This window comes from Ursus americanus, chromosome 1 (genome assembly GCF_024610735.1).
Source record: "Ursus americanus isolate L20-20 chromosome 1, mUrsAme1.1.p, whole genome shotgun sequence".
In the NCBI taxonomy this organism is placed as follows: domain Eukaryota; kingdom Metazoa; phylum Chordata; class Mammalia; order Carnivora; family Ursidae; genus Ursus; species Ursus americanus.
In genome coordinates, this window is record NC_142127.1 from 26,923,993 (window position 1) to 27,068,171 (window position 144,179).

Consider the following 144,179-nt stretch of genomic DNA (forward strand, 5'->3'; position numbering starts at 1 on the left):
TTGCGGCACCTTAATTTGTTGGCCAAATGGCAACTGAGTCACACTTTCATATTCATCTCTAAATATAGCACAGATCCTGTAAATAAACCTGCAGAGTCAAGTTTTATCTTGTCCACTTTGTGTTATCCAGTTCTTGTACAGGAAATGGAGTGTATTTAATATTGATGACTCTGTATGTGTCATTTAATCGTCTCTATTGATTGGATTTCATCTGAGTGTGGGGCTTGGACAGAGCTTTGATTAGACTGTAAGGATTCTTTGCCGTTTTCTTTTACTCGACACCATATCAATGTACCTTCTGGTGTGATATCACTTTCACAATCAATATCTGAAAAAAGCCCTGCACGCAGGCCTCCAGGAAGAGAAGGCACTGCCTTTAAGTCTCCTTATACACATAGATTAAACCTCTCCAATTGAAAAAGGTTTATTGCGTGTTTTAGAGCAGGATAGAGAGAAGAAAGGACTGAAGGAGTCTCCGTAGGTTTCTTGTGTAATTTGTGCATCATTTTTTATTTAAAAGTGTCAAACTCTCCTTTTTAATGTTGGTTGACATTTGAGAATGGATCATTTTTATCAGTGAAATTTTACAGTTTCAACCTAGTGCTTTTTTTCCCTAGATGTAATAATAGTCTATAAATATATTATTTGGGCAAATTGATATCTTAGACAGACTACTCTTGTCCAAATTCATTTTGCATGGATTTTACTGCTGTGAAATGTCCACTGGGCCTCCCCAACTAATCTTCCACTGAGGCAAAGTTTATTTTTCTATTTGCCAAAGTTGTTCCACCACGAATTCACAGAGCTCAGGCTTTAGATTTAAAGAACACAAACTAGCATTAAGCAGCAAATGTGTCTCTTTATACCAGGTTCATGGAGTTTGTGGTGGCACCTTAATGCTGGCTGTGGAAGAGGCTGGGATAAAACGCTTATTTATCTCTCCTTGGAAACACGGCATTTTCTCGGAGGTCAGTTGCTAGGATTGTGGTGGTCAGGGCTGAACTGAAACTCCTGAAGCAGATGAGGCAATTTCAATGATTTCAGACTATTTTAAGTGTCCAAACCCTGGGGATTGGAAATAACACACTCCTTCTTGTGACATGTAAATTTCCAATAATACAAGTTACCTTGCATCAGCACACCCAGTGTTACCTTCTGAGATGGGATTTTCCTGGCACGGAGTGGTAGACATAAGTGGGTACAGAACATGAATGCCATTTTTTGCTACCACTTTCCTTTTTCTGTGGTCCCTCTTATTTCTGTAACTTTATCATTCCTCCTGCATATTCTTTTTATCCCTGTCTTATGTTCCTCCTTTCTTCTTCTTCTTCTTTTTTTTTTTTTTTTTTTTTTTTTAAGAGACAGTATGAGCGAGGGCGGTGAGGGGCAGAGGGAAAGGGAAAGAGAGAATCTTAAGCAGGCTCCCTCCTCAGCTAGGAGTCCAACCCCAGGCTCCATCTCATGACCCCTGAGATCATGACCTGAGTTGAAATCAAGAGCCAGACACTTAACAACAGAGCCCCCCAGGCCCTCCAGTTCTTCCTTTTGTCTTATGTTACTTTAGAACAGTGCTTGGCAAACTAAGGGCCATGAGCTAAATCTGGCTGCTTATTGTAAATAAAGTTTTATTGAAACACAGCCACGTCCATTTGTTTAAATCCTGCCTGACTGCTTTCTCTTTACAATGGCAGAGATGAATAGTTGCACAGAGACTATCCCGGCAGTAAAGTCTAAAACATTTGCTTTCTGGGCCCTTGCAGAAAAAGTTTGTAAACTCCTCTGTTAGATCAACCTATTTCCAGAGCAAAAGGACAAATTTATGTAGGACAAGTTAAAGGGAAATTCAATTCCACCCCAAAATACCATCCTGTTCTCTGGTAATAATTGTATTTTCCGTATCCCATTTCTAAAGTTCTAAGTATTGGACTCTCATTTCTGCTTATATTTTCATATAATGTTCTCAGTTTCAGGAAATATTAAATTGCTGAAAATGTACATCTATACATTTTACTATTGCATGTTCCCTGATGACATAATAAATTAATTTTTAAAATATTTCCTCCTGACACCTCCAGCCCCATAAAATATTTAAGTATGAGGTTGCCTCTGAAGAGAGAAGGTATATTGTTATATATCCATATTTTGCAATACACATTCTAAAATTAATCTTTTCCAAAGCGTTTATTCCAGATCCTGGTCAATATATTAAACCAAGTATAGACTTTTCTACATTTAGCAAAATATGATAACATCTAAAAGTCAGTTTGTAACACAGTAATTCTTACATAAATATATATTTAAGCTTTTCCGCATTTAGAATCAATGAAAATAGGCAAGAAAATTATAACTTAATTTAACTAAAGCAATAATTCTCAGGCATGACCTTTCCCAAACTATTTACTGAGTACTTATTAAGCATCAAGGTTTTAGGTACAACATTTCAGTTACTCTCCCTGTCAATTCTGTGAGGAGGTTGGATTTAAGGAGGCAAAGTCTCAGAATTGAAGTTACTAGAGAATCTAGGCAGGTCTGTTGATTCTGTAGCTCAAGGTCCTTCCACACAACCAAGTGGTCCTAACTGAGGGCAGATATCTGTGTCATGCAGATTTTAAATGACTCTTAGAGACCCGTTTCACTAGGGCTAGGGATTGAAGGACAGAAAGACCAACACTCTTTTAGAAGAGCCCTAGGAGCTTTGATTATTCCATTGAAAATTTAATTAGTACAAATTGGGGGAAAAAAATCTTCATTTGCTTTGCCATAGGTCATTGGGGTTTGGAACCTTGGGATATGTGTCCTATGCAATTCATGAGAAACAAGCAGGACCCCAAGTGAAGCTTTTATTTTCCAGAATCCAGGGTCAGAGTGCTTACCCTTCCATGGCCAAGGGCTGAAATCATCAGTGGGGATGCAAGTCATGGAAGCTTGTTCTTATGGGGCCCAAAGGAATGTGGACTGAAAAAAAATGGGGCATTCATTCTTCATCTGCCTTCCTGGTGAAAGTTATGCTTGTGGTTAATTTTGCTAAAACTTGATTTTGACCAGGTCACTTCCTTCCTTATCAACTTTCCAAAAACAAGGAATAAAGTTATGATGCCTAGTGCTCTCAGGCAAACATCTCATTGGCTATATCCTTCCCAACTTGTCTTCCTTCTAGAAGGGGAGAGGGACATTGCCTGAAAGTCAAGAGGTTTGAAGTGGGATGGCAGAAGTTGTCACCTAAAGACTACTAGCGGTGTGGATCATGGTTTGGTCTTCATTTTTAGTTTGTTGGTTAAGTTTTAAATCTTTCTGACAGAGCCATTTTTTTTTCAGGCTGAATCAAAATAATCTCACTCTTCCCAAATATCTGCATGATTAATAGTAAAGGTGGATAGGCAGAATTACTTCTCCACTGGTTCTATCTTCTTCTGGAGAATATGTTCTCTGTGCATATAAGCAGTCTTTATAATATATCAGAGAGGTCATGCATATATGGGGTCTATGTGCGTGTGTGTGTTTGTCTAAGTTCTTGTTGATCAGATCCTGCAGGTGACGAGGACCTGAAGACAGAGTATAGCAGAAAGGTTATGAGAAAAGATCCTCACTATAGGGTAGAGGTAGGACGTAAAAAGGGAGCTGGCTATAGTTGGGAGCTTGCTCTAGCCTGGGACTGGGATGGTCTGATTTCAGATGAAAAACCCTAAAATGTCCTGGTATTGACAGGAGAGTCAGATCCAGGTTCAGTGGTACCTGAAACTCGCACACTTTGGGGGGCCTCTAAGAAAAAAAAAGACACAAAACTAAAAACAGAAAATTAGGGACAGAGTCTTGGATGAGGCCTTAAATCTTAGGTTTCCTCAGTTTCATAGGAAATCTGCTTCTGGCTGAACACTGTAACCTAATTTTCCTGTTGCGACCGAATGCCCTGGCAGGTAAATGAACAGTATCTCCAGGAGCCTGACTGTCAGACGTCCTGGAAAGAGGTAAAACTGAAGTTGTATCCTAGGCTGTTTGAGAGCGGAAATCTGCCTTCTCTCTCAGATCTCTGGAGGCTGGTCCAGATGCCAAACTTCAGATGCATTAGAAGCCACCTGGCCATGGAGCTGGGCTGAGTTTTGTCACTTGGACAAAGACTGGGATCTAAGCAGGCTAGTGCCACATAGAGACCCCAAGGCTGAATCTAAACCTCCAGCTCTGAGAGCTGTTGCAAAGAAAACAATGGTGACTCGGGGGGATCTTTTCTGTCATTATCTTCAAACTTGAGGAATGCTTAGATGAGTGGCAGATTAACTTCTGCTCTTCTGTGAAGAATCCAGGGGAGAGCCTGCTTTGCACTTAGGATGGGTGGTAACGGGAGGCATTGTGAAGTGGTAATCGTTGGAGCAGCAGCACCCTCAGAGGCCCATGGACCACAGAGGCAGGAATAAGACGCTTTGGCCAGAGTCAAAGTACAGGAGGAACCTAATCCTGAGCGGAGAGGAGATGGCATTTTGCAGAAAATAACTGTGGACCATTTGAAGGGGAAATAAGTTTCTGTTGGGTCTCACACTCCCTCGAATTTGTGTACTTATCAAATGCATCAAGATTTTTAGGAACAGGTTGTTGATACCTGGTATACATACAGTCAAAGCAAATAAACACTAAATACACATCACTACGTTTCGTATCACTGAGGCTTTGCTCCTGAGTTCCTTTCTTTTTGCTCACCATCTGCTCTTCTGTAATCTATCTGCATTTGATGAAATTGATCTGTTCTATGAGATCCAGCTCAACTGGCCATAAACTGAAAACCTTCACTGATTCCCCCAATCATACATAAATGGTCTTTCTTTTCTGGAGCATTTTGTCTTTACCTCTTTTTATGACCCGCCACTGTCACTTAGCAGTGTGGCTACTTTGTGCACATCGAGATTAGCTTCTTTGACTTTAAGGATTAGGAAGTCACTCAGGTTATCCCAAATCTTGTGGGTTTCTGTTTGCTTATTAGTACTTGTAAAAGGCAAAAGGGCACACTGAAATCTCATGGGAGGCAGGGGCAGCCTTAGAACTGAGCTTCCCAGATGGAAACGAAGTTGAGAAGTATCTGAACTTATACAGCTGTGGGTTTGGCAGTCATCTTCATGAACTGGTTGAGCCTGATATCATACAAACCCTGCAGAAAGGAACCACGACTCATTCATCATACAGTAGCGAGCTAGAACTGCAAACACAGTGGGCAGGGAGCATTAACCACGTGGTACACGGATGGATCGAAGGTCTCCAGGGTTGTAGAGTCAATGTGTCTCTTAGAGGAAGATGCCATTCTGATAGTTCCTCTGTTCTCCAGAACTGCAATCTTTCCACTGAACACTTTGTCATTATGTATTATGACAAGGCTTAGTTTCCAGACTTTCATATTCCAATCTTCATCTCAGTCTCTATATTTCCCTCAGAACAAGACTCTTGACACATAGTAGTCTCTCAATAAGGACTGAATGAATAGGTGGCTAGAAGATAGCTGTACTATCTTTACACACACTATATGTAAGCTACTAGGGTCTGGGTATTTATTTCCCCTTTAGTTTGTTTTTCACTAAGGGGGGGTTGGTATTCTTTGATGCATGACATTCTTCTTTCTTATATAGGTAAACTGCCTGTTCAAAAAACAACAACAACAACAGTACATAACTGTATTGAAAACACAGCCATATGGCTCATGAGAGCTACTTAATGATTTGACTGAATTGATTTATGGAGAAGAAATGAAAGGATAAAAATATATATTGTCAAATATTAAATAACTATCTTAAATTGAATCGAATTCTTGGAGAAGATATGAGAGCTCCGCATCTGGGGTCAGGATGGGTTAGGGGGGAGGCTTGAATCTTTAAGTGATTTCCTGAAGAAAAATAAGGAGTGTGTAGTATGATGTGAAGAATAATCCTGAATTGGCATGAGCAAGAAAGGTAGGATTTGCCTGCTTCTTTGAACATCAGTTCATATCCTTCATGTTCATTATACTGTAGACCATTAAGCTATTTTATGGGCAAGAGAGAAGTTCAAGTACAGCACAAGTTGCCAAAAGGATTACGAAGTTCATTTTGATTGATCAATAATTAACTGTACCTTGTGAAATTACAGGCTTGACTAACTGTGGAACGTATTGTAGTGAACAGCCCAAGCTGCCAGAAAGAACAGAGAAGACAGAAGAAAAAGCGATAGAAACCAAAACATCTGTCCCCTTTATGCTGCAAGAGCTGGTAGCCAAGATCTCACTGTCTCCTTCTCTATCTAAAGTACAAACAGCATAAAGCAGGGATTGGATTGATATGGGACACTACAGAAGATGTTTGCTTATAATTATTTCTAGCACTTTTTTGAAGCTCAGGGATAAAACATTTCCAATTATTCATCAAGCTCTTGGAACTCATGGGCCTCTATAATAGGGATTTAGCAGAACAACAAATAGCACACAAGGATACAGATGAAAGGAAGGAATGTGAAGGGATTATTAGCATAAAAAAAGCAAATGACTATTTGATGGAATTACAACAATACAGAGAGTCAGAGAGAGATGGAAAAGTAATGCTAATTGATAAATACATAGCTGTTTAGCATTAATGTGAGTTATGTCATGGTTGTGAAATGAATAATACCTGTTATCTTCTTTTCACATGTGTATATATAGATATACGTATACACACACACACACACACACACACACACCTTTTGAAAGATAACTTTCTGGACGTTGTACTTTGTATTGTCTTAGTGGCTGTCTTGGAAATGCTACCCACTTTCTTTAGACCACTGATAGTTCCAGTTCTTACAATATTGGTGGAAGTCCCTTTTACTAATATCTGACAACCCTGGTTTATCCAAAATACATGACTATTTATATTATTCATTTATAGTTTACTCCTGCCTATTTCTTAACAGATTTTGAGTATCGTCTAACAGGGACAACTGCTAAAATCTAACACAAAGCATAAGACTGACCACCCCCGCTTCTGTTCTGTAATTCCTCTACATGTTTTTCCTCTGTTATACTGAGGAAAGTTAAATCTTCTATAGATAATAGTAATTTTAACACAAGTATGCTTTGAAATTTGCATTTGGCAGATATTTAAATGTTGGGAGGTCTCAAAGTGAAAGGGAGAGAAGATGAAATTCACTTTCTAACTACAGATAGCTGAGCCATCCTTTTGACAGTATACTTCAGACCAGAGAATAGATTTCCTTTCAGAAATATATATGGAATTTATTTTGTTTTTTTAGTTACCTCTGATTACATAAAAGATTTCTATTCATTTTTTTAATAAAATAAAATACTTGAATAAAAAAGTACCAAAGGAATACAAAATAAATAGCAAACTGGGATCTCTAAGACTCTTCTATTTTCCCAAACTACGAGAACCCACCCATTGGCTGTGCCATTCAGGAATGATGTTGAAGAGTCCAGTGGCTTGTTCTACCATTCCATCCTGGATTCTGCTGGTCCCAACATGGCCATCAGAAGGCAGAGTTGTTCAAAATAAGGTCTTTGAGGTTCTGTGTAGTTTTGTTTTTATTTTTGTTTTCCGAACTCTATCTTATATATAGTTCAAATTTTTAGTTTGTGTCAGAAATAGTATACTTACTGCAGTAGTCAAGCACGTTAAAACTCACGATGGTGTACCATAATAAAATAAATCAATTTTGCTACCTAGTAATGTTATGCTTTAAAGGATTTAGAAAGTTAAACTTGCAGTTTAAGAAAGCACAGCTTTATAAATTAAGATCTATCTTCCACCAACATAATATTAATAAATATTAACACTGCAAGTTTGCATAACTGTAGTTTTAAACCCAAGAACCCTTCTGGTCAGTTTGTAGGGGTAAATAAGTACAAAGTATGAGATACAATAGGATCCCAAAAGAACTGAGACTTTTAGAATACCAGACAAGTCAATAAACACATATGCACGAAATAGGATTCCAACGGTTTTCAAACAGAGAAAGCAGTTACAGATGGAAGAAACGAAGACAAAACGGTACCTAGTCATTTTCTGCGCATATCTCTCCCGAAATTGGGAGTAGGAAAAATATTTCAGTTTTATACTGATTTTCTTATGGCTTTTGGAAATTATTTATTTACATTACACTAAAATAAATACCACAATAAAGTTTTTGTTTACTATGATTTAAAGTAAAGTAAATGTTTTATGACCAGGATTTAAAGTTACATTTGTGACTGCAAATAATTCTTAGAAATGAATATTTCCCTGTTTTGCTCTTATACTAAACAAATCTGCAGCATGTTACTTTAAAAATGAAATAAAGCTTGTGTTCATAGTGACAGTCAATAACACTACAGCATAATAATCAATTGCTATTTGTAGCAGCAGGACTAGCAGTGGGGGCAGATCAGTGCAAATTACTGTCACTGTGTGCTGTCATGTATGCAGCCAGCCTGTAGAACCCAAGACAAACGATGCCCTATTCAATGGAATGAGACAGTACTTAGTCATACCTGCACAACAGCGACGGAATGCGGGCTGGCATCAACTGTAACAGGAAAGTGCATATAAATCTAAACCACTGATAGGTAAGAAAAATAAATTAATCCAGCTAAGAGTTCTGCTCCCAAGATTCAAAGTTAAATGCTCATACTTTTTTCTATGAGCTGGAAATTGGTGGATTACAGGTGTCGAGGGATCTACAAAAAGGTTAGATGGCTTTTTAGTGAACACCAGAGAAGTCTGTGCTGTACTTTATGCCAACACCACAGAGAGATGACTCTGAAACCAGGTTATTGAGTGTAAATCACTTGCTATGGCCAATTCTAATGACAAATTTAAATGATAATTTATTTCTCATACAAATAAGTAACAACCAAGAAGGGAAACAGCCGTGTTTGTCAATATCATGGATCATTGAACTATTTTTCTTAATGAAATCTTGTTTATTTTTATATTTAATTCAAAGAAAGAATGGAAGTCTCTGGTCTATCTTTGGGAAACCTGTAAATCTTTTCAGCAAACCAAGCAGGTAATTTTGAAGCCAAAACTACTGACTTTTTACCTTAGTCTCTGTTTGATGAATCAGGCCATTCGCCTTTTCTTTTGAGGGCAGGTAATACAGAGAGGTAATGCGGGGAGTGGAAGGGAGAGGGAAGGAGTATATTCAAAATCTGCAAAGGAAACAAGTTGAGCGAATTGACAACACAGGAATCCCTCCATTTTTAACGCTTCCCAGTAGTTAATTAAGTTTGCCGAGAGGTATATTAACTCACTCAGGAGAAAAATACTTCAAATGTTACTTTGAATGGAATCAGGACCAGCTATGTAATTTACTGCACACTGTGTTAAACGAATCTGTGGTGCCCCTTGTTCAAAAATAATTAAGAATTTCAAGACAACAACAGCAGACCATTAAACCAAGTGAGGGGCCCTTCTTAGTGTGGGGACTCTCGCGACTACTCAGCCTTGTACACCCTTGATGGGATAGTTTATCTTCCTACACTTCAACCTCACCACAAACACTAGTCTAGTTTGGTTTATGTTACTTAACCAACCCTCGACAAATCGATCTCTAAAACCAAGATTGCAGGCTGAGAGCCTGCAGGCTGAAGTCGGCCCAGAGACGTATTTTGTTCAACCTGATGGGTGACTATTACGGGTCAAGACTGAGTGACAGCTGATCCCCTTGGAAGAGAATTCCTCTCTCAGTCCCCATTATTTCTTATTCTTTTACAATGAGCCATTTCACCCCTTACATTATCTGCCTAGCCCCTGTTAACATTTGAGTTTGCCTCCCATAAAATGGTTATGAAAATCTTTAGCCAGCGTTCCTTACTCCTAATAGCAGTGCAAATAATAGTAGTAAAAGCATCATGCTGATAAAGCTTCATGGATCTTAAGAAAATATTAGTTAAAGCACAAACAAGTTAATAGTATTGATGAAATGCATATTCTGTAAACTATGCTCTCAGGAAAAATTTGCATTAACTCAGTACCCCCTTTCATGAAAACCTGTTAGGAAGAAATGCCACTCACCACTTCACCCTGTTTCCTTCACTTATCTATATGGAAAAACCTCAAAAATTCACTTACCAATATGCTGAGCCATTTATAATTCTGAAATCACATTAAAAGCAAGTAACAAACACTGAGGGGGGTGGAGGGAGAAACACTTAAGTACAATTAAAAGAAATTGAAATGACCCTTAGATGCAAACTGTGAGGAATGAAAAATAGTAACTCTCTTCCCAAGTGAAATGACTTTCTCAAATATGTACATTATTTAGAAATGTGACAATTCACTTGATTGTTAAACATGCTGGCAATAAATTGCAGTTTCCCAAAAAGGGACCAAGTGACCTGAAAAACAATGCATTTAAGATTTAAGAACACATTTCTGCCAAATATGACTGTGCTTTCGATGTAGTGATTTCCTTATTGATAGCCCATTTATTAATGGCTTAAGTATATAACTCTGTCTTATAACTCCATCATGGGCAGAATCCGAATACAAACCCAATGTACATTTTTATTGGTTTCAACTTGCTAGAGTATTTTCAAGATAGGAAGTGTATGCTGATTTAATTGTGATTAGACCTAACTTAGCTTGAGCTCACATATAAGAAGATGAACAAATCCTAGAAGGTTATTTTTTGTTGTTTTAATCATCATATCTGACTATTCCTTCAGCTTCCCAGCTAATGAAATGAAAAACTTTGTATAAACTTTTGGTTTCTGCTGTATTTTACTGATAAAAACTGTTTGCCTTGTTTGAAGCATTTGGAAAGAAGAAGGCACAGAGCAATACCCTTAAGTCAAGCTTATGCCACCGTCAGCCACTCTTTCTGAGATGTCAGGTCTATATAACTTCATATTGTAGTGCTTTGTTCTTTTCTTAGTTCTGCCTCTATACCCAAAACTGAAATTTTACTCAAAGAAATTTTTGCCATGTAAATCATCATGGATTAGAACTATCTTCAGGAGACTGCTTTTAAAATATTATCGGTATTTACTTGGCAGAGAACAGCTAGGGCTACTGCTACCATTATTATAACTTTCCAGAAGATGTCTTTTTTAATAATGAAAACTGTGCAAGGACTTCAACTTCCTCTGTTTGAAATATTCACCACGGAACTCAAACATTAAACCAAGTTAACTAAGTAAGTAGTTAAACCATGTTAGATGTGGGATTTTTTTTTTTTTAACAGAATAAATTTTAGGTGGAGCACAGTGTGTCATAGAAAACGTATCCCAGGGAGAAATCTATCTCATAAGGGTGTGATTCACTTGCCCCAGGGGGACTATAACACCAGTACCACTAGCCCGTTTTCTGGGTAGTTTGCTCTTCGTGAAGTTGTCTAGATATTATCTACACTCCTTTCTTTATTGTTGTTTTTCTACATTGATCTCCTTTTACAATTGGTGAATTCCACATCATGGTTTTTTTTTTTTGTAATATTGACACATCCCTTGAGGAAGAAATATGGTTTATAGAAACATAAATAAGATTTGAACTTGGCAACAATGGATTAGCTCTAAATGGAAACATGATTTGCATACCCTCTATCATTATGTAGAGCCATCTGGAACAAAATGGGTCAGGGATGAGGCTGACTTTGTAATCCTGTGGTTGACTAACACACGCATTCTCATGCCTGTTAAGTGTCAGGGCAACAATTTGCACTTATGCTTAAAAGTGCCCCAGCTCTTTCTATTGTGCCATGCTGTTTTTTCTCTAGGCTCTATGGGTGATAGGCCTCTGTGATTTAAAAGCCTTATTAATAAATAACCCACATTGATACTTTTGAGGATTTTTTAACTTGTATTGGAGGCAGGGTTTATAGAACTGGGAATTCAAAATAAAAATGGTTGCCATTTCCCTCATGATTCCAAAACAAAATTAAAACTGTTATCATTTTTGAATTCTAGGTTCTCAGGAAAAAAGCAAATACCACGTAAAAAAAAAAAAAAAAAAACCTTTGATAGCAGAGATTTTTTGAAGTACCTTTTCCATGGTATCAAGGAATCCATTCAGATTGCCTGCAATTGTCCAAAGTTGAAATTTAGTAGAATCTTCTGAATCATAAGATAAATCCAGCCTTATTTTTTATATCTTTAGTGTAAAGAGTACTTTTAGCATTAAGTTTAATTATTTGAAATTCATTCAACAAAGTGTGTAAAGGAATAGTATACATACAACAACAGAATGACACGTCTTCTCCTCAATTTGCTTATAATGATTCATAAAGTACCTGTGTGATATTTCTCAGCCAACAAAAATATTAATTATATAGTTCTGTATACCTTTTGGATACACAGTAGTATAGAGCATTGAAAATAACACATACGGAGATAAGATCTCACAGTTACATTAAATAGCAGGTGCAAATATCAATCTCATGACTACCTCATATATGGAGTTTCTTTTGCATATGTGTACTTAAAAAATAAAATTCAAACTTGGTGTTATAACAACTTTGTCAATTAACTGATTGGACAATCTGTAATTTCATCACAAACTTTCCAAGTACTATAAACATCAGTTATTTTTGATGTTCTTTCTATGCTTTCTGCAAACTCCCATGTGAAATAAATAACAGTAAATTGAACTCCATCGTTTATTGGTAATCCTACTCCTTATAAATACAAAGAAAAAAAGAAACCTAGTAGAGCCCATTTATTTTATGTAGCATGTATATGATGGAGAGCAAATCAAGATTTTTGTTTTTATAGAATGCATTTATTTATTTGACAGAGAGTGAGAGAGAGAGAGAGAGAGAGAGGGCATAAGCAGGGGCAGTGGCAGGCAGAGGGAGAGGGAGAAGCAGGCTCCCCGCAGATCAGGGAGCCTGATGTAGGACTTGATCCCAAGGATCCTGGGATCATGACCTAAGCTGAAGGCAGACACAACTGACTGAGCCACCCAGGTGCCCTGAGCATATCAAGATTTTATTAAAATAGAAACTCACTTTGAAAGGTTCTTACAATGCTGACAGTATAGTCACGACTGTTTGTTCCAAAAAACACTGTGAAGAATTATAATGATATGAATTGTAAGAAATGCATTTAGCATTTAGCACCACTAAAGGTGGTGAAAATCTCTGGTTCTAATTTGTAAATCCTCTCCTACCTTTTTTTTTTTTTTTTAAGATTTTATTTTTATATTTGTCGAGAGAGAGCATAAGCAGCGAGAGTGGGAGGCAAAGGGAGAAGCAGGCTCCCCACTGAGGAAGGAGCCCAATGTGGGACTCCATCCCAGGACTCTGGAATCATGACCTGCGCTGAAGGCAGATGCTTAACCAACTGAACCACCCTGGCATCTCCCATCTCCTGTCTTTATATTGGATTTTGTCACATGGATAGGTATAGTCGTATGGGGAAATAATGAGGTTGATTGGGTAGCAGCAACATCAAATAAAGCGAATGGATCTAAGAGTCAAGATTTAACTAAATAAAATGTGCTTGACATAGTTTTTACTAAGAAAAAGAAAACTAAATGGAAACCGTTTTACTAATATTATACTACTTAAAATTCTAATTATGAAAAATTTTAAGAAGACTGTCAAAAAGTGTATTGTGCTTCCCTGTCTTGAAATATAGTGGTTAATAAGTCCCCAAACCAGATGTTAAGGAGGAGAGACCAGAAACAAAGAAAGGCTGATGCCAGAGGAAAGGTTAAGAATAAAAATCAGGGCCAAAAATGCCCAAGAAAGGGAAGTCCCATTACAGACGAAACCCTGTGTTTGTGGGGGGAATCAGCAGGTATTCCCAATCCAAGGAAAGCCATGTCCATGAGGAAATGTTCAGCAGTTAAATCTAGGATTGAAGAAAGAAAGGAGATGTTTATTCTATGGTCACAAGCCAGTTGGTTAGTGACAAGAATGGTGGCACCCAGATGTTCAAATTTGGCAATATGCCTAGTTATTATCCGATTGAAAATGCGCCTCAAAAGTTGTTGAACCACTGCAAACAAACAAACAAACAAACAAACAAACAAACAAACAAAAAACAACACTTTCTTCGTCAGCAGGTGAGAAACCTAAAAGATAGTGCTCCCGCCAGGACCATGCTGTTCATTCCCACTTATCACCACAGAGGCAAAAAGATGGTTTTCCTGAAGCAGCTGAATGGGCTTGCTACATGTGAATTGGTGTCTGGTCCTCAGGTTAGTTTCTTTGTGTTGAATCCAAAAGAAATTCGTCATTGTCACCTCCGCCAAACTGATGTAAAAATCCCTGAAGATCTCATTGATGCCTCCTTCAAAAGAAGCTGCAATAAGCCCAGCCACCAAAAAGACGAGATCTTTAACACAGAAAAAGAGAAATACCAGGTTACAGAGGAGTGCGAGGTCTATTAGAAAGCTCTGGACTCTCAACTTACGTCAAAAATCAAAACTGCCCCTCAAGCTCCACAGCTATCTGTGTTCCAAGTTCTCTCTCCCAAATAGAGATGATCTTCATAAATTGGTGCTATTTCTAACAAACAATTAAAATAACTGAAACATTAAAAATACAGTACGGCTTTAAAAACCATTTATACCAGCATTTGTTTTCAGTTCAATTCTTTTATCTGAAGATTTTTTGGTACACAGAGTAAGCTTACATTTAAACAAAAATAAAATTTTTATTATAACCAGTTTTTCAAAATCTTTTCTCTTAAAATGAGATAACATTTTTGCCACTGACAAATGTGGTTCCCTATGCAAATTGTAATTACAGGTAATGAAGGAGTATTGTTTGTAAAGTAACTATTCAATAAAGGGGTACTAATTCAAAAGTCAATTAGGATCATTTTTTCCCAGAAATAAAAGTGATTTTTTAAAATACAATACTGGCTAGTTAAAGTCATAATACTATGGGCATATATGGAGTTTTCAATAAACCTGGATTTTATTTTTTATTTATCATATAGCAGATGATCTGAATGTAAGGGTTAACAATTTTAAAAGACATTGATTCATCTATAGAAATAAGAATAGACACTAACAGATAAAATGTATATGTTCCATATGCAAGGAGATTTATGTTATGTGATTTAATAAATATTAATGACATATTACAGTTCTCTTGGTTTGGGGAAAAATCTAGTTTCCATACAATATAGATAGCTTGGAAAAAAGAGTAATGCCTGACTAATGGGGGACCCTGAGGGAGAAGGGACTGCCTGATATTTAGGAAATTACTGGAACTAGCACAGGGTTAGTTTATTAGTGTTTCAGTTTAAAAACTTAACAACCCTATATAAAACTTACAGGAAAATTGACAACCAACTATCCTACCACAAGAAAAGTGACTCATTTCTCGAAGATGCCCATTGAGATACTTTGCAGGCACTTAAGATTCATCAAATTGTAGCATTTGTAATATGGGAAAATAGCCTTCAAAAATAATCCTTCCTTTAAAATGGTGGCAATTGCCAAGGGCCTAATATAATTTGGCAAAAAGTGCCTTGTGTACTTCAATCAAGAGATGATTTAATCTTATTACAAAACTATAATGGTTTTATTGAACTCCTATCTAGTCTCTATTGGTCTAGTCTTGTAGATGGAAAATTACTTCCCCTTCTTGTTCTCTTAACTTAAGATGTTTTGGAAATGGAAATTAAACTTTAAGTTATCAAAATAATATTGTAGTTGATTGTAACAACAAGAAAATTTTGAAGTTAAAGTAGATTAGTGGGAGAATGTCAATGAGGCTTCCATGGAGAGCTTAAATGTTTCATGCCAATTATAATGGGGGCTCTCTTCTCCCAAGGTTAGGGAAATAGTGTTTGTTTTGTATTGTCTTTGGCATCTCCAGAAAGCTCTCCTTCTACACACAATAGCATAATTCATCTGGCACCACTGTCTCACACAAGAATAGCTGTACACACCTATTTGAGAGATTGACCAGCTAAAAATAGGTAACTCTGATGAATATTTATACTCCAAAATGGAAAAAAAATGCACCAATTAAAGGTTATGTATGATGCATATATCACTGGAAAATTTTGGAGATATCGTAAAAAAGGAACTGTAGAAGTTGAAAGCAAAGGGAGGATGAGTTTTGAGATTTCCCTAAGAGGTTATCCCTAGCTATCCCTCTGTGCAGTGAGGGACTTGAAGAATGACTGATTAATAGAAAAGATCCTGGTGAGCTTAGATGTCTTCACACACAATCTTTCAATCCCCAGGGTTGGCTCACTAAGCTCTCAACTTCAGTCACAAAACTGTCCTGGTCTTTGAAACAAAACCGTCCTGGCCTTTGGAAAAATACAGTGTCTCAGCATCAAACAAATATTTTTATTTGGAATATATGCTTCCCATAACTATGCTTAAGAGTTCCTTGAAATTAAATCTGTGGCTTATATTCCACATTTTAGGAGCTCAGTACTTGTCACACAAGAATACCCACTGCCATTCCCTCTGTGACAGAAATCGTTCTCCCCTTGATGCAATTGTCTTAGTGTTTAGAGATATGGTTTTGAACCTTAGTGCTTGTGGCTGGATTCCTGCTACTCATTCTTGGATCTACTGTTCCTGACAAGATCTCTGCTTGGAATTTTGCCAATTTCATGAGAAATTCATTGGTTTTTATCACTGAATCACTCAGATATGATTACCTAAAATTTATTATTTGAATCCTCAGTGGGTTCCAGGATCTGTGCTAAAATGTAGGGATATAGTAGTGATAAAACAGAATGTGCTATCTACCTCCCTGGGGCTTACAAGCTAGTGCGCAAGGCTGGCATTAGACATGTGATGAGTATAGCGTTGGATGCTGCAAAGGGCCATGACATAGGGTTATGGATGTGTATGTCCAGATACCTACCCTAATCTGGAAGATTCAGGAATGGCTTCTGGTGAAACAATGTTTAAGCAGAGACCAGAAATAGGAATTTGCTAAGTGAAATGTGCAGAAGAACATTTAAGCAGAAACAGACACGTATATAAAGATCAAAAATACGGTGGATTAGAGAAAAATAAAAATCATGATGGCTGAACTGTAAATGGGGCTGTACCTGTTTGATTTTTTTTTTTATTGCCCAGGAACTTGCCATGATTACCTGCCCTGCTTTATTTCCACTTATGTCCGTTCCACTGTTCCTATTACATTGTTATCTGAGGCCATGGTATGAATATAAGGTATCTTTGAGGGTAATCAGCAAAGAAACAGGAATCAAAAGCAGAGTGTGGTGAGAAGCTAAATTAGGTGTTCTGAGTTAGCAGTACGTCAGTGGATTAGGTTTGCAGTGGGAAATGTTCTATAAAAAAGAATAGCCGGAGACCCTCACTGTGAGGGATAGAGTGGGCAATGCTGAGGACTTAAGAGAACTCACCATTAGTGAGGTTAGACCTTGTCAAGCTGAAGCAATCAGAGGAATGAATAGACAAAAATAACTGTTTCCAGTTATTTGAAACAGAATGTTCACATTTAAGTTTAATATGTGTTTCTAAATTTATTCTTAACATATTTTTTCACGTTTCTTTAAAAGTTAAGAATGTCATTAAAATGTGGAGCTCAATCATGTAGTGTTGTCTGGGCCTTTCTGATTGTGATATTTAGATGAATCCTTATGTTGTACATATTACGGGTGATAGCAATGGGACTCCTTGTCACTCATTTTCCTTGGTCGGAAGCGGGAGCTAGTAAGTGCACAATGTCACTCGGTGCTTACGCCCTTAAGTTCTTCAAACCAGCAGAGAAGTAGGTGTGGGAAGCAAGGGTGGAGTTACTCTTTCAGGTCTTCTCCAGGATTTCCGGGGCGAGACAGAGGATGCCGCCTGGAGCGGATGGGAGTTGCAGAACAACAGTGTGATTCAAATCATTAACGTGGACAGAAAGAGTTGGAGGCTAGAATAAGAGGCATATTAAGGAGGGAGAATAAGTTTGTCTCTGATCAAAGCTCAGCTCTCATCTTGAAGACTTCATGGTTATTTGCTATGTGTGATCATTTTAGCCTGCACAGACCTGTTCCATATTTGAATAGACTCAACTTAAGTCTTTTTCTAATCAGAAGGCGGATGAGTGAGCTCAAATACCAAATTTAGGAATAGTGGAGAATTCATCAAAACATTTCCACAAATTTGAATCAATCTGGGCCTCTTTGGTTATTTTAGGTTATTTATATAACTAATTTATATAACCTAATAAAAAGGTTATTTTATATAAGCTTTCGTATCGGAGAGAAACAGACACCACTCCAAACCTCTCCTTGAAGGGGTAGCAAGAAGGGTTAGGTTAAAGAAAAAAAAAAAAAAAGAGGGGTTAGGCAGCCTCCAGCCTTCAAAATGACCCCCAGTGATCCTCGTCTCATGTTGTGTGTGCCCTTTCGTAATGAACTCCCTCTGAGTGTGGGTAGACCTAGTGACTCACTTCTAAGAAAAAGAATATTGCAAAGATGTTGGGATGTTTCTCATAAGATCAAACATGCAATTAGCCAGCAATTGCACCACTGGGCATTTATTACAGAGAAATTGCAACTTCTGATCAAAAACCTGTACGCAAATGTGCAGAACAACTTTAATCATAATACTAAAAAACTGGCATCAATTCAGATGTCCTCCCACAGGTGGATGGTGACACGAGCAGTGTCACAGAAGTACTATGGAATATAAGTCAGCAATAAACAGAAACAAACTGTTGACATAAACAATTTGGAAGAATATCCAGAAAATTACGATGAGTAAAAAAGTCAACCACAAAAGGCTGCATACTGTATGATACGACAAAATTTTGAAATGACAAAATTACAGAAGTAAACAGAGTAGTGGATGCTAGGGATAAGGGGGACAGTAAGATGGGGAGAAAAAAGTGGGTCTGATTATAAAAGGACAACATAAGAGATAATTGTGTTGATAAAACCATTTGTTATCTTGAATGTGGTGGTGGATACAAAAATTTACCCGGATGATAAAATTGTGATGAATTCCACACACAGGCAATAAAGTACAAGTGAAACTGGAGAACTCTGAATGAGATTAACAGATTATGTCAATGTCCATAATCTGGATGTGACATTTCATTGTAGTTTTGCACTGGGGAAACTGGATAAAGAGTACACGAGATCTCTCTGCGGAATCGCTTACAAACTGCATGTCATTCTACAATACAAATTTCAATTAAAAAACTGATGGGATGTCACCTTTGAGATCAGCTTACAAAAAGACCTGTTACTTCTCTCTGTTTCTTGCTGTCTCTCTTTATCTCTGTCTCTGTCTGTCTCTCTTAGCCCTCGCTCTGGGGGACACCAGCTGCTGTGTTGTGAGTAGTCCTATGTGAAAGCACATACATCAAAAATGTATGTCTCAAGCCAACAGCCAGCAAGAGCCAGTGTCCCACGAACAGCTCCGTAAGTCATCTTAGAAATGGATCTTCAGAGGTCTGCCAACAGCCATGGGAATGAGCTTGACCGAAGAAGCTCCCTCCGTCGAACTTCGGGGTGACTGCAGCCCATGGCCGTCTCTTGAACGTGGCCTTATGAGTGACCCTGAGCTGAGGCACCCAGATAAGCCGAGTCAGGGTTCATGGCCGCAGGAACTGTGAGACACTGAACAATTGCTGTTTAAAGCGGCTGAGTTTTGGGGTAATCTGTTAGGCAGTAGAGGATAACGAAGGGAAGAATCACACAACTGAGAGTGACAGATCCTAGAAGTTGTCTTCATTAGGTTTTCACAGTGTCTGACAGGATGGCAGGGCCCCCATTCTCCCTCTTCTCTTCAACCGCACCTGTAAACACAAACAAGCAAGCAGCAGCCCCATGGGAGTGTAGTCTGTCTGCTCCAACCCTACTCCATCCTGCTTTTAGCCCGCAAGGCTGACAGGTGGGGCTCCCCTGCTCCTTGGTTTTTGGGGGTTGGTTCCGTGGGAAACAGTCTCAGGAGATTGGAGGGAAGGGGGAGAGTGAAGTTAGGGTCCTATTTTTTGGCTCCCTTCCTGAAAGGTCACCTCGAACAGGCCATATGGATGGAGCAGCGTGGGGGCCTGGACTCTGGACTCTCCCTCTTCTGTTCTGCTCCGCTCAGGGCCAGGGGCGAGTCATATCTCTGGCGTTGTTGGGGCTGAGTTCTTGCACTAGCCCTGTGCTTGCACTCTTCTCCGAGCCCACACCTCTGTAAAGTCACTGGCCAAGCATCCCACCTTCATAATGCCGTCTGCTCTTTAGTGAGACTCATTGGTGTTTCCATCTGACTCCCTTTTTTCTACCTTTGACCCCTTCCCTTCCACCAAAAGACCTGTTTCACCTTTGCTTTTCCCTGGCTTTACCGTGGTGTTCTAATGTTAATCGATTTGGTTTCCCCAATTTTCTTTTTTTTTTTTTAATGATTTTTTATTATATTGTGTTAGTCACCATACAGTACATCCCCGGATTCCGACATAAAGTTCGATGCTTCATTAGTTGCGTATAACACCCAGTGCACCATGCAATACGTGCCCTCCTTACTACCCATCACCGGCCTATCCCATTCCCCCACCCCCCTCCCCTCTGAGGCCCTCAGTTTGTTTCTCATAGTCTATAGTCTCTCATGTTTCATTCCCCCTTCTGATTACCCCCCCTTCTTTATCCCTTTCTTCCCCTACTGATCATCCTAATTCTTATGTTCCATAGATGAGAGAAATCATGATAATTGTCCTTCTCTGCTTGACTTATTTCACCTAGCATTATCTCCTCCAGTGCCATCCATGTTTCAGCAAATGTTGAAAATTTGTTCTTTCTGATAGCTGAGTAATATTCCATTGTATATATGGACCACAACTTCTTAATCCAGTCATCTGTTGAAAAGCATCTCGGCTCCTTCGACGATTTAGCTATTGTGAACAATGCAGCTATGAACATTGGGGTGCATATGGCCCTTCTCTTCACTACGTCTGTATCTTTGGGGTAAATACCCAGTAGTGCAATGGCTGGATCATAGGGTAGCTCAATTTTTAACTTTTTAAGGGACCTCCACACTGTTTTCCAGAGTGGCTGTACCAACTTGCATTCCCACCAACAATGTAGGAGGGATCCCCTTTCTCCACATCCTCTCCAACAATTGTTGTTTCTTGCCTTGTCTATTTTTGCCATTCTAACTGGCGTAAGGTGGTATCTCAGTGTGGTTTTGATTTGAATTTCTTTGATGGCTAATGATTTTGAACATTTTTTTCATGTGTCTGTTAGCCATTTGTATGTCTTCATTGGAAAAGTGTCTGTTCATATCTTCTGCCCATTTTTTGATTTGTTTTTTTGTTTCTCGTGTATTGAGTTTGAGAAGTTCTTTGTAGATCTTGGATACCAGTCCTTTATCTGTAGTGTCCTTTGCAAATATATTCTCCCATTCCGTGGGCTGCCTTTTAGTTTTTTTGATTGTTTCCTTGGCTGTGCAGAAGCTTTTTATCTTGATGAAGTCCCATAAGTTCATTTTATCTTTTGTTTCTCTTGCCTTTGGAGATGTGTCATGAAAAAGGTTGCTTTGGCCGATGTCGTAGAGGTTGCTGCCTATGTTCTCCTCTAGGATTTTGATTCAGGTCCCAGAATTGAGCACGGCAAGGAGTCTTACTTAGAAGGCAGCAATGAGCAAGCGGTTGCAAAGCTATTCTTATTTTCATCTAGGGCCACCTTTTAAGGGGGCGCAGAGTTTGTGTGGCAGAAAGATCTCCAGAAAGAAGGAGCAACTGAGGGTTAAGATCTAGACTAAACTGCTCTCCACCTGCCAGGCGCTGGAGCAGGGCAGCCCTTGAGTCGAGAAGGCGTAGGTTCTTCTTAAGACACCTTCTGCTGGCCAGCTTGTGCTCCCGGAGCACTCCCTGTGCTGCCCGGAGGCGATCCTCTTTCTAGAGAGTGCCAAGGGCATTCTATGCTCTCTGCGGCTCTGCTTTTGGCTCTGTTACACTAGGATGATCATTTATAATATCCCAAAAATATGCACTAGGACAGAATTCCTTCAAACAAACGGAAAGAGTTTTTGGATCAGGATATGCGCTTTTTATGGATAGGAGGCTAAAGGGGACGTTCGCATTCTGCTTCGGTAAAAATAACCGCTGTGCTTCCCTTTGGTTGGCAAGTTTTCCTTCACTTGTAATATCCCTGTGTTCATCAGCTATCAGATTTCTGTAGCCTGTTGAATGGCCGCCAACATGATTGGGCTTCGATGAAAACACGAAATTAAGCCATAACGTAAGATATTTTTAAAGCTAATTTGGCATCTCGGTTGCACCAAAGCCCAATGCGTTTAGAGTCCCTCTCAGACGAATAATGGACCCTCGAGGACTTATCCGTTGCACAAAATTCAAAGGCCGGTGACGAAGACGCACAGTTTAAGTATATATACAAAATGTCATATTTGAAAAGCGTTAAGGAGTTTGAAGAGAAGCTTATCTGTGAATTATCTGGAAACTGAACATCTCTCCTTCACTCCTTCACTCACAGCATGGTCTCCGCGACTGTCCTAGGGTACACTGGACTTTGAGGTACCAGAGTCCCCATGCTTTCTGCAACGATGAATCGATTTCCTTCAGCGCCGGGTCTGCAGGGCGTGGAACGAGGATGGCCGTTCTCAGGGCAGCAGAGGCTTGTTTCTGTGAAAGGGTGCCTGCGGGCGTCCTGTGACATGGGTCTCTCGGTGGAGCTGAGCTTTTCCCATGTGGCCTAACCAGAAGGTACTGTGAAAGTTTCTGGGCAATGATTTAATTAGGTCTGACTCTGTGATGATTAAACTGGTTCGGTATCAGCTTTCCTTGAGTTAAAAATATGGCACAGTTTTACTTTTTCTAAATACTCTCTGTGTAAACATTTAATTTCTTGAATTTCTAAATGTTGGACATATTCTCATTAAAATTGCACTTTACTATCATCTCTGCTGTTGGATAAATGTATTATAAAAATATCAGGTTTTGGAAAGATTATTTTAATCTCTGATGTGTATTATGTGAAATATTTGACTTGTAAAGCAGGTAATGAGAAGATGCCATTCTGTATATTACTGTAATATAAGTAGCACTTTGTATTAAAAATAAATAAATATAAATGGAAATAGGGTAATCATTGAAAGCACAACATTTCTCAAACACAGAATATAATAAAGCTCATTCAAAATGTATGGTTTTATCCTCCCAACCTAAAGAAATATATTCTCTCTTATTTAGCTTTTAAAATAAAATAATGTGGTAGACAGAAAAATGTTGTGCACGTAGAGCTTCCAAGATTTTTATGGACATTTATTTATAAATATATACATTCTTTTTTCTATATTTTCTCCTTGTTGGCCAGTTGCAAACTGATCACTTACAATTGTACTTGAGTGCTTAGTGACCAGAAAATTTACAAATGCTGCTGCTGCCAGAGAAGCTGGAAATGTACAAGCAGATTGAAGGAAATACTACAGGCGAAAATTAGCCATCATTAGTTACCCCTGCTAATATTGCAGAAAATTGGAATGCTTGCCTCACTGAGAATTGGAAACATTTCTAAAGTTTATTTAGAACAATGGAAAAGACTTTTATAGATACATATGTATAATTATTTTATGACAGTGTGCTGTTATACTTTGCAACTATATTTTAAAATTTATGTGTACACAATAGAGCTAAGGTTTTTTTTTTTTTTAATCTCACGAACTTTTCGTTTGCATTTTATGACTATATAATTGAAATCTTATAGAAAGGCGAAAGTTTTAGATTGTAAATGCTGGAATACAACTGTCATACTGATTTGTAGGTTAACTGTCATGCAATTGTCACAATTAAAATCTTTCCTCCTAACCTATCTTTAGTTAGTTATCAATAAAACATTAGGCAATCAGTGTTCTTGAGAAACTAAACAGAATTACAATTTAGGATTCAGCTGGAAAATATATTTATTGAACACATACTATGTTCAATGGCATTATTTTAGGTCTTTGAAGAATTCAGAAATAAATTAGAGGAAGTATATTATCCAGTGAGGGAGAGATTTATCAATAACCAAAATGTTCCACAGAATGTTCTAAATGTTCTCATGGAGGTGAGTGGGTGATGACAATGTTAAGAAAACAATTTTTTATATTGCTTCATGTATTTCCTTTGTCTTCGTAGGCTTTACTTTTTGCCATATAATGACCTCCTTCTGTCCCAGACTTCTCTCTCGGTATTTGAAAAGAAGAAGAGAGATACAGAGACAGAGACAGAGAGATGGCATTGTGAGTCAAAATAAATGTTTTTAAAAACAAACAAACAAATATATACACGTATATATATTTGTGTATGTGTGTGTGTTTTGTTGTTGTTTTTGTTTTGGGAGAAACCATAGCTGATTCCTACTATATATTACTTTTTTTCCCCTCTTGTGTCACTAATGAATATATACTTTTCTTGATATTTTCAGTGTTTATGCTTACAGATGACCTTACTGTCAATATCTCTGTCAAGTACATTTCCTCAACACCTGTTATAAAATGCTACAGGCTTCCATGCACATGTGATACCATATTGGAATGATCCAGTTCATTTGACAAAATGCAAATAGGTAGAATACATGTTGCCTAACATATTTAAGCAGCATTATATTTTGATCAAGGGAGACTTTGGGAAGATTTTGGATGGCATAACATATAAAGATTCTTTCAGCATGCTTATTATTGAAACCAATAGACCAAAGAGATGCTATTGAAAAACATGCCCTTCTTGGTTAAAGATAATGCTGAGACATATGATAAAAGATGTGTAATTAAATTACAGTTTTCACATAACCATCGCACATAAATCCATATCCATATATCTATAAGTGGATAGGCATATTATTTTTTAAGACATACGGATTTTTAGTTCACTCTAAATCTTTTTGGAAGAGTTTTTTGATTCATAAGTTTCCATAAAGAAATTAAAATGAGAAAATGGAAGATATTTTGTAGGAATTTTCATGTTGAAGTTTTCCTGTATACAGAAAAGCCAGGAAGCATTTAACACCACTAGCACGGAACTGGTAAAAGTTCTGTCAATCATTGATTTCTTACACTGTTAGTGTGGAACAGATTTCACGTAATATAGAATAGAAAGAAATTATGAAGAGTTTATTGCTTAACTACTGAGCCACCCGGGCACCCCTGGCCTTGTGGATTTATAACTGAGTAAGACTCAGTTCCTATCTTCAAAGAATTTTTGTTACACGCAAACACACACACACATGCATGTGTGCAGACATACACACCATCTAGCAAAGATTTTTCTCCCACTTTGGTCATAAAGTGATGACCAGAAGAAGGACATAGTTATTTGGGGAGTAAAAAGTAAAAAAAAAAGAAAAAAAATGATACTGCAAAAGTCTCTCTTTTTTTTTTCCCCTTTCCTTTTAGGACTATACTGTAGTCCCTCTAGTCGCTGTTTTGCTTTCCACTGTCTCAGTTGTCATGGTTGACTGTGGCCCGGAAGCAGATGATCCTCCTTCTGATATGTTGTCACAAGTCAATAGTAGCCTAATGCTATGTCACAATGCTTGTGTCACTCACCTCACTTCACCCCATCATGTGGGTATTTTATTATCTTACATCATCATCATAAGAAGAGTGAATATAATACAATAAGATATTTTGAGAGACAGAAACCACATTCACACAACTTTTATTCAGTATATTGTTATGATGGTTATATTTTATTATTAGTTATGGACATTAACCTCTTCTGTGCCTAATTTATAAGTTGCACTTTATCATTTATATGTATGTATGTGAAAAACATAGTGTATCTAGGGATTTGGCACTATATGCGGTTTCAGGCATCTCCTGGGGGTCTTGGAACATACCCCCGTCAAATAAGAGGGGGCATATCCTTTTTTTTTCTTAACAGCAGGGGAGCTGAGGACACAGGTGAGATGTTCAGATGCATAGATATAGGTGCAGAGAGCCTTTCCCAGGAGCAGGTACAGAGAACCTGAATGACAGATAATGAATGCCTATTGTGTTGCAAGCCACTAAGGTCAGTACTTAGCACAGTATTATTCTCAAATAGACACAGATGCTAAAGATCACCATCCTTAATAAAGACAATATGACAAATACATGTTTCACCGTAAATACTATATGTTTCCTTAGTGTAAAGCCATGATTCTCTTACTTCTGTATAGAACGGTACACGTATACCATTATGGCAGAGTGTTTGCTTTGAATATGACTAGATTTATTTTATTGTATTCATCATCCTAGAGTAGCTTGACTTTTACTTTGTGTTGCCAAAACTTACGTCTTCAGTTTGTAATATGTTACTTTCAATGGTTATTGAAAAATAAAATTTGAAAGTCTACGGCATATAATTTTATAAAGATTTTCACCTGTACAACTTGTTGCTTAAATTGTAGGTTTCTGATATCAAGAACTTTTTTTTTATTTGTAGAGGTCATTCAAGTAAATGGTCAATACATGTTGGTTATCTCATTATTTTCTAGTAAGTGTGTCTTTTCATCAAGTAATTACCAGGAAAAGGAAAACCAGCATCTACTGGAAACGCAGAGCTCCAGTGTAATATGACCAGCTCCCTGAGCGTGGTTAGTCTTAGTTCTTTATTTAGTCTTCGAGACTTAGCAAAAATGCAGGCGTGACTATAATACACATCAAATAACAAATTGAGTAAGAAGAAACATAAATAATATTGGATTTATAAGCTGCTCTGCTATCGTTGTTTATACACAGGGCTTAGACTTGATTAGGCGGCACGGGATGATGCAAATGGCCTAACAAATCTCTATTAATTGGGAAAGATTTCTCAAAGGATGTTGATTTTAAATTCCTCTCTGAAGGAGTTGAGTAAGAATATTGGGGAAGAGACTTTTCCAGGTGTTAGCTTGTTTCCATAAAGGAACAAGAAACAAAAATGAGGCATTTTGGAGAGGAAATGCACTTTGGGAGTGTAGTGGGAGGCCCTGAAGCCTGTAAGCAAGATTACTATGTACGAGCTGTGACCAACGATGGATTTGGTTAGGGTTTGGGCAACCGGGTGGCTGCTGTGATGGCAATTATATAAGGGGAGCAATTTGTAATGGAAAACCCAACGAGATGATAAAATGAGTCAGTGTTGCGGCAATGATCGTGTTGGTGACGGTGACACATACACACACATTATATGGGTCTCGGTTTATAAAATTCTCCCACTTCTTTTTTTCTTTTTAATTTTCAGAAAATCCACTATTTAAGGCAATTATTAAGACCTTTTAAAAGATAGATACATATGGAACGGCTTATGTCAAAAATTCAGAAATATGTAATAGAGAAGGGAACTGAACCCAGATTTTCTAACATCTGATTCAAGGCTCTTTTGGAGAGAAAATAGCAATGCTTGCTAATCTAGCAGCTGGGTAAGATGACTTTGCTAAGGTTGGCGATTCATTTATTCCTGTATAATGTCATTATCAACCAGAGAACGTGTTGCTGCCTGTTAGGCTTCTTGATACTTCAAATTTGTCTATTTAGAAATCTGGCCAAAAGAAAACCAAGGAATATTTTAATTATCTTCTGGAAGAAAAACTCAGGGCAAATATTAAAGTTTTTACCTCATGAAGTTGTTGTTGTGGTGGTGGTTGTTGTTTTGCCTATTGGTATAAGGATTATTGCAAATGTGCACATTGTATGAATTTTCACCAAGGAAAGCCTCCTGAACAGTATAACGACAACCTAATTGTGTTAAGCATTGATTCCAATGGCAAGTTTGCCTGAGTGAAGACTAGAGAATCAGACCCAAGCTTGTACAGAGACTACAATTGGACATTTTAGTGCATGAAAGGCAGGGAAATATCGATGGTTTCAGAGTCCTAAATATATCACCATTTCAAGTCAATTAATAAGGTATGCCTTGAGTTGTAGTCAAATATATGGTCACTTGAGACTATCTCTATGTAGCCACTCTGGGTGTAAGAGAGGAGAAATTGTCATTAAAAATATGCTAACCAACGGTTCCTACCCAGAACACTTTTACTTCTATTTTTAGTTCATGATTTTATCATCAGAATAACTGATAACTGTGCTTTTGGACCCATCCATTCAAGAGAATGATGTTCTTACTGATTAGGATGGTTGCATAGAGGAGATTTGTTGTTGTCTATTCTGAGTGTGAGCTGTGCCAGCCTTGAAATATTTGGTGTAGCGAGAACAGTACATGGTTTATGGGCTCACTCTAATGGTATGCAGTTCCATCCCTCATTTTCCATTGATAGTTAAACCATTAAAGAAACAGTTCACAAGTACCAAATTAAAAGAAGTCGACTTGAATCCACGGCGCATATAAACCATTCTGATTTCTAACTATAATCCGTTCAGAAGGCTAAGAATCAGGTTTAATTTGATGATTGGTAAAGGAAGTGCATATCTGAGGCTATCTCCCACAATGTAGACCTTTAGTTCGGTAAATATCATCTGCACATTCTGGCAGACACTATGTGCAATGATGCCCCAATGAGAAAAATCCCCCTCGTCAGTTATACATTTACTAAATGATACTAGAGAAGTTAAAGGGTTCTTAGCATGAATTCACCTCAAGAAGCCTAAAATTAGACTGACTTTTTGTGCCGAGAAATAGAAAATGAACTAATTATTCAGCATGGAATGACCAAAAATATTGCAAAAGCATTTCTTGCAATTCCAGAATGTAATGGGGTGTATTGTTCATTATAAAAGATCATTGTTCTGACGAACTTTTCCAAAGTTGTATAAGCGTGAGGCTACTTGTGGTCACAGTCACAGCTTCTGTTGTCCACCATGAGCTTAGTTCTATGTTACTGTTCTGGAACTTTGTTTTTTATCATGAAGTAATCAGTTAATAATTTATATTTCAGTTCATTGGATCCCAAAACCAATGTTTGGCTGATTATAGAAGCAATATTCAGGAGAAATAGCAGATAGGGAAATAGAATTCAATCTGAACAAAAAGCCACTTGAAAAACTAAGATGCTATAAACGATAGGATTTTTTAAAAAATCTGGAATCGCCATCTCATTGATATTGTTTAAGGATATTTCTGTAGTGACTCAGAGACACTTGCATGTCCTTATGCACAAAGCTGTTTATTTCATACCAAATTATGAGCTACAGATGATTTTTCAAGTTTTTTTTTCCTCCCAGACATTTAGCAAAACCTGGTCACAAATAAGCTTTGGAGCAGACGATTTTTCTTATTGGTGATTTAGATTGGATCTGAGGAAACAAAGGGTAATTTATAACTTTAATTTTCTAAAAGCATGTGAATTGAATATGCTAGGATTCAATAATGCTACTGTGATGCTTAACTCCAGCTGTATCTGTCTTTGTGAATGGTGATTAAAAAGGCAAATTTGCTTACATCTTTCCTTGCTGACACCGAGGTCATTGCTTTATGGGTTTGCTTTCATTTGCTCATCCATAGTAATTTCTATTTTTGGCTACTCTTGCAAAAAATCAGATGTCCTGGATCAAAATAGATATTCTCCTAGTGCATTTGTAACACCAGGCAAAAGCTATAGTATACGGGGGGGAAAAAAAGGAAGAAGAAGAAGAGGAAGAGGATTATGGCTGGTTTCATCATAAAACATAACCAAAAACATTATGATATTTAGCATGGAGAAAACATTCCACACGCTGCTTTTTGTTACCACATAAAAATGCCTTTATAATGGTCATTCCTTGACATGAAGTCTTTATAAAAGAAATAATTTATTGCCTTACCTGTAACTGTAATAATGACTAAATCATTAAAAAAAAAAAAAAGTCTAGTAACTCCTTCAGAGTAAATCTTCCACAACTTGCTACAGTGCTAATCGTAAGCATGTTATACAGTAAGTTAGCCTGAAGCGAAGTTAAGCTGGCAGATTAGGACTGTAATATAGTATCAGGACTCATAAATCAAGCGTGCTTGCAGATTTCCTTTCACTTACTGCTCCTTCTTACAGTTCAGACAAGTCATAATTACACATCAGTAGGCATTGTGAACAGAGGAATGAGCTACAACATAACGCACAATAAACCCTGTCATATAAAAGCAAACTGGATAAAATAACAGAAGCAATACTCCATTTTACAACATCACACTAAAGAATTACACCGTGCCATTGTGTATTATTCTGATCAATCATGAATCCACCCACAATTGACAGCTCAGTGGGCAAAAATTTCCCATTGAAGAATAGTTTCCCGTTTTATTATTTTCTTGTTTGATTATACACATTAAGTACAAGACCGTGTGTGATTCTGAAAAGCCACAGGTACATAATATAACACTGCCCTGCACACATTGCAATTAAATAAATTCTGCTAATGCTCTTTTAAAGCTTTCTTTTATTAGACATGCTTAAAATAATTCATACTGGATGAACTGTAAGTGGTTCTTTATTCATGTTTTATTAGTATTATAATTTTGAGTAATTATTCAGGTATTCTTGTTACCTTAGACCAAAGAGATGTTGACTCTGAAGTCTTTTCTGTTATTTTCAGGCTTAGATGATATTACCACTAAGCTCAAAGGACCCTCTTTTATCACTAGGTTTGAGCCGAACATTGAAAATGGGATTTAATGAAACATGAGCAAATATTGGTTGTTTCAATTCCAATAAAACATTTAAAAGAACTAATAAATGTAAGGTAATTGTTGAATGCTAATCTAAAATTGCTACTACCAGTCTTATTTTATAGTTGGAACTCAGCAGGTGTTGGGGGGATATATTTTTCACATAACTCATCAAATATAGTTTTGAAAGGGACTAAGGTGTAAAAACCTACTTTACACTTGTAAGAATTTAATTATGGTTAATATATTAATGATATCAGAAATATAGAGAGAATAATTTTAGAGCCAGAGAGTAAAGTATATGCCTGGAATTTCCTTCCAGACGTTATTGGGTCCACATTTTAACTATTATTTACATGTACATAAAGGAGATCCTATTGAAAAATGAGGAGTTCGAATAACTACTTTTACTTTAATTACTTATTTTGATTTTTTTTCTCCATAGGATACTGTTTTATGGCTATTAGAATTTAGACAAAAGGAATGGACGAGAGAATTGAAGACAATTGTGTGTGATTTAAGCATATTTTCACCAAACACCAGTGACCTTGGAACCAGAAGGCCTGAGTTGAGGTTTGAGCTGACCTAGGCTCCACCATGTCCTCAAGGGGCAGAGCCATATTTTTGATGTCTATCCACAAAATCTAATACTGTGTTTGGGGCATCGTTTTCATTTTATCCAGAAAAAATTCCCTATACCCTTCTGTTCCCAGAAGAGTCTGTGCTAACCTCTAACATAGCAATTAACTTGTTGCCTTATAATTGTCTGTTTACTTGTCTTTTTTTGAGGTCAGAACAGAGTCTTATTTAACATTCTGTACCCATGATTAAAGGGTAGAGCTGATTGACATAGAGTTGAAACTCAAATATTTGTTTAGTCTTGACTCAATAATAATGATATCGGCAATATTTATTGATAGCATAGTGTATGCCAGGCACTGTGATACATGCTTTATAAACTAGATCTCATTTAATCCTCAGGAAAACTTGATATATATTTTACTATTGTCATTCCAATTTTGTGTATGTGGAAACTTCCTGAAGTTACACAGCTACTGAATGAGGACCCAGGATCTTAACCCAGCAGTCCAATTCCAGAGGCCCTCCTGGTAACTATGCCTCATTCCCTATCATCTTGGTCAGCCCCTTAATCTTTCATAATCTTAGTAAGTTTAATTTTCTCTTCCATAAGGAGGTTCTGATAAAAATTCTTGAGGTCAAAGCTTGATTCTGTGGTAAGCCTTATGCTAGCCAGCATGGAACCCCATTGGCGTCTGTACTAAGAACATCTCAACATAGGGGCTTGATATGGACAGATTTGCAGCAGCATCTCCTAGGATTTGCTTGCATCTTTCCTTCCTGACACTGAGGATATTGCTTTATGGGTTTGTTTTCATTTACTAATCATCTAGTGTTTGTTCTGTTCTTTGTTTTGTCTTTTTCTTGTTCAGAACTTCTGAAAATCGTAGGTAGCCTTCCAAAAGGCTAATGAACTATTTTATAGTACAGATGAATGGGTGCTCTTTGAGTTCCAGAGTTGAAGGCTGCAGTGATTTTTTGGTAGGATTAGGCCAGAATAATTTCTTACATTATTGGCTTGCTTTATTGAGAACATGGAAATGATGGTGCCTGTCCTACCTCAAATAATATTTAATTGAGATTGGATCAACTAGTCCATTGCGGCTCCATCTGTCAATTAAGTGGGGATAAGAGTAAGAAATTGGTAACCTGGCACTGTGCCTAAATTAAAACACTTGGTTGATCAAGTATTTAACACTTTATCTCTTGGTTCGTTATTGTTGAAATGAGACCTTAAGGGAATGAGGGAATTCTATGAAAGCACAGAGCAGACCTAAATTCAAGAGAGGCAGAAGACTTCTGAACAGAAATTTTAACGGATAATTCTGAACAGAAATTTTTAAGTGTATGTACTTAAAATGTCTTCCAGTCCAAACATTTCATTTAGGAACTCTCACCTCTTTCCTATTGTGAAGCTTTTTTATCAGCTGCTAGTAAATAGCCCCATGGAAATGGTAACTTTATTACATACATTTTTTTCTTTGATTAGTTGTATAACTGAAATTAACAAAAGGTGACAGAAAATGAGGATAAAAGGAGGGACAAAAAGACCTTATTAGGTTTTATTATCTACAAACTCAGAAGACAACACTTAAATAATCTAGAAGCCTCCATCTCTCTTCATATACATACCCACAGTTAATTTATTAGAAATTACACAATACTAAGATCAACAGCTTAAGTTATGTATTGTTTGACTCTTATCTATTAAAGTGTAGATCAAGTCAACAATATTGAATTAGTTAAAATTGACAACAGATCAGACATTTCTTAATAAGGAAACAGAGAAGGTGATGGAGATCTAAATAATTTCAAATGCAGAAAGTGAGTAAAAAGGGATTAGCAGCTTTGTCATGCTGAGAGGTGGCAGAACATAATTTTGTCTTTAACTTGAAATGTTGCTAACATCAGGACAAATTAGTATAAAAAGTCTTATATGAGACATCTGTTAACTTGGTCAGCCAAATTAGGAAAAAATTTTCCTTTTAATTTCTAAATAGTCATCACTTTTCAATGGGTATCCATGTGGACAGCAAAACTGTATGAAATACAAATACAGTTGAACTTCAACTGTATGAAAAAGACATTTGGGCCATAGAAAATATCTGCTGGAATATATAGATACTGAAATAATGAGTAATTCATAGTTGATTTGCAGTTTGAAGATTATATAAGTATATGCAGCCGTAGGGTTAAAAAGGCTTTTTCTTCTTCATTTATTTTCTTAGAAAATGTTATTATCTAGCCTTTTCAAATAGCAAGTATGCAAATTTATCATGCTTTATGTATGTTGCACCAAAGAATTCTCGACCATTCAATTAATTCTTTTTTTTTTTCCTTTTTGATTGTCAGCAGCTAAGTATCTTGTGAGAATAGTTCTTTTTTTCTAAGTTGGTTTGTGCAGAGCTCGAACTCCATTTCCTGTGCAAGTCTTTCAGGAATGGGGAAAATAGTGCATCATATGAAAGAAGTTGTTTTCTCCCCTTGGAAATTTAACCCTTTCTTTTTCCTACCTCTTCTCTCCTTTGTAGCTGGAATCTGGAGGAGAGAAAAACATAGGATAACGACTTTGGTGTGAAAATTTGGTGTACTAGGAATTACTTGTTATGTATTGAGAATATTTAGTAGGCATTTGAGTTTATAGCCATTTCAAACTACCCCCAACTTTTATTTACATGGACATCTGTAGGTGTAAAAGGCTGAAATTAAGTCTCTGAAACATAGAATCTCAATCTCAGGAGGAACACTTGAGAGTCATTGGCCTATAGATGATAGTTAAAGCCATGAACCTGAAGGAGACCTTCAAGGGAGTGAGTATAGGTCACAAGGAGAACAGATAACTATGAGCAAGTCCTACGGCATCCCGCATTCTGAAGTCGAGGAGAAGAGAAAATCATGAGAGTCCGAGAAGAAGGAAACAGTGAAGGAGGAGGAAAATCAAGGGAGTGTGGCATCTTGGAAGCCACCAAGTGAAGAAAGAGCTTCTAGATGAAGCATGACAGAAACTGAGTACTAGGCATTGGACACAGCAATGTGGAGATGATCTATGAACTTGACAAAACAGTGTGTATGGTGTTTCTAATAAAATACCTTATTCAAGTGGGCTTCAGAGAGAATGGGAGTAGGACAACTGGTGGAAGCAAATTTCAACAACACTTAAGAGAAAATTTCCCGTAAAGGGTAGCAAGGTAGTAACTGGAGTAGTAACTGGAAAGGGAAGTAGGGTTTAGAAAGAGATTAAGACGGAATAAATACAGCCGGTTTGTGTAATGGTGGAAGTATGTAGAGAGGCAAAACTGATGCCTGTAAGAGAGAATTGATGGTGTGGTATATTGGGTGAGAGAAGATTGGGTCTGGTGTACGGATGGAGGGGTTGACTTCAGATAGAAACACTGTTATATCTATAGCTAAGCCTATGTCTCTATCTATGTTGCTCTATGTATCCACACGTGACATCCATCACACATATATTATTAATAATGGAACTATGTGGTTCCGTTGCTGGTAGGTGGGTAGATGTAGTATTTTGGAGTTTGAGAAAATTTTCTTTTTACCACTTCATGTTTCTCAACGGAGTGGGAAGCCTGGTAATGTAGTTGAATGTAGGATTGAGATGGGGTGGAGAAATGGATGCAGTAATCTAGCAAAGTGAGATGAGAAAAACATAGCATGTTTGTCTGACAATATTAAGGTTTTTGTTTATGAATTTAAGGCAAGAACAAGTGGCAGGAGTGGTTTGTGTTTTTTATCCAACCATGGGCAGGAATAGAGCAGGAAGTGAGTTAAATTGACCCACCATTGTGGTTTTTGCCAGAGAGTACAAAAAGCAGCAAGTGGGGCAAGGGAATTGGGATTGGAAACAAGGGAATTATTCCACTGACAGACCTTGGAAATCAAGCTGGTAAGGACTGGGGTAATTTCTTGCAACATCTTCCCGAACTGGTGTCCTTGGATGCTTTTTCCTCTTCTTCTCTATTTTCTTTGCTGCCTCTTTGCTGTATGACCTAGTACAGAATGGTTCATTCCCCCCTTTTCTTGGTAGCCTTCACAGGCTACCCATTGTCCTTAGGAGAAAATATAAATGTCTCAGCATTAAACTCCAACTTCAGCTTACACTTCATTTTCCTATACCTTAGGCCATTCTCATTAATACCTGGTTATGGCCTGTTCTTTCGAACAGAGTCTTTTGCCCCATTGTTCTCTTTCCTAGAAATGTCTTTTTCTCATGCTTTTAGTCCCTTTTCATCCTGGGAAACCCAAAGAAAATTCACTGCTTTGTAAAACTTTTCTCATTTTATTTCAAGACACAGATAATTCTCCTTCTTTTATTCCCTTTGCAACCAGTTAATATTTTTTAGGAGACTCACTTTGTATCGTAACATATTATTGACATGTCTAAATCCCTAGAAGTGGTAATTTTGACAGTTATGGGATGGTTATTATTTATATTTTCCATTCCTGTTACTCAAATAATTTCTGGCTTACAGTGATCAGTAGGAAGTTTTATGAATGAGTACATGAATAAACAATCTGAAATGGGAACATATGGTGGTGCAAATGTCCTGTATCTTTGGTAGACAATGGAAGAGTTCGAATTTAATATGGTAGATACAGGTCTTAATCCAAAAAAAGAAGTATGAAATATAAGGTAAACATATAGCAGTTCTGTTTTGGGAGGATTGTGCCATGGTATCGCAGAGGCTAAAGGGGGAGCACGTCAATTCTAGAAGAAACTAAAGCAGACCTGAAAAGTTAGTGGAGAACCATGTCTCTGGCTTGGGAACCCAGCATTCTTGCAGCTGTTACCACTGTAAGTTGCCGTGTAAATGCCCTCATTCAGCCGGACGTGTGAAATTTTCTGAGGTTGTTTTAACATCCAAGTATCTTGTCCTTGAGTATGTGTGTGGCTGATTGTTCACCTGGAACATTCACAGTCTCTGTTACTACAGCGTCCATCCACTGCTCCTCAGCTTCCCTTCAGAAAAGTGGTGGTGAGGATTTCTTGTTCTACCAACAATAGTTGGGGACTATAAATAAGGACATGGGTATGGCTGTCTTTGAAAGTACCAGACAAATGTGAAGCATTATTAATTGTCTGAAAGGAGAAAAAAATCTGAAATACTAGTTGCGTTGTAAGAAATGGAAATGTAGGTATGCATTGGCTTTACTTTGTTTATAAATGATTGCTAATTTAATGGGAAAGTAAATATTTATATCAAATCTTTTACTTTAGTCCAAAAAATGCACTCAGAAGGGAAATGAATAATTTTAAGCTTAAGATATTGAATAACTATGGAAAATCTGGTAAGAGTACTAATGATTGGAATGTTCCCACGATAACAGTCTTTTTTTTTTTTTTTTAATGGTAAACGAAGCAGTGAGCCAACAACATACTGAACTTTTCTCAAAGAAGGCAGAATTTAAGCTTTGAAAGAAATTATGTTACTCCAGACAAAGAAATATCCTAAGTAAAATCTAAACATGAAAGAAAGCCAGAGAAGGGAGGTACAGAGAAAGTAAAAGGATGTTTTCCAAAGCTGGAGAATTGATAGGAAAAGAGGAGGGGACAAATGAGCTAAATTGCCCAAACAAATTCATTCAGGGCTCTAGGACTGCAAGGTTGAAAAAAAATATATAGTAATCTGAAAAGCATCCAGTCTGCCTGTATGGCTTCTGTTACCAGACTCATCAATAGGACGTTATGTGTGGTAATTGCAGGCTAAACGTTTGTGTGCCGGTTGAAAGAGAGGTGACCAACTGTAGTTTTGAACCTATAGTCTGGTTGTTTGGGCACTTCTCACTATGGCTGACATATATCTGAGTGTAGTCCTTGATTATGGGTCTGGCATGTCGCATTTTCACCCTAAAGTCTTTTAATTCATCTTTGATGTGGCATACATCTTGAAAATAGTAAGAGGTAAAGCAGGAAGGAAGGAAAAATGCTTTCTTTTTGCAGCTCAGTGAAGCATTTAATATGGATAAGAAGAGACAAATATAACAAGTGAAATCTTTAAAGGGGCCAGTTCTCATTAGGAAATTATGCGAAGAGGGAGTCAATAGAAGAAAATATTTAAGTTTGAAATCATAGACACAAGCAGTTTTTAAAATACGTTTATTTTCCTGTGTGATATCCTCAGAGAATTTGACGTTATTTGATGTAAGGGGTGGAGAACCTGTAAGCAGAGAGCTTTTCAATTACAAACACGTGGAACTTTTGCTAGACCCTATGCTGTGACTCGATCTTATAAATGAGATTGTCTCCAAACAAATTTATTGACTAGATGCCTGTGTGCCAGATATGACCACAGCAATGGGGCATTTGTTAACTGTAGTGTTTCAAAAAATATTGAAATGATTACAAACATTTAAAAATGGAAAGATTTCACATTATTAAAAAAAATCTAAATTTCCAGGGAAAAAAATGTCTTAAGAGCTGGCAACAGTGAACACACATTTTTACTTGACAGCAAGTAAGTGGGTTTCATAGCAGCTGTGCTTTCAATGAGGTATCCATTCTTTCGATTCCTGAACTCTTCCTCCTTCCGGGTTGGTCCTACACTGTGTTGACGCCACTCATTTAAGTTCTCTGACTGGCACCTATTGGCATAAATTTGAAACTCCACCCTTCATGGAGTCCTGATTGCCTTTGACAAAACTTGACTTTACATCTCATGTTGTCACATTAAAACTTCTTCAGCTGGAGAGAGATAAGAGCAAAATTTTCATGTATCAATTGTAATCGGCATCCCCCTCAAAAGATTGACTCAGTATTTTAATCATTTCAATAGAGTTATTCCTGAAGCAGAAAGCAGGACGTTAATCCAGATTATTTAATGTAAGACTATTTGTATTGACTAAAAGGACTAAAACACAAAGTTGAAATTAGATCAGCACTCGGCAGTAAGGGAAAGGATCATTCTGACTTAAGAAATGAGGACCTATTAGAAATGGTGAGATATAAACAAAGAGAACATCTTAGGAAAATAAATTTTTTAAAGCACCTGTATCAAAATCTAGACAGAAGAGTCTCAAACACATAGCATAGATTTAAAAACTGCCACTATACCATCTCTAAATAAAATAAAGCAGATTTTTAGAAATATAAAATGATCACGTTATTTTTTCCCCATTTGAACCAGATTTCTTGGATTAAATTGCTATTTAAGTTGAATTTGATAAAGATAAAATCCATAAATGCATGCAGAATATATTCATAACAATATTGCACCTTGCGGAAAAAGTAGATGAAGTAGATAATATGATATTTTTTATTGGACCAATAAATAAAAGGCAATTCTCAAGCCCCAAAGTCTCAAGTACATTTTCACTTTAAATGAACACACTCATGAAGCATTTTATTGCAACATTTTCTAGTGGGAATATATAGGTAAATGGCTGCAAGGATCTGAAAGTGCGTTGTAAACTGTAAAGCTCTATTTAAAAATTCTTCACGTTCCTGGCACACAGCTGGGCCCTGTTGTGACTTCTGTGTGCCGTGATTAACATCTATCTCACAGAATTAAAGTGAATTACAAGAGAAAGAATCAGTACGTATTTCATCACATGGGAGAAATAATTGAACCTATAGTATGACAAAATTGTTGAATTAGCAGCAATATTAATACATATAATGATATGCTCATAACAGCAATTTGCATAATTATTGTAGTTATACTTTCAGTTATAGAATTGTATTGCTAATAGCTAACATTTCTTGAGTACCAGTAAGTACTTCACATGTATTAACTAATTTAACCCTCATTCAAGCATAAGAATTTGAAACTATTATTTGCATTTTAAAAAAGGGGAAACTGAGACGAAGAGAGGTGAAATAACTTCTTTGAGATCACAGAGTGGCAGAGTGACAGAGTTGGGATTTGAACCTGCCCAATCTGGCTCTATAGTCTGTGCTCGATTAGAGGGAAAATCTCAAGACAGGGGACAATGACTTACTATGAAGCAATGAAAGCAATTGCAATAAATATTAAGTTAATGTATAGAAGGCATGGAGCAGTGTTTATGGACCCAGGTACTTCAGAATAGGGATTCATCTATTGTCACTATTATAGTTTATTAAAATGTTCACATGGTTATTAATAACCATAGTAATTGGATTTACAAATGAAAAGATCATTCACTTTTACAAAAAAAGTAATGAGATGGTAGTGCTCTTCTTACCCATAAGATCTTGTTTTTACTGCCAAAAGAAAAAAAAAACAGTTTATAATGCTGTTATAGTCTACATAAAATACTGGCAAATGGATTTTTGGTAGTTGAACAAAATATGGCTACTAGCCTTTCAGAACATAGTCCTTTAATTCTCTGTAGTAAGACACTACTTTTTAAAAACTCACATTTTATTTGAATAATTATTTTATAGTCATTTTCACAATTGTAAAACAATGCAATTAAATTAATTTTCCCTAAATACAAATTAAAAGGCATTAATTATAAAATAAAACATGCCCGATTATAAATGATGGCAGTGGCCTTACAGATTTGTCCCACGCCACAAAAGTACGAGGCAGCAGAATGTCAATGGCTGGACAGGGTATTGGTGGCAAAACTGATGACAGAAAGCCACAGAGAATAGGGCAAACTTCCCCATGTCCCTGTGTAGGTACAGAAATTGAGGGAAGGGTGGAAAGTGAGAGAAAGAGAGTGACAGACAGAAGAGACAAAGAGAGAGATATTGAGGGAGGAGAGGTTGAGAAGGGGAAGAGAGCGAAAGAGCTATAGCTGAAAGACATCCCAAATTTATCATAATGGAATACACACACAGCTTTGCCAGGTGTACCATATGATTAAGGACAAAGTGAAAACACAAATACTTGAGTGAAAACTATGAATGGGCCTGGGAGTCGCAAAAAGAGGCAGCAGAGGACAGATGTCTCAGACCAGTGACCGCCCCTCTACTTGATGCCATATGCGACTCTCTCAATATGTTGGCGCTACCATGGAGGAATGGGCAAAACGTAAGCTGGATGAGTTTAAACCTAAATGAAGAGAAAACATGGCATGATTGAATTTACCTGAAACGGATTAGTTTGGATGATCTCTCCTCAGGTTGCATGAGATCTTAAAACTTATATTCTTGACCTGTCTGATTATAAATCCCTTGAAAATTACACCTGTCATAGTGTCACTAGAAAATCTGAGTAAATAAATTATGAAACAGTTATGTCTTAAGATGAGAGTTTTGGGCATGACCTATTATAAAATATACATGCAAAAAATTATTGTTCCTATATACTAAGTAAAAAAAAAAAACAAAGCCAGAAACCCTATAATTTTAGTTAGCATAAATATATAATGTACCTAGAGAAAAAACTAAACAAGGATGCAGGGCCCATATGGAGAAAACTATGCACTTTCATTGAGAGACTGCAAGTGAAATAAATGGAAGACAAGTCTTTTCTTTTGTATAGAAAGACCACAATATCAAACCTTCCTAATTTAATGCAATTCCTTTCAAGTTAGAAATAATTTGTGTCCATCTGGTAAAATGTTCTAAATACTTGAAAAATTTCAGATCTAAATTTGAAAAAATAATCATGTAATAAAAGCGATTCAATTTTGAAAATAAAAGATGAGTGGAGGAATCTCACTGCAAACAACTGAAATACATAAATGAAAATAGTTATCATGGTGAAGAACGGGTTCCAGAATAAAAAAGGGGATGCCCATGTAATAAAGAAAGCTGGGAAACAAACTCGTGGTGTGTGTGATATGTATGTATCAGAGATGACAAATCATTTCACGTTGGTGGTATAAAAGGAGATTTAACAGGTAGTTGTCAGATAATGATTAACTATCGGGAAAAGAAAATGGGATCCCTACTTTACTCTTGGCATCACAGTTATTTTGAGATACACATGAGAGTTAAATGTCAAAAAATACTGCTTAGAAGAAGCAACAAAAACAGGTTGGTGATTTCAGAATCATAAGGTAAAAAGATTGTTTGTTGGTATGATATCACAAATTAATAGATTGATATATTTGACCATATAAAATTTAATTTTTTCCAATTGCCAAAACACAACACAAAACAAAAATCTCACCACAAAGTGAAAGGCAAATGACAAAATGGAATATTAATTATACATTTAATATATCTTGGGTAATCTTTTTAAGGTATAAAGAAGTCCTATAATCAAATAATGACAAAATGAATACAATAATAGAAAAGTAAGAGAAAACACATGAAAAAAGTTCAACTTTCTTATTAAGGAATATATTGGTTTGGTTTATCAAATTAACGATTTTTAATGATAACATCCATTTTGGTTTTAGGATAAGAAAGTTTATTTTAATACATTGCCAGGAGCAAAGTAAATTAATACAAACTTTCTGGAGGATAATGTAGTAATATATTTCATAAGGCAGAAAAGAACATAGTTAGTGACCCAGTAATTCCATTATTTTTAAGGAAATACTCAGACAGTTATATAAATGATTTTCATTACAATGTTGTTTATGATAACAAAAAAACTTAGAAACAACCTAAATATCCAACAGTAGTGAAACAAATGATAGTAAAATTTATAAAATGGAATATCACTAAGAGTGATATTGATCTTTTGGCTCAGAAATTTGTGTCTGTTGTATTACTTTAAAAACAACTTACCAAAATTATATACACACACACAGACACAAAGAATATATATACATGTACATATATATGCACTTACATACACATATACATATTTCCAGATATAAGACATGTTTTAACCCCACACAAATAAATTAACACACACACACACACACACACACACATACAGAGTGTATTTACATACACAAATACTATAGCTGTATATAGCCTTTTATTTGGCATATATATTGACATCATATCTATTCATTTATCTGTATATATGTGTGCATATATTCTCTGGTGATATAGATCATAGTTAAACATGATTATGTAAGTGTGATAGGAATAATGATTTTTATATTTTCTTTATGTTTATCTATACAGTTAAACTTTCCTATAATACGCATATTGCTATGTAATTAAATGTATAATGCAAATAATTTGCCTATCATGAGCTAGTAACTAACATCTTGGTTCTGTAATCAGTGCAATTCTGATTTGATTTTGTGCTTGGGTGAAAATAAAAGTTCATTCCTCATTTTAATCAACCCTCGCATTAATCTCTGGTAATAGTTGCATATGTTGGACTGCTCTGTCAGGATGACCGTGTGGAACGTAACTGGTTTCCCACAGCTGGCAAGTCCTTAAAGAACCACCTATCAACACTGGGCTGTGCTTCGGTAGCCTTCTTCAATAGGTGAGATTTGAAGACGGGGAGAGTTTAAGACTGTCACGTGTCCCAGTAATGAAGACCAGTACTATTTCTTCCTCCAAATTCACAATGAGTAGAGCTCTCCGGTTTATCTTAAATTCTTGGTGAATATTCTCCATTAACGACACACTATCGTACTTTGACTGCAGTGCATGTCATCCTTGCCTAGTGGGAGCCCTAATTTGCTCTAAATTGCCAAAGTGCTCATTATGGAATGCTTAGTAGCTGGAGTTTGTACATAATATTTGAAAATCAACCTTAATTTTTCTGCCTGAGATGAACACTTGGATTTCATAGTAAACATAATCAGAGATTTACAGAAACCTAGTGAACTCTGTTTATTATACTTGCCTGGAATAGCTACAGAAAAGGTCAGAGGTCCAATGTCTTCATGCAGAGACAGATCATGTTCTAGCTGGTTCCGAGGAGGAAAAAAACAGTAGGTGATGCTTTAATGAATGGCTTATCATGTGGAACACACTATGTGATAATAGCAGTGTTGGTAAGACAAGAAGGGAGTTGGGTTTTTTCTTTTCTTCTTCTTTTTGTAAGGGTTTAGTTAGTTTTACATTGCTTTAATGCTTACATCTCAACAGTAGCAGATAAAATGGTTCACCATGACATTATTAAATTCTTCAGAGTCTCAGCAACTTTGATTTCATAGACTGGACTGGAATTTCCATTTTACTTTTTATTTTATTTTATCATTTTATTTCATTTCATCAAAAGCTGACATTTTAGGAATTTAAGTACCTGGGCTGGAACCCTTTTGATTTCTTAAATTATGATTTCCTTTTACTCTTTTCTGTTTGAGTTGGCAGTAAGTAAGGCAAACAGAACAGAAGCCTCCTGGAGGTCAAAGTTTTATTGTAAAAAGTGGTTTTACAGTACAAGAGAACTTGCTGGAAAGAGAGCAGGGATGTGCAAAGTCACTCTCGTTTTTTGTGAGTGTCTTTTTTCAAAATGCGGCAAACCAATGAGAACAGTTAGCTTAGCAAGTCCTCCTGACCTCAGGACACTCTCCTCGTATGCATCCAGCGAAAGGAGACTCAGCTCAATGGCTAAAAGAAACTGTTGCATACCAGTTCCTCTCCAACGTTAATGTACATGTGAATAACGTAGAGACTCTGACTGAGGAAGTCTGGGATTCTGCATTTCTAACAAGATCTCATGATGGTGATGCAGTTAGTCAGCAGATCATTCTTTGTGTAGCCAGGTATGTACAGGTGAACAAAAAATTAATAATTGGGAAGATAACTCCATAGAGCAACAGGTCAATAGGACAGAATACAGTGAGAAAAAAGAGGTCCTAATTGAAGAAGGATTTAGTAAATGATAAAGGAAAAAGGATCCAGTCCATCATTACTGTTGAAGAATTTCATTAGGTCTTTGATGCAAGGCAAATTGCATGACTGTCTCATACCAATACCAAAGTCATAGTCAGGTGTTTTGAGAAATTTTGTGTAAAATTCAATGCTATAAAACAAGTCAACTTATAAAACTATAAAATAAGTATAAACTCAGAATAGGGAAGTTCATTTTAAGTATAAAACAGAGGGAAAACTCCAAAGAGGAAAAATTGATATATTTACAATGTACATGCAAATTTTTTATATTAAATTAATTAAAAGGTAAATAATAAGATTGGATATATTTGCAAAACATAACATCCCTAGTAAAGATTTATTTTGAAAAGTTTCTATTCTCTGATTTAGTAATGATACTTATTTTAGGAAATGTTGAAATATGCATAGAGATGTTTTAATATAGACATTAATTTCAAAAATTATAGTAGTATTAAAGAATAGAAAATATCCAAATTAAACAATCAGGAATGAGCTAAAAATCTAGACTATGAAATATAATAAAAATATTGAATGATAGTTTTGAAAAGTATTTAACATTATGGGGAATTCTCATGGTTTATTTTTAAATGTAAAATTGTCAAATTCTATCAAATGAATATATACATATATATAACACATGTAATTATGCATATGTGTGGGTGGATAGATAGAAGATAGATACAAATATATACAAATATATTTATCTCCGCACAGAGGAAGAAAACACTAAAACAAGATTTTAACAAATAATTTTCTCTTGTTGGTGATGTTTATTTTATTCTTTATATCTATTTTATATTCAAATTTTCTGCAACAAAATGCATTTTTTCACAATCATCAAAGGAACTATAGTAATCCTTTTTCTTTCTTTCTTTCTTTCTTTCTTTCTTTCTTTCTTTCTTTCTTTCTTTCTTTCTTTCTTTCATAAAAGAAGACTGTGAGTTCAGGAGGAATGTGCTTTTCATGCCATAACAATTTTAGTCCTGACAAAACCCAGATCAGAGAAGGCCCAGAGCATCCTGTGTCCCCGTAGCCTCTCTTCTGACCCCTAAATAATGCAGAAGTGACTCCAACGGGAAAGGCAGAGTACAGATTCTTCTTCAGTTTTTATTTGTCAGCTGTGAGCCATGATTACGTATCTATGATATATCTAGCACTCAGTTCATACATCTATTTGTAAGAACTTCCTAATGAGTTAGAGTGACAAACTATGAATACTTAGATAACGAAAGCTTTCTATTTTAGAGTTAAGGACCCATTTCCACTTTGAAATGTTTCTCCTTTGCCTGTCTTTGTCAAGGAAATAAATAGCTTTGATTTAAAGAGAACACAGCACGTAATGCCCACCGTGCCTGTATTTTATATAATGCTCATAAATCCTTTGCAAAATAGGTGTTTTGCCCCCATTTTACAGATTCGGCATTTGAAACGTTCAAAATCATAGAGGGAAGGACTCAGTTCGTCTAGGGCTGTAGCCAATATTCTTTCCTTTGTTATCTGACCTTCCTTCAGGGTTTTTACTTAATAACTAAGGACAAGAGGAGAAGCAAGAAAGAAATGACAAACCGTCCTATACTATTGCATTTTATGGATTTGCAACCAGGTTCCTGGGCTCTACGGCTTCCAGGGACAGTCTCTCTGATCTCTAAGCCGAAAGGTCCTCTGTCTGAACCATGCATGCTCAGGCAGCAGGCATTAACTGCCTTATTTCAGGTCTGTTTTCTGGCTGTTGATGTCCCCAGGGAAAAGTGCCCGATGTGTTCTGTCAGCATCAGTCATTTATTAAACGTCTCACACACTTTAGACAACTAGTAAACAAACAGGAACAAATTGTAAGTGAGGACACAAATCTTACATGGAGTCCTAATTATTTAAAAAGAGGTGAAGGAGGTCATGGAAAATGTTTCTTTAATGGGCCCGTTTTTCTGCTTCGGATCATAAGGAAAGAGGTGTGTAGCAGGAGCTCAAATAGCTTGAATGCATTCTTCCTCTTACCTCCAAATGATTTTCTCCAAGCAGTAGGGAATTGTTTTTATTTTTGTTTTAATGCCACCTAGAAAAAGAAGCAGCATTTATTATTTATTTTAATGTGGTAAAAGGCACCCGTGAAGAATGGCCTGGGAAGAATTGAAACGGATACAACACTGGCCGCCTGTTAGCGGAGCCGTGACCGTTTGAATCATTTCCTTCAGCATACAGCCTGCACATTTGGGTGTCCCTTCTTCCCGCCCTTGAATGCCACGGCTGGTCCTGGTTCTGACCACCTGCTTCAGCAAGAACATATTCTGTTGGTCCCAGGTGCTCTGAGAACACTTGTCTGCTTTATTTCTAGTAGCAAAATCAAAACTCTATTTAAATCTGCAAATCTGCCTGCCGTTTTCATTGACCTATCACTAACTTCTCTGGATTCTGAAACCCTTCCACCTCAATTCCACAAACTAGACCAAGGGAATATTGGACACACACATGTGAGTATCTTGCACGTTGAAAAGAAAAACTATACTTTCTAAAAATGTTCCAGTTTTATAGTTTTTATACTTAAAATATTAAACTTGATCTATTTTATTAAATTTTATTTATATTAAAAGCAGCACATTGTATAGTAATATATAAGAATGCACTTATGTGCTATATTAATATACAATCATATGACATTATTCTAATATAACATGAATTAGACATTGATATATTAATTTTAATAATATTTCATGAATTTTATGAGAATTCTGTTTTCTATAATCTAAGAAATGATATCCCATCACTTTTATCATATTCTAATTGGCAGAGGCAAGTTATTAGGCCCACCCCACACATGAGGGGAGGAAGTTACACAAGAGCCCGAATACCATGGGGCAGGCATCGTTAGGAGCCATTTCAGAAGTAACCTCCCACAGAACAGAAATATGAACATATTCGTAAATGGGTGGGGGGGGTGCATAAGTTTGAGGTAGTTCACATATGATGGCCTCAAATTTATCAGATATGCCCCTCTGAGACTTATGGAGAACATGTTGACCAGAGGGCTGAAAAAAGGTATAAAGATTTGGACTATCTGGTCAGGAAAATAGAAATTGACTAAGACCAAGAACAAGTAAAGAGTCTTGAAAGTGCTAAGAGATCAACTACGATACGGACCAGTGAATTTGTTTAGAACCAGTTTATAGAGTTTTGGGGGTTTCCTGTAGCAGGACTCATCATCCAAGTATAGGAAGAAGAAATACTGACTTTAGGGATTCATGTTTGGGATTTGTTCTGTGGGCACTATAGAATAAATATAGAATAATGGATAAACAGCCATTGAGAATTGGTGAGAGGGTCTTTCAGTTTGGCACCATGGAGTCTAGGTAAGAAGTCAGTGGAAAAGAGGAAAGATCAACCAATGAAATGACAGAACAAGAAACTTTAGGGCTCTGTTTGATAGAAGAGCACTTATTGGAGAAATGAACATGGTGTGTTGGGGGTGTGCAGCAGACATGGTAGATAGAGTTCATAGGCAAACAGAGGAATGCAGGAGTTCCAGAAGTAAAGTGGTCCTGCAGGGGCCAGAAAATGGGTGCATTGAATGGATCAGATTGATAGAAATGGCAAAATTCTTATATTGAGGGCATCTCAGCAAAGTCATTAAATACAAATTATTTTAGTAACTGAGAATCAGGTATGATACAGTGTAAAGTGCCATACAGACTGAATGATGTATTCTTAGAAAAGATATTGATGAATAAGTTAGATTTTTTTTTTTAATTAACAACTTGAAGTTAGTGTGGAAATTACCATACATTTCTGGTGGCAATATTCTGGCCTCCCATCTTACCAACATGATTTTGGCAAGTCACACAACACAATGTTCATTCTGCTTACCTATATAATGGAATTATAATGACATCATAGAATGATGGTGACAATAGAAATCATGCCTATAAATAACCTAGAATATGGCAGATCATTGATTCATGATACGATCCTTCTTATTTATTGAAAAAATATATCATTTTGAGTTAGGGTAAAAAGTCCCAAGTGTGGGGTGCCTGGGTGGCTCAGTCAGTTAAGCATCTGCCTTTGGTTCAGGTCATGATCCCAGAACCCTGGGAACTAGCCCTGGGTTTGGCTGGGCTCCCTGCTGAGCAGAGAGCCTTCTTCTTCCTTCTCCTCTCCCTCCTCCCCTCTCCCTCAAAAAAAAAAAAACAAAAACAAAAACAAACAAACAAACAAAAAAAACAAACCAAGCATGTAGTTGAGCAAAGCAATTTTGAAAATCTATTTTAATTTGTAATACTATATTACCAAACATAATACAGTCCTTCATGATACGACCAGTTCTTTCTGTTGGATGTAGAAATGAGCACTCTTACCTCCAGTCTTCTCCTAAGTGTTTACAGACTCTAAGTTTACTCATTCAGGTTGAAGTGCCCTTAGACAAACCAGCTGACCGTGGAGCTGGTTAATAAGCTGAGAAAAACTGACTGCTAACCAAGGGAGGGTGGGAAAAACCCCAATCCTCGATGCTGACAATCTGATGTAGTATATATACACCCTTACCCCTCAGTATCAAACCCTTTTCAGAAGGGTATACGGACTGTCTTTAGTCAGCTTTGCTTTTGAAAAATAAAGCGTTGCATGGTACCATGATTTCTTAAGGTTTTATTTTTTCTAAGATTTTATTTATTTATTTGTGAGAGAGAGAGCAAGAGAGAGCAGGAGTGGAGAGGAGAGGGAGAGGCAGGTTCCCCTCTGAGTGAGGAGCCCAATGCGGGGCTTGATGCAGGGCTCCATCCCAGGACCCCAGGATCATGAACTGAGCTGAAGGCAGATGCTTAACCAACTGAGCCACCCACATGCCCTGATATTTTAAGGTTTTAATTTTCTGCACCAAGTTATGCAGATCATAGATCTATCAGAGATCAGTTCTTTTGAATATAAGCTTATTTGAAGAGGAGTGGGAAATAGACAAAACTACTAGAATGATTTTTGTCATTCTTTCTTCACTTATACCCCTAATACTCAATAAAAATTTGTTGAAAAGAGTTAACATCAGCATGTACAGCTTGTTATCATCTGGATGTACAGACCACCCCCAAGGGGGGAAAAAACTACACAGAATAGTGTAGTTTTGAACCGATTCATTTTCATCAGTAATACACTGGAGTTGATCAATTTGCCCCAACTTTGTTATATGGATAAACAAGTTCATGCACCAAGGGGATTCCCTCAACGATGTATATGTAATAATATGTAATGATGTTTCCCAAGCATGTTTTTCTTAGCTCAATTAGAAAAAATAGTGGAATGTATTAATTAGACTAAAGAATTCACTGATGTTAGAAAGGGACTCAAACTTGCAATGGTTTTACAGATTGAAGTGTGTTTCCCTTTATGAAATAGCATCGATACGAACCGTTCAGTTTGGTGGCATAGCTCTGTTCTACACTGCTTTTCAAGGTCCAGGCCTTCTTGCACCTTACTAGTCACCTACCCGTGGCTATCGTTCCTGATCTGCATGGCTCAAGTTGGCATGAGTGTGTTCATAGGAAAGAGAAAAAGAGTGTAGAGGATACATGGCCACCGTTTTTAGGCCCAGCCATGAAAATGGCACACATTACTTTTGTTCACATTTCTAGAAGTTAATCTTATAGTTGTACATAGCTGCAAAGGAGGTGGGAAAAAACCAATGCAAAAATAAAAATACAACAAAAGAAATTCAATGAAAAACCCCTGGGAAGCTAGGGGCCATGTTTCTATTACTATGAAGAAAAGGACAAGATATTTCGGTGAGCAAATAGCTCTCTGACTCAAAAGGAGTAAATTAAGTAAGATCAATATTATTTAAATAGCAGTTCCAAATAAATGCAGCAATTTTCCTCCACAAGATACATAGATAAAGGACTATTTTCTAGGCCATTCTATGGTATATAATGAAAACATAGTTACCAGCATTGGAAAGACGAGACTTTTTTTTTATTTAAAAATTTTTCTTTTTTGAAAGAAATTCCTTGTCTTACTAGAGCACTCTTGTGAGTATTCCTAAGGAGGGAAACTAAGGGTAGAAAAATAAAAAAACAAGCAAGCTCATTATTAGAACATACAGACACATTGCAATTATTCTGAATTATCCATTCATCTATACATAACTTGCAAGTGATGTTTGTACAGTCAATACCAAAAATTTAAAAAAATTGCTGAGGGGTGCCTGGGTGGCACAGCGGTTGAGCGTCTGCCTTCGGCTCAGGGTGTGGTCCCAGCGTTGTGGGATCGAGCCCCACATCAGGCTCCTCCGCTATGAGCCTGCTTCTTCCTCTCCCACTCCCCCTGCTTGTGTTCCCTCTTTCACTGGTTGTCTCTATCTCTGTCAAATAAATAAATAAAATCTTTAAAAAAAATTGCTGAAAACTTCTCCACACTTTTGAACATATACATATAATATTTGTGTATTTATAATATTTATATATACACATATATTTACATATATGCATATACTTTTGTGTATATATATATGTATATTATAATGAAAATTAAATTCTGCCCATTACCTAATGGCTGGCTTGTACTTTTACAATGTCAAAGACATTTTTAATTTTAAGGTGAGTGTAAGTTTTATGGGAGGAAAATGTACAACTCTGAAATAATTCTTTCCTCCCACTCTTTCACATATGGAATATTATCCATGTTTTATACTAAACCTGAGGGTGTGAAATTGGGAGAGGGAGTTATGATAAAGCCTAGGACCGTTGATCCCAAAGAAATCTAGGGTCCAATCACTACTTTCTAGCTCTGTGACTTTGAGTAAATTATAAGTAATTTGTTCCCAAATAGGAGGTAACTTCTGATTCTGCTTCCACAAACTAAAGTGGGGATAATCATATTTACATCATAATAGTTCTGAATGAATCCAATGTCATGGCTTATGTGAAGTATATGGTAAGTACGAATTGAAACATAGTTGTTTTAGTTGCCTATTGATGTGTTCCAAACCACTCAAGAATCCAGGTCAATAAAACAACTATTTTTATTATGTTCATGATTCTGTGGGTCTGGCATTCAGGTAGGCACAGGCAGAACAGAATGTCTATGCTCCATGATGCCCACGGCTTCAGTGTAGGTGATTTAAACAGCAGAGATGGGTGTGATGACCTGACTGAGACCACATATATGAGCCCTCGGTTCTGGCTGTTTGCACAGTTCTTTGGTGGTTCTCTACAGGGTGCTGACTGGGGCTGAAATATCCTACATTACTTTTCACTCACACATCTGATGTCTGGTCTGGACAGCCAGAACAGCTCTAAACAGGCTAGCCATCCTTTTCTCTCCAAGGGACCTCTCAGGGCATGCTATTCTCAGGGTATTCAGGCTTCCTACAGCAGCTGACTCACTCCAGAGCGAACATTCCAAGAGGCCAAGGGTACAAGTTGCTGCTTAGGACCTAGTCTCAGCATCATTTCTGCCACAGTCCCTGGTTTAGCTCTGCTTCAGTGAGAAGAGACACCTCTTGATGAGAAGAGCGACATAACACATAGACAGGAAGAATTATTCGGGGTCATTTTTAGAGACTAGCTATTGAACCAATAAAATTATATATGATGCTCCTTTCTGCTGTCTTCAGGTAATATAAATATAAATGCATTTGTAGTACATATAAATATATCTATATATAACTTTATTATTTTAATAAAATATGTAATAAATTCCACATAAATATATATACTGTATATAACTTTTATATGTTATAATTAACATATATTTTATGAAATAAGCATTAAATACATTTTAAATAACAAATGTAAATAAATTGTTAAATGCATAATTATTAAATAAATAATTATATTTATTATTTCATTAAAAGCAACATTTTTACTTATATATAAATAAATATACATATGAAAGTATTATACCACAATAACCTGCTTCACAAGCTTGAGCACTAGTTAGACTCATCTCTTTTTGATGTTGAAATGAGTTTCACAGGTTCCCATCTATCTAACTGGAAGTGCACCATTATAATTTAGTCCTCTCCTTTCAAATAGTCTATGAACCCCCAGAGCTACTCAGTCTGAAGAAATCTGTCAAATGCCAAGGGGAACGACTACTGGGGAAACTGACCTGTCCACCCAAGGGCCCAGTTTTCTGCTATGCCTATTTTGACTACAGCATACACATCCCCATTGGAAATCAGTCCAACATAATTTGCGGTACCTTGTCCACTGTTGTCATGATGCCTTTTCAGACTTAGGAGGTTGGTTCCATCACTTCATGATTCCTGCACATTCCCACTTCTACTAAGAAGTATACAGATTAGGGGTGCCACATTCATGGAGGTTCGCAGCTCTCAGGTGCTCTCTCCTGCTCACAGTGTCTATAGATGACTTCAGGCTTTAGACACATACAGTGTAAAGGCAGGTGCTGTCTAGTATATGTCCCTGACTAACTTAGGATCTAAATCCACACGGGGATTCTACTTGGCTCATTAAGTATTTGCCCATACATTAGACAACATTTAAAAACCAGATTTCTCATAAAAGTTCAGGTTTCTGGTTTATCTTTAACAACATTTGATGCCCATTCCTACAAAGCAACTGAGGACCAGCTGTCTTCTCACTGGGGGTTTCGCACACTCACTCTCTTCACAGGTCTTTATTATCCAGATACTTATGATTGCCAGTGATTTGGTGTCTGATATCAAGGGCCGGTCTCTAAGTCATATTTACCCTTTCCTTCATGACAATGGTTCTGAAAGTGTGGTGTGGGAAGTCTGGGGGCCCTGAGATCCTTTTTGGATTGTCTTTGGGGCAAAAACTATTTTTGTAATGATGCTAAGACATTACTTGACTTTTTAACTTTCATTCTCTCACAAAAGTACTGCATAATTTTCTATTGTGCATTTTAGAGACCTACATGACTCAGTGAACCACTATTATCCGGATGACTGATGTGCGATGTTACAAAATCATGGGTAAAATTTTCATTCAAAATTCATGATCGATCAATCAGTATTAATGTAAGAGAGTACAACAAGTTCATTGATATTGTTTTAGAGTCCCTATTGCAGCTCATTTTTAAGAAAGTACTACTTGTTGGGCTTTGTTATCTCAAAATACATCCAAACTTGATTTATAAACTTTGAAATTACACCTGTTTTCCAACTACCTAGCTGTGAGAGGTAGTTTTCTTCATATACTTCAACTGAAATAGCACGTCTCAGATTGAATGCAGAGCCAAGATGTGAATTTATCTTTTGTCAGATATTAAAGATATCTGCTAAATGTAAAAGATGTCACTCATCTCAATTTTTTTTATTTTGAAAAAAATGTTTTTAATAAAATATGCAATTTATGTTCACAGGTATAATATTATTTTTAATTGATCAGTAAATAAATACTTTAAATGTCTCTATTTTTACAACTAACATGATAAATGTTGAGAGATATAATTCATATAATCAAAAGCTCTTTAAGGGGCATAAATAAAGTTAAAAGTGTAAATGGATCCTGAGGCTAAATGTTTGAGAACCACTGCCTCTTCACAGTGCACATTCAGAATTCAGAGCCACTGCAAATAATCAGGAGGATGGGTCAGAGCTCCATAGAACACTTACTCCCAGGAGTCCTTGCTTCTGCGCAAACGAAGGAACAGCCCTGGAAGAGGTATCAGGATGCAGTCACAGGCTATTTTTTTTTTTAAAGATTTTATTTATTTATTCAACAGAGATAGAGACAGCCAGCGAGAGAGGGAACACAAGCAGGGGGAGTGGGAGAGGAATAAGCAGGCTCACAGCGGAGGAGCCTGATGTGGGGCTCGATCCTGGAACGTCAGGATCGCACCCTGAGCCGAAGGCCTACTCTTAACCACTGTGCCACCCAGGCGCCCCAGTCACAGGCTTTTTTATAACACATCTCTCCTGCCTGGGAGTGGCTGCCTAATGTTGTTTATATTTGCATAAGCAAGATGCCACAAGCGAGTGATTTTGCAGAGACAAAAAATATCCTGTTCTAAATAGAGAAAATTTGTAAATGGCAGCTTCTCTCCATGAAGTCGTGCCCCGCCCCCCCGCTCCTGCTACCCATCACATTTGCTAATGGCAAGATAAGTTACCAAGATACACGTGACCAAAATCAAAATGACTGACCAGGTCAGCAAAGAATTTTTCTCAATTAAGAATAGAGAAGTTAATGTCTAATTATGTAGGCAAATAATTATTTCCCAAGTACATGTTGATCAATTGTTAGCTTTTAACTAAAGTAAACAAGGTGGTTTCCATTTTTACAAAAATATCCATGATTCAACACATATGGATATCACTCATAATATGTAGAACTAGCCACTTAATAAGAAATTGAAGATTTTTGTGTATTTGGTCATATACGTTTTGACTATTTGATTGTGTAAATTATATGTATTTAATGTTTTACAGTATATATAGATATACATAACATTTTACAACAATAACTTTGAATACAAGTTATTGCTTTGACTTCAGATACGGCATCAGAAATACTTGACAGACAAAAAAAAATTGTTTTTTTGACATATCACAATGATGTAACGAGAGTTCTGTGTGAATGGAAATCTTAAAATTTGTTTTCACGAAGCAAAAGTTAGATAAAGAAAATAGAAGCTGCTGTACATAGTTATACTTTGCCCTATAAACACCAGCTAATTTTTGCATCGTCTGTATGACTGAAGGTTAGGTTGGAAATGTAGGTGCTTAAGTTCCCTGTTCAGTACCTATTTCTAGTTTGTTTATTACTTTACATATCTGTTCATTTAGATAATTATCTGACACCTGCTCGTGGCAGATTGTTTTGACAGATTATATTGGCTGAGATCAGTTTGTCACCTGCCATCTGTCCAGTAAAGGTGAGTTCAACAAGCTGGCAATTTCTAGGCAATCATAAAAGATCCTTTTTTAACAAGTTAGAATTTTCTTTATCCTTAAGGAGGCATTGACCAAAGAAAAATGTTATTGACAAATATTAAGAGATACATTATCTTTATTCTTTATCAGGGTATTCCTTTATCTGAAATGCTGGTTTGAACATCATTCAGCTTTAATCAGAAGGAGAATACTATATTAAAAGAGAATATGTTAGTTTTAAATTAGGCATGTAATTTGGTTGGTATCTTGAACAGCTTCGAATAGCATTATTTCCTTGTTCTTTTTTTGGTGGACTTTTGACACTTTAGCAAACTCTAAATATCTCAAATTAAAATGAATATTTCTAAAGCACATATACAATATTGTATATGTCATTATAAAATTAGAGCAACTCTGTTATTATAGTTTTTTGAATCCATAAAAATTAAACAACATTCAATGAAGGAAAGGATAGTCAGTTACTCAGTGTCTTACTGTATAATAAATAAAACTTTCTTAGGAGCAGTGATAATTATTTAAGATATTTTGAAATAAAATAGGAATTTAGAGAAGACTTGAAAGTCAACTATAAACACATAAAATAAAAGAAAAAATCAGTAGCTTTTCTTTCTTAAAGTGAGCCAATACTTCTATTTTTTAACCAAAGAAGTAATTAATTCTAGAGGAAATAATAGTAAATTTATTTTCATTTTTTTCTTTTACTTTTGTAAAATTATTTAACCAGTGTCACCTGAATACTTACCACATGTCAAACATTTCCCCAATTTCCTCCATTCAGCAAGACAGACCTGGTTCCTGTCTTATGGCACATAAGGTCTAGCTTTAATTCTTGCCCTAAAGTAGTCAAACTATGAGCTCCCACCCGTGCTTCTAACTATTATTATTTGAATACATACATTTTTATGGCTATATGAATTGGCCAATAATAATTGTGAAACCTGTGTTGAAAGCAATGTAGAACATCTTGACATTTAAAAATATCTAGTGGCCTGAGAAGTGACCTATGCTTTGGATATATATTTATTGGAGAAGAGAGGACCAGGTTTTTGCTACCCTTGTAAATTCTGCCCAGTTATCTGGCATGATAGGAATTTTTCACAGACTGCTCTGAGAAAGTAGTCTAACACTATTTTAGAGTACTCTATTGGACTGTGGGGATTTCTGAAAAAGAAAAAAAAGGAAAGAAGAAAAGAAAGAAAGAAACAGGGCAAGTCCTTAAAGACCTTCTGATATAATGGGAACACAACACCAACATAAATACATGGATATAAACACAAGCGACTCCAAGAAATAAATATACACAATCAACTGCTGGACCAAGGCTCTCTCGAGGGCCTCTTTGTGCTATATGATCTCATGATTTGTTGAACCATAGCTTTCTAGAGGAATATACAAAAATCTTAGAGTTCCAAGGGGCATGAAGTTTGAATACCTGGGAGTCTTCTGAGCTTCTGTGGAAAGGTTTCATCAAAGAATTGAGCCCTAGGTTGTATATATCACAAACACAGCATCACACTCACCAGAAGCACAGCCAAATTGCCATCATGTAGACATTAGTAAAAGAATGAAAAATACAACCAACTGGACCATTGTCTACATGGCATGGAAGAATTGCTCAGCTAATTTTTTTGATTGATGTGACCAGTTGTTTTGGCACCAAGTCAAGACTGAATCATACACAAGTGCCCTGCATGAGTCATTACAGATTCCAAAGATGCTCAGATTCCAACGTGGCTACAATTTGAAATGTAGGATTAGATACATTTTATAATAAGTCTGTTGACTTTTAAAAATCTGACCAATCATAAGAACTTTTTTTTATTTGAAAAATCATTTCCCTTTAAAACTTAAGCCACATCCTCATACCTTATTTTATGACTGTATGAAGTATTCTATTTTATGAAACAGAAGACTGCATAAAATTTTGTACTGTATGCATTACACAAAATAGCTTTATCTGGAAAATATTTTTCTAATAAACAATCTGACATAAAATAAGTTTAATGATGACAAATGCTCTTTGAAAGGTAGCAGTCAGGGACAGTGACATGGACTGAGGATAGTCATAGCTGTGTCATATGGAACAAAGGGGGATAAAGGAAAACACACACCAGAGGTGACTTCAGTTTATTTTAAATGGTACACATTTGAAGTAATCTTAGAAAAGAAAGGGACTCTAAATCTTCCAAGCTAAAAGGAACAAATGGAAAGAAATAACTGGATACAAAAAAATGGGAACCATGCTTATTCCTGCATCAGGCAACTTAAAATAAGAGGATTCAAGTTCAAGAACAGAAGATGATTTGCAGTGGAAGGGAGCCTCATGTCTACCTTTCTTAGGTGGGGACAGAACTATTAACGGCATCAAGCAGACTTAGAAAGATAGCATAGGATATGGTATATACTAAGCATAGTCTTTAATTGGCAGGGGGCACTTTCTTCTAAATCAAATAATTTCATAAAAATTCATTCAAATAATCAATGATTACATGTTGACAAGCATTACACATCTAATGAAAAAACTTGCAACATACTTGACTATCTATGGGAATGAAATCAGGAACTCTGACTTAATGACCATTGAGAAACCCAAATAGATTATTTAATGCAACACTGAGACTCAGGGAGATCAAGTAACTTTAAATTCACATAATGCTGGCAGCGTAAAGAAAGGCTCTAGAGTCCTGGTCAAGTGTCTTTCCATTTAGTGCATGTAAATAACCTAAAAATTAATGTTGATTTTTAACTGCTGATTTTGGCATCTCAATATTATAGATAACTTTAGCTAAGTGTTCTTTATGTGAGGAACTATTTCATTTTGTCAAATTTTTATTTAATTTTTAAGCACTAACACAATTTCTGGGTTTCTTGAAGATGATTAACTTGAAAGTTTAAAGTAGGCAGGAATAAAAAACAGGGGTTTTAAAAGATAGATCTTTTAAACGGGGGTTTTGAAGGAGAGATCTTTTAAAATGAAGCATAGAGTCTGTGTATTTAGACTATAAACCATATTCCTAGTACTACCAGTGGGTACTTAGCTGTGAATTACCTAGTTCTCCCTTATATCAATTGATTCAGAAGGTCTGTCTCTGTCCACTCTTTTTTTCTCATTCATATTACTATTTCTTCACTGTCTTTCCCCTCTTCTCCATGTATATGTTCATAAAACAAACTGGCTAAATTCCAATGATAGTGTAGTGACAGATCTATAGCAAGAAAATGTAGGGTACTTCTAAAAATATTAAGGGAATAGTTTATTTCTTTAGTTTAAAGGCTAATGCTTGATAAAGATGGTTGGAAATGCAAGCAAGGTTTTAAAATAACATATTATATAAACATCTTGTGGCTTTAAAAACTGATAACATATGTATGGTGATTTATGTTTAGTAGGAAATTTGTAATTAGCACAAGGTCATGTGCATAAGTAGGCAAATGATATTTAAAGTTTCATGTTACAATATAAATATATAATAGTAAAAATAGGAACTGAATTTGTTTATATTTAAAGTTTTAAAAATCTGATTACATGGTATTTCATGGTCCCATCCTCACCATTGCTTTATTCCATGTATTCTTGATGACATCAAGAGATGTATTCATTCAGAAACATTTAGGATAACTTATGTGCTCAGGGATTATACTGGGAGTTATAAGGAGATGCAAAGGGAACATAAATATATTTTACTCAAGACCAGAGTAAGACTGACAGAATGTGTTGTGTGCATGGAGGACAGATATTCTTCAAAAAAATAAAAACTTGGCCTCTTGACTCATGTCTTTACTCACTCCTCCTCCCACAGACTGAATGTTTGTGTCCCCTCAAAATTCACATGCAGAAACCTAATTCCCAGTGTGATGGTATTTGGAAGTGGGACCTTTGGGAGATGATTAGGTCATGAGGGTGGAACCCTCATAAATGAGGTTAGTGCCTTTATAAAGAAGATTTCTGGGAGTTCCCTGGCCCCTTCTGCCATGTGAGGACACAAAGAAAAGCCAGGTGCCTGTGAATCAAGCTCTCACTAGATATAGAATCTGCTCATGCCTTGACCTTGGCCTTTCCAGCCTCCGGAACTGTGAGAAATAAACGTTTGTTGTTAAAGCCATCCAGTCTGGTATTTTGTTATGAAATTCTGAACGGACTAAGATACCACTTTAAGTGAGGAAAGCTGATTTATCTAAATAATGAATTGGAAATTGAAAAGAAGCTACAAACATGCCCTAGGTCCAACTGTCTCCTTATTTACTTTGGGATTCAAGAATTTTGCAGGGGAAAGCACCTACTGTGAGAAGGAGTGTCTGTGTGTGGGGATGGGGCACACTTGTGAATGTGATGGGCTGAATTTAATACAGAACTGAAGTATAATCTCACCAGAGCAGGTCTCTGAAATCTTTAATTAGTAATACAAATGACAATTAATATAGTTAAAGAGTTATAAATGAAGGATTACGGTGATAGAAAAAGATAGCTTGCTTCAAATGGAGATATTCATAGACAACCTCATGGAGGGAGTAGTATCTGAGTTGAACTTGGAATAGTAGGTAGAATTTAGATATAACAGAGAATGGTGAATAATAAGGATAAAAACACAAAGAGTATATAGGAAATAAAAGGAGAACAAGCAAAGAAATTTGACAGGACTGAGTTTGTAAAATTTTCTTCAGCAGTGTTGGTCTCTCAGGAAATGTGTCTTTCCTTCCATTTGTTCAGGTCAAAAAAAAAAAGGAGTCATCCTTGAATTTTTTTCTCATATAACCCACATCCAACCTGTCAGTAAATATGTCCATTCTAACTTCAAAATATATCCAGAATCCAACTCTTTCTCAGTCTCTCTACAGGCTTACAACCCCAAAGCCTTCCCATCTTAGTCAGAGAAAAATGACAAATTTTTTATGACCAGCAAGGCTCTACATGATTTGGATTCTGTTATTGCTCCAGTTCATCTCTTTTGAATCTCCCCTTCTCTTGAAATTCTAGCCAGGCTAGTCTCTTTATGTCAACCAGTCAGTGGCCCCAGGACCTTTACATTGCATCTTTCTCTGTTTAGGACACTCCTCCCACAGGATTTTCAATGGCTTGCACTTTTTTTTTTTGACAGTTAGATGAATTTTTTTTTAATTTTTTTTATTACATTATGTTAGTCACCATACAGTACATCCCTGGTTTCCGATGTAAAGCTCAGTGCTTCATTAGTTGTGTATAACACCCAGTGCACCATGCAGCACGTGCCCTCCTTACTACCCATCACCAGTCCATCCCATTCCCCCACCCCCTTCCCCTCTGAGGCCCTCAGTTTGTTTCTCAGAGTCCATAGTCTCTCATGCTTCATTCCCCCTTCTGATTACCCCCCCTTTCTTTATCCCTTTCTTCCCCTACTGATCTTCCTAGTTCTTATGTTCCATAGATGAGAGAAATCATATGATAATTGTCTTTCTCTGCTTGACTTATTTCACTTAGCATTATCTCCTCCAGTGCTGTCCACGTTGCAGCAAATGTTGAGAACTCGTTCTTTCTGATAGCTGAGTAATATTCCATTGTATATATGGACCACAGCTTCTTAATCCAGTCATCTGTTGAAGGGCTTGCACTCTTATCTGGTTTAGGACTCTGCCCAAATTTCACCTTATCAGTGAGGACATCCCTGATAACCCTATTTACATCAGCGGCTCTGGCCTCACTCCTTTCTCCCTCACTCCTCCTGCCTGCCTTACTTTGCTAGAGAGTACCTACCATGAGCCATTTCAAACAGGTGAGACTAGACCCTGCTGTGGGAACTAGAGACCCTCGAACATCAGGCTCTTACAACAACATGCTGCAAGTCCATACAGGTCACCTGGGGCTCCACTGTTTGCAGTCTTCCTCCTTTGACCCAGGATAATAAATAACATCTATATGGAAGACTGCTCGTTGTTTGGGCAGAGGAAAATGAAAAAATTGGTGAACCATAGGCTGACTCTTAAAGCTTTTTCCTGGAAGTGACGCATCTCTTTTTCAAATACATTTCATAGTGTTCAAAGCAAGAAAAACAGTTGAAACTGATATCAGTGAGGGGATGAAATATAATTCTCATGCGCTGAAGGGAGGGGCATGGTATTGGAATATTTGGCAACTAGTTCTATAAGCCACCTCATTATTTTACATAATCTATGCTATTTGCTTGATTATTAGGGGTTTCACTTCATATCTTAGATAAGGTTCCCTAGAAATGTAGTCTGAAGTGGAGGCTGTTTAGAAAGTGAATGTTCCTTGGAAATAGACCTGTGCAGAAGTGAGGAAGGCGGGACTGGGCAAAGGGAAATACCTATAGTATGGTTGCAACTGAATCCTCAGTCCACCCCACAAGGAGTTCTGGAGCTTGAGGCCCTTTGGGGTTGTCTCAAATTGAGGCTAGGGGGCCAGGCCTTTGCATTTCCACATCTGATGGCCACTGGCTTCAAGCATCTTCCTAAAAGGAAATGCGGCCTTGCTCAAGGGAGCTCCCTGTCATAGAGCACGACTGCCAGCCAGGGGCACAAGTAGGAAGAGTCAGTTGGCTAAGGTGGTGGGGGGAGGTGTCTGCTCTGACTGGGATATCTTGATAGAGCACCACAGCACCAACTCTCTCTATTGGAGTAAGTTGCCCATGAAGGTGTTTGATGCTGTAGCCACCATGCCTTCATCAGCTCCTTGCATGAGATATGTTCAATAACTGTTGAATGAAAAAATGAATAGTCTGTGTAAAATTTTAGATTAGAAAGATAGAAGCAGATTAAGCATAAAGGTCTTCATTGCCAAAATAAGGCTTAAACCTGAAGGGAAGTTAAATGCACACAAGTAGGTAGGCTTCTGTAATACTGACCAAATGGCAGTGCTTACAATGCATTGAATATGGGAAAAGAGAGGTCAGGAATGGCTCACAAGAGGCTAGTGCCGTATTTCAGGTAGAAGTAATGTGACACAGCCGATGTCGTGGGACTGGGAGTGGGCGGGGTGGGGCACGAGGGCGACAGAACATCTCATGAATAAAAATTTGGCAACATGGCAAGAGGACAGAAAAGGAGGGCCAAAAAAATCAAAAGTCACTTGGAGGGATTACGATATTAGTTATGAAATAAACAAAGCAACACAACAACAAAAAGAGAGAGAGACACACACAAGAAGTACTCTGAGAGGAAAACTGAAGAGCATTCTCTAGTTAGCTTCTGGATAAGTATTCTAAGACTTGGGGACAGAGCTCTTTGCAATGCTTCTTACTGAATCCAGAAAAAAAGGCCTGTGTCACTTTTGTATTAGATCATCTTTTATTTTTCTCATTAACCTGAGTCATTTTCATCATGTGATTTGTTTACAGAAAACTAATTGACTTAATTATACCAGTCTTTGGTGTCAGCTACAGCGCAAAAATTTGTTTGCAATAAAAATCCATGAAGCATTCCAACTACTTAGAAATTATTGAGAGTTTGAACACTAAGCCGCACCTGTTAGACATCCATTGAGAGAGTTTGCATGGATGGGGTGTGTTGAAGGGGAGGATTCTGATCAAGGCTTCCATATGTATGAACCAATTCTGACTATTTTTTGTGAACTCAAAGAAAGCTTACATGACAAGTGCAACGTCTGCTGTGCTGTGCTGTCATTTCCATCAACTTGGATGACAGAACAGCCTTATTTTATGGATAGGTATTCTTCACAGTCAATCAATGATATCAACGCAATAAACAAATTATAACAAATGATAATATTATGAATGTTCAGAATAGCAAGCATGATCTATCTACCAGCCTAAAGAAGCTAATGGGAAATGTTGTACAAAGGTATACAAGATATATTGTTTGATACACAGGAAATACTCAACAAATAGAAAAAAATGTTAGTCAGTTATAGTCCATAATAATTTAGAAAAAGATGTTCCAACTAAATATTCCTATTATTCTATATTACCTACGTGGCTCACCAAATTCCCAGGACTAGAATACAATAAAAATATGCTTAACAGTATAATTAACAGTTTGATTAATTAATTCTATAATTTAAAATAAAAATTACATGTTCATGACTTCGAGTTTTAAGTAAAATCATCTCATCCTCAATCCTCAGGTGTTATGTCTCATGAGACCTGTTGAATTATAAAGTATCAGAAATGTTAGGCCTTGATCTCATGAAGAGCACATATTTCTGGTACTCAACACAGGCCCTGGTACAATAGAGGCGTGAAAGATGAATGAATTAACAAATAGACAAATGCCTGCAGAGAGGGATAATAGCAAATTTGCAGGTAGGCAGGGTTTCAGTTATTATACAGGTGCTCTGTTTTTTACTTAAAATATTAGTTTCTAAATATGTCTTGCAGCATAAAATAATATTTGTTTATTTGCTTACCTACATGAGTGCCATATTTTTTTCTACATTGATTTTTAGAACTAAACAAATGATTTTAAGTTCTTTCTAGCCTATGGCTAGACCAGAATAAGATCCATTTCAAAAACATCCACATACCTTTAAAGTGATGGCTGAAGAATCTCTCAAGGCATTAAAAAAAGATAAAGTCTTCTTTTAAAAGTATTTTGCTCACCTTTCTTTAAAAAAATGGGAGGGGTTAAGAAACTTGGGGTTTATTGAATCAAGCAAAGCCTCAATCCCATAATAACGTATTCAGGGGTGATATTGATCAATAGAGTCAAAGACAGAAAAATCTAACTAAAATAAACAGTGACTTTCTTATCCTCAATGGGTTCTTCATGAGCTTCCTGTAGGTAAGAACACAAATATGATTTTCCTTTAGAGATTTTTTGTTTATTCCTATTAAACATGCCTCAGGAGTTCTCTAACATGGGTAAAGTCCACAGTGCATTTGATTGTGTTGGTTGTTTTTCCTAAGACTCGTGGAAGGTTTGGCAGGTTCAGAAAACCTATTGGTTAGGAATCTAAAAAATTAGCTAAACTGTTTGATAGAAAAATATCAAACATATTTTTATGTGCATTTCTCTTTACTAAGGATTTAACAGATATCCTTAAAATGTAATTCTGTTTTACAAGTTTTGATCATAAGAGTATTCATGACCACGTGACTTTTGTCCAAATGAGAAATTATTTGACCTAACCAATGAAATATAACTGTACAGGATTTTAACATCATGTATCATTTGTAAATCTGATAGTAAGATTCTCTAATCTCTTTGAATTTAATCTCCTTTGGAACCATCTGTTTGTCTTGCTTTCTTTAGACCTTGGTATATTTTCTTTTCTCTTTCACCCTTTCTCATGTCCTCAATTTCCTTGTGTTCTGTTTTATATCTTCAAATGTTTTTATTCTCTTTTTCTGTGCAGGATATGGAATCTTTTGGTGGAAAAGAGACACATGCATCAGAAAAGAGATATGTTTGGCATTATCAGACCATGTATAACTTAAATCTTCATTACAGGTGTCTGTATTCCAGAGTCAACATGCATATGAAAATGAGAAAACACAGAACAGTACAGAACAGAACAATTTGGCTTCACATAATTTAAAAAAAAAAAAAAAAAAAGCTGACAAACTGCAGAATCCAGCCAGGGGTTTGCCATGGTTCAGGTGCTAACCTCTCGGAGTGTCTTGACCACTCAAACAATTTTAATGCTTGATCAAACAAGGAAGTCCAAATTAGATAAGTCCCAAAGTCTTCTTTCTGCTACATGTTTAATGTTTCCTTCTCCCACTTCAATTATACCGTCTTCATTATGCTTCCTTCCTCACTATCACAGTTGTTAAAATGAAAAGCCTCTTTCGGAGTGCCACAGCTCCATTATGCAGGCCTATACCTGTGCTGGCAGCATGCTCTTCTTCTCACCTCATATTGCCTTTTGCTTGGGGAGGAGATCCCTGCCGTGCATCTCAAACTGAAAACTGAAAGAAAATTAAGTTGCTGTTTGGAGTTTGAGCGAATTATGGAAAACGGGCCCTTTTTTGTCTACCAGGCATGTTAGTATAAGCTATTACCCACCTTCTACCCCGTTCCCTACAGTGGTAGCTGTCAGTATGGAAATCTAAACTTTTTGTCAGTGTGTACCTAAAGCAAGGAAACACACACTTGGCATTTTCTTCAGACTGTGGCTACATGTTGAACATAATGGGCCACAAAATGGTTGATCTGGTTATTTGGGGAATTCTAATGGCTGACTCAAGACATTGAACTGTAAACTGGTCACCCAGGAATCATCAACTATTTGGTAGCAAATGTAAGCAAACACTAAACACGAACTAAATATGAACTGCCTTCAACTAATTTGAGTTCACTATAGAAAAGCACAATATTTGATAATTTCACATTTTGTGTACATATTTTATTTTTTTTAGTTTCTAATACACTTACAGTATTGCATGAGAATACCTAATTGCACCCAAGTGCAGGCTCAGTGGAAGCTTAAGGACTTAAGCATTAAGGACCCAATCGATTGGCAGCTGAGATGCCCTAATTGAATTGACAATGATAAACCAAGCAAGCAGGAACATGGGTGGGTGATTGCTGGTCTTTGAGAGATTATCTAGGTGGTGCCAACTACAAGCGACATTGGAGAATCACAGAAACAATCTCATGGCTGAATATGTTTGGCTAAAGCAATCTTTAGGTGGTATTACTTATGTTGTGAAGTAGATAGAAGACTGCAATCTATGTGTTATGTTTTGAAAATTTCCAACAAGGAAAATCCCTCCAAAAACATTTCCAAAATGTTAGTGCCAGGGGCCAACGCAATGACAGCCTCTGTCAAGGTGAAAATATTATTGGGGAGGGGCAACACACAAAGCCATTCTTCACCATGAATATCTAATCTGACCTGTGGCTGAAGTTCTGCCTCACAGACATGAGTTCAGGACTATGAAATTCAGTATCATTGATGAGAAATTGGGAGGCCAAAAAGTTAGGCAGCTGATGTTGAGTTTTCTGGCCATAGCTATAGAATATTACAAATATTATTCACTAAATCACCAAGGGTCCTTTTAGGGAATGGAAATCCAAGGCACCAGATTGAGCAGAGATAATGAACAAAATCAAAAAAGGAATTAATTCCATCTACTAAATCACAGTTACCCAATTTTTCAGTCTCGTCGCATCACACATCCAAAGAGTTAAAGTTTTTACACCATGTGTTCAATTCAGGATAGGATAGAATAACCAATTTTGCATTTATGCATATTTTGGATTATGACTGGAGAAGTATTTTAAATATAACTTAAAGACCAGTCTTAATTGTATTTATAATATATAAAGACATTTTATTTTTTTTATAAAGGCATTTTAAATCACTTAACAAATTAATACATGCCATATACAATTAAATTAATTTTAAGTTAATCCTATAACAAGATGCATGATTGCTGAAAACTGCATTAAAATGACATATTATGTCTTGTTCGGTGTTAAGAGTGAGTAGTAGAGAAAAATACAGACTGGAATTTCACTCTGTGTTATAACAACATTTAAAACAAAAAAAGCTCCCATGATCTTATGTTTAGAATTCTTACATATTTCTTCTTTTAAATTACCTATTTATAAATATTTTAAATGTATTAATAAAAAAAGAATATATCCACAGTGGATATTGAGAATCTTTATTTCTAATAAGCAAAAAGCCAAAGTGGATATAATAAAATTATTTTCTTTTTAATATTTAAAAAAATCAAGGTTAACATGTAATTTGAATAATTTTACAGATTGTAAGCATACAATTCGATGAGTTAATAAAATTAGTTAACGTACCTAACACTACAATTCAATGGGTTAGTGGATAAATGCAAATACACATATAGTCCCCCACCCCAATCAAGATCAAGAACATTTCCGACATCCCAGAGTGTTTCCTCATGCCCCTTCCAATTCATTCTCAGGTCGCTAAGCAACAAAGATTCTGGTTTCTAGCACCATAAATTAGCTGTACTTACTCTTGAACTTCATATAAATGAAGTCATATAGGATGTACTCTTGTCTTTGTCTCTTCACTTGACATAATATCTTTGAAATCCAACCATGTTATTCATCTTGGGCATCCATATTTTTTTATTGCCAGATAGTGTCTAATTATGTGAATTGACCTCAATTTGTTTATCTATTTCCTTGATAGACATTTCTGTCATTTTCAGTTTGGAGCTATGATGAATAAAGCTGCTATAAACCAATCTTTTACCAATATATTTGAGGATATAGGCTTTCATTTCTCTTAGTAAATACCTACGAGTGGAACTGCTGGCTCATAGAACAGATGCACACATACCTATGAGAAACTACATTCAGTTTTTCTAAGTAGTTGTACTGTTTTACACTCCTATCAATAATATATGAAAGCTTGATTTGTTCCTTGCCAACCTTTGTTTTTGTCAGTGTTTTATATTTTAGCCATTCTAGCTGGTGTGAAATGGTATCTCATTCTAGCTTTATTAGCGTTGTTTTGCTGAAGTGTTAAACATAGTTTCACGTAAGCTAGAGGAATTTCATTCAGATTAATTAATATAAGTAGGCTATAGCATAGAACATTTTGAGCATGTTTTAAGAATTAGTCGATATTTATTCTCCTCATTTTTTAATTTCAGTCTAACACTTCCTACCTTTATTGGAGTCTCATAGTTCTGAACTTAACAATAAATTATCAATAATAAAATCAATTATAACAATTATAATCCAGGCAAAACCATTATGCCACTAGTGGTAACTACAACAAGCAATATGAAGTCGGTAATCACTTTCAGTCTGTTGAAACACTTCAGTAATACATTGATGTTGATAATAGTCAAAAGATCTAAAAGCAGTTGGGTGCAAAGTAGATAATTGCCAATACACTTACTGGTTTCTAAATCCTATGCTTTTAAGTAATACTCTTAATATTAACGATTATGCCATATTTTAATAGTATAATGAGGGAAAAGAAGTATAAAACAAGAAAAGTAGAACAAGTAAACAATCACTATGATAGTTAATGGATGCTAGCATTTTTAGAGTAATATTGTCTACAAGTAGTCATATTTATAACTGACCAGGAATTGTATTCTAGAGGTGATCCTTCCAAGGTTTCTTTAATGTTAGGTTTTCTAGCACTTTGGTAAACTGAGGCCAAGACAAATCTATGGAAATTATTTCAAAAGTAAAACATTCAATCAGAAGCTAGTAGTAATGTGTCTACACAGTAACAAATAACCAATTGAACTTACTTTGCTCCTGTTGAAATGAATGGTTGGAAGAATTGTTCAGTTGTTTATTTGGGTATAGCCCCAGCCTCCAGGACTTTACCTATTCAATTATGTCTGAGTTGACATCTGACTCTGGAGATTGCAAAGATTATAAGTTATTTCCCTACTGGTACCACAGGAATTAAGTCCTATTTAGGAAGACTTTGACTTTGCATGGAGGAGTTAAGAGATTTCAGTGAAAATTATAAAACTGTGTAAAAATAATAAAGCAGTAACCACAGGATGTAAAAATCTATCCGAATTCTTTAAAGGGTTATGAGTAATTTCCCTTGCATAAACAAGTTATTCTGAAAGGGTTCTAAAGTAATTTAGAGGGAAAGCCAGGAGAGCATATGAAAACCCACATGGCAAGCAGGATCACTTTTTTAAAAAGTTTGTCAATCTAATAAGCACTTAATTAAAGTCAACAGAGTCTCTAAGTCTCCAAGTAATTTTCAAAAAGAGCTTTTGGGAAAGGGAGCATTTTTCTCCATGCTTGTCCTCTTTTTCTCTTGTTCTCCATTTGTCTGATAACTGTGGAAAGCCTTTATAATATTATCTTTGGGGTTTTGTTCTTATTAACTCTTTCTTCTCATCATGTAGCTCAGTTCAAAACCAGTTAAATACAAACTTTTCTTCTATTAAAATTCCAATATTGTGGCCTCAGAAAAAACTGAAGTTTTATCAGTCATTTGGGAAAAAGGTTTTCACCAAAATGAAGTTTTATCAGACTCTAAATGTGTAGCCTTGGAATGTCCTGCTAAGATGTGTGTGTGTGTGTGTGTGTGTGTGTGTGTGTGTGTGTGTGTATAGAGAGAGAGAGAGAGAGTCATCTCAGATGCAGTGTTGACCTGCTCACTTCTTATCAGAAATGACTAAGAGGAATAAAAGGAAGAAGAGGGACCCAGGAAGCAGCCAAAAGTTAGAGGATAGAATGGAAGTAGTAATTATTTAATAGCTTATTAAGGAAAAGTAAGTTGCTGGGAAAATGTCTGACCATTTTAGAAAGCTTGGAAAATATAAAATGCCTGATCTCTAATAATCGCATAATATAGAAACAACTTCTGTTTTCTCCTTGGACTATTTGACCAGTTACTTCTCTGTATATGTACTAGGATTATGGTTGTGAGCCTAGAAACTACTCCTCCTGCTCTTCTACCGTTCAGCTCTTCTTTTCCCTCAATCTATTGATATTGGCTTGTTGCAAAGTCTCCTAGGAAAATAATAAAGACATTTTCAATTTTTGAGGCTCAGATGTATACCTGCATCTGTGATGAAATTGTGGAAACCAAGATGAATGTCTGAAAGGATTATGGCATCAGTAGGAGAAAAATCCATCCTGAAATTAGAGGAAGAAAGCAATAGGGCGTGAGGGGAGGAGAAAAATGTTTCCAGGTAAGATGTGGCCATTACTAGAACAGCACAAAGTCAACCACACGAGAGACATTTGTGTGCTCAAAGGAAAGAAAGACCATCTGAATATGAAGAAAAAGTAGGTATATCTTGTAGTATATATCAATATGTTTTCTAAAATGTATTGCTATTTTTATGTACTTTTCAGCTGATAAGCAGTAGGACCAGAATTTGCACCTAAAAAGTAATATTTCCAAAGCCTTGCCTTTAATCATTATGTGATTCTGCCTCTCATAAAAGCAATAGGCAAGCTATTAAATATTATTGGTTGCATGTGTCCTCACTCATTAATATTTCAATTTTATTTTATATTTAAGTAGGAGGAAGTTATAAAAATTCTTAATTTTAGAACATTTAAAAATATTTAATTCATTTTATTTTATTCTTATTAGGAACTAGGGCCACAAGAATGCATATCAGACAATTATATTCAGTGCATAAGATAAAATCTAAGTGCTTATAAAAGGAGGTTCTCCAGGGTCTTTAAAAAACAAATAGAAACAAACCATTTCTTATTACCACTGTATGCATGTTAAAATCCATATGGGAAAATGTTCTTAAAAGGATTCTAATGCAATCTATCTACTGCATTTGCCCTTACACAATTTTCTAAAAAGTTTAGCTTCAGTCTAGCCCTTGTCTATTTATAATTAATTTTGCATTAAAGCATACCCTAATTGAATAGGTCTTGGTATAAAAAAAAAAAGTAGTATTTAGAAATTCCTTCTACATGATCTGGACCAGAAAGCTAGTGCAAATGAATGTTTCCTATTTGTGACAAAGAATTAGTGAGTCAAAGACTTCTCTGAAAGACTGATTGTACGATATCATGAACTCTGCCTCTTGGAATGTAGAAATATTAACAGAATTGAGGGTACAGCTCCAACGGTTAATTGCCTCTCTCCCTCAGTATGTGGGCATTTAGGGGGGTTCAGAATGGTCAGGTTGAGCCAGTGTGCTGTCTGTTGGCCTGCACCCGTCCTCCCTTCATTGTCAATAGGAGCAAAAGGAACTGAGGATGACACTTAATGCTCCCACAATTTCTTCCCTAGAGTAAACTTCAATGGCTTAGAACAGGACCTTGCAAAACTATGCCTTCTAGATAACTCTGCACCAAGGAGTAGTAGAAATCTGCTTTCCACTGCTAAGAGAAACACACCAAGAATAAACCCAGAACAGAACAAGACCACCCTCAATGTGTGCCTTTACTCAACAGAACACACTCATTTAGATGGAAAACAAAGAAGCTTTGGGACTCTCCCAGGAGCCTTGGGTCTAAGCCTCCAAGAAATAAATTTATGCCACATAAAAACTGCTATCTTCCAACTTTTGTAGTTAGGTCACTTATAAAATAAATTTGAAATTTATGTGCTCCTCTTTGCGTATTTGTAAGTTGACATGTAAAAGTTTTTGTGATAGGTTTACATAAGATTAATTTTTGATAATAGAAAGCTAAAATATTGTACACTTTGAGAAAATGAAATATGATGAGGTTTGACTATAAATGGGATAAAAATTCTATATATTGATAAGACAGGTTTTAAATACCTTATTGAATAAAGCAGACTAAATCTGAAAGAAATCACATAAAATTTTATATCTTTGGCTTTATTCAATGTTATCTGGAAAAATTTAATTGTTTTGGAAAACATTCCAGTTACATTTAAAATAATCAGTGTCAGTAACTTATATTACTTGGGCAGTTTATGAGACATTCCAACACTGACCAAACAACCTGTTTTTAATGCCACTCTTCATTTTTAATAGAAATATGTATAAGACAAGAAAGCTTTGATTAATCTATAAAGGAAGCCATTGCAAACCCAATGTTTTTATTTTCCCTTTGACTAGCATTAGATTTTATACCTCAGGGCAATGAATCATTTTAAGAGTTAGCATGGGATGGGAGATGTGTATTTCTTCTGTAAAATGGCTAAAAGGACTATTTTCAAGGGAGGATCATTCTTAGGCAAATTAATTTACTGGAAGAAACTTTATACGGAATTTGAATAACTAGAAGTTGAATCCTCAAAACCATCTATGCTTGTGTACCACTCAAAAATCTTTTCATGACCTGAAGGGTACTCTTACCTCTTCTTGAACTGCTGCGTTAAGGAAGAACTCCCTTCCTAGAAATTATCAACTTTCCAATAATAGAAATAATCTGACATCTGTTGGTGAGAACAAGTGAGAGAACAGAGGACAAAGAGAGGAGAGGTAAAGGGAATATGAGCTTTCAGTTTGGGACACTTTAGAACCCTGAGGAGGGCAGAAACTTACCTGGAACATAGAATTAATTAACAAGTGTTCCTCTGTGAGTTAAAGATGGGAGTCTGAATTCCCCGGGTAAGTGAAATCATATGGGTATTTGGCTTTGTCTCTCACTGTCTGACTTATTTCACTTAGCATAATACCTTTTAGCTCCATCCATGTTGCTGCAAGTGGCAAGATCTCATTCTTTTTAATGGCTGAATAATCTTCCTTTGCATGTGTGTATTTGTGTGTGTGTGTACACCACAAAAACAAAACAAATGAATGAACACATAAAAAAACCAGAAACAGACTCATAAATACAGAGAACAAATAGGTGGTTGCCAGGGGGAAGGGAGGTGGGAGGATGGGTGAAAGAGGTGAAGGGGATTAGGAGGCATAAACTTCCAGTTATAAATAATCATAGAGATGAAAAGTATAGCATAGGGAATTTTGTGGTGAGCATTGTATACTGTATAAAATTGTTGAATCACTATGATGTAGACCAGAAACTAATATAACATTAAATTTCAACTATGCTTCAATTTAAAAAAAAAGAAGATAGGAGCCTAGAATTGCCCAAGTTCAGTTTTCCATAAAAGATTAACTCATTCATTGTGCTTTTCAGCTGCAATAATTGTCAGAATCATGGCTTATATCTTTGCTCTTGAAGTGTGCTTTGCTATACCACACATTTTCCAGATATCTCTGCCCAGGGTAGCTGGCAAGGAGGTGCTCATGATTCGTGGATAAGTGTACTCAGCAGGACCTGCACTGGACAGGATGTTGCCAACATTTCAGAGAGCAGAAACTTCCACCACCCTAGACCTCTCAGCCAGCCCAGCACAAGAGTGCAAGCGTGCATATGCACACACACACACACACACACACTTGAGTGTACAAATGAGTGTCATTGAATATCAGCATTGGATGTCAACAGACACCCCCTAGAAATCTAGACAATCCAGCGAGACTCAGCTGACTTCCTGCAAGCCTGAGTGAACTCTTGAAAAGTGACCAAGAAAATGAGGGAAACGTGCTATTATGCAGGTTTCTAGGCCCAAGCCTCAAGAGACCATTAGCTTCCACTTCTTTTCTTTTGGAATAGTTGCTCTTAGAACCCAGCTGACATTTTGTGAGGAAGCCAAAGCAATTTCTTGAAGAGGTCCATTCAGAGAGTAATGAGGCCACTAAGCTCCGGATAACAGCCAGCACTAACTCCCCAGCAATAACTTGTATGTAAAGCATCTCGCAAGTGGATTCTTTACCTCTAGTTGAGCCCCCCAGATAATGACCTATGAAAAGGTGAGGAAATCTTCCAAACTGCTGATTTTTCAACAAAATAAATGATTGTTGTTGTCTTAATGCCACTAATTTTGGGGATGGTTTGTTACATGGCAACTAATAAAATCAAATCTCTTGCTTACACACCTAGCTTCAAGGGGCATATCCCATTAATCTCATCCTTGCTAATAGTCTCATCTGCAAGAATTGTTGATCTTTTTCTCACTGCTCTGGACAAAATGTTTACCATGGACCAACTCATATGTCTGCCTATACCCTGCCTACCCTCATGTTTCTGATCACAGCTATAACCCCATAATTTCTCACCTCAGCTAGTCTTGCATTCTGCTCAGAAATCCAGTATTTCTGTACCTACCCTCTCTTATTTTCTACAAATGTTTTAAGCCTACTCCCCTTTTCTCAATCCTTTGACCAAGAAGCCTAATCTCACTTTCAGCAGACAAACTTAGCTCCCCGATCCACAGCAAATGCAGGAGCCACGGGATGGAAACTGCCGCCACTTGCTTTGTCACTTGCCCTCACTTCCACATTTCACCTTCGCGGGCTCCTTTACTGTGTTCTTCTATGTCGTAGTTAACTATAGTTAAACATTGCCCATATTGGACAAATGGAGAACACCGATGTTCCATGTTATCCTGCAGCCTTGATTCTCAGCCTTCCTGAATATCCAAGTTTCCTGAGAACATTCTTAGGTGCACTGCTTCCAGTATCTTATCCTCCCATTCATGCCACAACCCCCCCCCCCCGCCCCCCGCATCCAGTCCCGGCTTCTCCGCTCCCAATGAAACTGATTGTCCTGGGGAAACTGCATCTTCCCCTGTTACTATAGCCATTGGGAATCTTTTTATGTCTTATTCAACTTGATTCCTCTGCACCCCTTGATTTTGTTGAGCACTTCTTCTTTCTGAAATGTTCTGTTCCTTTGGCTACTATTACTTGTTCTCCAAATTTTCTTCAACTTCACTGACTGTTTCTTCCAAGTCCAGTTTGTTACCTCTTCTTATTCTCCTTGCTCCTGCAATTTGCTCTCATTCCAAGATCTGCTATAGGCAGGAGTATCTATATCACATTACATACTCTGCCTGAGTGACCTCTTGTGAGCTTATGATTTCAAAATTTATATTTCCATCCCAGATATTTTTCATGAGATCTACACCTATAATCCATATGCCTATATACTGTTATCCACAGATCTACCCAAAACACTTGTCCAAAAGAATATATCTTATCATGACTGCTAAATGTCTTTATTCTCCTATTTTCTTAAGTAAAGAGCAAGACTACCCTTTCAATTGCTAAACTCAGAAACTCGGGTATCATTTTGACTCTATACTCTTCCTGGTCTTCCATATCTGAACATTGACTATTCTTGCTAGTTGTACATTAGAACTGTCTTTTAAATCTCTCAACTTCTTTCCATCTGTGGTTTAGAAAGGAATTTTCTTTTTCTTACATAGTATCTACAAGCTGTTTAGAATTGTATTTCTGAAATTTAAATATGATCATGTAACTCCCTCTATTAGAAAAACTTCCATTAATGACTTTTCCTTTCAAAGTCCTGCTCAACTCTCTAGCTTCATCCTCTGCATCACTATTACCCACCTGCCACCACCAGCCCCAAGCTTTGTTGGTTCTAATCATGGTCACTGAAACTTTACACATGTTTTCCCTCCTGTATATAACACTTACAATCCTGTTCCCCCTATCCACCTAGCCACCCACCACAGCAATTTTGGTCAGTTCTCTGACCTCCAATTAAACTTCACTTCTTCCAGGAAACTTTCCTTAGACTGTAACATCCAGGTTACATAGCCATTGCATGTGATCTTCTAATATACTGATTATCACTCAGAATAGAACTTATACATCATATCGCAATTTCCTATCTTCTTTTTGGTGGACTCCACAAATCTACAATCTTTGTGAGAATAGACAATATGTTACTCTTGTTTAGAATTGTATCTTCAATGTGTAGTCTTTTCACCAACACATATATAATAAATGTTTTTTAATAAATAAATAAATGGTCCTCTCATTTTTTCCCAATGAGAAAATTAAATCTCTGAGAGCAAACTGAAGGACACCACATTATATATAGACTTTTGTCTGCCAGTGGTTTGAAACTTCATATGACTAGAGTTGCTTTGAATGTAAAGTTTCGCACTTAAGAACTTTGGAGTACAGGCATTATTTAATGCTGATGACGGTGTGAGATCATGTCCTATTCCTTAGTCTGTTTTTCAGGTTCCTAACATTTTGAATACAGAGTCAGGGCCAGAAGATAAAGAATGTCTATACTTACTTTTTAAAAAAAAATATATGATTAAATAAGTTGTTTTCTTTATTATTAAAACAATTAAATGTAGATTTAAAACTTTATATTTCTAGTGAATATTTTGATGTCTAAACAAACTGTTCATCTGTTCTTTGAAACAAATATCTCTGAGTAATTACATTTGCTGCAATAGCTGCTTCTTGACAACAAAAATAAATAGAAAATGGAACATTTGTTCAATTCTGTTGATTTTCTTAATCATTGAACCTCAATACAATTTGTCCACTAGTATTTGAACCCCTGGTGGACCAAAACTCTGTTTTATTTATTTTTGTAACTCTGGCACTTGTCATAGTATCTAGCAAAAAGAAGGTAGTTAGTACATGGTAGGTATGTACATAATTTTAAAACTGCTCAATTCATTATGAAAACAGTGAGTAAAAAAAAATACATCCATTCTTTTTCAATCTTTATATAATTCAAATCTACTTTCTGGATATATTATGCATGTGAAGGCCAGTCAACTTTCTCTCCTGAAAAAAAGAAAGATGCTACTAAGAATTAAAGATAGGTATTTCCCTGTTGGCAAATATATTCTGTACATAAAACTTATTATTTGTTTTCTTTTTCCTCCAGAAGAAAGATCATCAAAACCATAAACTCAGAGGTTCCCCAGTTTGCATTTTATTACTGTGGAGAAGATGTCTATTCACACAACTGCCAGTTGCTTTATTTTTGATAAAGCATCTGTAATTACTTTTAATTTGAATATAAATTCCCTTTGTTGAAAGAAAACACTTAACCTTAGTTATGTTAGAAAGGAAAACAGCATAAAAACTGGCTATATACATGTTTAAAATCATACACATAAAAATACTAATTAAGATAAAACATTATACCATAGTCTCTGTAATAAACACAAATTAATAATCCAATCAGGAATGTGAGCACCTTCAGAAAATTATGACATGAATCACGTAATCTTACAAAAAATTGAGTTCAGGAAAATGACGTGGACTTTAGTTAATGGCCTAGTTAATTTTTGACACCTTTGAGGATTTTTTTTTCAGACTACATAAAACAAAATCTTCATCTGTTAATAAAGCAGATAAAAAAAAGAAGAAGAAGTTCTGTACTTTGTAGTTCCCCAAACAATCAATATGTGGAAGGATTTATTTAAAAGCTGTCAACCAGCAGAAGAAACTAGAGAAAACAAACAAAATTGCCCTGACTATTCTTTAAGTAAGATTCTGAGATAAAGACAGACATAAGGCATTTCTTCCAGCTTTTTAGAGATTTAAAAATGGAAAATTTATTTGCCATTGTAATGGATTGTGTTGTAATCAATGCTGTGAGGTGCTGTCCAGATTCCCTTTAGGACTAGGCATTTATTCCTCCAGCTGCAAAGTCTTGATAGCTGACAGCTCCCAGCTGAGTCCCTCTTCAGGAATGGCTTTTGTTGCAACTACATCAAATTCGGATCTTCCCTGTGCCCAGTCCTATGTCCTTCACGCCCCACTCGCCACAGAGCTGAACCTGAGAGTATCCCCAATGAACATTTGCACACAAATCTTGGAATATTTTTCCTAGAGAACCTAACCTAAGATAGATATTAAGACAAAAAAAAAAAAAGTAGGCTGTGTATTTATAAGGGCAATACAACTGATTGAAAAGGAGAAATCTATCTTAACCTTCTTTGTCTGAAACACCTTGGAAGGTACATAGTCATCTGGAGATGGATGTGGTTCACTGATTTGAGCAGGTGTTTTTTTATCTAGGGAAAGCATGCACCCAAGTACACACACACACAATCTGTCTCTCTGTCTCATGCTTCTCACTGTCCATCTTAACAAGCTTGTCACTTCCTTATTTCTTCCTAGTCCCTTTTACTTGCTCTTTATTTATTTTGCCACAGCCAAACATACTCAAAATTTAAACAAATGAAAACAAAAACAGGACTAAATTGTATGTCAACCGACTGTTTCAGACACAAACATGTGAAATCAGACTTTCCATGATTGCCTAAAGCAATCATTTTCCAAACTTACTTGGGTTATAAGAAACTAAGACACTTTTAAAATATATGGAGATTATGATTCAGTCATTTGGGTAGTTTGACAGAGTTTCAGTATGTTTCCAAGTAGATATAATAATCAGGTAAACATGAGAAAACGATAGCCCAGAGAGAAACTAATAACCTAAAATCCTGCAGCTTAGCACATCTCAAACTTTAAGTACATACAAGTCAATGAGTATCTTGTTAAAAATGCATATTTTGACTCATTAGTTCTGAGCTAGGGCCTGAGATTCTGGATTTCAAGCAAGCTTCCAGGTGATACTGATTGTCCATGGAGCACTGAATAGTAAAATCACAGCCCACCCAGAACATATAGAAGACAGAGCATTTCACATGCATATCATAGGTCTTTTGGGAAAATGGACCCTTTGAAGATTTAGAGGTTTATATAAGAGCAAACTCACTTTCCGCCTTCCCTTGTTATCTATCTATCCATGTCTTTTGCAATTGGTATCTGCAAAAGGTACAGAAGGGATATTGCTTTTAGCCCACATGAACATAAAACTATCCTTCTGTTTGATGACCATCACTATTCGCACATGTCGGAGATGTCTGTGACTCTCACTCCGTAACTACAGCTCCCCTACTCAAACTCCCAGTGTTGACCTCCAATAGTTTCAAATTGATCATTTGCTTTTCTTGTCCTCAGTTCAGCTTGATGAACGGATTTTTAAGGGACTCCGAAAACGTTTTCTAGAAAAAGGTTTATGTGACATGTTCTTGAGTGACATACAGTGTAAAACTAGTCAATAGATTCGTTTATTGTATGTTTCCATTTAAAGGAAAAATGACTTTTATGACCAGCGTAGAATTGGTAGCTCAAGGTTGATGATGAGAATTAAATGAGTGTTTTGAAAGTTCATTTATCACCCATGTTCCCTTTCAGTTCTGCTTTATTGTCTGGTCTTTTTACTTTGGGTGGCCTCAAGGGTATAACAGTGTTTTAGACAGTCATGCCCCTTATGTAGAAAATGGATTTTGTACCTATTCATATAGGTATGTATGTATGTGTATGTAATTTTTTTCTTTTTTGTTTTTCCTGATTAAAGCATTGTGCTGTCACAGCTACAATGTCTTTATTCTTGGGACTATATGGAGATAAACCCAACTCCAATATAATTAAATTAACTTAAATAACAACTAAGGTGCCCGATAACTTTAGTCAAGGTCTCCCTAGTTAGAGGAGGTTTTGTCACAGAAACCTAAGTCCTGTTGGAACTTCCTTGCACTTGGTTCGGTTCTGATTTGAATTGAGTGATATTTTCTTTCAAACCCTCATGAAGATCTCTGATCTTTTTCTCTAATTTCAAGCCAATGATTAGTATTCTTGTAAAGCTTTCCCCTATGGTTACTTCTTCTTCTTTTCCTTTTTTTTTTTTTTTGACACAGACTTGCAAAATGAATTTCCTGCAAATACATTCCTGTATCATTAAATAATTTTTAAGTCTTACATTACAAGATTTCTTTTTTATTTGTGTTAATTTGCAAGAAATACAAAATATTTTCAAAGTCCAGAAGAGTTGGTTTGTTCATTTTCACAGTCTGGGGTTCTCCTCTGTGTGTGAGAACAAGATTAGCACTCGTTATTGGGTGCTGTTGTTAATTACTACAAGTCTCCCACACGCGTATCTTAGATGATTTATCTGAACAATGGAAGAGTAACTCAGAGTCTAAATCAGAACTGGTCACTGAACTATTTGAAGCAAAGGCATGCATTAATACTGGAGAAGATATACAAAGGTCATTTCTATGAACCCTGCTCTCCCCTTCTTGGAACCTCAGGGGTTCTAGGTAAAACAGGAAAACAAAACACATTTTGTCTTCCACAGTTCCCAGATCCTTTTAAGTAGATTTTTTCCCCTATCTATGCCTTCTTTTACTCATTGCTTCTCAAACTTTAATGTGCTTCAGAATCACCTGGAGGGTTTGTTAAAAGACAGATTGTTGGGAATAACACCCAGAGTTTTTAATTTCATAGATTCGGGGTGGGACCAAAGAATGTATATTTCTGACAAATTCCCATTGATGCTGATGCTGATTCCACTGGTCCAGAGAACCCATTTTGAGGGCCATTGTGCCTTGTGTTTTCACATTTCTCCTTTACAGTCTCTGGGGTTTCTCTTCCCATATCAAATGTTATCTGACTGTTTAAGAAAGAACAAAATAAACTGCCTATACATGCAACAATATTATCAAACTTCAAAAATGTTATGCTGCTAAAAAAGACAGACATAAAAGGTAGGCACTCTATGGTTCAGTTTATATCTATAGTTCAAGAACAGGCAAAACTAATTCAAGATGATCTGAATCAGAATAGTGGCTATCCCTGAAGATACAAGAAGACTAACTGGAAAGAACATGGAGGTATGTTCTGAAGTGATATAAATGTCTAGTCTTGGTGTGGGTAATAGCACCATGGTATGCGTTTGTATGAACACAACCAATTGTAAACCAAAGATAGGTAATATTTTATACATATAAATTATACCTCGATGAATAAAAAAATGATTGCCAAAAATAAAAAACTGGCTGTTCATAGGGAAAAAAAAAATCTGTTAAGCCAATTTAGACTAAAATTAAGAGGATAGACTTAATATGGTTCTCTCTCAAGAGCATTTGAATGTTAACAGATTAACAACCAGAAGGAAAGAAAAAAGATCCTTTTAATAGTGGATTTTCAGGTATTTGCTAGACTCTGGGGATCGACTATTGGGGAAGCAGGGAAGATTCCTGAGACTGTTCTCAGCACTATTTCTCTATTTGCCGACCGGGTTACCTATACATCTTGGATTGTTACTTTTTTGTTTTCTCAGGATAGGTAAGCATTCATATGAGGACTTCATCTAGGGATATGAATATCTACCCAAGGACCACAGAACAGTGCCAAGCACTTTCTTATGGAGTGTAATAAAAACAAAAAAGGAAAATATCTTGAACCTAATATAGTCCTTAATCCAGCTGCTTAGTCTAGATATGGGTGGCAAGGAGGAAGAGAGGGGTGGTGGCTAGGCATTGATAATATGGAAGACATTTCTTAATATTGTCTTTTGTTATTTTTTAAAAATCGAACACTTAGGGCACCTGGGTGGCACAGTTGGTTAAGTGACTGACTCTTGGTTTCTGCTCAGGTCGTGATCTCAGGGTTGTGATCTCAGGGTGGTGAGGTAGAGCCCCATATCAGGTTCTGTGTTCAGAGGGGAGTCTGCTCGAGATTCTTTCTCCCTTTCTCTCTGTCCCTCCCACTCATGCTTTCTCTCTCTCTCTCTCATATAAATAGATCCTTTAAAAAATCAGCACTTATTTGTCAGTTTCTAAATGTATATAAATCAAAAAAACCATGTCTATGTTAAGAGATGTCCGACCCTCCCCCAGAAAATTTCCAACAGCTATACACACATATATTTACCTTGGAAACTTGAAAAAACATACTCATGACTCATGAGTGATGCTGTGGGCAGAAAATGGCACAAACACACCTCCGGCAAACTGTAGATGATGGCAGAAAGTAAATGGACTGCTCAAACGGATGGTTTCCTAAATTTCCTTTTTCAGAGCTACTGTCTAAAAGATTCAGTGTCATACAAATTATGTTGCGACTGTGGGTCTCAAAGTTTAAAAATCCTGGTTCTAGATTTTGCTACTAACATCTTGTATGACCTTGAACCGACATGACCCTTAAAATGGTAATAATTATCTCTATTCCATTGAATATATAGAGCTATTCTGTGCAATAATACCTTAAAAAAATAAAAATATTTTATTCGAACGTGAAGTATCATTTCTATTTTTATTAATATTAAATAAGCTTATTATATGAGTGATGGTGATTATAGTATTACAGAATTACAAGAACTACAAGGAGTATTACAAGCATAATTTACAAGTAAAATCTTTTAAACTTTGGAAGTATATTTTTTCAATGTACATACTAAAATTCTCAAATAACGTAATCATAAAATTTGTGGAGAAAACTTAAGAATTATCTAAATATTTCTTTATTTTACAAAGAATTCTTTATTATACAAATAAGAAAAATTAAGTCTAGAAAAATGAAGTTGACTTACTCTAGATATCATTACTATTTATTTACAAGATTGAGACTAGAATCCAGAGATCTCTTTACTCCCAACTCAAGGAGTAAAAATGACTCAGAATGTAAAAAATTTTCTACTTATTTTGTATCTTTAAGGACTAGTGTTTTAAATATTAAGTTCCAGGCCATGAGTATCCCAGCATAATATTATTCTCTTAGACTAATTTGCAATGGACTGTGGATTTTAGAAATCAGTAAAAACATGAAGGTACCTAGTGGAAAGTGGATCGTGCAGACATTCTTATATAAGTGAAAACATTTTGTTTATAGCTTAGTCTTGGGGGTTTTAGAATTTTCCTTTTAAAAGAGCAAAAAATATTTGTGCTATCAATTAAACCTTTTTAAAATTGTTGTTGTTTTTCAGAAAGAGAAAATGCTTTTGGGGCATCCATTTAGTAAAGTTGAGTCTTTTGGAAAATGTTGCTGTCATCACTGTGGACCGTTTGGTTCACCTGCTAATTCCCAAGAACACGTACATAGTAAAAGGACTCTGCCCCAGGCAATCTCTCCTAATGCTGGAACCAAATCAGTAGAATGGATAGGATGCATATAAATGTTTTGTCACCTTCCCAGTACCAGAGAGCTCAAATTGCTGAACGTTTCATTCCCTCTCATGGCTGAGAAACGTGTGTTCCTTATTATAAAAGGTTTAGGGATGGCATACTGTGTAATGGCTCAGATGAGTGAAAACAAATTTAAATATAAGCAATGCACTGGCTTATACTTTGTATGTTGTAAATACTCTTAGAAACAGTATGAGGCCTTATTAAGTTTGAACCTCAGGTCTTTCAACTTCCCTGAGAAAAGAGAACAAATGGTAAATGCATGAGAAAATAAGTAACTAACCTCTGTGATTTCCCACTTCAGCTCAAGCCCAGATATTTTTGTCAGTTGTTAATTACAGTCATATTTCTCTAAAGCATTTTCTTTTTTTTTTTTTTTTTAAGAAGGAAAAAAAGGAAGAGAAGCATCTCAATGAGAAAGGCTCAGCCATGCAGTGTAGGTTCACACTTTTCTGGGCGGAAAGAGCTTCCTGGGAGGAAGACAATTGGTAGGGCTGCCTCCTGGACAAGAGGAAGCAGGGTGTTCAGCTGGACTGGGTGAAAGAAGAAATCGGACTGAGGCGAGTTAAGAGGCAGGACTAGATTCAGATTCAAAGGAAAAAATGGCAAGAACTCTGGCTTGAGAGTGGGGAAACCTCGGAGGAAAAATGAGAGGAAAGTATGGTGGGATGTGAAAATGTTCCTTCAGCCCAGAAAACATGCTCGATATCTCAGGCAGTGCAGATACTGCATGCAGTCTCCCCTTTCTTTCCAGATTCATACACACATCTGATGTACGGATGCCCAATGCCTCTACCACTGTGGAACTTTGCTCTGTGCCTCATAGATCTAGCAGAGTCCTGGGTTGATGGCAAGAAGGAAACACAACATTTTTATATGAGGAGGAATTAAGGCGCGGAGAAGTAAATGGACGGACTAAGGTCACACAAGTAAATTACTAACGAGATTTGCATTTGGACCAATGTCCCAACTCGTCGTCTTGCATCATTTCTGGACTTGTTGCATTGGATGCGACACAGAGGTCATTTAGGCTACTATTCCATCTTCTGGCCCACCTTCCCTTGGAGGTTAAAATCCTGAGCTAGCATCGCATCGTCCCACTTCAGTTTTGTCCTGATTCCTTTCAGGATGAGTGGTAGTGCCTATCGAGAGTACCAAACAGATGGTTTTGCTGAGCATGAAACCCTGGGCTTCTCTGAAATGCCCTGAAATGTCAGTTACTGTTTTGATTGCTTTCTTATTTTTCTATACAGACACTTGTTGACAGGAAACTCTGTGGCCACCATTCATTGCATTTAAGTAATCAAACAACCACAAACTGTCACTGTCACTTTCATTTCCTGTCATCATTCATTTTCTTTAGCTGCTCCCAGTTTATCATTGAAGCTGGATGCCCATGTGTCTGTGCATCAGGAAGGAACGTGTAGGTGTGTGCAGGTGCTGGAAAAAGACACGAGAAGGAAGCGGCGAATGCTTGCAACCTAGCTTCTGGCTTTCAGTGTATGTTGTTCACCTGTGGTTTTAGAAACATTTTGCTGTTGTTGTTTCTAGGATCAAATGGAAATCCTAGCCTTATTGCGGCTGGATTTCCTTAATCCTCTCACAGTAGTTAAAGACTATCCGTAGCTGCACTTTGTGGTAGCTTGCACAGTAGTGAGGCAAGGCAGGCTTACCTGCTTCCATCGGCAGCGACAGGAGAAAGCTTCGTGATGGTGAGAATTGGATTTGGTTGTCCTTCACAAGGACCTTTCTCCCAGCTGCTTCTATAGAAATGTATGTCTCTATAGCTTGGAAGACTACCAGGAAACAGGTGTTTTTCTATTAACAGCCAGGATGTATCAAAGGAAGGAGAAGGTACCACAGTATGTGAAAATCAGGTGGTCCACGGTTGAATACTTTGTACACAATAACTAATCACTCAAAGCTTCTATCTATTTATAATAAAGTCTATAATTATAAGCCAGGTGGCTGTGGTTAGGAGACTGTGGGGGTTTTTAAACAGGTTACTTGACTCACCATCACCGCTTCCGAGACAAGGACACCTGGGCGGTGGACGGAGCGGTATGCGCTTGCCTGTCAACAGCACGCACGTGCTCTGCCCGAGCCCCGCTCTGCCACGGCTTCCAGATCTGCACACGCGGAAGTCATCATCTACAAATCGTCGTCCCCATTTGCAAATATAACAGCCAGACAATCTTACATGAGATGCTATGCACTTTGATCTAGAAGTTTTGCCGGTTTTCCTGACGAATCTTACGTTGAATTGATACAGATTGGGGTTTCCTACTACAGTATTTTGAAATCTAAAATGTCGTCCTACCAGTTGACCCTATGGCTACAAATTCTTCATTTTTCCCCCTTACCATCTAATTGAGAATCCATAAGGGATGGTTTGACTAGTGGGATCATGACAATGGTATATTGTGAAAGTGAAGCTATTAGCAATTTGTCAAGGTTTATTGACCATCTCATAGCTAGTGACTGTGTTGGGGTCTGTGAGGGATAGAAAGAAGTACATATGGGAGCTGGTCCCTGTACTTCTTCTTCATAGGGGAAATAAGACATGATGAAAAGATTTAAAATAACTGTTTATATTACATATTCTATCCTTGCCATAGACAATATCTGCTAAACCAGTAAGACATAGGAAAATACTACACAAAAAGATAGGTTACCGTTAAAGCTTCAGGAAGAAGGTGGGTCTAGAAGCATGGACAGGAATTGCGGAAGTAAAAAGATGGACAGTAAAGGGCATTTGGGTGTGCTGATTGCTTTAGTTCTTTATTGCTGCTTGACAAATCACCACAAACCCAGCCGCTTAAAACACCTACTTATCATCTCCCAGTTCTGTAGGTCTGGCATCTGGCATGACTTGACTGGGATCCCTGTGCTATGTCTCCCAAGGCTCCAAAGAAGGTGTCATCCTGGCAGCATTAATATTCGTAGCTCAGGGTCCTCCACCAAATGCATGGGGTTGTTGGCAGAATTCGGTTTCTGGCAGCTATGTCACTAAGGTACCCATTTTCTTGCCAGCTGTTGTCTAGGGGCCACTCTCCCCTCCTAGAAGCTCCTCTCAGTCCTTCCCACGTAGCCCCTCCATAGGCTCTCTCACAGCCTGCCCTCTGCCTTCTTGAAGGCCAGCAGGAGAATGTCTGCTTTCAAACGGTCTTCTTCAGGAATGGCCTAGTCTCTCTTGTAAAGGCTCGCTGGACTAAATCAGACTGTCCAGGTTAATCTCCCTTTCAATTAACTCAAATGCAGCAGATTAGCCAACCAGATTAGTATCGGGAGTGAAATCCAGTCATATTCACAAATCCTGTCCCGTTCAATGGGATAAGATCGCACGGCTTGTGTACACAGAGGTAAAAATGTACGGAACTGTCTTAGAATTCTACCTTCCACAGTGATGGAGACAATGTGTCATGAGGTGATTTCACATGGTGTGTTTAGAACATAGTTATTAGATCAATCCAACTGTAAAAATCAATTATGAAATAATTTTAGAAGAGCAGATTGAAAGGAAGAAAGAGAAAGAAGAAAAAGAAAGAAAGAAAGAAAGAAAGAAAGAAAGAAAGAAAGAAAGAAAGAAAGAAAGAAAGAGAAAGAAAGAAAGAGAAAGTAAGAAGAGAAAGAAAGAAGGAAAGAAAGAGAGAAAGAAAAGAAAAGAAAGAAAATGAAAAGAAAAAAGAAAAGAAAAGAGAAAAGAAAACAAAAAACATTGGGGACAATAAATGCATCAGGTCCTTAAACCATTTTGACAGGTTATATGTACTTAAGGCAGCGTTTTAAATGAGGCACTGAGGGGAGCCACCACTCAGTGGGCTTAATAATCTTGAGGTATGTTGTCAACTCTGACTTTTTAAAGTAACTGATAATGACTTAGAGCAGGGTTGGAAAATCGTACTTTTGTACAAGCCTCTAGCTGACAATCGTTTGTTCCACTAGTGAAGGGCTGTGAAAAATAAAAATTAAAATAGAAGAAGGAGAAGACAAAGAAGAAGAGAAGTGTGGGAAAGAAGCAGAGGAAGTGGAAGATGAGGAGAAGGAGGAGGACAAAGAGAAAGAAGGTATTACATGTGACCCTCAAAGCCACAAATGTTTACTATCCGGCTCCTCGCAGAAATAGAGTGCTGTCTGTCGCCTGAGCCTCACTCTAAGGCTTGAAAACAAAAGGCAATCTTCAAGTTGGAAATTCTAGAACACAGGGGCTAAAGAAATCACATCAAATTTTATATTAAAACACTAAGGAATCCTCTGACCCACCTTGAAGTAAAGCACACAGAAGGGCTCCTGGAAAGAGTATGGGGGAGGGAGGATGCAAAAATTCTCCCTTCCCTGCTCAGAGGTTTAATTGCCTGAGGGCTGGTCTGGAGCTCAGGGTGTCACTCAGTCACTGTGTCAGCTCCGCTTACAAACCTGTGGTCCAAAACAGTAACTGACGTTATTTTGATCAGAAATTTTTCTACTAATTGTTTTGTTGTGTTTATATTTTCATTTATTGTATTTGGCATTTACTGGGTGTTCTTGATCTGAATATGCATGTTTTCCCTGTGCTGGGAAATTCTTTTCTATTAGTGTTTTGATCATTTTAATTATTCTGCTTTCTTTATTCCTCTTTTCAGTATCTCCACTTACTGATGCATCTAAGTGTATCTTTGATATAGTGGATCTTTTTACATATATTACCTTCTTCTTGTATTATTATTATTATTATTATTATTATTATTATTTTTGGTCATTTTGCCCTTTGGAAGATTTCCTCAAATTTATCTTCCAGTATTCTATGGAATCATTTATATTAACAACAGTACATGTCATTATTTTATTCTCCGATTATTTCATTTTTATAACAGCCTGTTTTTGTTTTATGATGTGGAATCATCTAAAATTTCTCTGAGTACAGTAATAAACCTTTTGCTAAACTTCTCTTCTGTTTCCTAGACTTCTCTTTCTTCAGAAGTGTGTCTTTGTCATCTTATCTTTGGTTTTCACTTTAATCTTGAAGGTTTTTATCAAATGAATGTCCTCTTAGACTTTCTCTTGTAGTGGATTCATGTTCTTATTATCCATTTACAGCATTTTATTTATTCTATGGAGGGAGACATGGTAAACATGGGTCGCCAACCTGCTTTCTTTAACTAGGAGCCAAAATTTTGCTTTTGTGAATATTTTGATTATTTTTTTTTCTTTTATAGCGCTTTAAACAATGTGATTTCATTATCCTCTACCTGTCATGACTTCTGAAAAGCAGTCTACAAAATTCTTACGTTTCGTACTCTATATGTAATATGTTGTTTTTTTTTTTTTTCTCTAGCCACCTTCAAGTTTCTCTCTCTCTCTCTCTTTGGCTCTTTGGGTTTAATATGGCTATATTTGGGGGTTTTGATGTCCTTTTTGGTATTTCTGTGCTTCTTGGGTATGTTAGCAATTTGATATGATTTCACGGTTCTTGGAGGCTGAATTCTGTTTCCTTTTCTTTAAAAAAAAAAGGCATTCTTCGTCTCTATCACTGTTTTTCATTTCTTGCATTTTTGTTTAATTCCTTCTCATGGTTTCCATGTCAGAACTGAAATGATCAATTTCGTATTGCATGTTGTCACATTTTCCCATTATAATCTTAACATTAATCAGAGTCATTTTAAATTATCTGTCCAATAGTTGCAGTATCTGCATCATTTCTTAGTCTATTTCTGATTACTGCTTTGTCTCTTGAAAGTGTTTGTTTAAATTATTATTATTGTGATAAAACACTTAACATGAGATCTACCCTCTTAAAACTTTAAGTACACAATACAGTATTGTTAACTGACGCACATATTTGTACAACAGATGTCTCATTTACCTTGCAGCAATAAAGTTTTATACCCTTTGAACAATTCCCATTTCCCCATCCCTCCCATGCCCTGGCAACCACCATTCTACTATCTCTATGAATTTGACTACTTTAGATATTTCATGTAAATGGACTAGCTTCTATGACTGGCTTATTATACTTAGCATCACGTTCTCCAAGTTTCTTTCTGTTGTCTCCCATGGCAGGATTTCCTCATTTTTTAAGGCTGCATAATATTCCATTGTGTGTATACACCATATTTTCTTTATACATTCATTCATTTAGGCTGTTTTTTAGCTTCATGAATAATGCTACAATAAACATGGGAGTGCATGTATCTCTTTAAGATCCTTATTTCATTTTTTCTTTCTTTCTTTCTTTCTTTCTTTCTTTCTTTCTTTCTTTCTTTCTTTCTTTCTTTCTTTCTTTCTTTCTTTCTTTCTTTCTTTTTTTATATATATACCCAGAAATAGGATTACTGGATCATGTGGTAATCCTATTGTTAATTATTTGAAGAACCACCATACTGTTTTCCATAGCGGTTACAACCATTTTATATTCTTACCAGTAATGCACAAAGATTCCAATTGCACCACATCCTCCCCAACATTTGTTATCTTTTTTCTTTTTCTTTCTCCTTCCTTCCTTCCTTCCTTCCTTCCTTCCTTCCTTCTTCTCTTTTCTTTCTCTTTTTCTTTCTTTTCTTTTTTCTTTTCTTTTCTTTTCCTTTCTTTCTTTCTTTCTTTCTTTTCTTTCTTTCTTTCTTTCTTTCTTTCTTTCTTTCTTTCTTTCTTTCTTTCTTTCTTTCTTTCTTTCTTTCTTTCTTTCTAAATAGTTATCCTAACAGATGTGAAGTGACAACTCACTATGGTTTGGATTTCCACTTCCCTGATAATTAATGATGTGGAGCATATTTTCATATACCTTTTGGCCATTTGTAGGTATTCTTTGTATTTCTAGCTATTCAAGTCCTTTGCCCATTTTTTAATGGTGTTCTTTGGGGTTTTTTTTTTGTTGTTGTTGTTATGGATGGGTCTGGGGATTTTTTTGTTTTTCTCTCCTGTTCTTTTCATATATTTTGAATTTTGTTTAAAGCCAGACATCTTATGTAAGACAGTAGAAATGGAAGTAGTCGGTTGTATGCTTGAAAATGGACACATCTTTTCTCTTCTAGGCCTTGAGTGAGGGAATTGAGTTAATCTAATTAGAAGTGGAGCTGGGTGTGAGTTTTGTAGTTGGTATGCTTACCTTCAGGACACCAAAGGCTTCAAAATACTCTAGCAATATGTTGTGTTTATGGTGGAGGCTAGGTATCAGGGTGTTTTCCTTTTTTTGCTTTCACTGCCTACCATCAGGTTTTTGTTATCTCTTTACTCTGAACATCAAAGAAGGGTTGACTCTTGCAAGTTACCTATGATGTGACATGTTAGCTTGGCAGTGGAGTGTTAAGAAGTGTTCTTTGTTATTCTAACAAAACATCAATGTTGGGCATTGTGTGGTTGTGTCTCATGGATATTGTCTTTTCAGTGTTTCTTCTCTTCCCTAAAGCTGTAGTTCTGAACCCAGCCTGTATTCTTGCCTCATCTCCCAGGATATAGCATTTCTTCCTATTCCCTTTGCCTAGTTTCAGTGAGTTTTCATAACTTCTCTAAAGGTGACAGTGTTATTGCCCTTTCTCCTGTAGAGTAAGGCATTTGTTCCACAGGTGATATGAGGAGAAGTATCCCAATAGAGTTTGATGCCCCTTTCATACTGACTGCTACTTCTTCCCCAATTCTGTACCATGAGAGGGACTTTCTCAGATCTCTTCCAGTATTTTCTGTGAGCATCCAGTGGGGTTCATGGAGAAAGAACTTGCAAGAAGATGCAAATTTGAGGCTCTGGAGACTTCATCCTCTCACCAATGAATTCTTAGTCCCCACCAATTACCCTTGCCGAAATTTTCTTGCTGGTGTCTGGCTCTATCTTGACCTTGTAATCCAGTGTTCACATCTTATCTCTCTCTGCAGGCACTTATCTCTCAGGCTATGGGCAAGTTGGTTACCCTTGAACCTCAGCATTTCAATAGGTTTAAGAAAAAAAATTGAATTTGCTTATTTTGTCATTGTAAGGTTGTATGGGTTGCTCTTTCTAGGTCTCTCCAGTCCTAAGTAGAAACTACACTTATGTTTTGATTCTTCAAATTTTAGTTGCACTTATAGATATGGCTTCTCTGTGTTAGACTCAGTACCTATATAAAACTATTTATGTTACATTATATTTTCCAAGGTATATTTATGATCATGCTTTCCCCTAAGAAGAATTCAGTCAGGTAGGAAATATCATTTCCATTTCAGAGATTAGAAAACAGTGGCATAGAAATGTATTCACTATAACAGAGTGACTTAAGAATAATGCCAGGACTTGAACTAACATCTGCTCTCTTGTCTGGCATGCTTGTATTTTCACAACTATGATTTTATTTCTCCTTTTTTAAAGTCAGAACCCTATTGGTTCTCCAGGCACCTTCACCAACACTATTACTTATGACTATTCATTTAGGCCTTTGGTACTTCCAGCATTTTAAAATAAATTTCAGTATAAAAAGAGTTATCTAGAAGCATGGGTTAAAATGTAACCAGGAAAGTCCCTATTCTCTTGGTATGATCAAGATTGTTACTGCCTGTAACTGGATGGAGAGTCAAGAGGATTTATGATTAAATGCATATGCTAGATGACAATTCTCATTCACCTCCAGCTTTTGAGGCAACAATTTAGTTGTAACAAGGACATAAAGAATCTTAAAATATTAAGTAATAAAATATTACTGAAACATGCAATTGTGCTATGCTTTTTCCTTTATAATTTAAACCTCTTCACATTTATTTCCTTTGTTTGGAAGTCCTACTGATGTCATAAATATACTTCATAATAATAAAATATGTATTACACAAGTTGTGATTTTAGTAAATATTTAGTGGACTAATTTCACTGAGGCTTCATTGACCTTGGTAAAGGTAAATTTGATCTTTCTGAAGCTTCTGATTTTTTTCTCTCAAGTATGTAGGAGAAAAAAATTGTGTCTTTAAATGGTTTACTCTTTACATTGTAAAATTTGCTTTTGTGCCTTTTTTGCTCTTAAGTCTCTGAAGTTACAGTTCCCTCATGAGAGATGACACAACATGGTAAAAGATCTAGATGGATCGGTAGTAAATTTGTGGGTATTTTTCTTTTTAATAAAGTCTTTGTAAGGCTTGTAAATGCCTTGGGCAACTTTTTCTTCTTCCTCACCCTTGTCACAAGGCCAGGTTATGAACAAAAGAGAACAAATATTCCTTATAACATTAGTTCATGTGTGAATCAAGCAGTGTATTTCAAGTAGCCCTTTTGCTGGAAAAAAATAAAAACTCTTTTTTGTTTCTAGGTATCTTATATTAAAAAAAAATCAAGGCTCTTAATATACTCTCCTGAGGTTTATAAACTTCAGAATGTTATGAAACATGGGAAATTCAGGCACAGAATCTGGAGCAAAGTTCATTGATGATGCCCTGGGACTTGATCAATTGCTACTCTTTCATGATGGTCTGAGAAGGCAGTGCACCAATTCAAAAATAAAAGTGTGTGCTAATATTGGCATTATGACAACTCTTCCAAAAGCATCACTTTACAGAGCCAATGGTGTCTTAATATTTCCTATCTTTGGAAGAAGTTATATGATTTTTTTTTCCATAGTCACAGCCCCTTTGGTATATTAGTTTGTCCCCTTGCTCCAAATACTAACCTACAGCATGGGTAAATCTAAAGAGATAGCTGTTGCATGTCCTCTTGATCATTTTGACGTCTGGAATATAGAACTTTGATTTAAGACCTTTGCCTGTTTAGAAATCTATTCTAATAGATTAGATTCTAATTCAGCATAATCGGGGACTTTTCATTGACATTACAAATAAAAATTATGCATTTCTGTTGGCTTTCTGTATGTTCAGATTTTACTCATTGTGAATCATAAGTTAAGACTGATGTTTTACTGTGGAATTAGTTAAATATTGGAGTAGGTAAATGCAATGATCCAATCATATGAAATAAAGTTAACAGCCTTGATCTCTATGCATCCATCCATGATGGTTTTAGCAACTCAGGTTCAGGGGTAATTTTCCTAGAAGGAGCAATTGGCTTTTAGGAAAAGCCATGATTTAGTGGCAAACAAGAAATGTTTGCTTAATAATGTTTGGTCTCTCCCTAAACCAGAAGTAACAGACTCACATGTTCATGGAGGCCAGATAGATCATATAAATGAGTAAGGCTGGCTGAGGAGGCTATGGCTAACAGAAGAGTACTTGGCCCGCCTAATGGGGCAGCTTGTCTTCAACTCCAACTTCCAACTCCAACTTCCAACTCCAACTGACTTGCCCATATTGGCATGTAAGCTCATTTACATCTGAGTCTCCAATTTTTAACAAAAGCCAGCAATCTAGATTTTTTTTAAAAATCAGATATTGCCTCTTATCTAAACATGTGATGCTAATTAATAATTATTAATAGAGTTTGTGGTCAGAAAAACCACAACAGCAAGGCCACGCTCTCTCTCAGCTACCAGTCTGTAGGCATCACACACGCACAGGCTACATACTCCTTGTGTGCAGAGAGCAGAGCCCTATCTCCAGTTCACTCTGCCATCCACAGTGCAAATTGACTGACCCATGGTAGACCCTCCGTAGTTATGGAATGAATAAATAGTTTTCGTAGCTGATTAAATGCATTCCATTTCTCCTAATCTTATACTTAAGAAGAATTCCAAAGTGAGACCGACATAATGGTAAAAGTAACAGTGCACAGGTGAATTCAGCGATGCCATGGGCTTCCTAGGTTTAGTACTAGAATTCTTTGCTTACATGAGATACATTTTTTTAAGATTTTATTTATTTATTTGACAGAGAGAGAGAGACACCCAGAGAGAGGGAACACAAGCAGGGGGAGTGGGAGAGGAAGAAGCAGCCTTCCAGCGGAGAAGCCCTATGTGGGGCTCAATCCCACAACGCCGGGATCACGCCCTGAGCCGAAGGCAGACGCTTAACGACTGAGCCACCCAGGCGCCCCTTACATGAGATATTTTTAAAAAGGGGCCTATGGTTAAAAAAATCTGGCTTGCAGTCTTATTTCCTTTGGCTCTTGGTATTTCAAAACATACAGCCCCATATAGAAGATATATCAACCAAAAAGCTTCACATAAATTTTCAGATTTTATGATTTTCTTCAAAATGGACAGATGTGACATTATTGGGCCCACATGCCCACATGCAATGTTGTTGGATCTGGGAAGTGACTTCTCTGAGAGCACGCTTTTCAGTTAGCACACAACTACTGTCACACGGAGGCTGAGCCACTTGTCGGCAGCATTTGTGTGATCATTTTTCTTACACTAGAAAAATACTTCTCTGAGTCTATGTCTCTGCCAGAAGTGAGGGAAAAAAAAGAAAGAAATATATTCACATATGGAAACTTCTGTACACAAATGTTCATAGCACCTTAATTGGTAATAGCCCAAACTAAAACCACCCTGATGTCCTTACACAAATGAATGGTTAAACAAATGATGGTCCATCCACACTGTGGAATATTATTCAGAAATAAAAAGGAATGTAATTTTGATACATGTGACAACTCATACGAATTTCAAAAGATTTATACAAAGTGCAAAAAAGTCAATGTGTGTGACCACAAGATTACATACAGCATGATTCCATTTGTATATCATTCTTGAAATTAAAAAAAATATAGAAATAGGAAACAGGTCAATGGCTGCCCAGAGTTAGAGACAAAGAAGGGAAAGTGGAGTGCAGGATGGAAGTGAATGCAGCTATTAAAAAAGCAAAAATGGATCTTACGGTGACAGAAGAGTTTTGATTCTTGACTACCTATGGTGGTAATGCACAAATCCACACATGTGATAAAATTGCACAGAAGTCAATAGACACTGACACATGTACCAGTAAACTGGGCAAATGTGACTAAGAATGGTAGTCAGCTGCAACGTCAGTTTTCTCGTTGTGATATTATGCTAGAGCCTTGCAGGTTGTTATCATTGGAGGGAACTGAGTAAAGCATACCTGAGATCTCTCTGGATTATGTCAAATACATGCACCCAAATCAACAAATATCTCAAAAAAATTTAATTAGAAAAAGTTGGAAAAACAGCCTAAATAGTCCTAAATTGTCAAATAGAGGGTTGCACTGTAGCCCATAAAATGCCCCCTTTACCCAACTATGTTACTTGCCTGGTACTTGTAGGATTTTGAGGGTCTAGCTCCTGACTTACAGTACTATTCTTGCATCCCAGAATGGATCTCTTCAAAGGGAATGCTATGGATTTGAAGCTGGAAACAGAACAGAATCAAGAGGCACAAAACTGGTCAAAATGGAGCACAGAAAAAGAAGGACCTTGAAATTTCTCCAGAGAGAAATGCTTTTGATGTTTTCTAATAACAAAAAGATTAGCAAAGCCAGAGCACACAATAATATTGCTAACTATTGTTGTTTCCCTTGCCAGTGCATTTCTGTCCAAAGAGTACAGTGGGCCCACACTTTCTCTGTTGTTTCTTGTCTCTCATGTGAGCTGGGAGACTAACTTGTAAGGTAAAATCTTACAGGCTCAGCCGTTAAGCGTCTGCCTTCAGCTCAGGGCGTGATCCCAGTTTTCTGGGATCGAGCCCCACATCGGGCTCCTCCGCTGGAAGCCTGCTTCTTCCTCTCCCACTCCCCCTGCTTGTGTTCCCTCTCACTGGCTATGTCTCTCTCAGTCAAATAAATAAATAAAATCTTAAAAAAAAATCTGGTTTTGCTTTACCCAGCTACAACATTGTAGAAATATTCCATCGGTATCCTACCACCTACTCAAATACCATTGCTCTATAATTAGCAAATATAATAAGCAATGTGGTTGTCCAAACAATGAAGGATGGTATCTCTGATTGGTAAAAATTGTCAAAGGGTCAATTTTGATCCATGGTCTTAATTTGTTATGACATTAAGAATATGCTATACAATTGAATATAATGCTAATTTGAAGGGAAAAAAACCCTTAATTATCCTCTAAATGTTGATCAAATGAAACATGAAAACCTGCACCCAACTCTCTGTATGCGCTCCACTCCCTTGGCTTCCTGGACCCAGGAGGAAGAGCTGGTAAATAGGAATGTGACATGCTTTCCGTGTCTCAGGTCTGCCTCCCTGCGCCAGGGAGGTGTAGGCTTCCAAAGTCTGGCATTAAAAAGGCCTGACTTCAGAGCTCTGGGGGAGGGGACAAATCTCTATTTGTTTATAGTCTTTAGCTCTAATTACATAATTACATTGGAAGGAGGACTGACTTCTGAGCAAAAGCAACAGAGCAAACAAGGTAAAATTGTAACAGGTCAGTCCAGCTATTATCTCTTTAGCCCTCGTGTGTGTGTGTGCGCACGCACGTGCGCGCACGCCCGCACGCGTTCACACGCCAGCTCATGGTATTAACAGATAAAGGCAGTCAGGGGTGTGTGCAAGCCTATCATTTTACCTTTAGTGCGCTGTAGCCCCTGATTATCTCATTGCAATTGGAAGGTAAATGGGATGTTGTAGAAACAGAGCCTTTGCAGGGCAGGTAATAGAGCAGACCTAATTAGCCTCAAGTACCTGTAATCCTAGGAGATGTACCTCGAGATAAAAGCTAGGGAAAGTCCCTCAGGTATGACTAATAGGTCCCCAGTCAGGTTGGCCCTGGATCAGGTGTAGTCTGTCCGCGGTGCTGAATGCGTCCTATTGATCCAAGAGAGCCTGCACTTTCTGCCACAGATTGAATTCAAATTGCTTACAAGGGAAAGGCATTTGGTTTACCTGATTCATATTTCAAAATAATTTTCTTCAATACTAGTTTAGTAGTGGATTGTAGAGTCTTTTCTAAAACCCGTTTTTTAAAAATATATTCTCTCAAATGTTGTATATGATTTTCTTCAAAAACATTTTGTAAGTGCTACGGGCAAGTATATCATAGATACATTTTATATTTTAGGAATTGGAGAAGAGTTTACATAAGGATTATGGCCCCTGCCTGCTAGGTAATATTTTATAACAAGAAATTTGTTACTTACTTTAAAGATGGATTTTTTTCTGTTTATTAATTAATTTTAAGATGAATAATTGGAAATACAGAAAACATAACCACAAGATTTTAACCTGACAGTAATCTACATTAGTGTTTTTCAAACTTAACAGTAGAAATCTTTTATTTAAAAAAATATGACACAGCATTCACCCCCTACACCTGCCTGCTCTCCTCCCTACATACACTCAGACTGATAAAAGCATCATCTTCTGCATGAAGCCAGGATGTAGACCTGAGCCCCATCCATTTGGGCACTTCTCTTCTCCCCTCTGTGAGGTCTTTCAGAAGCCCCTAAGGGACCCTAAAAAGTCACTGGACTAGGCAATGTTCAGTCTTTAAGTGAGACCGCATCTAAATAATTTCGGAAGAATGAGACTCTAGACTATTTTACAAACCTATTCCTGAGAGAGATCCCATAATCTCTTGTCAATCAGTTAAGTAACCAAAACTTCCAGAAAATGCTTCCTAAACACTATTCTGATCCAATACTCGGGGCATCTCATTCATTCTAACAATAGTTGTTGAACATCTACTATGTCCAGACATTGTTCTAGGAACTGGAGAGGCATGAATGAACAAAGCAGAACATACTCAACTTAAAGAAATAGACAATATACAATTAACAAAATAAGTAAAAGTTTCAGTAATATAAGCAGATAAAAGTGCTAAGGAAAATAATAGAAGCAGTATAACAGTACCAAAAGAGTTAGTGGCAACTTTATTTTTTAAAGACTTATTTGTTGGGGCACCTGGCTGGCTCAGTCGGTTAAGCATCTGCCTTCAGCTCAGGTCATGATCCCAGGGTCTTGGGATCAAGCCCCACATCAGGCTCCCTGCTCAGTGGGGAGCCTGCTTCTCCCTCTCCCTCTGCTGCTCCCCCTGCTTAGGCTCTCTCTCACTCTCTCCCTGTGTCAAATAAATAAAATATTAAAAAAAATAAAAAATAAAAGATTTATTTATTTATTTGAGAGAGAAAGGGGAGGTAGAGGAAGAGAGAGAATCCTGGAGCAGGTGCTGAGCTGAGTGGAGAGCCTGACATGGGGCTCAGTCCCAGGACCCCGAGATCATGAGTCAGATGCCTAATCAAGTGAGGCACTCAGGTGCCCCAGTTAGTGGCAATTTTAAATGGGGTAGTTCAGCTCAGCCTATTTCAGAAAATGATATTTGAATAGAGACTTCAATGAGCGGAGGGAGGATCTCTGTGGATTTCTGGGGAATACTACATACATTTTACAGTACTTCATAATATAGTAAACACTCAACTTGTATACTTTATTACATGTTTATTCTTGGTTTACCTAAATACTTCTGGATCATGATTCAGTGAGAAAAACCAAGTTTGCCATCCTCATATATAAAGAAGGGCAGTAAAGATAAATGTAAAACTACTGGAAAGGTTACAATGAGACAGGATATTGTCGCCGATTCGCTAATAGCATGCGTTAAAAGAGAAAGCAAGCCAGCGTTTTGTGGCACTCTTAACTAATGGCTTCCCATGCATTTCGTAGCACAGTTTTCCCATTTCTAAGTCATAAAGCTGGGGTTGAAAAGTTAAGTTGACAAGATAACCAGGAGTGCGCCGGAGCTCACATGTACCAACTCGTAACAGGCATTTGTGGGCATCTCTTTCTGATTCTCCATTAGTGGGTATCACTTTGGTGGATTGAGATCAGCCATGAGTGGGTGTACTCAAACCATAGAAACGGAAAAACACTGTCAATCTGCCTTCCCCGACCCAAGAACTGGTTGGTACGCATTTATCAGCACACCACTGAATATAACCTACTGAGTCCATTTTCAACGGGCTCGACTTTTGTTCTTAAGAAGTACACCAGCTTTCTCAAGAATCCTCCACTAATAGTCCTATTACAGCATTTGTCAGAGCTGTTCCAATACAACATTTTTTCCCCATTCAAATAAATTTGCCCCTCAGTGGTCGGTTTTACTCCTAGTCAGAATGACCAGAAGCAGAAACTGCCTCTGATTATCTAAAGTTAGAGCAAAAACACTTTTTGTAATATTCATTTTAAGTGGAGGCTTGATCTACAGTTGGGAATTCTTCTGTTCTCTCTGGAAAACAAATGTAATACTAAATGGAGTAAAAAAAATATTGGGGGAAAAATTGGAGGAAAAAAATTGGAGGAAAAAAACCATACTGATCAAAACCCACAAAGTATAAAAGTGGGACAAACTGTAAAATAAACAATGTAGTTTACTGAGAGGACTCAATATTTTCCAGATTACATGTGAGACCTACAAATAACAAAATAATTGCAAAAATACTAATTTGAGGGGCTGAATTGACTACTTCACCTACTTGACCTTTGACTCAGCAATTCAGAGGTAACAACTAATTGAGATGATAGCTTTTTTTGTCATCAAAAAGTACATCTGTTTCCTGGTCCTCTTTCAGGATTTAGAAGACATTTTTGAACTGGGGCATATAATAAATCCGAGAACTTCTCTAATTCTTGGGATTTTATGTTGTGGTATTTTATCTTCTTTACTGAAGGTTTGTCATTAAATCAACAACGTTTCTAAGCTGCAACTTGAAATACTGTTAGGCTTATTAACGTAATACACCTACAGGGGCTCAAAATTGGACCAGGTTTGTTTGAGGGAATGCACGATACAAACTAGACAGCTGCTTTTTTCTCACTCATTTCACTCTATTACTGGTTAACTTAGTGGAAAAATGTAAATTTTCCAGGGATTTTAGGTTGAAGGTATTTCAGCCAATGGAGATGTGTGCTTGACTTGAGGTCTAATTTAACTCCCGTGTAGTATTGATCAACATAGACCACCAGGGACACTAACAATCTTCTTTTGCCAAAGGTAGACAATGGTGTAAGAGTGAAGTGTAATAAATGCCCCTGTCCAGTCCCATGTCGATATCCAGCTGCCTTTTGTGTGTTTGTGTGTGTGTGTGTGTGCAATTTTGAGTGCGTCAGTATTTCACATTTATTGTAGTGTGATGAAACACCTTTCAGAATGGCCAGAGGGACACTCAGCAGTAAGCGTTTAGGCAGTACAAATTGGAGTGAACAGGAGGACAGTTAGCAGGGAATATTTCTGAGGTCAAAGTAGTCTGGGTAGGAGCTGAATCTGCTAAATGCCTAGTTAAGAGCAGCAGTACCTGCTGCAAAGTAAATATAGATGACCCTCTTGATGACAGATTGACCCACTGGACAAGGATCTTTCAGAAAAAGAGACAAGTGCAAAAAAAAATTAAGTAATTCACACTGACCAATTTTTTAACCCTTAGTACTACAACCATCCTATCTCCCTGTAACTTTCCACTTGACAACACTTCAGTCTAGAAGAATCTATTGAACAAGTAAACACCTATGCAAAACTCAAGCTCCAACTTTAGCAGGAGCAGTTTTGAGAGACAAATTAATCCCTCCTCATTTAACTTATGATTCTATACAATCACTACGTTAATTATCATTTCTAGGTCTGAAGAGCATTGCAAGCACTAGTAAGTAATTGTTGTGATTATCACATCTGGGCAAACTTATACATGGATAGAAAATCAGCCTAATGCACAAGCACCATTTTGAATTAATTCAGCACATATTTTTGAGCCTCTGCTATGCGCCTGCCTGCTCTTATATGTTTATTTAGAAAATTGCTGTCTTCAAAAGATCTCTTTCAAACTGATTAGTTCACTTTATTAAAACTGAGTAAATTTCAGTGGGGAGGGAGTAAGGGTGGGTGGGTAATGCCTTCATTTATTTAGTTAGCAAACATTTATTGAACAAATTCTCCAAGCAAGGCTCAATGGCAGATGATGGCATATCAGCCTCAAATTCGTAGTTCCTTTCCTCAAGGAACTCACAGCTCCTCTGGGAAAGATAAACGATTAAAAAGCACAAAGTATGGTAGATGATACAAAAAGGATCTCAAAGAGGAAGTGAGGTGCCAAGTTACCCAAAATGGCAAGTGGGAAAAGATCAGAGATGGGTTTTTGTAGAAGACATTAGAAAATGCAAAGGACCTGGCAGAGGTTCGAAGCAGAAGAGAGGGTGGAGGATGGTGTACGGAGGGGGCGCGTTCAGAACAAGCAGGGGCGCATATGATGGGTGGGCGGAGCCCATTTGGGGACATAGAAAAGTCTGGTATGGCTTCATGTAATCTAACAGAAACACCAGGTACTGGGGGTGGTTTCTGGGAGCACAATAAAAGGGTGGTATAACAAGCCGAAATCCCTATTGGAAGCTGGAAGTTCTATAAAATTATTAATAACAAGTTAATGAGATGATTCCCTGTCCTAAGTAAGATTAAGATGTAGCATCAAATCGTGGTAATTGAGATGATTAAAAGAAGAAATCAGCTTGAGCTGGACAACTTTCAGGTAGTTGCTTCTGAAGCTACTAGAAATATGAAAGTTCTGTTGCATTTCAAAGAACAACAAAAGAAATCACATCAGTGAAGTTTAAATAGACTGAATTGAGGAACAATTTTTCAGACTATTCTAAAATATAATTATGAATTTTGCTAATGAAATTTTCTCATTTTAGGTTAATTCATTCTAAGTGACATTTTTAAGGTACCAATTATCATAGGGTACTGAAGGTCCCCTGTGTGTAATTGGGTCTGCCAAGGGAATCGGAAGAATAGATCAAAGAATCCTTTAAGTTTTGTAAACCCGAACACCGGGGAGATCCAAAGCGCATCCAGGAAGGTGCAGGGTTTCTTCTCCAAACAGTACAGAGTCAGCTAAAGCTATGCTACTTACTGAGTGTGGTGACAAACTTCTAACAATCTATAGATTACACTTAAAAAGGAGTCATCATTTTGTTTAAATAGATGAAAATGGCAACAGTTTTCCCATTCACCTTAAACTGAGTGCTCTTCTCAGTTTTAGGCTAATTACCTTGTTTCTGGGCCAATGGGGCACAAGTCTGATACACCACTCATAGAGGGTAAGCTCCCTTCTGAAACTGGCCACCCACCCCTCACCGCCCTTCACCTAATAGCTCAATGTATTTTTATGGCACTCTGTCCTAGGCACTGCTCAGTAATGCTCAAATGGGGAAAAAAACTTAAGAGAACCACTGCGTTTGGCACACAGTCCTGGATGTAAAGATAGAACATGTATTTCACAATTAACCAAAGCCTAAAGAATTTGGAATTGTTTCCTTGGGGAAAAGAGCATGCTTAGTATTTTAACCAATGTAACGGTTAAGCAATTTGAAAATCTTATGTATCATCAGCTCCTATTTTCAATTACACAGAAGTATGTAAATAAATAAATAGAAGTTGAGAATGATTACATCAGTAAAATGTGTAGATAGAAGGGGCTGAAATATCAACAGAGATCACTTTTTTTAAGTAGAATTCTCAAGTTTGTAAGCTTGTAACTATGCTACACAAACATAGTATCTGAAATATTCCTGTCAATTCTCTATAACATTAGCATTGTACCGATTTGTGGAGAAATGTGACGATAACAAAATTTGTTGCTGTCTCTTGGGAGGAAAAGAGAGAGAGAGAGAGAGAGAAACAGAGACCGAGAGGACAATGTCATTGGTAATGAAGAGATAGCAATTCATTCACTTTATGTCAGTGGAAAAATACCTGGTTCTACTTTCCATCACTAAGCAAAATACCAGAAGAGTTTGTTATGTGCTTTTAAAATAAAATAAAATAAAATGATATTTCTATGTATGTAATCACATCTGTGAATTCATTAGGGGGATGGAGTTACTAGTATATGTTTCCAAGTGTGTTCCATTATATTCCAACTGCAGTTTTCTGAACACTAATTTACAGCTGTACTTCAAGCTTGCTCCTGCTACACTGAAATAAATACTGTATATATTTCAGGAATTCTGTACAAAATTATATATTTGATAACAGAGCGACTGCTGAGTCAGTAAACATTGCATAGCTGCATTGTGTTTGCAGTGGTGCCACGTGCTTTCTGCACAGCGGGCACACGAAGGAGGGAAATTCGTATACATCAATATTGCAAAGTCAAATCCTTGAATTCTCCGTCAATCACTCACATGCTGCCTGGGGAAGCTCCAGAGTCCCATCTCATCATGTGTAGGAAGAGAAAGGTCCATTTTAGAGATGAATTGACTGAGATCAGGATACATAAAAATCATGTCTTAAGATCACATCAAATCACGAGCATAAAGACGAAGAGGAGATAGCTCAGGGCCTATTGATTTAACTGGCTTCCACCCGGGCCTCTCGGTAGCTGTCAGAGGTATAGAGTCTCCTAGCTGCTGACTGGAAGGCATTGACTGAGACTGCATGAGACAATACAGCCATCTCACCTCTGAGCAGAACATCCTTCACCTTTGGTGCCGGGGCTGCTCATTGCTTGCCACTCTATTTTCTTTGCTCCAGGCAAAGGCTAAGGAAAGAGAAGCGGATGCTTGTAAGGCCTTGTAGTTCACAGAGCTTTAACATATCGGGGGCATCTGTGCGCACTGATAGAAAGTACTTTCAGTTCAATCACTTTGAAAGCCTGGGTAATAGAGGAGCAGGAGGATTGTAGCATGGATAACAAAGTTGTTGTTGTTGTTGTAGGGTTTGTTTTCCCCCTTTTTATCAACAGGAAGCTCAGTTAGCAATTGCACCAAGCATTGATTTCGCGGGCCTGTTTGTAGGCACTACAGGGGTCTTTTTAGCTGTGCTGCACAGACGTATGCTGAACAGCCTTTGATTTCTTTCTTACAAGTTTGTTTTACAGGACAGGCTATTGCCAGCATGAGTCGCTCCGGTCATTATATAAGATCCATATCGCCGCTTTGTATTTAAAAATCACCTGTTCCCACCCCGGCCTTTCTCATCTTCTGGCAATTCTTGGCCATCCCGTGGTTGCTTCCCACCCAGGTCTGAGATGTTCTGGGTTTCTTATTTAGAGCTTGTGTAAACACATCATAGCAGCAAGCGCTTCTCCAGGGCATCGGCGCCCGCCGCTCCTTGGGCATGCTGCGGAGCCCTCATTGCTGGGACGGCCTTATGGTCACACACGTGCTGCCAGCACAGGACAGGCCCCCTAGTGTAAACTTTTCCACAGAAGTCTGCGAAACAACTTTTCAAAACCCGTGTCTCGTTTATTTTCTTCTTTTTTCCTCCTGGTTTGATGTCAGTCATCAATCGAGCAGGAGACAACTCATTTCATTTCTGTGACACACCATGATGGACTTGTGTTGCAACCCTGACTTATTTTGAGAACTTCAATTTCTCAGGCTGAAAGCTTGACTGTCCCATGGTTGGAAGAGCTATTGATCCGCTGTAGATGGACGGCTCAAGAGGAACTGATACATTCCTCACAGCACTTTCTCTTTCCCTTGCCTTTCCTGGCCACTCTATAATGTAGTCTTACTCAGAGTTTGCTGTCATCTACACGCTTTGATTCTGGCCTCTGGAATACACTCCATTTTTACGTCGTTTTTGTTGTTGTTGTTTTCACTGTAGGCTTTCTCCTTGTGTAGCATTGCTCTGTTGCATTCCAGATGAATTGTCTATGAACTGAGGAGTTAGTTATTTTTTGTCCCTTTTACAACTTGCTGTAGAAAATGTAAGCGCTGATGGTGATACTTCCAATGAGCCTTCCTCAGGATTTTAGAAAAAAAGAATGTACAGTATTTCTCAAATATAAAATGCTAATATGGAAGTAAAAATAAGGAATTTAATCTATTATTTAAAATAGTACTTTAAAAATCTGTGAATATCCCAATACAAGTATTAAAAATGTAATTTTTTAAAAATCTGATTTATAAAATTTCTGGTGGAAATAGTTAGTTCTGATTGCCTTTTGTGATGGGAAGAGGTGGCTACACCCTGTCTGAAATTCTAGAGACTTACACTACCCTTCCTAATATTCCTTTCTGCAATTAAGAAATACATTGATTTAGAAGCAGAAAATAGTATGAGGGTCCAAATAGATCTCTACCACCCAAGACTGTAAGAATTTTCCTTGACAGAATTCATGAAAATATACCTTATTTTTATTTTATTTTTTTCCTAACATTTATTACAATGATTAAAAGTGCTGAGATCCATGAAGGCGTTTTAGGTACATTTGCTTGTCTAGTCTTCCGAGGGCCTCTCTAAAGTACATCATGTTGTTACGTACATCTTATAGGCCAAGCCACTGGAATCCATAACTTGCTCTACTCCACAAATAAAAAAAGTAAAGCAACTATTGGAACCGAGTCTGACTGACTTTGAAACATGCTCCGTCCATAAGGAAAAAGAATTCATCTCAGAAAGAGACTTTCATAATGGGATAAGCTATATACTTGTGGCCAAGTTTAAAGGAACCACAAAGATAGGGAGGGACCCAGAGATTAGCAAGCATGTAAGCCACTAACATCCCTGGAGCTCACTGGGCAAGAGGAGTAAAGACTACCGCATATAAAAGCTGGAGCTAGGACCAGAGACATCCAGAAAGACCTACACAAGGGACAGTTCCTCACTGGGGAACTTTGTTCCCCATTGGCTTCAGTGTACTAGAAACCAGGTGGCAAGAGAGCCTGAGTGGTATAGTCTTTAGGAATCAGCATTTCTGCTCTGAAAGCAGGGAAGAGGGGCAGAGAATAAGGGATGCGGCGGGGGACAGGGTGACAATGAAGCACACACACTAACCAGTTGGCTATCTGGACAGCAAGAACGTCCCAGCTTTCAAATGACAGCTCAGTCTTTGCCTGCCATGGTCTATTTCGAGGAAGTAACTAACTTTGCAAAGAAAAGTCAGTGTCCATAAAACATCTGACAAACAACATAAAAAAAAACCAAAATGATTTTTATATGCATTTTTCCCAGTTTTTTTTTTTTTGCTGATCATCATGATGATTTTTATTTTTATTTTTTTAATTTTTCTTTATTTTATTATGTTAGTCACCATACAGCACATCCCTGGTTTTTGATGTAAAGTTCGATGATTCATTAGTTGCATATAACACCCAGTGCACCATTCCCCCACCCCCCTCCCCTCTAAGGCCCTCAGAACTGAGATGCCCTTCAACAGATGACTGGATTAAGATGTTGTGGTCCATATATACAATGGAATATTACTCAGCTATCAGAAAGAATGAGTTCTCAACATTTGCTGCAACATGGACGGCACTGGAGGAGATAATGCTAAGTGAAATAAGTCAAGCAGAGAAAGACAATTATCATATGATTTCTCTCATCTATGGAACATAAAAACTAGGAAGATCAGTATGGGAAGAAAGGGATAAAGAAAGGGGGGGTAATCAGAAGAGGGAACGAAGCATGAGAGACTATGGACTCTGAGAAACAAACTGAGGGCTTCAGAAGGGAGGGGGGTGGGGGAATGGGATGGACAAGTGATGGGTAGTAAGGAGGGCACGTATTGCATGGTGCACTGGGTGTTATACGCAACTAATGAAGCATTGAGCTTTACATCGGAAACCAGGGATGTACTGTATGGTGACTAACATAATATAACAAAAAAAAATTAAAATAAAAAAAAGAAACGGGGGGGTAATCAGAAGGGGGAATGAAGCATGAGAGACTATGGACTCTGAGAAACATTTTTCCCAGTTTTACAGGGTACATTTTATTTCTTCATATAAATGAACTGAGTACATAATGACATATTTTCTTTAGTGTTTAACTTAAAATGTTCCTAAAATCTTAGGTTTTTAAAAAATATTTAAAATATGTTTAAAAAGTAAAAATAGGGGCGCCTGGGTGGCGCAGTCATTAAGCGTCTGCCTTCGGCTCAGGGATTGAGTCCCATATCAGGCTCCTCCGCTGGGAGCCTGCTTCTTCCTCTCCCACTCCCGCTGCTGTGTTCCCTCTCTCGCTGGCTGTCTCTCTATCACAGAAATAAATAAAATCTTTAAAAATAAATAAATAAATAAATAAATAAATAAATAAATAAATAAATAAAATAAAAAGTAAAAATAATTGTGAAATATAACCCTAGCGTTATTACTTGAACTTAATTCACCTATTAAAATATGTGCATGGAAACTTTTTGTTATTTCTTTATCTTTTTTTACAAACTAATAACTTGCAACTTCCTTTTCATTGATCATCTTTTAAAATATTTCCATACCCTTAATTTAGTCACTGGCATCTTTTAAACTACTGATTAACAATAATGAAATTAGGCAGGGATGAAGAACAATCAGAATGTGTTAACTTGCCCTGCACAACCATTCACAATCACAGCCCAGGCCTCGGTTCCACATCCCATCCTTTAAGATCTCCACTCACCTGATGTGTCTGTCAGCCAGTCTGGACTCCCTCCATGGTACAGAGCTCATGTGATGTGCATTCTGTGCTTTTGCTCCCCTTGATTGCTCCAGCTTGAACGCCGATTCTGCATGATTGGAGCTGCCTTGCAACTAGTTTTCCTGTAAATAGTCTCCATGTCTCCCCCACTACTGCTTGGGTTATCTTAATAAAAAAAAAAAAACAAATATAATTATACTGTTTGTTCTCCTAATAGCCTCCTCTGACTATCAAATGCCCACAGGATGAAATATCTAAGCTTCTTAACTTGTCAAATAACGAATCTACAGTCTGGTTTCAACCCACTTCCCCAGCCTCCTCTTTTCCAGTTTTGAATCCCATGCAATCTGTGCCCATCCAAAGAAGACCATGGGCTGCTATTGCCCTCTGCCTTCGTTCATGAAGTTCCTGGAGGTCTCTTCATTTCCTTCTCCATTTGGCAAACTTCATCTATCCATCTATCCATCCATCCATCCATCCATCCATCCATCCAATTTCCTATTAATTTATGTATTCATCCCACTTAATGATTGCTCTAGACTCTATTTTGGGTCAGGTAATCTGCTAGGAGCTGGAGATTCAATGGTGAGTGGAAACAGACAGCCTTGCCAGTATGAGCTTTGGTCTACTGGTGAGATAGATGTTTTTCAAACTTATCAAACAACCTCACATGTGTAATAACAAAGATAAATGTTGTTATAAGAAACAGAGTTCCATGAGAATGCTTAATAAGGCAGTCTACCTTTGACTGGTGGTAGTAGTGAGGAGGGGCCCATTAAGGGAAGTGATGCTTAAGCTGAGATATGAAGATAAGGAGAGTTCTTAGATAAAATGGAAAGAGGAAAGAAAAACAAGTAGTGAAAATTCACATGCAAAAACTTCGGAGTTAAAGAGAACTTGATATTTTTGAGAAAAACAGAAACAAAACAAAAAACAAAGAGTGTAATAATAATAATTATTATTATTTATGATTATTATGTTAAAGCAGAGATAGGTAGTAAGGAAGAGTGCAAGACTTGATAATATTTGTTCTTCCAATCTTGAGAGTACAGTATATTGCCATTTATTTGTGGCTTCTTCAATTTCTTTCATTAATGCCTTACAATTTTTGATATAAAGGTCTTTCATCCCCTAGGTTAAATGTATTCCTAGTTATGCATATTTTGTCTGGCTAAATTCTTAATCATATAAAGTCTGTGTTATCTGTGATAATTGTTAGATCTCTTTAGAGACTGGCATTTCTGAAAATACTCAGGATTAAACTTCAGTTTAAACATGGATTTTTACTATAGGGTGAAGAGTTTTTTTTGTTTTGTTTTGTTTTTTAAGACTTTACTTTTTATTTGAGAGAGAGTGAGCACCAGTGGGAGAGGGGCAAAGGGAGAGAGAGAAGTAGACTCCCCACTAAGTGGGGAGCCTGAAGCTGGACTGGGTCCCAGGACCCTGAGATCATGACCTGAACAAAAGGCAGATGCTTAACCAACTGAGCCACCCAGGCGCCCCTAAGGTTAAAAGTTTGAAAGAACCTTTTTATTTTTAAAGATGGAATATTTACAATGACAATATTTCTATAAAATATAAAATATTTCTATAAAATAGATCCAGAAGAAAAATAAAATACTACCTACAATTCTACTTAATCAAAAGTAGAGAGCTTTAGACAAATGTTCCAAATGACAGGTGTTTCTGTTTCTTTTTAAAAGTATGGTTTGATCAGAATTATAAAAAGTTAAAGGTGATGGGAGAGTAATAATGTGTGTGGACATAAAAGAGCAAAGATAAAGAACTATAAATCTGAAATTACCTCTAAATCATTTGGCTTGGAGACTTAACAAGATGCTACTGAATATCCAAATTGTACTCTTCAGAGTTTGGGCTTTTTTTTTTTTTTTTTTTTTAGTTTAGGAAGTTTTCAGAAACCACAGTTAAATTTGTCAAAGTCCTATTATTTTTTCTCTTCTGTAGCCCAAAACTATATAATATGATGTATTAACTTCAATCTCTCCTTCCTAGTGATACAAAAGATTTTGACCCTCTTTCTATCCAAGTAATTCACTTTGCATTCAAATTTGCATCTTTAGAATTGACCTCTCTACAGACAATTTCCTTAAATACTACTTTTCAATTGCCTTATGATACCACTTTTCAATTGCCTTATGATAATTCATGTATGAAATGACATTCAATTGTTAAATATAATTCTTAGTCAACCATAATTGTTGACTAATTTGCATATGGCTCACCCAATGTGCAAGATGATAATACTTGTTATTATGCTGTATTTCTTCTGAGGAACATTTTAAAAAATATGTTATAGTTTTCAACTGAGGAGCTCAAGTTCTATCACCTTGATCATTCGTTTGAAGACCAAAGGAGCCAAAGTAAGCACCTACAGATATCTTACCTCCCCCAGGATAGGATCATTGCCTTGTATCATTTTTCCTATGGGTAGTATTTTAATTTACAAATGGGCTTGCATTTGTCATTTCATTTGCATTTTAATTTGTATTCCTTTTTTTTAAAGTGGGAAGCAAATCAACAACTTCAAGTTCTATTGATGTGATTGACAATATAGCAAGATCCTGTTTTTATTTAGTGCCCATCTGTTTTCAGATTGTTAAGAATCAGATTAATTGAATCTTCATATGATTCCTTAGATGTACATAAGGGGCAAGTTGTCTTTAAGTTTTATTTAAAGAGCTGATTGGTCTCACTTTCTTGTTCAAGGCAAAAGAGAAGTAGAGTGAAAGAGAAATGAATGAAGAGTCAGAGAAAGAATCCAGGGTCTCCATCGCCAATATAGAATGCTCTGGATCGGGTATGAAATATTCACAACGGAGCAAAAAGTCAGAGGGAAGGCACTCAAGAGGGAATAAACAAGAAACTATTTTCATGAGAAATTAAGAATTGTTAACTCGACTTGAAAAGAGAAAAGTGGTAAATATGCATTTTGATTTACTAACTAGCATAATGTCCTACTTTTTGGGTTTCTATAACTGTCTAAAAGGCCAGAACATTGCATACTTTGCATTTCTGATACCCAGATGGATACTACTCCCTCCTTTCTGTAACAAAATTGGTTTCAGTAATAATTACAGAACAATCAGCAATAATCATCATTTCCTTCATTCATCTTTAGTTTTGGAACAATTGGCATTTAAAGAAAATGTATGTTGATTGAACCAATGTACTTATCCTGGTTGTGATAGTATACAGCTTTGTAAGATGTTATCTTTGGGGGTACTTGGTGAAGGATACATGGGATCTTGCGGTATTATTTCTTATGGCATTTGGCCATTGCTTTGTCCAATCAGAATGATGACATTAATGTAATGGATCTGTGATATTTGGAGGGATAACCAGGATGTCCAAATCTCAACAGACTGTGTTAAGAAAGAGGTAAGAGAACTAATTTATCCCTGAGGTAAAACTGTAAATGAATATTTTTGTCATATGAATGTCAACTGTTTCTGCTCCTCCTTTTTGATTGAGGTTGAAAAGACTCTATTTGCCAGATTACAAGGTCTCATGCCAGGAACCTGAAGCTTTATTAATCTGCTCTAGTAATGATAGCATATCCATCTCAGTACACATGAGGGATTCCTACTTGGTTGAGCCCGATATCGTTTGTGGTTATTCTCTAGTTTCCACAGGAGTCAGAATAGAAAATTAAATGGGAATGTGATAGGACCACCACCCCTGCATCTTTTCAGTCTTTAGTTTGGTTCTAATCTCTGCCATCCCCCTCTCCTTTACCCTGGAGATGCCATATTGGTTTTGAATTGCCCTCTTGGTCAGAAGTGGGAGGCAATTTCAGAGGTTTCCACTTAGCCTTCCCCACAGGAAAGAATCCAATATGAGATTTTTTTTTTTTTTGAACTGCCAAGTATATCAGTTCTGATTTTAATGGAGAAAAGACCATTGGGGCCCATTGTGAGCCAAACTTTAGCCAGGACTCCATTTATTACTTGCCCCCAAATGCCTCCACTCAAACAGGGAAAGCCATGATAGCATTTATTTCTCTAGATACTGATGTCAACTCAGACACTGTGTCTAATACTTCTCCTAATGTGTGGTATTCATTCCCTTTCCCCAGTGTACAGTCATCTGAATAAATAGCTTTAGGACCCTTTGGAAAAGAACTGAGAGGGATCATCATTGTATCTTCATTCCTGAGACTACCACTTAGGTCAGGGGATTTTGGATCTGAAATTGGGTGCAGATCTAGAAACTGAACAAGGATCATGACTTTTTATTGGTAAGGTCACCCTCACACTCCTCAGACTCCTACTTTCCTAATTGTTTGGTTAAAGACATTAAGCAGCAAGCATGTTGGCTACTCCTTGACAATTCTGGCCCTAGGAACACCACTCTCTATTAAACACCTTCACAACTCCTTGCAGCCCTTGGCCGTACCTCTTACCTTATTAAATATTATAGTTATTGTGGTCTCTTGACTCCTGAAAGTTAAGCACAGCCACCTGGCCTCTCTCACTATGGTATCTCATCAAACCTTTGAATATATTAATGAGTCCAGCTCCATGACTGCTTCTCTTATCTCCAGCCCTGGCTTGTGGAAAAGAGCCACCAATGAAATTCTGGTGGCCCTCTCACTGGCACATTGTTGTCAGCATTGGCTAGTGATCTGTCCTCCCGTGGAGCATAGTCCTCTAGTTGGTTTTCTGGCCTCATGTAATATATCTATTCCCACCGGACCACTTCATTCGGACTCTTTTCTTCTTCCTCTACCAACTCTTAGGATAGTTTAAGCATTTCTATTTCACTCATCACTGGCCATCACTTTTTCCAGACCTCTAAAAGCTACTCTAGCATAGAGTTTCCCCCATCCTTTGAGGTCCTTACCAGGATATTAAATCCTGAGACAGGACTCCATTTATCCATCCCCAAATTATTGAAGTTATGCTTATCAGGTTGCATATTCTAGCCCCCTTTAACCAAATATCCTCAAAATCCAATCGCGGTGTTATTCCTCTGGCTCCTGTCAAAATATACTAGCTAATTTTTGCAACTCCTTCAGTATATTCATGTTTCTTCCCTCCCTTATGAGGCTTAGAACTTTCCAGGGATGAGATTTAACCCCAGCATCTATCTAGCAACCAGAAGAGGATGTGGAAATAGCTCCTGAGGGGAGTACTATTTGCCTTGCTGTAGAGGGGTTTTATAACTTTTTCTAGCATGTGGGAAGTGCTAACTATGAGTAGGGAAGTATGGGCAATTTCTGAAAATTCTGAGGCTTCCAGGAGATCTCAAAAGCCAACATTATTAGGGTATCCATCTAGCTGTACCTATTCCATTTTTTGTGTTGCCAGGTTTTCCCAACCGTGGAACCAACTTTACCGTAGTAGATCTACTTTGGCTAAGTATTTAAACATCGTTAGGGTGCTGCATCTCTAAATATTAGATCTTTTGTATCTGCTCTTCTACTTAGTCTTTACTTGTTGACAGCACTCAGTTTGTTACTATCCCTCTGCCGGCCATCAGCAGAACTTAGTAGAAAGAAGTCAACTATGTTATCTTTGTAGGCATTCCTCATAACATTCAAGTTCCTGAATTATCACACCTATGACAGCTTTCCCCTCCACTGAAATGCTTTTCCAGGTCACATCAGGTAAAGTCTTCAGCAATTGGACTATTACCATTTACCACATACATTCAGAAGCATGTCCTATTTGCCAGCCAGGTGGTGGGTGAGCCCATTGCAGAACCCCATTATAATGTCTTTACCTAGCACATTCTCAGCATCACTTGTATTAGTTTGGGTTCTATAGGAAACAGACACTACAATGGGATTAGAAATTCAAGAGATTTATTGGGGAAGGATTGGAGGAAGTTGTTTCTCTTAGAGGAAGGCCAAATGAAATCCAAAGGCAGATATTCTAGGATCCAAGAGCACAGACAGATACTCTGTGAGGAAAAGGGTACCAATAAAAGAGAAGCTTTTTTCCTAAAGGAGGAAACACCATTCTCTGTCATGATAGGTAGAAGCAATCATAGGAAGAATAAACAGAACTTGAGGTGGCTGGGCTAGGATATGAACAGCTACACCCATTAGCAGGTTTTAACCTAAATTGACAGAGACATTCCAGAGGGCAGTAAGAACACCATCTGGATAAGATTTCTTAATATGCTGATTAAATGTGTGCCTTGGTTGCAGAAAAGCAGTTTTTACATAAAAATAGGATACATAAAAAATGAATACCTTTTGAAAAGATAGTTAAAAAATTATCATCATTGGGTGGAAAATTAAAGTGCTTGACTTCCTTAGTCTTAGTATATGATTTAGTCTATTTTAAATTACTTATGATAAGAAAAAGAGATACTATAGGGATGACTGTATAGTCATTGTTTAATGGCATGATTCTGGAATTTTAGTCAAAGAAATAAGACAAGAAAAAATATAAGTTTTGAAAATGAAATAAAATATCTCATTTAACATAATTAACTAAAACAGCTTCAAAATGATTAATGGGAAATCATACTAAATTCAATGTAAAAATGCTATAAACATATGAAGATTCCTCAACACATTAATAAATATCATAAGGATATTTGAAAAATTGTATGAATATATATATATATATATATGTTTCTGAATGGATAATTTCAATTTTATAACTATGGGAATTTTTCAAGTTAAGTTGTATATTCTATGTCATTCAAACTTATATTCTAATATGGTACTTTTATAACTTGACAAAATTGGAAATTCATCTTAAAAATAAGTGAACAAAAACAGCATATTGAAAATAAAAATAATGAGAATATTTCTATCCCTACATTTATAGCATATCATAAAGCGACAGTAACTTAAAAAGTAAGGTCTTATTTCTAATATAGATATATAGGTTAATAATAAGACTATATAGCCAAAAACCAGTCTAATGAATTTCTCATTTTGATTTTGTTAGTAAAGATGGCATTCCAAATCAGTGGGGAATATTATGACATCAATAAATTGTATGGTGAAACACAACTTTAGAGTAATGGGTTTAAGAGCAATTATTATTCAAAGGCTAATAATGTGTCTGAAATGACTAGCATGTTAAGAGTGTAATTAATATCCTTATTCTAGGAACATCCTGTTTGCCAAGAACTGAGAGTATTCCTGGAATGTGTGGCTTTCAGATTTAAAACAGGGACAGTCCCAGATAAGCTAGAGCAATTTGGTCCTTTTAGATGATGCCAAAGTAGGGAATTGAGGGTCACTGTGTAAAGAACTGGTGGGCTAATCTGTGGTACTATCAATAGATACTCTCACAACTCCCTGTAAGAGTCCTGGGGTCAGAGGGTGAGTAGACAGTTAAATCAGGCAGGGCCTTGTGGGATGAGGAGAGAATACTGGAGTTTACTTCAAGTGTGAATGGCCCCCAGCGGGGGTTTTGAGGGGGGAGTGACTCATGTGCTTCCATATGGTATAAAGAATTTTTCCAGCTGTCACAGAGAGAATAGAGATGCCTCCGTCTTCCTAGACAACAGATTGGGAGGAACTGCACCAAAACATTTCTATGGCTATTTTTGAGTGGTGAGAATTTTGTTTTTCTTTTTAATATTACTTTTTTTTTAGTTGAATTACTGACATTCACTACTATTTTAAATAAAACAATTATTTTTATTTAGAAAATAAGCTCTATAATATGATCTGAAGAGAGAAAAAGATGAGGAAAGAGCACATTCTCATTCAATTAAATGTAAACCTAATACAACATGACTTTTTATCAAAGTTTATAATTCACTTAGGCCCACTGAAGAACGTGAAAAGACACCCTCCCTTATATACAATTTTCTCCTGGAGGGCAAACTCCAGTCTTTGATCTGAAATTCAGATTTCATTCACCTGAATATAATGAAAAAGGACAATTTGGACTTAAAAACAGCAAAAAATCAATTTGTATCAGCAGAGAAATGGTTACTCTACGGTTTTACTTCGAAGGTTTTAAAATACATCAATAATGCAGGGCTTAAAATTATATGTATTATACATCTGGAATAACAAATTTAACTCTTCTTTACCTTGAACATTCATAAATTCTAAAGCTCTCATCTGGATAATAAAAGTAAAAACAAAACAGAACAATCTTTTCCCCAATAGAACAATCCTTTTATTCTACTGTTGGTGTCTTAGGCAGACTCATGAAGATTACAATTGATATAATATTTGGACGTAATATTATTAAGCATTTAATCTAATGACATCTTTGATATTTCTAACAAGGACACTTTCTAGGATTTGGCGTTGGAATGTCAATAGCAATGATTTTATACGTACACACACACACACACACACACACACAGAGCTCATTTGTGAAAGTTATTACATTGAAGAGTTTCAGTAAAAATGAACCATAGGTGTTTTCAATGTTAATGACCACCGAATTTTTTTCTTATCCTTATCCATGGATAATGATAGCGTCAGTTGTATCACTTGAAACTATGAAAGATAATGGCTAGGTAATTACTTGTTTTCCTGCACGCCCATGTCATTACAAATTAGTGAAGTCCACCTCAAATTGTCAGTATCCAGTTCCATTGATCTCTTAGTAAGTTTCTAAAAGCAGGAAGTTACAGTGATGTGCAGTTAATGCTGGCGGCTGCAAATAGACTGCCTACAGGCCTGTTTTTGTAAAGAAAATTTTCAATTAGTGAAAGCCATGGGCATCAGCTTTCAAAAAGAGGAAAAAGAACTTCCCTATAAATCTTTGATCTTTTCTGCTGCATCATGTTTTTCATGAAAGAGAGTAACAGCGCTCCTGTGCTTCTACAAAATAATTTTGTTTTCAAGCCAGCAAGATTAAAGACTTGGAATCTTTATTCAAATAATGGTGCAGAAATAAAATGTTAAATTTAGATCGTGTTTATGAGAGATTCACTAGATTTAAAATTAGCTAAGAAGTAATAAAATAAGTGAAAGGAACCTATTTCATTCACTTTCGTTTGAACCGATAATATTAATATTTCATAGATTGACACTGTGATTATCCCTTCCTAATCCTTCTCTGTATTGCCATCATTTTATGAAACTATTGGTGCTTTTAGAGATTTCCTTGATTCACGGTCTCCTTTCATGATTGAAATCTCCTTTCAAAAATGTTGTTTTAAACCTTTGTTCTCTTCCTACTGGGGGATAATTTTGTGACAGAAGAGAAGGGAAACTTTGGAGATCATGTCACTGTTTCCATTAGTCATGCATTTCCACACACTCTTATATCTTATTTTTCACTCCCCCCTTAAAGAAAACAAAGGTGGTCCATGTCATGTACAGATCCACGTCCATGTCCTATCCATGTGGGGACCTTCTAAATGTCCACACATAGAAATAGATGTTAGGGATTGTCATGAGGAAAAAGTAACCTGAGGTGAATTATAGCCCACAGAACAGGATCAATGAAACATGGGCAGAACTTGGAAATGAAGAGAAAGTTTTCTGGGAACACTTTGACTACGTTTATAAATTTTTCACATGAAGCATTGGACAAACAGGCACACTCTCTGGGTTGTTGAACTGGATTGTATCAGAGGGTTCAACCGTCTGATATATATTTAATAGATTTTTATTAAAAGTAAAAAGGAGTCTGTATCTTTTCCCATCACAGTGTTTAAACAATGAATTTCATTCTCACTGGTGTCCGAACAATAGCTTTGTTCCTCAGCCCTAAATCTTTCATATGGAAGAATGTAGGGGAGGGTAGACCTGTAGCACTCATTGAGTATGAGGGATCCTAGGCAAATAGAAAATGAACACTTAGTAAACTCTGATCACTAATTAGATACTTTTACTTTCTTACCACAAATGTGAGAAAATGTATAAAGGCAAACAGCTAAATTTTAATAATGGTTAGGGAAACATATTAATATTTTATATATATAATAGAAAAGAAAGAGAAAACTTCAAATACATGATTATGTGGTATAACAGCAATTTTAATACTAGTAATGTAGTTTAACTGCTTATAATTTGTGCTGAACCCTAAAGAATAATAATTATGCATTACTTAAATATCAGATTAGGTTTGTTGTAAGTTTTATTTTATTTAAGCAATAAATCACCTGTACGGGCTCAACATTCCTGCTTTGTCTTTCTGTAATATGATCTATTCATACATTATAAACAATTATAAAAAACATTGGCATGGAACATTTCTATGGAAGGGCAAGAAGAAATGGAAATGTCTGTATAATTTTTAGGGAAAAATAAACTATGACTTTATGCTCTGCTGTTTCTATTTTTACCTGTTCGAACAGACAAATGAAAATTCTTGAGCAGTTGTTGTTATATGCCACACATAAGAGATGGAAAAGAAAATTTCATTGAAATTAAAATTAGTGACATTATATTCTAGAAGGTGAAGGTTTAGGTCCTGCCAACCTTTCCCAATGTGCATTCTTCAAAAGACAGTCTTGTAAAATGTTATGAGAAACTTTACCAAAAGCCTTCTGTGCTCAAATGTGTGCAGGGAATATCATTCCCAGCACAGTTAAATATGTTTATATTAATATGTTAATCTGCATATCTAAGACAGGGATATAACATGCAGAACATGCCCAAATGTACTTAAATGTGGTAGCTTTTTCTCATGTATAGCACTCTTGGGTGCTCTGTGAAACAAAATTTGGAGGACATTGTTTTAGGTAGTGATAGATAATGCGTAAGTTAAAATGTAAAATCACAATAGTTTTGTTTTGTTTTGTTTTTTAGCATCACATCGATCTTATATCTGAATTGATTTTTTTGTCTAATAGTTTTGTTTACCTTACTAACTTTTGAGGGCCTTTGGTTCCAGTTAATGTTTCAAAGGAAAAAAGAGTTTAAATACTCTATTAATTGTGTGGGCCCCAAATGATAGTCTTCATTGCCCTGTCTGGATCCTGCTTTGCATACCAAACATTTTATCATGCTTAACAATAAATCGGTTCAATTCAAAACTTTTTAAATTTTTATGTCATTAATTTGTGTCTAGATGAAATATTTAGTAAGGCCCCATTCTTGAGAGTATAAGTTTATGTTTCTGACATTGGCTGAGCATTTAGCATAAGGAAAAAAATAAGTGATATGATATTTTTCCTCTGTGTAGAAAAATGGATTAAATGTCAAGCTTTTCTAGGTCTAATATTTTATGAACTGATCAAATGATATAATCTAATGTTCTAATGATACTAGCTATTTATCCATCTCAAATATAAAAATATACAATCATTATTCTTTTTATTTTAGAATCTAGCCTCTAGACCTTACAGTTACTCTGTTCATCTTTGAAACAGAGTGTGTACTTACTCTGTTCACCTTTAAAATCTATGGCTTTATGTGAAGCCATAAAAAATAATTAGTTGTTGATAAAATATAAAAATGTTTCTGTAACATGCTGCACAATTTCTCATGAAATACTTGATTTTGAAAGCATTTTTGACAAGGTTCCACATCAGCAGTAAATGACAGAGTGTTTGGTGTAGGAGTCCTGGAAAAATAGAAAATTGGCTCCACAAATTAGAGACCAAGAAACTAACTAACTAACTAAATAAATAAATAAATGGAAAGGGGGGGGGGAGTCATAGACAGACGGCTTTACCTTGGCAGCAAAGGTGAAGCTGTGAGCCCTGACGGCCATAAGTAGGTGGCTCTAGATCCCCTTCAATCTTACAGAAATAGAAGGAAATAGTCAAGGCAGATAAATTAGAATTGTGTCACAGTAGTTCTGGCAGCATTCCTATTACTGATCCTTTCCTCATTTTCTAAGTAATATCAATGACTGACAAAGAAGCCAATACTTGGTGGGCTAGGTCTCAAGCCAGTAGCGAAGTTTCTTTTTAAGCCATAAAATGCACTGGGCCTTCACTAATTACCAGGAAAAGAAGAGGAAAGAAGAAAAACTTAATTTGCACAAAGTGACTTCATTTAGAAAAGACAAATGAGGGGCGCCTGGGTGGCACAGCGGTTAAGCGTCTGCCTTCGGCTCAGGGCATGATCCCGGCGTTACGGGATCGAGCCCCACATCAGGCTCCTCCGCTATAAGCCTGCTTCTTCCTCTCCCACTCCTCCTGCTTGTGTTCCCTCTCTCGCTGGCTGTCTCTATCTCTGTCGAATAAATAAATAAAATCTTTAAAAAAAAAAAAAAAGAAAAGACAAATGACTGTTCTGCCAAAACCTTGTCCTATTTGAGTTGGGGCCTTGGTAAGGGGGAAGTTCTTAAAGAGCCATTTTTGGTACCAATGTTTGCTTGTGTATTTTATGCAAAATTATTTTTTTCTAGCAGTACCTTTTGCTGGGAAATACTATATACACAGTATGTTTGTTTCAGCACAAATAAGGTCCTTTGTAAATCATTTTTTATATAATGTATGAATGTTGGGTTCTAAAGTAGTGGGGACGTAATAAGCCTCTATCAGAAACTTCTCAAATTCAGATTTACCTAATATACTAGACAGTGAGAAAGACTAACTGCATTTAGAAGATACATCTTTTTTAAGTATTTAGCTATATATATGAATATTCATCTGCTTTGTAGCTATTCTCAACTCTTTGCTAAATATTCATTATTTTCATTGCTCTGATTGCATATACAAAGTTGGGTAGTTCAGAAAAATGACAAATCCGATACTTGCTCTTGAGTAATTTTTAAAACTAGTGAAGATAAACCTATACAAAAGCTTTACTTTTTTTTTTTAGCCCTTCCTAAATGCATAGGTTTTAGCCAGAATCAATGATTTCAGTCTTTGAAAATGTAAACCGAGTCCAGAAACATTTTCAATAAAATTAGAAGATACTCATCAACCTTAAGATTGTACTGATTCTCACTGATGTGTCTTATATCTGTGCCACTAAAATATTTCTCTATAATTTTAAATGCTCAGGTAACTACTAGAATAAAATCAATTTTAACGAAGCACAGATTTGGTCTATGGCTTGGAAATATTCAGACATTGACCAAATTTGTTGGATGCGAGGGGACTGGTGAATATGCTGTCCCAGGAGACATTTCCTCCAATCCCGAAGTATTTTTTAAAGCTGTGTTAACTACACATTTTTCAGTAGTCATCTGATTAGAAGTCCTACTCATGTTATATAATAATTTTCCAATAAGAAAACATAATTCATTTTCTTAGACATAATATTTTCATTTAGTTGGTGCCTATTAGGAACCAACAACGTAATGGGTGCTTTTATGTACATCACCTTATCGAAGATTTGACTATGACCCTGGAAAATGGGCAGTCTCATTTCTTAGATATGAAGAGAGAGAAAGGGTGAGTAATTTATTTAGTTAATTGCAGAATGAAAGTTTACAGCTGCTACTGGCTGATTCAAAAGTCCATATTCTTAACTTTATCTACTCCCTTGCAAATTCATGTAAAATATTAATAAAGAAAGAAGATTTCTTGTATTGTGATGTACAAAGTTCTTAAGAAAGGCAACATATTGTCAGAGTGGGGTAGTTAGCTGAATGGTAGTAGACTTTTGACTTCGTGTTTCATTGGTTCACTCTTTTCTTTCTTTCCCCAACCTTTGCCTAAATACAACATTCAGTATATTTAATACTTAGGTGTTGTCTAAAATTTATTTGTCAGAACTATTTGTTAATTTGGACTTCATAAGGCTAATTGGGAATGAATCACACTATAGAATAACCAACAGTGTTGGTTAATTCAGACTTTTTAAAGTTCATTGAGAACGAAGGAACTAACACTAAAAAACAGCATCTGTATAAAAAAGGTATACACTTATTCCATGTGTAATTACAAACAACAATCCACAAATATCAGATAGCTAGCTTTTTGTATTAACTTTCAATCCTTTTAACCAATGATATAGTAAAATAAACAATCAAAACAAAACAAACCATTTTCTCTGTTTAGACTCAGAAATCAAAAATTTTATAATGTATATTCTGTTCTTTTTATGCTCTCTTAAAATCCTGATCTCATCTCTACTATGATGCTAGTTTTCTTAAACCAAGGTAGCCAGTGTTAGTTGGAAAGAATAATATATTTCTTGTATTGTGATGTACAAAGTTCTTCATTTTTTTTTAAGTACTGAAGTTCTTCCTCCCAATAGGCTGTACCCAAAACAAACAAACAAAACAAAACAAAACAAAACAAAAACAAAAAAACAAAAAGCAAAACAAAACAAAACAAAAAAAAACCCCAAAAACAAAAAACAAACAAACAATAAAACCCAAACCTACTAATAGTTATTAATTCAATACAACTGGCTTTTCTGTTTGAGTAGCCCTGGTGTTCCCTAAGTCTCTGTTGCCCATCATCTGGTTTATCTTGTTGTTTTGCCCTATAGCAATAATGGAAGGATCATTTGAGGGTAATTTGGGATGTGCTGGGAATAAACACCTCTTATTTATACCTGATCCAAAAAGAATTTCTATGTTATTCAGAAGTAATAGATGCTCTCAGCATTCCTTTGTGAACTTTTACCTCCTCTGATGTCACTGATATGTAAAGTTGTATCTGCTAAAATTAATCTTTTTTTATTGGCATCTTATACACCCTGATTGTTTAGAATTCTGTGGCATTCCAAAGAATGTCTGAGGTTCGTTTACCATGGCTCTAACATCAATCCATGGAAGGTGCCAAACTGTGTTTAGCCTTAGGTGGTAGATCAGATATAAACCCTCCAGAGCCTCTTTGACAGTTCAATTTATTTCAAAGTGGTCAGGAATCTGGGTCCCACACTCATACAAATAATTGTCTTTCTTTTCAGTTTTCTTTTCTTTTCTTTTTTTTTAAGTTCTCAGTGTTTTACTGGAAACTTCTTGATATGGTGGTGAAAGGAGAATTAAAATCAAGAGAAATGAGAGTTCCAGGTGAAGCCAGTCCCTCCAGTCCCTCCTGCAGTGGTCACAGATGGAAAGGAATCCTGACTTAAGGTTATAAATAGAATGACTTAAGAATAGCTTCATTGGCCTTGTTTCTAATTCCTCCTGCAACCTGCCAGCTTTACCAGTGCATGGTTGATTTAAAGATATGGATGAAAGCCAACTGGCCCACAATCAATCTACACGAGAAAAAGGTGATATTGCAATTTAAAAGGAGAGGCAGATGTGATTTAGGAACCCTTGAAGAGAATTGTTTGCCCTTAAACCACAGAGGTTCTTAATCCTGAGATGTTACTAAATCATTAGCACCTCGAGTCAGATTTAAGAAAATTTTAGCGGTGAGCCATAGGACAATACTGAATTGAGGATGGGACCATCAATGTGAGTTATATTAAACCATGATGACATGAATATATGAGCAAATTCATTAATCTTTTAGGGAGTGAACAAACCCAATAAGAAGAATTTTAATTAAATAACTTTATAAGATAGAATTTAAAAAAACTTGATATGAAGCCTGGGGAAGATTTCTCTTCAACAACAAGCAATCAGTATTTACTGGGCATCTACCAGGAACCAGATTTTAATATTTAGCGTGTACATATTGATTGTACTCTCACAGAGCGTACAGTCTAAACCTCTGCTATCCAATAGAAATTTCTGCTGTGGTAGAAATGTTTTTTAACTGCACTATCCAGTATAGTAGCAACTAGCCATCTGTGGCTATTGAGGAAGATTCTCTCTTTGACCAAACTCTTCTTAGGCTCCCCCTAACATTTTAAATTGGACTTCTGTATTTGTCTCTGCATTGTCCAATTTTAGCAAGAATCCCACCAAGTTGGTTTAGCTAGACTCTCTCATCTTCCATATCTGATTGCCCTCAATATCTAAGTGGTTTCTTCATCCTCTGGTTCTTCATCCAAACCCCCAGTGACATTTGATCCCGCTGGCTTGTCTTTGGCAAGAATTCTGCTAGGTCACTTTAGCCAGAATTCCCCGATATCTCTGGTTTCCTCTTTCCATTGAGCCCCACCCTGATCCTTGACTATAAATTCCCATTTTTCTCATGTTGTATTCAGAACTGAGCCCTATGCTATACTGAGATTTCTCTTCCCCTATTGCAATAGTCCTGATTGAAATATTCTTATCAATTTACTGCCCAACTCTGATTTTTCTTTAGCACTAGTGAGCACTTGAAATGGGGCTAGTATGACTGAAGAAATGATATTTTAAAAATTTGTAGTGAAATTGTTTATGTAGTGATACATGAGTAGTGGGTACCATATTAGCATAAATCTAGACAAACAGTAATCTAACAATTAAAAATGCATATAATTGCTATTCTGAAGGAAAAGTTATATGAAAGATAAAGTTAAGCAGGAGGATTTTACTAGCCAAAATGTGATGGTCAGGAAAGGTTTTTCTGAGGAAATAACTCAGCTGAGATCCGAAAAACAAGTAGGAACTAACTGGAAAATAGAAATAGGAGGTCTGTAGAAGCAAAGTGAGCAAGACAATGAGGAAAGGGGAGTGCCCTTAGAATCAAGCGTAGCACTGAGTAAACTGCAGATTTATTTCACTCTCCACTCCATTTAAATCATCTCAATATTCTAATGTAGAGAGGTGATGAATAGGCTGGAGAAATGGGGCTCAGTTCATGCAGAGCCTTCTAGATAATAATTAACATTTTTGTCTTGGTAATAAAAAAAAATTGAAAAGCTATTGAAGACTTTTTTAAAGATGTATTTATTTATTTTAGAGAAAGAGAGAGTGCATGTGTGCATGAGCTGGGAGCCTCAAGCAGGCTCCATACCCAGTGAAGAGCCTAACTTGGGGCTTGATCTCATAACCCCCAGATCATGACCTGAGCTGAAAGCAAGAGTTGGTCGCTTAACAGACTGAGCCACCCAGGTGCCCCTATTGAAGGTTTTTGAGTAAATGATCACGTTTGTGCTTTCACAAGATCACTCTAGTTCAGTAGAGGGGAAGATTAGAGGAATAAGAGTGGATGAAGAGAAGAAAGTTGGAGGCCAGGGAAGTAACCCAGACAAGATCTGATAGGAGCTGGACCAGGGACATGGCAGTAGATAGATTGCAGTGAATGAGGGTCAGGGGTTTTCGAAAGTGAAACTGATAGAACCTAATAAAATATTGGATCTTCGGTGAGAAAAAGCCAAGAATCACAAATAACGCCTGGAGTTTTGACTCACAGGACAGGATGCCAGGGTCATTCACTAATAAAAGAAACTGGAAAATAATCGAATCTGGATATAAAGATGATAATATCAATTAATGACTCAGTGAGTTTGCAATGTCTTTGTGACATTTAAAAGTGACATATTCAAATGGATATATAAATAGAACAAAAGAGACTTCTTGATAAGAAATATAAACTTGAGGGTCACTGGTATGTCAATTAAAAAAAATTCTGGTAAAAAAAAGTGGTTTTGTGGAGTGAAAGGAAAAAATAAAAAGGAAAAGGGCCTAGGATTGAGCTATTTATGTTTCTAATATTTCATTTATTTTCTATATTGATGAAATGTTTCAGTTTTTCTTTTTTTGTCTCTAGGCCATCTTTATTCATCTTCAATGACACACTTGGAATACCTAATTCTATGGGCTCAATTTGGTCTGACTCATTTACTTCCAAGTTAGAACATATAGGACATGATTAACCTAGGGGAACTTACTTCACGGAGATGCAAAACTTCTACATATTTTCTCCCTCTCTTCTCCTTAAACTTCCAGCCAAAATTCCTATTCTCTCAAATTATAGAGTTTAGATATTCTAATCAAAGTAATTTACATGGAGATATGTTACATAACGTTTTTTCAAGAAATATGTGTTAACCCAAATACATCTCAAGGTATTTGAATATATGAAAGCAATTTTTATTAAATTTCTAGAAAGGGAATAAACAACCTGAGCACCTTTGAGGGCACTAGTCACAACATTTCCCCCAACTGTGTTCTTTTTTCTCCTTTTAATACCCAGTTAGCACTAGTTTGTATCCTCTGAGACAATAATGATCAATACCTAGGCACCTCATTTTAGCAGTCATTCCCCACATACCAACGCATCTAGCAGCAGGTCCACCAGCCAAAATAAGAAATACTTCTGTCACCTATCTAAGCTATTTTGGGGATGCAAGTGTTTGGTGTAAGTTCTTCCTGATAAGTTGCAAGAGGAAAGCGAATGTAGGCCTTTGGAGTTGTGTTAAAATTCACATTCCTTGAGCTTCAGCCTGCTTCCTCAGAATCGATCACATCTTTGGAAAAAGGAGTCTGAAAGTGCTTGGGAATTATGTGGTCAAACAGCAAATGAATAATATGTTTCATAATTTAGAATTATAAAAGAATTATACAAAATTATAAAAGAATTACAATTTGTCATTTTGAAAAGTGTAGTTTGTGATTAAAGATTTCAGCAAGAACAATGAAGTAGTTTGTGCATGTGTGTATGTATATGTATATACACATATGTTGTGTGTATGTAGACATATAAGTATATACATATACATGGACTTATGTCTCTATGCATACATATATACACACATGTTTATTTAAATATATGTGTATATAATGTACATGCATATATGAGATCTAAAATATGCCCATATGTGTATAATTATATTATATTATATATTATTTAAATAACCATAATGATATATACATATATGCATATGTTAATACACATATGCATCTATGTGTGTGTGGGTATAGATATATATCTCTCTATATATATTAAATCAGTTAGAAAACTAACTACTAGAAAACTTAGTGGCTTAAAACAATAACTCATTTATTTAGTCTACGACTGCATTTGACAACTTGTGCTGGGTTCAGCTGGATGATTTTCTGGTCTCTGCTGGCCTCCCTCCCACCTCTACAGTCAGGTACTATGTCAGGGGGGAGTTAGTTAGCTGCTTGCTGCCTAGGGCACATAGCTCCTCCCCATGGAGTCTTCCATCCTCCAAGAGGCTGCCTGTGTCTCATTCACACTGAACTATCAGGGGTCCTCGGAATAAGAAGCAGCATGCAAGGCCTCTCAAAGCTCAAGCTTAAAACATGAACAGCTTTACTTCTCCCAACTTCCGTTTGTCATAGGAAGTTACTATGCCAGTTCTGATTCCGAGGAGTTGAAAATACATTAGAATGGAAAATTCTGTGTCCAATATTTTGAAATTTATATTATATACTTTTAAGATAACATTTTTTTTTTTGCTGGCCACTCCCTAAATTTTTCATATGTTCAATACCCAGTTCATTGTGGTTTCCATTCTCTACCTCCACCTCTTATATAAGTTAAATTTGGATCATCATTTTTCTGGGGCAAACCATGTCTGTGTGAGTTTCCTTGTTTTATACTTCACAGATTGCAGATTATCAGCCAGCCATTTCCTTCTTTAGGAAACTTCCATCACAAGCTGTGTGAGTTTTTAACATCATTATGTACCTGTTACACTGTTTGCTACTGGCTTTCTTGTTCTTACATGACCTCTTGAGGACAGTCACCTTATCTTACTCATATTTGTAGTCCTTGCACTTGTGCCGGTGCCTGGCCAAATATTAGTGATAGTTACATGAAGAATTGCATAAACGGATGTTCTAGAGCTTAACAAATGCTTTTTAAGAAAGAATTGATAGGGATGCCTGGTGGCTCAGTCAGCTAAGCAGCCGACTCTGGGTTTTGGCTCGGGTCAAGATCTCGGGGTCCTGGTACAGAGCTCCATGCTCGTCAGTCTCCATGCTCAGTGGGGAGCCCGCTCGAGGATTCTCCATCTCCCTCTGCCTCTCCTTCTGCTCTCTCTCTCAAATAAATAAATAAATCTTAAAAAAAGGAATTGATATTTAAAGAAAAATGTAAATCAGTCATGTTACCCGAAATTATAAGATTTTATTGTTATGTTTAATGTAAAAGCAAAAATTTTAAAGGGAAAAGCATAAATTTAACATGTCCTCTTTGTATCTCAGGCTTTCCCCCGCACCTAGTGAACTTACATTGACCCATCTAGATTTTCCCCTGAATTGTGCATTTTTTCGGTAATAAACCAGCTTTTTGTTAAAACCATGGAGCTTTCTCTGGTGGTACCATGAGATAATTAAGTGACCGTATATCCATTTGCCTGGGACACACTGTGTGTAACTCCTGGTCTCTTGGTGTATTATCAGTGCCCTCTTTTATTCCAAAATTGTTCTGGCCGGGACCGCAGATTGTATGATTACCTTAAATATAACCAGTGCTTTGAATGCAATGCCAATAAAAGCATGAAAATGACCCCTATTGTATTGAGAAGATACATAACTATTCCAGCTGAAACAAGTCACCTAAGCTCCCCACACCGTTTTCTCATTGCTGTTTAAGAATCATGGATTGTAGACCTCAGAAAGGACTAGAAGTTACATGAAGCACTTCCATTAAAGTTACCCAAGAAATTGTGTCTAAACAAATCCTTTTGTGTTATAGAGACCATAACCGATGAATAATTTATTAGGTAAATGGGAAACTTCCCCAGAGATTATGACAAAACCATTGGGTTAAAATGCATGATAAAGATGGCATTAAACCTTTTACCTAGGGAGAGAGACCTCTTTGGCCTTTCTACACTTGTGCCTTCTTCACTTTCACAGCTGACCTAGAGTGACAGAGCCTCTGGGTTCCTAATGGAGATGGGCTCTGGGAATACGCTGCTTGCTCGTGGCCTGTGGTAGAAATGGCGAGTCCCAGGGATACATACTAACGGCAAAAGGGTAAACGCAACTGCACGGTGTGTGTCGATTTTATATTTAAATATCTATTTCTACAGATAGCTTATGCCTTGAACACATAAGTATTACCCGCCTAAGTTAGTATTTTGGTTTTAGAGACATCAGTAAAATTTCTTTAAAGCCAAAGAAAAATCAGGCTATTTAACATTTAGGCGATTCACTTGTCACTCTTGTAAGCAATATCGTGATAGTCTCCTCTTCCTAAACAGTCAATCTGCAGAGACTGGGCTTCTGACAGAAATACCAGGCCAAAGTTTTATACCATTTTTCAGAGTTCTCTGTAGTGGATTCCACTATAGAATGAGACTCTTTGGATAAATATATATCAAACTACTTTTTTGTTGTTGTTAAAGTATAATATAAATGTATGGTATTGGGGAAATAGTTTCTGAAATAAGAAAGAAAAGTGACTTTTAGATGAATCTTGAAGAATTGATAGAATTTGAACCTATGGAATTAGAGTGAGCAAAGGAGATCTGTGTAAATCCACTTCAAGCTATTTCTTCATTAAACTGACTGGCAATTTTGCCAAAAAGTCTATTTGACTAGTTTCCCTTATAAACCCATAGTTTTTGTGGTTGTGAACTTTTTTCCTCCCTCCTTCCCTCCTTTCCTTCCTTCCTTCCTTGATTCCCCCTCTCTCTCCTCCCACCCTCCTTCTTTTCTCTTTCCTTCTCTCTTTTTTCCCCCTTTCCTTCCAGCTTCTCCCACCTCCTCCCTTTCCTTTTCCCTTTCTCTCTTTCTTCCATGCTGCAGATTGTGAGTGAGCCTATCCAGGAACCAATCTGACAGTGCCTGGGTGAGGTATAGCTACAGATTCTGGTGGGAAATAATAGCCTATGACGCTGAAATGCAGTGTTGCATTTGCCTTGCAACAAATTGCATGCTTTCTTAGAAAACCTTCCCTAGAATTAAGTGTATGGCTTTGACATTCCAAAATATGTGCAGATATTCACAGCTTACAGGTTAGGTGGCTAATCACCATATATAATCAATATTTTAGCTTCTCTAATCCTTTTGAGTATAGACTTCACCTTCACGATTTTCATTCCAAGCTCTCTCTCTTTGTTGCTGCTTTTTCCAGGAGAGGTACAATGAGGGGGCCTCATGGTCTCATGCCCTCAAACTAGATACCATTTGTAGGCACAGCTAAAAAAAAAAAAAAGGAAAGAAGAACTGAACAGCAAGGAAAATACTAAATTGTTTTTTATCCTCAGCAATAATTATTATTTCCTTTTTTACCATTGAATGAATAATTTTTCTTTTGTTTTGATGGCCTTGATCAAGGACTTTTCCTCCCAATATTTTTAAAAAGTGACATTCATAACTAATACTTGGAAACTTTAAATAAGGAAACATTTGAGGACTGAAATGAGTGTAGCTCAGTTCTGCTTTTGACCTGTAGTGTTGTATTTCTTTTTTTTAAGATTTTATTTATTTATTTTAGAAAGAGAGCATGAGAGAGAGCAAGAGCCAGCGTGAGCAAGGAGGAGGAGGAAGAGCGAGGGAGAGGGAGAAGCAGTCTCCCCGCTGAGCAGGGATCCCTACATTGGACACCTTGGGATCATGACCAACCGAGCCACCCAGGAGCCCCTATAGTGTTGTATTTCTATCTATGCCTGGCCAGTGACTACTTCCCTTTCTTACCCACTATCTGAATCACTGCAAGAAGTAATAAAATCCACTCATGCAAGGACATATAAAAATGTGTGTCTTTACAGTTGCTAGCCTTTACATTTGAACTTTATGTCTTGCTTGTCTTTGTTGTCATTTTCCCCTAAACTCTGCTTTGAGTTGAAGAAAATTCAAGTCATCGAAATGCAGGAGGAAATAAGTGGCTTAACTTTGAAAATGTTGTATGAAATCCATTTTAGGAACATATCTATCAGCTCTCATTTTATTCTGAAACACCTTCTACATTCCCTAGCTTCTCTTGCATCTGTTTGCCAGTAGCAAAACAGCAGGTATTTTTCCTTATCAATAAGTGTGAAACTACACACACACAGTGTCTGTGCATTTGTTTCTTCTATTATTTTTAACATCCATTAACTATGTGAATGTTTACCGGAGGAAGAGGATTGAAGAAACATCAGTTAGGTAACATAAAACTAAATACTAGGCAATTCAGTTCATCACAATATCTAAACGGATGTCCCTTAGTCACCCTCTCAATTCTAATCCAGCCAGGAGAAGCAGGGAGGAAGACCAGAGAACTCTCTTCATTCACTTCCTTATTCTTTTATTTACTCATTCATTTATTCTCATATTTCTTTGCTAAATATGTTCCCAGCCCTGCAGATAGAGCAGTGAACAAGATAGATATGGAGCTTACAATTTAGCGGAGGTGGAGACAGATGGTAAACACTGAATCGAATAAGCTCATCGTAGGTATTAAGGGTGGGGTAAAGAGCAAAGGAATTCTGTGGACCAAGAGGGCAAAAGTGGTCAGAGTTGGCATTACTTTGGGTGCAAGGCCAAGAAAGGGCTCTCTTTGGCAGTGAACCTGAATTAACACTTGATAAAGTGCTCTATGAAGATCCAGGGAACATGCCTCACAGGCAGCAGGAGAGCGGGCAATGGCCCTCACTAAGGATGAAGTTTGTTTTGTTGAAGAGACAGCAAGAAAAGGTTGTGTTGCTGGAAAGGCGTCACCAAAAAGGCCATGGACAGAATGGCCCCTGGTGTTTGGCAGGAGTTTGCTCTGTGATATCTTGAAGCTGTGACACTTCACTGAAAACCTTTAGAGACTTTTCATTAAGGTGATGTCATGAACTCATGCGTGCTTTTAAAACACCAGCTCCGGTGATGGGGTAGAGAGGAACTATAGAGTGACCTGGGCATCTGGAAGGAAGGACCCACTCGCTGATTCATTTCGTTCACATGCTATGCGCCTTAATCGGACAGATTTAAAATACACCTGTGAAATGTACATACCCAAAGAGGCGTGGCATTCTGAATGAACAACCATAAGACACTGTGCTCGTAGTACTTCAACCTTGTCATTTAAAACAAATTTGAAAATTCTTTGCGGAGAGATGGAGCCTGTACTGTACCACTGTATCTTGACGGATAGCCCTTTTCATTACTGTCATTAGAGAATTTGACTTTTAAGAACAGAATAAAGATGTTTGGAGTGTCAAATAGCAAAAAATACGGGAAAACAAAAAAGAGAAAACATGTATTTTGGCCAGAACATGACTAAGATGATTTTACATTTAGCATTAAAAAAAAAAAATCCAAAAAATGAGTTGAAAAAAGAATTTTAAGCGATTGTGACATCTTTGGAGCAGATGATCTCTTCCCCCCCCCCCCAGATGGTAATGGTTTCTCCCACCTCTGAGCTTGGGGAAGAATTTATTCTCTATCCCCCCTAGGCAATGAACCACTGTGGTGTGGGCTTTTAGCTGTATCCTCATTTTATCTTGCTGATGAGACTGGCAACTGTTGGGAGCAGAATCTTGCTTTTTAAACGATTTGTGTCAGTTGGCCCAGTGAAACTGGCACTTGGGTAAATAACTGTCGGTCTTTACCTTCCTAAATCCCACTTTGGTTTATCTTAATAACAGTGTCATTTTCAACCTTAGCCGTGGGATCCCAGAAAGCCCTGTTTGGTGGTACCAGAGCTCCCTGATTAGCAGCTAGTGGGGCATGAGGAAAATCCCCTATCATGTGCAAGTGAATGGGGCCAGACAAGAAAGATCAGAAATAATTTATTTGCCTTCTTCCAATATCTATTACTTTCTTTTAGACATTTGCAAGTTTTTTATTTTGTCTCCATTATGTTGGTTGCTTTCATTCTTTGAAGCCTCTTAGTATATTTTAAGTTAAATCTCCTTTTCTCTGACCACCTTGTAATATAGTCTTCGTTTATGAGATGATTTTGTCTTTTTCCTGAAAATTTTTATGGCTTTAGTCAACTCTAGGCTTATATCCTTAGTTTTATCATCGTTCCTATTCCGTTTTAACTTTCTGATTTGTTGTGTACTTCAAACCACGTTTGTTTAGTTCAGATTGGTGTATTGAGTTATAGTTTTATTTGGTTTCACAGTTGACACTCGCATTAATATTTTGATCAGTTGAATAATTTTGATGATCACTTTCTGGTTTTTTCCTCTTTTCTTAATTTGATTCCAAAGCCCATGTTCTGTGCGCTACACAATTGTTGCCTTCTTAGACTTTGGATTCCTTCACTGGCATCAAATTGATTTGTTTCAGATTCGTTTGGCCACTTTTTAAGCTTGTCCTAAATTACACTGTCTCAATTTTCATTTTTAATTGTAAAGCAGATATAATGATACCTAATCATGGAATAGGTGTCATATTTAAATGAAATAATGTATTGAAAGCACCTAGCAAAATGTCAGATAGAAACAGACACACAAACAAATTTTTCTACTTTCTTCTTCCTTTAGGAGAAACTGAAATTGCGTATAAACGGCCATGGTGTCACCCTTGCTTCTCTGTTTCTAACTATCCTTTGATTTACCCAAATGTTCATTTTTCTTACCTGAGAACTAGTGATCACTGTGGTTGCAATGGAATATTTAAGAATTCACAAACATGGGTGTTGTGGTAATTGACTATTTGATGTTAAGGATTGTTATTTCCATCTTCATATGGGGGAAATGTACTTTAAAAAGGGGGGGAGGATTTGCTCTCAACTCCAGTTGCTGGGGGAGTTCCAACTCTTATGTTCTCTGTGAATTAAGTTTTTATTCACTGGAAAGGTATTTTCTAAAAGCTCATCATTACATGCACAAAGGTATAATACTGTAAATGCAGAAATTCTGAATTAAACAAATGTGATAGAAACTGCTAGTGGGATTTATAGTTCCCAATAACTATCTCAGAATCTCTTCACAGATTGCTTCTTTATATTGTGAAATGAATAGGATTTTATATCTGAAGAAACAAATCTGCACATTAAAAAATCAATGTTTCTCATGATACACACTTGGTATGATTTCTGGGAATACTACAGCTGGCATAACCTAGTTAAAATAGTATAATTTACTTGACTACATGCATAGTCTTTTTGGATCAAAACTGCCACTTACAACATGCAAAGAGGAACAATGATCTTTCTGCTTTTGCAACCATTAAAAATATTTTTTGCTCTACTCCCCCTCAAAGCCCTGATGCATAATCCTTTCTCTAGCTACCTGAATGTCCCTTAGCTTTGAAAAACAAAAAGGTGGGGAGAGAGTGAAGGAGAAGAGAGGTATAAAGTGCATTCTGTCACAGAATCTCTACTGAAAAATCCTCAACAAGCAGAATGGACTGAAAAATTCAAGCATGACTAAAAAGTACATTCCCCACTAGTCAGTAGATTTTGCTTCCTATTTGTCACTGCCACCTTGGAGAGCGGTGAGCATTAATAATGCATGGGTTCTAGGAATGTATTAGCAGCTAACCTTGCGAAGAAAATCAGCTGGGGACCCAGAAGAGCTGTAAAATGAGAGAGAGAGAGAGAGAGAGAGAGAGAGAGACAAAAAGGCAGAGTGAGTATGCACACATGCTCTGAAGTATCCTTCTTATTTATTGAAGAAATTCAGGGAGCAGTGCCAGGTGTGTGGCAACTATTATTTTTGTAAAAGGAAAGGTAGAAATCCTTGGAATGGGGCCATAATTGAGTTCACTGACCAAATTCACAAACTTCCCCACCCCCATCAAATGCATTGCTTACCTTTGGATAACACAAACACCCCTGGGAGATTAGTGTGTTTATACACTTAGGCAAATAAGAAGTTTAGTAAATAACTTCTTAAGACATCTTTCTTAAAGAAACATCAGCAAGTGAATTTCTTAAATGAGTTACCTGTGATTTCAGATCTACTTCGCGATGTAGTATACATTGCAGATAGATTTACTGTGAATTTGTGAATGTCAATTTTGATTCCAGAATTCCCACAAAACAAACAAGCAAGCAAACAAATATCCAGAGACATACTGCCTCAGAATAGTAAGGTTGCCCAAGTTTCAAAAGGAAATTTTAATTTTGTTAAAATTGCATTTCTTTTTAAATAATTATTTCTCAATTATTTTATTTTATTTTATTTTTAAAGATTTTATTTATTTATGTGACAGAGAGAGAGAGAAAGCACACAAGCAGAGGGAGAGGCAAATGGAGAGGAAGAAGCAGACTCCCACTGATCAGGAAAACCTGAAATGGGGCCTGCTCCCATAACTCTGAGATCATGATTGAGCCAAAGGCAGAGACTTAACCTACTGAGCCACCCAGGACCCCTATTTTTCAACTATTTTATTTTTAAGGATTGTATTTATTTATTTATTTATTTATTTATTTATTTATTTATTTATTTATTTATTTATTTATTTATTTTTGAGAGAGCGTGAGAGAGCCCACGAATGGGGAGAGGGGCAGAGGGAGAAGCAGACTCCCTGCTGAGCAGGGAGCCCAATGCGGGACTCAATCCCAGGACCCTGGGATCATGACCTGTGCCGAAGGCAGACGCTTAACTGACTGAGCCACCCAGGTGCCCTCAACTATTTTAAATGGAAATCGAACCAGTTCCTTTGTGTAATTATGACTTGTCTGTGAGAATGTGACCACATGACCACTTAGCCCTGGTGGTTCAGGGCTTCAGATCTTGTGGGAAGACTGCATCCCAAAGAGGGCCCCATGCTCCAACATTTCCATGCCCCCTTCACTCCACTGAGTATCTTCCAATTCCATACCCGACCCACAATGACTTGTCAATCGATTGAATTGATTGTGGAAGATGTTAGATTATAATTTGTAAAACCACTTATATTTTAAGCCCACACCTTCAGTTCAAAATATTGAATTAAATTCTTTCACTGGGATGTTTATCTTAATATTTAAGGATTTTGTACTTCAAAAATTGGGAAGACTTTGTTAAACATGAAAATATGTGAATGACATGTTTTTAATTTGTTTACTAATGGATGTTTAATGCCATTTTCTTTTTCCACCCTTTTATTATTAAAAAAGTCAAACATACTAAATAGTTGGAAGAATTTTCCATATATTTCAATATTTTTCATCTATTCAACATATAGACTGTACGAACAACATATTGCTAAACTTGCTTTACCACATGTCTGATCGTTGTTTTCCCTTTGGTCCATCAATCTGTCTTACAGTTGTAATTTCAAAGTAAGTTGCAGGCATTACTGTACTTCCTCCTGAATACTTTGGCTAGATTTCAATATTAGTTGATCCTCCTTTTCTATAAAATTTACAACAATAAAATGCTCAAATTGTGGCTACCTCAATCAATGGGTTTTGTCAAACGCATACAACTGTGTCACCCAAATCTTCAAGATTCAGAGCAGTGTTATCAACAATTTATTTGCTTTTTTCTTAGCTCCCTGACATTTATTTTTTTATTTTTACAAAAAAGGAAAGTCCAAAGACTACAGCTAACAGATTTTCCCACAATAAATATGCTTATTCAAGATTTAAGAAGGCTAGATTTTGGCATGCTAAGATGATCACATGTTTAAGATAGGAAGATTCTAAGAGAATTGCTTCACTACCACTTTCACATGTACATTACAATTGTTCTCTTGAGAAATGAGTAATTTCAGCCTATTATTTTCTTAACAGTTTTTGTTGAACTTAAGTAAATTTTTACACATCCTTCTTTAATTATTATTATTATTCCTTCCCTTAATTTCTCATTTGGGAAAGCATCCCAGAATAATTTCATTTTATTGTGGCAACCTCCCCCCAAAGTTCTTTTCTTCTCTCTCCCCTTATACCGATATGCATATATACATTCAAAGATAACCTAATGGGATAGTTACTGAATTCACTCATGTTGCTTAAACCTCATAGTACATACTCAGTAAATGCTTTTACATAGAAGATGTTTGCAATGAGTAAATGATATGGAAATGACCGGAGTCACATTTACTTACATGTTAGCTAATAAATAGTCTTTGAAGCAAATTACAAAATACTAAATAGAGTTGTGCTTTCAGAAATGCATTTAAAGATCTTCTATCAGCTCATAGTGAGTAAGTAGCAAAGATATCTCAAAAATGAAACTTAAGCCCAAAAAATATACTTTCAAATTTTAAAATCCCTTCATTCTTTGAAGACTTGCTCTGTCCAATCAATTGTTTTTTATCAGAAGCCAGATCTGCCTTGGAGCTGGAGACATTTTTCTTCATTGTTTCTTATTTATAGACTTATTGCCAAAAATGTATTGGTTTATTGTGTATCCCTGCCTTCTTTCCCATTATAAAAAGTGCTTCCACTTTGGCAATCTTCTTTCCTTCTTTCTTTTTAAAAAAATTTATTATTATTATTATTATTATTATTATTATTATTTTGAAAGAGAGAGAAACAGAGAGGGGAGGAAGGGGCTGAAGGAGAGGGAGAGAAAGAATCTTAAGCAGGCCCCACACCCAGCACAGAGCCCCATGTGGGGCTCGATCTCATGACCCTGAGATCATGACCTGAGCTGAAATCAGGAGTCAGAGGCTTAAACGACTGAGCCATCCAGGGGTCCTCATGGCAATCTCTTTCCATTTTAGATTTGATAGCTTGAGGTATCCAGGACTTTTTTTGTGTGTGTAACCACTCCCTTCCTAAGTCCCCTCTTCCATTCCACAACCTCATAGGCGGGGAAGCGGTAAGGAATGTGGAACCATGCAAATGGTTGTGGTACAGCAACAGCCATTGCTGTTTCCTGAAAGCACATCCACTTCAAGGCACTGATCATTCCTGCTTCTGTTACCTTGAGCAGGTGAAGACAAATGGAGGAGGGAAGATAGGAGAACAGAGTCCTAGAAACCTAGAGAAAATGAGCTAGCTCAACCCATTCTGAGAATATCATATCCCTTTATTTTACTTTAAAGACTAAATAAAATAAATGGTAAATAATATAATAACTAAAGTCATTTATTTAAAAATATTTATTTTATCTTTTAAGTCTGGAGGGCAAAAAGCCTCTAATTTTTTTTTTTTTTTAAGATTTATTTATCTATTTATTCCAGAAAAAGAGAGAAAGGGGGTGGGAAGGAGCAGAAGGAGAGACTCTTTTGAGCAGACTCCCGCTGAGCACAGAGCCTGATGTGGGGCTCTAGTTCACTACCCATCAGATCATGACCTGAACGAAACCAGGAGTCGGGCGCTCAACCGCCTGGCACTTAGGTGCCCACAAAAGCCTCTAAATTCTTAAAAACTTTCTAAAGAGCAAGTGCCATGTTCTGCACACATTGGATGCTCAATTCTGGTAAGGAAAGGAGATTGTTTTATGTCTGTCAGGAAACTACGATAAAAGCTCTTTTTTTGTCTTATCACTAACATCTTTTACATGTTTCTAATGTCAAAAAAAGGGAGAGGGACACTTGAATTTTTTGTACTGAGAAATGAAAGGAAGGGCGAGGAAGCATGTGACTATTTTTGCAGATGAACTAATGCTTAATAAAGTAGGAAAACATATGTGGGAAAAGGTATACATTTTCCTATATTTAAAAAGGTATTTTTTAAATAAAAAATTTTTCAATATTTCCTGAAAGCATTGATACACACGCATGCACACACACACACACAAGATATTCAGACACCTTATTCCTCATAATAAAACCTTTTAGACTTACTTACCGTCTAACATGCACCCATTGAAACAAATGATCCTTATTAAAAGTCAACATGTACCCATTTGAACTGAATTCTTCTACTCTACAAAATAGCTAATGTAATTCTTGAAAAGAAATTAACCACTGGAAATAACTGATAGCCTTGCACATTTTGTTAACATCTTCCAATATTTTAACAGAAATTCAATTTCTTTGACTTTAAGTGAGGGATGGTAATTAATTCATTCTTCCCATAGGGGTATAGAAATGTATAAAACCTGGGCTTACTTTCCCAGCTAGGTGATTTTAGCTGACAGACTAAGATTTCCTTATTGCTTGCTTTAAAAATATGAATACTTCCGGGTTTTCTATGTGATCCCAATAGGATATTATCCAATTCTTCTTAACACATTTTTTTTTAACTACTGAACTTATTCAATCCCAATATTCCTTTTTGGGATACATTTCAATAATTTTTTAAACAAGAAAAATAGAATCCCAAGGAAATATTAACCAGAAAAATTCAATTAAAAAAAAATCATTATGGCAATGTCATGAACCAACACAAAGCCAAGGGATGTGCAATGAATATGAAAGAGAGATACACTTAGGAGCAAAATTACAATGTGATCCATTTTCCCTCTAGTTAGAATGTGCAACTATGCAAATATCTTAACATGTTTTCTTATTTCATAATCATTGATTGATAAATGGATGGTTTTCCACTAAAATAGTAGTAATAGCCAAATTGAGGGCTAAGACATTTCTCTATCAGTCTATTAAATTGTTCATGAATTAAAATATGTAAACAAATCCCATTTATTTAACAAAATATGGAGTATAGGGGTGCCTGGGTGCCTTAGTTGGTTAAGTGTCCAATTCTTGATCTCAGCTCAGGTCATGATCTTGGGGTCGTGAGATTGAGCTCTGCATTGAGCCCTGTGTTGGGCTCCATGTGGGCATGGAGCCTGCTTAAGATTCTCTCTCTCCCTCTCCCAATGCCCCTCCCCCTCCACTCACATGCTCTCTCTTTCTAAAAGAAAAAAATAAAAGAAAAATGGAGTATAAAACATAAAAAAAGTAAATTGTATACCAAGTTATGTAAGCATATTATAGTATGTTTTAGCATACTATAAATGGAATTTAAAAAATTGAGAACATGGATCTGTACTGGCAGGAGATGTGGATTGAAATTTTACATGGGTGGTTAGGATATAATCTTGACTGAGAGACTAACATCTGAGCAACAACTTGAAGGAGGTGGGAGACTAAATCATGCCAATACTGAGGAAAGTTCTTCTGAATAAAATTTCTAAGGAGTTCTGACCTCCAAGTTAATTTTACTGCCAGCTAGCCCATTAGAGCACTCATGGGGGTTAATAATACAACTGTACTTGGAATATTCCTGCAACAACTCTTTCCTCACTGCACACACACACACACAGAGAGAGAGAGAGAGAAGAAAAGGCAGGAGTGAAAGATGAGATCACAAGCTATAATGTATATTCAGGCAAACAACCAAACATCTATTTTTTAAAGAAATTGAACAAGAAGTCTCAGGATGGCCAATATTTTTCTACTGCACTTTGGTGCTCTACAATAAAATCCTTTTTATTTTGACACATATGGAGCTGCAACCCAAAAGCCTGCACAAGTGACCTCTGCTCTAGGTAACACAAAGTGAGAGATTGGATCAGTTCACGGTTCTCATGTAGAATGTCCACCAAGAGAAGAGATTCATCAAGAATCTAATGCACTAAGAAAGAATTGGATATCTCTTACATCCAGAAAATACAAATGGAACCTTAAAAAAAAAAATACATCAAACAAAAAGAGAAAGCTCTTAGAGATTGAAAATAAGAAGTGTATTGTAAAATTCAGTAGACTGGAAAATAGAGAAAAACAACATCATTCAAAAGCAAACAAATTGGAAAATATAAAATAGAAATACAGAATATGAAAAAAAAGGTGTGGAAAGACATAAGCGATAGAAATATTAAAGGCCTCCCTGATTACTCTGTCAATGAGAACAAAAGAATTCATGACTTAAAAAATTCTGTAAAATTTTAGAACACTAAAGATAACCAGAGGATTTTGAAAACTCATGGAGTAGGAAAAAAAAAAAGTTATCTATAAAACACAAAATCATCCTGGCATTATAATTTTCATCAGTGCCACTGAACACTAGAAGGAAAAGATGTGATGCTTTCCAAATTTTATACCTAGACAAACTGTCATTCAAGTAAAATAAAAGTAGAAAGATTTTCAAACATTCAAGGCCATGGAGATGCCTGGGTGGTTCAGCCAGTTAATTGTCTGCCTTTTGGCTCAGGTCATGATCCCAGGGTCCTGGGTTCGAGCTCCGCATTGGGCTTCTTGCACAGCAGGGAGCCTGCTTCTCCCTCTGCCTGCTGATCCCCCTGCTTGTGCTCTCTCTCTCTCTGTCAAATAAATAAAATCTTTAAAAAACAAACAAACATTCAAGGCCACAGAAAACTTACCTCCAATGCATTGTTTCATTGGGAAATATTTGAAGATAAATTACAGCAAAATGAAGGAATAAACTCCCCCAAAATAGATGTATGGAAGCTAGGAAACAGTAAATGCAGTTGTGCACAACTGTGAAGGATAGCATTAGGGTAAAAGCTCATAACAAGGAAAAAGGTAAATGTTCCAGATAGGAGAAGGAGGACTACAGCCTCCAGGGAAAAGTTTGGTAAAGAAAACAAGGTCTTGAGGAATGAAAATTTGTGATTGAAAGGTCAGGAAAAAATCGGAGGACTGAAAAAGTCAGATGGCAGATAAAAAGAAAATTACAAATGCTCAGGAAAACACACATGTAAGGAAAATGTGTAAGAAAATCACGGTCCAAATATAAAGCAAATGAAAATGAAGTGCGTCCATAATAAATGCGGTTCCCAATAAATATTTGAAAAATAAATGAATGCATGCATTTTGACAATGGAAAAGTGCAATGTAAAAGACAAATGAGATGTAACAAAAGGGAAGCATAAAAGAGGAGAAAGGAGTAGTTCGAATACCCACGATTTGTAAAATATGGAGTCAGAACATACTACTGAAAGAGGGGGAAAAATACGAGTTTAAATATATCACTTACACAGCACCAGGCTAGCTCAGCTGGTTGAGCATCTGACTCTTGATGTCAGCTCTGGTCTTGACCTCAGGGTCATGAAATCAAGCCCCATGTTGGGCTCCATGCTGGGCATGAAGCCTACTTTAATTTAATTAATTAATTAATTAATTAATTAAATATATCACTTAAATTACAATAGCAAGAATGGACAAACTAAAAAGAGTAAAGCAATTCACTGGAATGAGAAGGGGGAGGTATGAATATAGAATGGATGCTCTTACTTCATATGAAGAAGTCAACAGATATTGTTTGGCATAGAGATACAAGCATATTTTCAAAAAAAATTATGAGAGTCCTTTCTAGAAGAATTAAGCTCAACATTATGATATTATGTTAAGTGAAAGAAGCCAGACACAAACTGTCAAATATTTCATGTTTCCATTATATGAAATGTCCAAAATAGGTAAATCCACAGAGACAGAACATAGATTGGCAGTCGCCAGGGATGGAGGCAAGAGACAGTGGGGAACAACTGCTTACTGGGTATGAGTGATGAAAATGTTTTGGAACTAAGTAGAGATGGGGTATGCACAACAGAGATGGGGTATGCACCACATTGTGAATGTACCAAATGCTGCTGAATTGTTTACTTTAAAGTGGTTAATTTTATGCTATATGAATTTAATCTCAACAAAACATCATAACAAGAAAGAAAGAAAGAAAGAAAGAAAGAAAGAAAGAAAGAAAGAAAGAAAGAAAAGAAAGAAAGGAAAAGAAAAAAAAGAATAGGGAGCACAGGACTGCTTTGGTAGGGGAAGAAACCAGAGACTATTTAGTTTCTCCATAAACTTATTTGTACTATGGGCTGTATTGCCTCATGCATGTATTACTTTGATAAATATTTTTAAAAATTATTTTAAAAATAACACAAATTCAGCCAGAATCATTGGAACAAAAGTTCTGTGTCTACAGAGAAGAGAGGAAATGGACAGTAAAATGTTGTCCAGTTGATTAGGCTGTAAATGGATGCAAATATGCTTGAAACATAATCTTTTTTTACTTTCAGATGATATAAATGGATTTCAGCTATTTGTTTCAATTATATGCTTATGGAATTAAATGAATGCATATATATTTCAGATAAGTATGATAAACAATAAGAAATCTATAAACTGAGCATCAAATGTACTTCTTTAATTCGCCATAATCCTACTGAAATCTGCACTCAAAGCTTTGTGTGTTAATTATGAAGGGATATGACTCTCTGCATTTCCTTTATCCTTGCCTTTTAGTAGTGACTTGGTAATATCTGCTAATGGGCTTTGTTGTCTGATGAACTGAATTACTGTGTTCTCTGCACAGGACTCTGATAAATCATCTAAGATATTTGAGAAATTAACCTCCATTTAAACATTAGAATTAGGGACAAAAGCATGAAAAGATTACCTCTGATGGAAAAGAAAAATCAATGGTTTGTAGTTTTTCAAGAACACAAAGAAGGCCTAAGTTTTCCATTCATAATTATATTTGTATATAAAGCAAACATGAAAGGCAATTTTCATGATAAAAAAGAAAAATATTCCCTGCTCCCTCACTCTTTGAATATAGCTATTTCCTTTAAAAACAGAATTTTGCTATGAAAAATGTCATTATTTCAACCTTTGCAAGTTTTAGTTGTTACTCATAGACACATTGTGGAATATCATTGTTTTAACAAATAAATCTTGTCCTCATTTACAATGGTGAAATCTTCTAAATATGCACATTTTGAAATTCTCAAGATTTGTAAGTGGAACTTAATGAAATGGAAATCTGGTTGGTAATTACACCCAGCTCAGCCAGAGAGTTCATGGTGCTGTCAGCCTGTTTGGTCATGGGTAGCTAAGCAACACAGCCAACTAGCACCTTGGTGGAAGATATTTTTAGCTTCATTGCACATTTTTTATTTATCTATTGGAGATTGATTTGTTTTGCAATTTAACTTGAAATTCCATACCTAAAATGAAAGTTATACCATTACACCGAAGGAAATATACAAATGGGAATTAAAAAAAGACATGATAATCTCCATGATTTGATATATAAACAAGATAAATATTGTTGGGAGAGTTAAACATTATACTTTTGTTTTTTGTTTCTTTCAAAGAAAGGGAAAATACTCTCGAAGCTTTGAAAGCAATTTCTTAAATAAGAGTTGAGTTCTTTGCTCATGAGTAAAGACACCAATACATCAAAAGTTAAATAACATAATTTGTTTCTAAACTCAAATTAATATCCCAGTGACAAGTTCATTGATTGCTTAATAAGTACTGTATGAATTAGACACTAGGATTATGTTTCTTTAGTAAACAGCATTTCAAGGGGAGACAAAAAAGGTAACAAGTTGTCAGAAATCTTAAATGTCAGAGTAGCAATGGGCAGAAAGCTTTTGGAGTAGTTAATTGCATTTCCAGACCCCTGTGTTCACTCCTGTGCTGCACCTGGATGAGAACTGATGGCCACAAAGCACATTTACTTTATCAGGTCACACTTGCCCATTTCTACCCACTAGGCCTGACTGAGAGTTTCTCTCCTTAAAGTAACCTGGTATTCACATATAAACTGCATGGCTTAGAAAGAGAAAACAACCAAAGGAATAAAGGTGATGTCTAGAATCAACAAAGGTAAAAGGTTCAAATACCAGCTCAAAACTTACTTTGTTTCCGAATAAGAATACTTACTTTCCCTCTACTCTGTATCCTCACGTATGTAATGGATATTATACTTTGTATCAGTCAGAATGCTGTGAAAGGTTAATGAAGGGTATAAAATCTCTAGCATGCATTTGGCTACTTAAACCTGGTCCCACTGTGTCTCCATCCTTTGTAACTGGGCTCTATGCTCAAGTACTGATAATGATTTAGATATTTGTCATATCTTATCTGTCATCATTAGTACAATCTAGGAAGCTACCAACTCTTAAGCATCATCCCTATTGTCTTAAGAGGAATAATCCATCTTTCAATAGAATGATAGACAGTATTTCTATGAAAAAATGGAAATTGACCTTGGCTAACTGAATGCAAAGAAGAGTTATATAAACTTACATCTCTCATGATTAAAAATCTACTGAACATTTTAAATTTTAAAACACTTCTAAAATATATTCACTGCTTCATTTAAATATGATTATGGCTTGTTTAATAGAGTAAAATTCTTTTAAAGGATCCCATTTATTAGGACTTCCTGTGTGATTCATTTAAAAGTCTAGAATCATGATTCAGTTTCCCAGATTGTGTTCTTGGTACTATTCAGTGAGTTTCTTGGGTAATATTTTCAAGGGTGGGGGGTAGCTGCCTATGTAAACTGAACAACTCCATGTTTCCTATGTGATTGATAGTGGAGACGGAGTGTCAGGTTTGAGGAAGTTTCCCATGCTCCTCCATTGTTCATTTTCAGATATGAGCCGAGTTGAATTCCAAACACCAGCAGTTGTAGCTGGTGAAAGTGACCGTGTCAGGGACTCCAGCATGGTTGATGCAGCCTCCCACAGAGATGCTCCAGCCTTAATCTTAGCACGTAAGTGAGGTGACGTGAGAGAAGCCTGGTTGTACTCAAAGCAGTGATGTGAAGAGGTGATGACTATTTTTAGCTTGATTTACTCTTGTTTGTGTTCCTTTCTAGTGTATGCTGATTAAAGTAGAACCTGACCCCTGCTATTGGGGACAACAAAGGAAGGAAGTCACATAATACACTCCCTTTAGTTCTGGAGTGGAGATAAGATTAAACAATAGTAATGCTTTTCACTACTGACATAAAAATAAATGCAAAACATTACCAGGAATGCCACTAATTCAGAGCTTCCCAATCACAGTCCCAATAGAGACACCCATTTCCTCGGACTCGGGAGACTTGCAAATGAAAGGGTCAAAATGGAGTGACGTAAATATTATCTCTATAGAAGGACTTCTAGGTGGAGTAACAGCTCCAGACCATCAGTTTATATGTGAGAAATGGTAATGACATTGAATGATAGCTCTACTATGAAATGTTTTTTCTTTTTCCATTTCAATGTTTTATATTAACTAATAGCGGAAATAGGCATCCAGATGTTGGCATGTATGATATATATGTGTACTTTTATGTGCTAAATGCATTCCTGAACACAATAGGAGAAAGGTCATATGACTTTGAGGGATTGTACACAAAATATATTGCACACAAGAATATAAGAGATATAAATATTAGTATAAAATACGTGTAGGAATTAGGAACACCTTGCTATTCTCTGCACAGTACTTATTTATATTACTGAGTTGTTACTACTCTCTTTAAAAGAGTCTTTTCTATAATTCACTTTCCAGAGTCAATTCCATTTTATTTGTATTTGTTATTTATTCTTTCCCCACAATAGATTTTTGGGCTGAAAGATCTTATCATTTCACATCCTTTTTTACCTTCCATTGTCAGAATATTCATTCCTAAAACATTGTTTTTTAAACATCATTTTATTATTTTTAAAGTTGAAATTTTTATTCAACAAAGAAAGTACAATCTAATCATTTTAAATGCAGCTTTTGTCTACCTTGAAGTGATACTGACACTTCTAAAATTTTAGGTCATTTTCTTTCCCTTCTTTGAACTGGCATAAATGTTTAAATAGCTGATCTTACACAAATAAAATATAAAGGCTGCCTTGACAGGAACCTTTTTTATTTCGTTTCCTTTTTTTTTTTTTTTTTTCACTTTCCTTTTTTACCTAGCAGGATATACCTTATTAAGATGATTATGCAGTTTTCCTCCAATACCTCTACTTTCAGCACATTGTTTTCTTTGTTGTGTTTTTGGCTGATTTTAGTTTCTCACTTTAATATTCATGATACTATCTGCCATCAATGCTAACAATGATAGATACAATTTCTGAAGAATGCTTTAATTTGAAATATATCTTTATTGTTTTTGGTTTGTCATTGGTTCTATCAATCTCTTTCTACCCCTGAATTTTGTTTCACATTCTTTAAAAAAATTAAATAATCTCATGCTGTGGTGTAGTTAGGCACTTATTAATACGTTATATTATATGAGAAT